This window comes from Bolinopsis microptera, chromosome 11, assembly GCF_026151205.1.
Source record: "Bolinopsis microptera isolate Bmic1 chromosome 11, MBARI_Bmic_1.0, whole genome shotgun sequence".
NCBI lineage: Eukaryota > Metazoa > Ctenophora > Tentaculata > Lobata > Bolinopsidae > Bolinopsis > Bolinopsis microptera.
The window spans coordinates 11,844,645-11,988,823 of NC_087082.1; the positions used below are offsets into that span (position 1 = coordinate 11,844,645).

A 144,179-nucleotide genomic window follows, 5' to 3' on the forward strand; every position below is an offset into this window, starting at 1 on the left:
GCGCCTGCACGCTGCAGTGGCGCGAAAGCACATGGTTAGGTTAAAGCGCGTGTACTGTTGCTGCACAGGCTATAATATATGTTAATTGACGATGTCAATTCATCGCAGCTCGGCGAAGCACAGTAGCGCATTTCACCGATTTAGCGTTGCAAGAAGCATAATCAATAATTGAATGCGCGGCGCGGCACAGTAACGCATCGTGCTACAAGCTATAATATTTATAAACATACTCATTGGAGAATGTTACCTGGGGACCCCAGGCTATTATGTTCATAAACATAATAAAGATTCGGCGGAATAACAGGCTGAGCGCCGCCCAGTAATGGAGAATGGAGCTATGGAGGAATGAAGCTGCCTGCTGCGCGTGCGGTAGAATGACAGGCTGAGCGCCGCCAAGTATTGCATATTGAAGCGGTACGCCGACGCATGACAGGCGAGCTCCTGTGTCCTGGGATCGTGCGCGAAGATCGAAATGCAATTCGTGTATCAAGCCAACTGCCAAGTGCCAACAATGTGTTTATTGTTATAAATGATAATGGACTAACCAGTTTCGGGATACTTCGTAGCATGCAACTAGCAACCTTGCCGCGCATCGATCCAATAATGCTTCTCGTCGTAAGGCCACCTTAGCTTGTTTGTCGTTAGATATAAGCAAAATGCACCCGGCACCCCTGCGGACCTCGCGCGCTGAGCTGCTATGCAAAGCGAAAAAGCAAAAACTCAATGGATGGTTAGTGGTTACCCGTACCGTAATGGGTGCCACATGCCTAGCATGAAATATTTACTTACTTACTTGCACTTAATTTGTGTATTATATGTTCATAATCATATAAATTCGGCGGAATGACAGGCTTGAGGCTGAGCGCGGCCCAGTAAACTTCGCATCGAAAAATTTAAACGAGTAACATCCGTCAACTAATAGTTATATGTAATAATTAAAAACAAACTTTGCTTGTTTACCTGAAATTAGAATTTTATACAATTAATGTAAGATTGAAGTCGCGTTTTTACCAATTTCCCTGCACCATCCGGTAAATTTATTACCCTCAGCCCTTCGTTGTGGGCTGCGCGGTCGTATCGTGGCTTTCGCCACGGTATAGCTAGCGGGGGCGAAATAAAATACAAATGAGGATCGCGACGCGTGACTTGTAGGTTTATAACCTACCAAGACGCGCGCCGAGTTGGACTCGTCGACGGTCCTGATTAATATTTGAAGCAAATATTTTACGACTACAAGTATCACCTGTTAAAGAAAGGATTGGAAATTGAACTCGCCGGTACGTCGACGGATGATGCTTGTCTAAATTTGTTCGAAGTAACACGCGCAACTTTCTTTTCGAAGCGAAATGTCTGTGTTACTGGGCGGCGCTCAGCCTGTGCCTTTTCAATGTCATTCCGCAACCGTTTATCATTTACGAACGAATAAAAACAACGTCAATATTTTACATGTCACAGTTAGCTGGCAGTACGGCCCAGTTAATAAATTGTGCATCGCGCCGATCTAGCAAAAAACATTATTTGATGCGCTGATCAGTCTCTAAGACTAATAATATAAAACATCGTTCCTTTTGTCCGTAATTGCCTGTACTGCGTGAGAATTACAAAATAATTACAGCACATTTACAAAATAAGAATAATGAAAAAGTAAACGTGTTTTCTCGGTTATAATTCATAATTATTTTTAGAATAACGCTTTATTGTTAATGCAATCATAGTGGTCAGCTTGTGACATGGCTATGACGCCTTTTTCTTACATGGTTATGACATGGTTATGACATGGTTATGACATGGTTATGACATGGTTATGACATGGTTATGACATGGTTATGACATGGTTATGACATGGTTATGACATGGTTATGACATGGTTATGACATGGTTATGACATGGTTCTGACATGGTTATGACATGGTTATGACATGGTTATGACATGGTTACAACCAAAACTCCTTCAGACCAATTTTGAACCATTATGAGCACTTTCAGGATACAATTCATTTCCGTTCATTTCCGTTCATTCTATGAACCTGGGTCATTTTGTGCGACCTTCGATGACCTCTTATCTAGGCCTAGCTTATGACACTATCTATCATAGAAAACCGAATTGGGGGTTCCCAGCCCTTACGTAATAAGTCTCAAATTGAAATGACACACATGCGCCACCTATTGATTTACATGATAAACCTGCTAGCGCATGTGTGTCAAAAAAAATAATGATACACATGCGCTTCCTAGGTAGCGCATGTGTGTCAAAAAAAATAATGATACACATGCGCTAGCAGGTTTATCATGTAAATCAATAGGTGGCGCATGTGTGTCATTTCAATTTGAGACTTATTACGTAAGGGCTGAGAACCCCCAATTCGGTTTTCAATGATAGATAGTGTCATAAGCTAGGCCTAAAGACCATCGAAAGTCGCACAAAATGACCCAGGTTCATAGAATGAACGGAAATGAACGGAAATGAATTGTATCCTGAAAGTGCTCATAATGGTTCAAAATTGGTCTGAAGGAGTTTTGGTTGGTCCTACGACCACTCCAGCAAATTTTGGGGACGAAGGGATCCATGGGGCTATAATAATAGCCTCATTATACATTATATATGGCCATGGGGACCCGGGACATCGAAGTATAAGCTGTATTTGAGCGCTGGGAAGAAAACCGAATTAATGCTTCCCAGCACTCAAATACAGTGAATACTACGATGTCCTCATGTCTTCGAAATGGTACCAAAAATCTAAATAGTAATTCCCAAAATTTGCTAGGGTGGTCCTAGGGCCAACCAAACTCTTCAGACCAATTTTGAACCATTATGAGCAATTTTGGGATACAATTCATTTCCATTCATTTCCGTTCATTTCCGTTCATTCTATGAACCTGGGTCATTTTGTGCGACCTTCGATGACCTCTTATCTAGGCCTAGCTTATGACACTATCTATCATAGAAAACCGAATTGGGGGTTCCCAGCCCTTACGTAATAAGTCTCAAATTGAAATGACACACATGCGCCACCTATTGATTTACATGATAAACCTGCTAGCGCATGTGTATCATTATTTTTTTTGACACACATGCGCTACCTAGGAAGCGCATGTGTATCATTATTTTTTTTGACACACATGCGCTAGCAGGTTTATCATGTAAATCAATAGGTGGCGCATGTGTGTCATTTCAATTTGAGACTTATTACGTAAGGGCTGGGAACCCCCAATTCGGTTTTCTATGATAGATAGTGTCATAAGCTAGGCCTAGATAAGAGGTCATCGAAGGTCGCACAAAATGACCCAGGTTCATAGAATGAACGGAAATGAACGGAAATGAATTGTATCCTGAAAGTGCTCATAATGGTTCAAAATTGGTCTGAAGGAGTTTTGGTTGTAACCATGTCATAACCATGTCATAACCATGTCATAACCATGTCAGAACCATGTCATAACCATGTCATAACCATGTCATAACCATGTCATAACCATGTCATAACCATGTCATAACCATGTCATAACCATGTCATAACCATGTCATAACCATGTCATAACCATGTCATAACCATGTCATAACCATGTCATAACCATGTAAGAAAAAGGCGTCATAGCCATGTCACAAGCTGACCACTATGATTGCATTAACAATAAAGCGTTATTCTAAAAATAATTATGAATTATAACCGAGAAAACACGTTTACTTTTTCATTATTCTTATTTTGTAAATGTGCTGTAATTATTTTGTAATTCTCACGCAGTACAGGCAATTACGGACAAAAGAAACGATGTTTTATATTATTAGTCTTAGAAGACTGATCAGCGCATCAAATAATGTTTTTTTGCTAGATCGGCGCGATGCACAATTTATCAACTGGGCCGTACTGCCAGCTAACTGTGACATGTAAAATATTGACGTTGTTTTTATTCGTTCGTAAATGATAAACGGTTGCGGAATGACATTGAAAAGGCACAGGCTGAGCGCCGCCCAGTAACACAGACATTTCGCTTCGAAAAGAAAGTTGCGCGTGTTACTTCGAACAAATTTAGACAAGCATCATCCGTCGACGCACCGGCGAGTTTAATTTCCAATCCTTTCTTTAACAGGTGATACTTGTAGTCGTAAAATATTTGCTTCAAATATTAATCAGGACCGTCGACGAGTCCAACTCGGCGTGCGTCCTGGTAGGTTTTACTGGGCCGCGCTCAGCCTGTCATTCCGCCAAATCTTTATTCGGTGTTATTTATGTTAATGAACATAATAGCCTGGGGTCCTCAGGTAAGGTAGGTTATAAACCTACAAGTCACGCGTCGCGATCCTCATTTGTATTTCATTTCGCCCCCGCTATACCGTGGCGAAAGCCACGATACGACCGCGCAGCCCACAACGAAGGGCTGAGGGTAATAAATTTACCGGATGGTGCAGGGAAATTGGTTAAAAAACGACTTCAATCTTACATTAATTGTATAAAATTCTAATTTCAGGTAAACAAGCAAAGTTTGTTTTTAATTATTACATATAACTATTAGTTGACGGATGTTACTCGTTTAAATTTTTCGATGCGAAGTTTACTGGGCCGCGCTCAGCCTCAAGCCTGTCATTCCGCCGAATTTATATGATTATGAACATATAATACACAAATTAAGTGCAAGTAAGTAAGTAAATATTTCATGCTAGGCATGTGCCACCCATTACGGTACGGGTAACCACTAACCATCCATTGAGTTTTTGCTTTTTCGCTTTGCATAGCAGCTCAGCGAGGTCCGCAGGGGTGCCGGGTGCATTTTGACTATATCTAACGACAAACACTTACGTCGTAAGGTGGCCTTACGACGAGAAGCATTATTGGATCGATGCGCGGCAAGCTTGCTAGTTGCTACGAAGTATCCCGAAACTGGTTAGTCCATTATCATTTATAACGATAAACAAATTGTTGGCACTTGGCAGTTGGCTTGATACACGAATTGCATTTCGATCTTCGCGCACGATCCCAGGACACAGGAGCTCGCCTGTCATGCGTCGGCGTACACGCTTCAATATGCAATACTTGGCAGCGCTCAGCCTGTCATTTTGTAGCGCAATGCGTTACTGTGCCGCGCCGCTAGATCGGCGAGATGCGCTACTGTGCCGCGCCGAGCTGCCATGAATTGACATCGTCAATTAACCTGTCATTCTACAGCACGCGCAGCAGGCAGGCAGCTTCATTCCTCCTTGTCATACGTTGTATGACCCGCCGCGCACGAAGTGCGCGGCTCCCCCTGTATCGTCAGGACGACCGTGGGTGTCACAACGTGATACAAATTCCTCCATAGCTCCATTCTCCAATGAGTATGTTTATAAATATTATAGCTTGTAGCACGATGCGTTACTGTGCCGCGCATTCAATTATTGATTATGCTTCTTGCAACGCTAAATCGGTGAAATGCGCTACTGTGCCTCGCCGAGCTGCGATGAATTGACATCGTCAATTAACATATATTATAGCCTGTGCAGCAACAGTACACGCGCTTTAACCTAACCATGTGCTTTCGCGCCACTGCAGCGTGCAGGCGCGCTCGTTTCACACGGGAGGCGAGCGGAGAGGAGTTTAAAGATAAAATAGAGATAAGGATAAAATACATATATAAATAGATAAAGATAGCGATTAGAATATTAAATAGAGATTTTACAGCAATTTTACAAAAATGACACACATGGGCCACCTAATGATATACATGATAAACCTGCTAGCGCATGTGTATCAAAAAATTTTTTGACACACATACGCTACCTAGGAAGCGCATGTGTATCATTATTTTTTTTGACACACATGCGCTTCCATAATGCGCGGCGCGGGCTGTCCAAAGTTTATTTCTTTGTGATAAGCTTAAGCTTACAATATATTTTTGCTCCGTCTACCTGGCCATTGGCCTTAATTGACGATGTCAATTCTTCGCAGATTGACGAGGCTTAGAAGTGAATTTTGCCGCGATCTAAAGAAAGGGATTGCGAAAAGCATTATTAGATGCGCGGCGCGGCCAAGTAACGCATCGCGCTACAACGTTTGCTGCACGCAGTACGCCGATTAGATTACTTTTTAAGTCTGAAAAGTTTAAACATATAGTATAAGTTGTTAAACGATTTTGCAATCTTGTTGACCTATAATTTTTGTTGTTACTATTATAATTGAGGGATGATACTCATTAAATTTTTTTTGAATAGCGCGCTCATTTCTTCTCGAAATATGAAACATCATATGCTACAAAGTAACGTGATGATTCAGTTCATTGACAATCAATTACAAAAGCAATTTTTTTCTTTATTTTACACTTCTGACATATTATATCTTCAATTTTTTAAATCTGTATTAATGATGAGCACAAAAGCTTGAAGTCCCATATCGATCATGCATTGTAATTGTATATTTTCACAAAGTGTAGTCTTTATATTTTTGTGGTGGTGGCATGTTTTGTACCACTGTCATTATGATGTTACCCATGTAGCTAGCTGAGACACCTCACAGCAAGTTGACCAAAGTCGCTTATGAGGGTGCATAAACTACCCACCCAAGCGAGCGACGTGTTGGGTGTTCCCCCTGTACTGGGAACATTTCGTTCGTAAAATTTTCATCCGAGGCATGAGCTTTAAGGATATGTTATTCAATCCAAGATGATAGGCTAATTGTCTTCCTCTGATTCCCCTCAGTGCAATTAGTGTGAAGAAAATCAAACCTTAATCGTGTTCTGATGTGATTTTGACTGCCAGGTGAGCTATCATCTCAGAGATACGGTCTACGAACATAATACAGTGCTGAGCGTTCCCATACCTCTAGATGTTATAAAGACTAGTGTGACAAAGGACCCTTTCTCTGACTGAAGTACTCTCTCCTCGTAGAGATCTTTCTTTTCTCTCTCATGCTCAATGCAGATCTTATCTAGTGGCTTAAACGTATTCGAGTCACAATTAGGATGTTTAAACCTGATGTCAAAGAATGTTCTTTTGAAGGTTGTATACAGTCCAACAGCTGCTACATCTTAACTTTACATTTTGCTTCTTGAAGGAAGAAAGATGCTCTCTTATGGCATTTTGGCGCATGGAAAAGTATACACCTAATTTACAATCAAGGGCGTGCTTTCAATTCCGCTGTCTGCTTCAACAACTTATTTGTTGTGTCAGCATACTGGCACACAGTATTTATTGCATGGAGATTAATAAACAGGACTGTTTTCTGGTTTTGGAGTCCAAAGTACTCTAGGTTAGGAAGAAGGGGTTCTCTCTTAAACTAAATCATCTAGGTGACAATGATATCTGATCACTCCCACTAAATCGCTTGCCCAAATAAAAATAAAACATCTTGTGAAAAGGCCCTGAATTTAATATTAATTAATTAATAAGGCTACGAAAGAGGTTTTTTTTATAGGACTGGTTCACAGTGTGAACAGATTCCAGATTTATATATTTTTTAAGTGATATTTAATAAATGATTAAAAGAACCAATTTTAAAGTTGCTATAGTAAAGCCTTTAGGTCCAAAAATATACCCATTATGCTCACGTAAAAACAACTCTAAATCAGTAGGCTGTCACTCTATTAATGCACCACACCGCTTCCTCCACTGCACTAAAAGTTATACAATAAATTCTTCAATCCTAATTTTGTATCGTGATGGAGACCGGTGTCCATACAAAAATTTTACTAGGTTGCCGTTTGGTGTGAGCAATAGCGAACAGCACGAACACTCCTTTGCCCCGTCAACCTATATCTAATCTATTTAAGGAGTGACAACCATACTACACATTGAATTAGGATTCCTTTAAATATCAAATTGATTTATTGTAAACTTGTTTAGGGGATGGCGGCTTCTCTAGGATCTAACACGTCCTGAAGCAGACCAACACTATGTCCCAACGCACTGGTGTTGGGATGTCTGCCCCCGGTGCCTGTCCGGGTCAATAAAGCAGTCAAGCATCATGTATGTTATGTTGAGCATTCTCAACCAACAAATGTGGGAACTCCCACAAAACACCAAAACAGATCTAAAGAGACACTTAACAACATTGGAAAAATAGACTACAATTTGTTTATATAATTTATAAAGCGTATATTATTGCCCACGTTAAGGGGCCTGTTAATAATTTAATAAAATTATTAGCTATTTTAGATTTAATAATAATAATGTAAACTTGTTTACTCTGAGTGGAGTTGGGTTAAAAACATATAAGAGATACGATGATTTAACTTGTAGAAGCTTTCAATAAACATGTGTTAATCGTCATCAGCTGAATGTGATGTGGTGGACAATGCTTATATGTGATTGAGTGGTGTCAGGGATGGAGGGTGGGGGAGGTGTGGGTGGGAAAGTGAAAATTACAGTACAATGTCAATAAAAATTTAGTCTTCTGTTGAGGTTGAGAAGGAAATGCCAGATGGTCTGGACTTTAAGGATTTGGCAATTTTAGGAAGAATGGGGTCCCAGAGGGAACTACATTTGGGTGCGCGGTCTGTTCTGTTCATAGCTGGTTGTCGTATTTGTATAGCTGCGTGTTCTGTGAGGTCAAGTTGGGAGCGTGAGGTGAGGGATTTGAGGACTTCGATGTTGTTCCAGGAGATGGTGTGGCCGGTGGTCAGGGCATGATGTGCAGGGGCTGATTTGATTCTGTCTGTGGATTCGTCGATGGCGTTGTTGAGTCTGTAACATCGTTCGTGTTCTTTCATGCGGTGGACCAAGGGTCTGTAGGTCTGTCCGGCGTATTTGGAGGGGCACTGTGAGCAGGAAATTTCGTAGATGGTGTTGGGAGTGAGGTGAGTAGGGGGTGTGGTCTTCGTTTTGGTGAGGAGGTTGCGGAGGGAGGTAGCAGAGGAGTGGGTGACTTTGATGTCGTGTTGTCCGAGTATCTTGGAGATGGGTTTGGATAGGGAGGGATGGAAAGGAAGAGAAACACTAAGGGCATGTTCACGGGTCTGTCGGTTGAATGAGGCTAGGGATTGGTGGCGAGAGGGGTTGGTGAATTTCCGTTGTACTTCGTCCATGATGGTGGTGATGCGGTGAGGAGGGAAGCCGTTCTGGAGGCAAACGTGTCGTACTGTCTGGAGTTCGTCGTCAAGGTGTTGGGGTGAGCAGATGTTGTGGGCTCTTCTGGTCAGTGATCGGATGACTGCGTTCTTAGATGAGTTGGTGATGCAGGAGGAGTACTTGGTGTAGAGGTTGGTGTGGGTGGGTTTTCTGTAGACTGATGTGGATTTGTCAGGGTGGATGAGAACGTCAAGGAAGGGTATAGTTCCGTCTGTAGAGGGATGTTCTTGGGTAAAGTTGAGGTCTTCAGTAAGGGAGTTAAGGAATGTAAGGAAGGATTCTGCGTGGTTTCTGTCTCTGAAAGATCCAAGGCCGTCGTCAACGAAATGGGAGTAAGTGTTCGGAGGGTCAGGACATGAGGATAAAGCTAAGGTCTCGATTTCAGCAAGACGGATTTCAGCTAGTTCAACAATGAGGGGGGATCCCATTGTACCACCTTCGTCTTGGGAGTAGAAGGAGCCGTTGAATTCAAGGTATGAGTTGTCAAGGCAAAAGTTGATAAGGGAGCCTATGGTGGTGGTGGTGACATTGGAGGGAAGACGAGAGGGGTTCTGTTCAAAGGAGGAGATGACAGTTTTGAGGGCTAGGCGCATGTCACAGGAGGTGTACAAGGATTGGACGTCTAAGGAGGCGTGGTAGTGGAAGGAGGGATTGAGAGAGGAGTCGAAGCGATGTTTGAAGTCGGAAGAGTCTTTGAGGCGTAAGGGGTTCTGGGCTAGGGGTTTGAGGAAAGATGCGAGGACTTTGTGGAGGGCTTGGAGGGGGGTGTTGTAGAAGCTGACTACGGGACGGATAGGTGCGCCGGGTTTGTGTATCTTAGGTTGTCCGTAAAGTTGAGGCCATCTAGGATGTAGGTTGCGCATCTTGTGGTATAGGTCGGTCGTGATCTTCTTGTCGGTGTGTAGTTTCTTGAGGACTTTCTGTAGTTTAGTGGTAACGGATTGAGTGGGGTCTTTCGTTAAGAGGGTGTAACTACCTGAGGATAAGTGGTCGGTAACTTTGGTTATGTATTGATCGTGAGTCAGTACAACAGTGGCGTTGCCCTTATCAGCAGGAAGAAATTTCAATTCAGATTTCTTAGATTTTAAAGATTTAAGAGCGGTACGTTGTTGTGGAGTCAAATTGTCGGTGGTCATGTCACGTTTATTGTCAAATTTAGATAATACAGAGGTGACCTGATATGTGGCTGAGGCTTCCATGCCTTCTCCTAGTTGTTTAGTGATATTCTGTATGAGGGAAGCCAGGTCGGGGGTAGGATCTGAGGTGGGTGTGGGTTTACTCTGTAATAAATGGCATAAAATTGAATTTTTGTTTAACTGAATTTTTGTTTAACTGAAAGTATTCTTAATCGGTGTATTTTTGGTCGCTGATTCCTATCACCCTCTATGGAGTAGGGTAAAAATTCTTCCCTGGAGAGTTATAGGCACAAAACTGTTTTGGTCACATGACAGGCTATTTAACAGTATTTAGCCAAGTGTGTCTTGAAAAAGTCCACGACCACCTGTCCAGTTCCACTTTGAAATTGTTGTTGATAATAGTAAATATCTGCGAGTGCGTGTATGTGGTACGGCCAATAGTAATGGATCTGAGAATATTCCCGTAGAAACATCTTCTGCCCGGAATTTGAGACCTGGACCAACTCAAGGGATCCCTTAGAAACAAGGTAGACTTTCTGAATATGGGGCAGTTTTGAGCAATTGACCACTCCCTTTTCATGAACACTAAACCCACATATCTCCACTTCTGATTGGAGAAAGGAGAACAACTTTGGTATGAAAATAAGGAGAATCATCACATTAAAGGAGAATCATCACATTTAGGGGGGTAGAACATGGTTTCAAAGTCCTCACATTTAAGGTTGATGAGTTATATGACCACACCCTTTTGCGGTCTCGCGAGTAACAATTATCACACTTATTTCAGGATTTCTCAGCTTCTGATTGGAGTTAAGCGCTCATCTTGGGCAGAAAGATGGTCAGAAGCATCGCATTGACTGGGGTAGAGTATAGTTTTAAAGTCTACAGATTTCAGATTGTTGAGATCTTAGGTCAAAACGTAATTTTACGCAATCACGCTCTCACGAGTCGCAATTAATGTACTTATCACAAGATATATCAGCTTCTGATGGGAGCTAAGCGCTCATCTTAGGCATAAACATAGTAAAGCATAGTTTTAAAGTCTACAGACTTCAGATTGTTGAGTTATTAGGTCAAAACGTAATTTTACGCTCTCGCGAGTTCCAATTAATGTACTTATCACATTTCACACGATATCTCAGTTTCTGATGGGAGTTAAGCGCTCATGTTAGCCATGAAAATGGCCAGAAACATCACATTGAGTGGGGTAGAGCAAGGTTTCAAAGTTTATAGACTTCAGGTTGTTGAGTTATTGCGTCAAAACCTAATTTTACACTCTCGCGAGTCGCAATTAATGTACTTATCACAAGATATCTCAGCTTCTGATGGGAGCTAAGCGCTCATCTTGGGCATAAAAATGGTCAAAATCATCACATTTAGTGGGGTAGAGGATGGTTTTAAAGTCTACAGAGTACAGACTTCCAGGTTGTTAAGTTATTAGGTCAGACCCCATTTTTTACGCTCTCGCGAGTAGCGCCTGATGCACTAAGTACAACCATCTGATGGAGCTAAGCGCTCATTTTAGGCATAAAAATGTCTTCGAAAACTGGAAGAAGGTGCGGCGACTGTAAACGAGACATTTTCATGAAAGGCTTTACTAGTGGGGCAAAGAGAACCCAAATAAACGGGCTCTCTAAGCCCACAAATTTGGACTAGCATAATGTAACAAGAAACATTTGATGTGTGACGTGTACAGGAATTGGGCCAATAAACGAATCGTATTTGTATGCCTACTATGATATCTTAGCAGCATGTTTATTTTAATCGCATTGTTATCCAACTATGAGTTCTACATTGATTATGGTATATTATATATTATTACAACATAACATTAACATTCCTTTATCACGACTTAACTTACGTACATTAAGTACTATTACTGTTTACAATATATACATTAGTACTACTCTTATTTTACTCAATACTTTCATTTCGTGTTCTACTTTTTTTCATGTTATATTTCCTTGACCTCTGTGCTCTAAGGTGGAAAGAGAGAGAAAGGCAACGATCCAGTGTATCTATAATTGAATCAGTTACACTATTACACCATTTTGTTACCATTACTCAAAAAATTCGAATGTTGGCTGGATTGGATGATCAAATTAGAATAATGACTGGGCTCCCTGAACCGGCCCTGACTGGAATCTAATTAGGGCAAATTCCAAGCAATTTTAGGAGAAATCCCATCCTGTAACTGATGCCTCACGTAATTGTAATAAAATTAATTCGCTGCACTCCTACTAACCATGGAGGATCTTAATTAATGGGAAAATGGTTCCGTTACAGATTGTATTACAACAAGAATTTCGCCGCGGTTAAACCACGCACGATCAATTTTCCCTACGATGTACTTGTATTATGTACCATTAACTCTTTCGAGTGAAAAGTGTGACTGGAAAAAAGTGCAACATATTTATGTATTATGTTTTTAATAAATGAGTGGGATTCGCGCATGGTAAAAATTGACGATTTATTTGACCAATGAAGCGCCGCGCGCATCAACAATAAATGAATCCAGAAAATTGCGGAAAATAACTTTGCGAAGGAGGAACGTCACTGTAATTAATTGACACATGGCTAGCGTCGCGCGCAGCATAACAGACGCTTCCAATACACATAATTATAGGGGAGTGGTCTATATTGCGAAGGAGCAGACTTTTGTCATCATCGTAGGACCGTCGGGCCACCTCATATATCCAAACCCGATTACTTATTCCCTACGATCTTTTTGCCTTCGGCAAGAGTAGGGAAAAAAATTACATGATCATGCATCGGCCAAGAAGCGAATATCAGCGATATAAATTTTGGAACCAAGAACCGTTTAAAAGTTGTAGGACAAATTCAAGACACACTAGGCTACTCTATACTATGGTTAGTCCATATACTGTTAAACACGAATTCGATTGTTTAGGGCTTGGGTTAGGGTTAGGGTTGAATTGTGGTTAGGGTTATGGATAGATTCGGGGTTATGGTTAGGGTTGGGATTAGAGTTTATGTAAAACCGTTTTGTTCGGCTGCAAAACCATAAAAACCAAAGTCATGTGATAATTTTTGGGTGAGAATTAGTAAGAGCCCAATCTGATAGACAATTTAAGTGGACCAGACTACATCCTGAGTAAAAATTTTGTAAAGGTTTTGAAATCTGCTAAAGTTTTCTTGTAGTATAATATATTGATTACTTTTAGGATCCATCTAAAAATCTAAGTGGTTAACCATCAAACAATTGATTGAAAAATCAAATTAGCAGTGATTTGTTTTCAACAAGTGTCGACACTGGCTGCAAAAAATTTAAATCGAATTACATAGCATATTATATGCTTACAATGATAATATTAATAAAGTTTTAACTTTTAGAAAGTTAATACTGTTTATAAAGGCTATTACAGCCAAAGTTAAAACTAATTTACAGATACTTTAAATGTGCACACTTAGATTATACTATCTATGATCGCTGATCAGCACATCAACTAGACTCCTTCACCTCTTTACATGTTTCCATTGCCATTGCTCTGAAAGCTACATTTTGAATTGTCATTGGGTTCACAGCATTAGCTCTTCTTATCGATTGCAGTCTTGTGCTGTTCATTTGCTGCACTTGTGACACTATGGAGTTCATTTGTGCTGGCTGTTCCAGTCCTAGCAAAGAGTAAACAAGACCGGTTATGAATTTTTTGAACCGTGCATTGGTAACAGTATAGATTATGGGATTGCATGCAATATTCAGATAGTATGATTCTGTTTGCATGATGTAGAACCATGTTGGCATTTTAACCTGCAAAACTTGAAGCATTGCTCTCAGACATAGAGGTGTGACAGAAATTACAAATACCCATGAAACTGCAGACACAGTTATAATTGCATTCTTGCTAATTGCTCCCCTTTTACCTGCTTTTCGTACGTACTTTGATGCAATGTAGAGAATAACAACGTTACTGACAACAATGAGCAAAACTGGGAGACCTCCAAAAAGTGTCACACAGGTAATGGTATAAGCTAGCTGTCCTGGTTCTGCTGACAAACCTGAGGTGTTACATCCCAATATATAGGGATCGAAAAATGTATATTGTCCCATGATGAAGACTGCATTCACTACAAAGATAATGGAGAATCCCCAGATGATTCCCATGATTATCTTTCCATGTTTCTTTCCCAAGTTTTGAGCTTCAAATGGTTTGAGCAGCACAAAAACCCTGTATCCAGAGATGGTGACCAATGTTAATAGCTCACAGAATGTCGGAATGTAACCGATAATTCCCTGAATAAAGCACATCGCCTCCCCAAGGACCCACTTCTTGGTTATAGTTGTTATCAATATGGTCGTGCCAGACAAGAAGGCTATGAAGAAGTCTACAAATGCCAGATGTTCCAGAAAGATGAGTGACACCTTATCCATGCTTATTGCGTTAAACTTCAATGTCCCATAGAGTACAATGATGTTTCCTCCCATCGCGCAGATCAGCATCGGAACGTGGTAGATTATTATCAGTATGTAGGCCCAGTCTGGAAACTGGAGGTAGTCGTTGATGTCATCTATCCTGGTGATGTTTGCTGTGTCCACAAAGTTGAGTTTGACCATGCTTACTTCTAGAAATGAGGGTGAAGGTTTAGTTAGAATGATAATATTCTCAATAATTGTGCTCATAATCTTCTCAGCTACTAACAATTTCTGATTCTGATGTGAAATTTTAAAAACCGAATTTTATGATAAAAGCTATATTGTATTAAGCTTGATTTTTACACCCAATCTTAAATAAGTAATAACAATAACCCTAAAACTGTTATAGGAGATGGCCAATATAGCACAACTGGGGGCAACTGCTATGCTGGGCATTTCCGCTTATATGTTCCCCAGCCAGATAGTGAGGCTTCGCTCTCTCATTATGTTTGTTGTGGGCCACATTCTATATCACTTTGTTAAGGTTTGTCAATATAATTCTTGATTTGCTTTTCCTGATACTTATAATAGTCATGAAATTATAATATCCTAGACTTTCATTCATCGTATGTTTCTATTTGTTTTACTCAAAGAACAGTAAAATAAGTGAGTAATAATAAAACAACATAATGCTCTAACCGCCCTAATTCCTATTTCAGTCCTCCAAAAACCCTGAACTGTTAGGACAAGGTAAACTGAAGCAGATACTAGAAGAGTGTAGCACGGTGCTGACTGACACCTACTATCCTACACCGTGGTGTTTAGGTCCACATCTTCACACTGTATTCAGGGTTCTCTTTCAACACGTACCCAAACTGAGACTCGAAAGGTAAGAAAGTGAGACAAACAGGGTTTTAATAACAACGTTTTTAAAAGTTTTTAAAAAACCAGCAAAATGGCAGCAATAAAATGGTGACTTATTGTATCTCACATTTTTAATTAGGTCGACAAAGGTAATTGCAGCTGCGGTACCAACTTTCCTTTCTTTTCAATTAGACGATCAATTACCTTGTTAAATTTTCCTAAACTATCTACAGTTGAAACGAATGTCGAAAACAATGAAATATATTTATGAAATTATTTCCAATCACACACTGCTGCTTTAATACGATACGTCATAGCAGTTGTGAGGGAAGGGGGTGTGGGAGCCGGGGGTGTGGGAGCTGGGGGTGTGGGAGCCGGGGGTGTGGGAGCTGGGGGTGTGGGGGCTGGGGGTGTGGGAGCTGGGGGTGTGGGGGGGGTGTGGGAGCTGGGGGTGTGGGGGGTGTGGTAGCTGGGGGTGTGGGAGCTGGGGGTGTGGGAGGAGTTGGGGGAAGGGGCCGTTGTGGAGGGAGTAGAACAGTTCCCATGTCTCCTCCACAAGCCCACAATCCGCATAATTACAATTATATTAAGGGGGGGTTCACCCTGATTTTTTTGTAAAACTTTGTTTCGAGATAGCAGTTGACCAACAAACTAGGACCAGTGACCAACCTTTTGAGGGGGTCCCGGACCCCAACCGCCAAACGGTGCCCGCGGGGCAGCCACGCCCATATTTGGTCCATATCAGGCCCAATTTAGCCAAATACCCTGAACATGCCCAAAACCCAGATTTTAGGTGCTTTACTTGTAGCTAGTGGTCCCCTGGACTCGTATATGAAGTTTCATCAAGATTGGTCAAAAAATGACTGAGTTATGAGCTAAAAACTATATGCCCATATTTGGGCATACGCACTAAATTTGATCGATTTTGGCCCATGAATTGGTAAATTATCAATATTTGTGAATGAAACTAACTTTATATGAAAGGTAAGCCTAAACTACACATTCTCTATGATTATCAGCTCAATATCTACCTAACTGTGGCTTCTGTGTTCAAATAATCGCAAAAAATGAACAAAATCGCCCATATCTCAGTTCGCGATATTTGCAAAACTGACTTCGCTCAAAACAATAGAACTCAATAGGGTTTCAATATTTTTTCATGAAATTTTCAGAATCAACGTAGAATTGTCTCATGACCTTAAAGCCTTAAGTTTTGGTACAGAATTTTGAGTTAGGCCTTTAAAAAAATTTGGCGGCCAAATTCTGAAAAACGCCCGGCAAATTTTAGAATTTGGCCGCCAAATTTTTTTAAAGGCCTAACTCAAAATTCTGTACCAAAACTTAAGGTCATGAGACAATTCTACGTTGATTCTGAAAATTTCATGAAAAAATATTGAAACCCTATTGAGTTCTATTGTTTTGTGCGAAGTCAGTTTTGCAAATATCGCGAACTGAGATATGGGCGATTTTGTTCATTTTTTGCGATTATTTGAACACAGAAGCCACAGTTAGGTAGATATTGAGCTGATAATCATAGAAAATGTGTAGTTTAGGCTTACCTTTCATATAAAGTTAGTTTCATTCACAAATATTGATATTTGACCAATTCATGGGCCAAAATCGATCAAATTTAGTGCGTATGCCCAAATATGGGCATATAGTTTTTAGCTCATAACTCAGTCATTTTTTGACCAATCTTGATGAAACTTCATATACGAGTCCAGGGGACCACTAGCTACAAGTAAAGCACCTAAAATCTGGGTTTTGGGCATGTTCAGGGTATTTGGCTAAATTGGGCCTGATATGGACCAAATATGGGCGTGGCTGCCCCGCGGGCACCGTTTGGCGGTTGGGGTCCGGGACCCCCTCAAAAGTTTGGTCACTGGTCCTAGTTTGTTGGTCAACTGCTATCTCGAAACCAAGTTTTACAAAAAAATCAGGGTGAACCCCCCCTTAATCACGCTGGGTTAATTCACCACTTAGCCTGCATAAATCCACAATAGGGAACATTTAAAGAGAGATATTTCATTCCTGTGAACTAAATAACCTAATTAAGAAAGAATTTCCAATCTTGTGTAAAATAAATATACCCGAAAATATCCCAAGAAATCTTGAATATTCTGATTTGGGAATAGGGGAAAATGTGGTGAGCTACCTAAGTTTCGCAATGATGTAAACAATAAATGGTTATAAATTGTAAAACGGTAAAGCTAACTGACATGACACTAATAACAATGTCACCAGCATGTTCTGTGTGGGAAGCTGTAATTGAAAGGTGTTTCAGTTTTAGAGTATGTTTGAATTGTGTATTATTACACAATACACATTACATTACACATTATATGTGTAATGTGTAGGAGCATGTTTCTAGTGCACTGTGCAGTGTGCAGTGTGCAGTGTTCATCCACTTGAGGTGATGTTTAGTTATGCTCGTGCAACTAGCACTGTAGAGTGCGGTGTGCCCAGTTTTTAAAATAAATACCGATCTCCGGACAATGTAATAAATCCCGGACATTATTAAAACCGGACCGTCGGAAATTTTCACCTGACCGTTTCATTCACGGGAATATTTTCATTTGTTGAACAACTGTGTCGCTCGAGTTTCACTGAAAACACGTCATAGTTGTCAGAAAAAGTGTAAAGTTTGCATTCGAATTCACTCGAACATCTGAACTGCTGGACTGATTTCGGATGCATGCATTGCATAAGTTTATAAAATATCCGATACATTTATTATTGACGTAGTAAGGTCAGATTGACGTCCTCGTATGTGACCACCTAATATTATGCAGAGTTGTTGAAACTTACGAAGATCATTCTCTCTAAAGTCTAGACGTAGGAGAGAGACAGTGTGTGTGTTTGTGGGGAGGCAATCTACTAATAAACATTGTGTACAGTCAAATTTACTAAACACACTCAGTTGCAGCTGGAGTAGTTTGGGCGGGATTTAAGTGCAAATACATCGGAGATGTGTAGAAGTTATGACACGGAACTCCTGGGTGTTTTGGAATATTGACAAGCATTTAGCTGGGTTCCAGTAACTTTTACAAAACTATTTTTTAAACAAATTGTTCTCACTCTTTCAGTTTTGGAGGAACCTAATACTATTATGTCATTTCCAAATACAGTGACTAGTAACCGCTGGCAATGTACCGCATTCGTTCCAGCCACGTGTTTACATTCAGTTAAATATTCTCTGCCAAATGTATTTCAACACCAGTCACAACTCCCCTCCAATCATATTCTCGTATTTTCAGCACTGTCAAATACCAGTCATGTACACCAGTAAAATACACCAGTAAAATACACCAGTAAGGCAGCTCTCTCTCTCTCTCTCCCTCCAGGTATGACACACACTCTCGCCGTGTGGTAAACACATTAAAGCAGTACACCAGTAGTAATTACTTCCGGTACAACTCAAACATTCAAACTCAGGAGACCGAGCCAAGGATAGTTCAGGAGACCCAATTAGTTTGAGAGAGGGTGAGTCCAGGAGAGCGAATTAAATTGTGAGAGAGAGAGTCAGTAAACCTAGGGAGAGAGAGAGAGAGAGTCAGTAAACGACCGGGATCAAGATTTGGCCGGCGCGGGGGCCGGTATTGAAATCATGATCCCGGTTGGTTCCTGGAGAGAGAGAGAGAGAGAGAGAAAGTTCAGTTCAGTTTATCGGGTGATTAGATGCGTCAAACGCAATCTCATTACTGTTAGATTTACAGTAAATACAGTCATTTTATTAAAAGTATACTGTACAGTTTAAGATATTTTGTGCAATAATCTTCTTTCTCAAAGCTTGGAAAATTAGGTGGGTATTAGGTAAAATAACGACCACAAAAATAGCTTAATAAAATGTAACAAACATCGAAATGTAAGAAGTCTAGTCAGACTATCAAAAGAGAGCTTTGAAAGTTTTAAATTGAATGGTTGTAATTGACCTCGCTAAAAGGTACCCTATATTTAAACTTCAATTGATTAAAGTTACAAAAATATTAACTGTGGACTGTTGGTCACAAAATAGTAAGAACGAACAAATAAAAACATTAAATTCAATTGACAAGGATATGGTTAGAGGACTGTTTTATCTAGAGAGCTAGAGGGCTGTGAGAACAGTTTGCCCTCACAGAGAAAAGTGTTGTTCGTTAAATTAATTAGAGTCTTTACCAACAAATTACCGGTCATAAGTCTTATCACAGGAGTTTAGAAAACTAAGGGACAAATGTTGAGAAGTGTGGTTTTGTCTAGAGTTGGGCTAGGAATAGACAGGTTCAGGAACTGGACCTTTTCTATTTTAACTCTAATAAGCAGGTGCTGAGGTGCTGAGGTGCTGAGGTGCTGGTTACTTGATACATATAATTTTTGATTTGTGACGATTCATTTAAAAGAAAGCTTTGTTAAACCGGCATAGTCTGCAGATAATAATATTCTGTAATTAGACTTTCCAGGCTTTTCAGTACATCTGTACAATAAACACCTGTGGTTGGAATAGTTATTGTTTCTGAATAGTTAATGAACAGCTGATAGATAATATCTTATTAAGATAACCTCCAACAATGACAGAAACTTATGAAAGAAGTTACAAATGCCTGACCCTAAAGATGTTTCTGTTAGTCACCAAACATGAGGTCCTAATTAAGAGGCCTGTCTCCAAGTAGACCCTACCTACCTGTGGTGGAAGCTAATGATAAGAAAATTAAATCTGTCGACCAACCTTTCTATTGACGTATTGACAAAGGTCTATAATTATATTACTAATTATTATATTATTAACAACGACACTTCATCCGATATATCCATACACTACACATAGCTCTCATAAAATGTTTCTTAGTAAAAGTCTGAGCAACCTCTGAGGATCCAATCATTTCACCATGTTAGAAAGTATTCTAATATTAGTCAGTGGTCACAGCAATCATACCTTATTTTCCACAATCAGACAAATAACACAGTTTAATCAACAGATTCTTAGAGCTTTTGTAAACAGATGTGAACTGTGAAATAATACCAATAATTTCATCCAATATCACCACCTCTAACACTAAAGATAAGGAACATGGTTATGGAGCTATTTCATTGTTGTAAAAAGTTGAAAGTTTTGACAATTTCATTAATGTGTAAATGTGAGTTCAACTCGTGAATATCTCATTAGCCTTTATCATTGCATTCACAAGCTACCAGAACCATGATTCTGAGGAATATGATCCACTATTGAATGATAATAAAATCTACTAAAATACGATTATGATCTTGAAAAGATGATGTAATAGTTTCTTAACGTGTATCTACCAAACACAAAAAGCCTGGCTCATCATTATCTGGCTTCATGGTTTGGTCAAATTGTATGTAACAGTGTCACAATGATAATACTCAATATAACATTTTTATTCGCGCTGCATCCGCCACATTATTACATGAGAAATAGAGATAATAGTCATTTCCAGAGCCAGGCTGCTTGTTGGATCATTGATCCGACAGATTATCCGGGTCAATGATAACAATAGTCTAAATTTAGGAGAGAGAGAACAAAGATCTGCTATTATGAGCCGGAGGTCCTGGCTGGTGTTATGACTGTGTTGTCTAAGCCCCCTCATGCAAGTAGTCCGTCACAACACTAAACTACAGGCTAGTCCCACTAAACTGGTGGTTATTATCATTAAAAAGGGGCCTGTCGTGAATTATAGTAGACTTGGTAACTCTGTCACGTGATGACGTCACGTGATGACGTAACTTACTGACTGGGTGGTTAGATAAGGTGTGGAGTTTGCCGCATGAGGAATGTGATTAAAACCGGTGTTACAGCTTTGATGTACGCAAACGGTTCAAATAGCGGTTTCCGAAAATCCAATTTCCTGCTGAAAATATTTAAGATCTGCGACAACAAGTTCAGTCATTATAAACTCTCCAAAATAATGTAGTTATTGCACATTGTCAGTTATCTGTCAGGTGACTATAAACTTATAAATAATATCTGTCTTTGGACGGATTTGATCATTAAATCAGAACCATTACTCAAGATTGACAAGATTCTGAACTTTTTATGTCACCCATGAAAGGTGTGCCAATAAATACTCTCATAACTCATAAGACGGTATAAATTCTGCTCGTATTTAATTTATAATCAGTAATTAAATGAAATAGGATTTTTAAACATCTTTCAATTCAATAAAATAACGTCAATGTGTGTATATATAAACATGACATTTAAACTTTATATTTTAGTTAATTAGTTAATTGCACAGGCGAGGGCAATTGCTTGGTAATAACTTGGTAATAACTTGGTAATAACTTGGTAATAACTTGGTAATAACTTGGTAATAACTTGGTAATAACTTGGTATAATAACTTGGTAATAACTTGGTAATAACTTGGTAATAACTTGGTAATAACTTGGTAATAACTTGGTAATAACTTGGTAATAACTTGGTAATAACTTGGTAATAACTTGGTAATAACTTGGTATAATGACTTGGTAATAACTTGGTAATATCTTGGTAATAACTTGATAATAACTTGGTAATAACTTGGAAGTTACTAGTGCGTACTAACGGCCCTTACTGTACATGATTATATATTCCAAGCCAGACATAATTAGGAATTAAGGATCATCATTATTTAATAATATGGTGCTTTCTGTGTAACTTGAGCTTTAATCTGAACTGGCTACTAATACTACTTTTAGCTGATGTGTGTGGGTGGGTGGTTGTTCCTTAATCACTTAATCACTTAATCACTTCCTCATTTATTAGGGGCCTCTCTCTATAAATAGAACCTTATGCTATAAATAGAACACTATGCTAGCGGCATGGCTCAAAAAATGTCGCTCTAAAATAGATTCCATTGCTAAACAAATGTCTCTTGTACTGATGATCATGTTAGCATTATCAGGTGTCACGTTATAACTGGGCCGGCCTGCTCAACACCAAATCTACATAATAATAATAATCCATAATGATATGATTATGATAATTACATTGTGACCCAGCTTGTTTACAGGCCAGCAAATTGTATTGAGCGGTTGTTTTAGCTGAATTACCAAATTACCGTTATCTTATCGCACGCCCAACATACTTTGAAAAAAGAGGAACCAATTAAAGACCAATTAATTAAAGTCATGTTAAAAGCTCACAAACCCGAATTGTGGAAAATTGGGGGGGGGGGGGGGGGGGTGGGGGCCGGGGGTAATTGGTTAAACGTCCCACACGTTTATTTGTCTACTATTGAACTAACAGCAAACACACCATAATCTGTTGCTGCTCAATAACACGTACAAACGGGACATAAATAAAATACTAAAGTAAGCAACTTACTAAGTTTATTATCAATTATATAACCCTCCTCTTTCTAGATTTTTGGATCGATTAAGCGAGTGATCGAAAACGAAGAGGAGTTGATTTACCCGGGGGTTCAAATATAATACTTTTTAAATTAGAGCACAGGTAACCCTGATGCCCTGAAGCGATACTGAATGATAAGAGGTCTAGCAGTTAGCACCATATATTTATATAATCCGACGTGAGCACCAGATATCCAAGCAGATACAAAGGAAACGACCAAATCTCCTTCTTGACAAAAGCCTGCTAACAATGACATGGATTTGGGCCGCTAAAGATCATGACAGCTTGACTGGTGTCTATTTTTAGACTAAAGGTTACTCGTCCCACCCGATAATCTGATATAATTGCACCATTACTAGAAATAGGGCGGTTTTACCAGCTACTAATGACTTCTCGGATGTGACCTTGCCTGGTATCCTCACAGAGGTTTAGATTGTGGCTTATTATTCATCCCAGTGCAGTCTAATGATATGTTAGAGGGTATAATACTCCCTACTACTTAGGGTTCGGCACAACCGACTGGTGGTCAGGGAGTCAGGGGATTCTCTTTGTGGAGCTCGAGATACTGAATTTGACCCGCCACTAATTGTAGAATATAAGATATTTACTCGCCACTTGTCGCCATTTTAAGGATGGATCAAATATTAGATCTCTCTATCACAATATGCTCTCTTTATGTGAATAATAAGGAAGATCTCAAGCTTCATTTGTTTGGCCTCAAAGAAGAAGGTATCGAACGAGGTGAAATTCCTCAATCTAAAGTGAGGCATTCTGAGTACATATTATGATGAGACATTTGGTAAAGAAGAAAAGTAAAGTTCGATGCAATGTTGTGTACAAATAAAAGAAGCCTTAAATATAAAGTGTCATACTCTCAGTTATTCTGATATCGCTTTATTCCCGCAGCAATTATTGTTAAAACTTTAAAATGTGTTGCCAGCTCCACTTTCAAACAGAACCAACAATAAACAATTTCCACATTCTATCAATATGTTGCAGTGCCAGGAATGTACACATGTTTGTTACATTCCGATAATTGTTAACGGCAGCATCAAGATCCGTCACCACATTCCACTCCATTCCACTATTTAATTGTTCCAATCTCTCAAGACTCAAGTGTGAAGTGACATCACAATATTGGGACTCGGTAATAGGAAACAATACTGGTTGATGTCCCTTTCCTCCCCACTCTCAATGAATGAGTTAATGAATAAACACGAGCATACCGACAAACGGAGGACTGTAAGAACTTAAGAACTCTCCAATTGGATAAAATAGCAACTCTACTATAATACTGGTTCCTGTCCTCTGACGCGACCTTGGTCGATGTTAGTGGCATTATCATTTAGAGCTGTTATCATTGTTCTCCAAAGTTTAATCAATAGAGCATGACATTCTCTAAAAAGTCCTAGGGCTGTAAATCACTTAATTGGGACTCGAGTTATAACAGTTAGTATCGAGGAGCTAAAATAACATGAGATACAGAGAGACTACCTGATTAACTACCTTATTAGAACTATTAACTACCTTAGTAAGAACTATATTTAATGGAAGACGCCTATCTAGCAGAAAACAAGAAATCATTCTGTGTTTTGATTGGATAATGGAAGTTGGTTTAATAACCACGTGAAGATATAGTTCACCCCCACCATTATTCAGATCTAAACTTATAATACAAGTTATTTCATGAGATAGATTTGTAAGTAAGCATGTAATAACCTAGAGAGAGAGAGAGAGAGAGAGAGAGAGAGAGTAATAACCTAGTCACCTCCTGGTACTATGGGTTTTAAACGCTTAATAAATGTTTTAACAATTTCAATGAAATTGAGGAAGCAATGAGACGAAAAAATGATACATTGTTATTTACAATTTTAATGAGCCACTTAATTATAAGAGGGCAAATTAGATTATAAAGTATCTATGCAGTAGCCATTTAAAGGATACAATAACGGTAAGATAATAAACATACATTTGGTCCATCAGATTATGTTATTATGATTATTATATTACCATAGTATATTATATTACCATTATTATATTATCACGTATTAACATAAAACATAGCGACAAAGCCAGGGCCCTAGCCGTCAAAGTAAGAATATAAATATTGAATCTGTTATGTGGTTTATATTATATATTATTTCATTAAATCTAAATCTGGTCTTCATAAAGCACTCCGTTACAGTACTTCATTTAACCATTTAACCAGTCGCAGAGCAAGGATATCTGCCTGGTTAATCTAGTTAGGCACATAATCAACACTACATTGCAGACTGCAGAGGTTGTAATTACGGTTGACAATTAGGGAAGGAATATCCTTGTGTTTGAAGTCCCACACACATGACAGTCAAACCTTTATGTACCGGGTACCTCGATATACCAAGTACTTTTCATTTCCTCAAGAGATATTAGGACTACATAACGTCACTTTTCAGGGAGTACATAACAACTCCTGATGGAGGACAGTTTGCCCTAGACTGGCTCATCAACAAAGGACCGGACGACCTGGACAAACCTATTGTCTTGGTAGTTCCCGGCATTACTGGTAAGTTTACATTAAAGTTCTAGTTTTTATTTTTTATTATATCTTATGGAGTATGGACGTACAGTCGGGAATACTGGGATTTGTGTAATGTGTATATATAGTGTTTACTATAATATATAGTAAACACACCCTTCACCAGCTTTACTTCTTTACAATTTACCCCTCTTGTGCAGCAGTCCCACAAGTCGTCTGTTAACGTCCTCACAAGCGATCTTATCTCGCCCGGTATGATTCTGGTATGAGCCTATCTCGCCTGGTATAATCCAGTAACGAGTTCAGTCAGGGTCTTCATCAATACCCTGTAGTACATAATATACAGTTCCTCCTGAACAGAATATAGTACATGCTTTACTCCAATAGTGTGTTTTTCATGTATGACAAGTACGTGACTGATGAGTTGCACTTAATATGTAGATTAGATGGTGCTTGCTTGGTAGTCTAAATACATGAAGAAGAAGAAGAAGGAATAATGTGGAGAAGGAGCTGTGTGTAGAGGTGCTGTACACGTTGTAACTGTACAAACTACAGTTGGAGGTTTTAGTCTCGTGAATAATAGGCTCCCCCACTCGGCCACTGTGGACGAAGGATATTATACCATTAATACCAGATTAATATGATAATTTTAAATATGAGAGACTCTCAAATAATGACTAACATGTACTAAATGATGACCTAAATGATGTATTAAATGATTTATGACGTATAATCAATACTATAATTCAAAGAATTATTTCTGTATGTAGAATGTCTTTATTAGGTAAAAAGCAAAAGGTTGCATAGTTACCATGGTAACGAGGATTGTTACAGTTACACGCACATGCACGCACAAAGATTTTCGAGCGCCATTTTGATCGGTTTTGGTAATTACGTTTGTGTTTGAACGTGTTTAACATTCGATTCGAATGTTCAGAGGTACATGGATTCCGGACCGAGACTGGTATTCATCAAAAAAAGTAGGGTATGAGCTAAAGCTCTAAAGGTAGGACAGAACAGATTACCGGGAAATAGAGCTATAGATTGATATAATATATAATAGAATCAAGTAGTAATCAAGCACACGAATGACCTAGAGCTTCATTGAATTTGCAATGAAAAATACCATTGAGAAAAGACCAATTTTGAGAAAAGACAGAAAGTTTGTTTACATTCCTCGAGATGATGGTTTAGAGCTCCGCCGGACCAATTAACAGTCTGATATTTTAGGTCCGTCATTGACACTCCCAGTTTAGTGATAGACAATAGACATTGACACAAAATAGCATTCCGTAAATTCCAACTTCAGCTGTTGATGATTGGTTTAGAGCTGCGCCAGATGTCTTTAGAGCTTTAGTGCGAGCAAAATTTTAATCGGGCCTGTGTCTTCGTTGTGACGGATATTTAGATGCGATAAAAACTTACTACGAAAGAATACTATTACCTTCCTCCCTGTGACCACGGGATTTCTAGTAATGTATATAATAATAGTTCCTCTACACGCCCAACAGATTACTTCTGTCATCAGATAACTGCACTCTGTGATATAAATATGTAATGTGTGTGCGAAGCAAAAAACAATCAGATCTCATCAAGGTGCCCCATAATAGTAGCACTGTTATAGGCCTGTAGCAGTACTGGATCTCACTCTATTAACTGATTCACTACAATATGTTAGAAGGTATTAACATCTGACAGGTATTAACATGCTGGGCATGTACATATTGTTATGAAATATATTGCAGGGTCTCTCATTCAGTCCCCTGGTATTTTATATCAGCTCATTAATCAGCTCTGATCAAATAACCATTCTAACGAGGAATTTAAGTAAGATTTAAGCTGATAGAGCGCGCGTTGTGACTTACTGCATCCCCGGCTGTGATATGTTTAACAGAGTATTACTTGTAACTTAGTAAGGGATTGTTCGCGTACTAAGGATAAAGCTATATTTTGTCCAATTAAAACCTTCCCTCAGTAAACCACTTCACACGTAGCTAATTCGTACTAATCACACCAACATGAGCGTATCCAAACCCCGTCCCCTACGTAAATGTGAACAGTCTCTAACGAAGATTGTTCGAAGTATTTGGAACGAAAATGTTCGAGTATTTTTAATATAAAACCGTTTCAGGCGGTTCCCATAACAACTACGTGAGACACCTCATGCTCAATGGACATTCTAACAAGTGCAGGTATACAATTTGTTATTTTAGTTTAAATAGAAATCTAAACAAACTTGTTTTATAAACATCAAATGGTTGGTTGTACATTAATTTCCATACACGATAGTTCTTAATATCTCAGTAGAAATTTCAGCTAAATGTTTTTTATCGACAACGTTTCTGGATCAGTCATCAGACCAGTCGATATATTTATTATTTCAACCTAACAAAAACAGGGGAAGTCGTAACTAAATTATGTTTCGGTATTGACAATAAAGCAGCTGTCGAAAATGGCGACATTTAATTTTGGAAGTAGTGATGATGGTGTAATTAAACAATGTCACCTTAATGAAAATTTGATAAAAAAAACACCTGGGTGAATTTTTTCATTCTTCGGTGGTTTCAGTGATTTTTTTAAATTCAGGGTTGCTAAAATGTGACTTTAGATTCCGAAAAGAACGTTGAGATAGTTTTTAGTTCGTCCAAACCCGCTCGTTATCCTGGATAATTTCATGAAAAATTTTAGTTCAATACTTTACTGAATTGTTAAGAAGAGAATAAAAGAGCTAGGGGTTTTTTGTTTATAGAAAATTTTAGTAGTTTTTTTTTTTAAAAAATTTTAAATTTTCACAGTAGTGTCATGTTGTTTTTCAGAGCTGTTCCCCAAAATAGTTGTTAAAATAGTTGTTACAGATTTTTTGGTTTAAAAATTTTTAAAGTATTTTTAAAAAGGGTAAAAGTTGTTTTGAGTTTAGTTTTTTAAAGGAAAGGTTTAAGGTGGTTAAAAAAGGCATTTTTGTTACAGCAAGTTGTTAAAATTTTTAAGTTTGTTAAGCATTGTTAAAAAGGCATTTTTGTTTTTACATAGTTTTTACAATTTTGTTTTAAAATTTTTTTAAATGGGCTGTTACAGGTTTTTAAATTTAAAGGGAAATGACATGACCGGGTTTTAAAAAAATCAGTACTGTGAGAATGTTCCAGGCCCCAAATATTAGGGGTTTTTGTCGTTCCTCCCCTCAGCCAGTGGAAATTTGGTTTTCTGCGTTTTAGTAGGCTGCGATGAAATGAGAGGGACATGTGATGGAATTCTTCACTTTGATAAGGGGGGGCGTCGTTAGGAGTCGTCCCTTTCGGAAGTATCTTCACCAAAATTTCCCTCAAAACCGAGCACTTCCAGACTCGACACTCGAACTCTTCGTCTGTCACTGTTTTGAAAAAATGTTCAATTGAAAGTTCCCCTCCGAATGAGTATAATCGCTTCTAAAGTAGTGGCACTCTGACTTTGCCCTATCACAATGGAACCTCCCATACCCAGCTTTCTATCCCGTCCTGGTAGCAGCAGAATTATTGATTCCTTTAATAGAACCTTATACCCCCATACACGGAAAAATTTCCCAATGTAATACCACGGGTCACGTGATGCTGAAAAACCCAAGTGAAGGTTTTGCCCCTATACCAGAAACGCTAAGGGGTTTTAAAAAAATCTCACGTATTTTTAACCTGACCGTCACCCCAATTCTTTTGTTCACCCCCAACAAATTTTCTCTTCTTTCTGAAGGTCCCCTGTCGGTTTTTTCATGATTAGTTTTCAGCCCGTCAAAAATTTTAGCCCGATAAAGGGATTTGAGCAAGTAAGATTAGTGGTATTGGTAGTAAGGTAGGAAAATATCAGATGACGAGATTTTTTCCCTTTAAAAGTGTGGAAATAAAAACACAAAAACAGACGTGGAACCCTTCTGGGTGATACCCTTTTTTAAGACTCACTTTGTCCTTTTTTGGGGTTGGGGTTTTCTTTTACTATCTAGGATTAATTTAATGTCAGCGGGAAGTTTCTTTTAAAGAAATTTTGCTACCAACAAAATTCTCCGTATCATATTTTCCCTTATTTTTTAAATTTTAAAACACATTTTGATAACAGTTAAACGTTCTCGGTACTTGTACTGCTGACTTCACCCTGACTTCAGATATATCAAATTATCAAAAGACATCGTGCCACCATAATAATAAAATCACCAAAGATTATTTTATTTCGGTACCGAAATATGTTTTCGCTCCAACTCCTCAAGACACGAAGCATTTAAAAAATATTTCCAACTAACTGAGAATTTCTCTTTCAGAACTTTGGTGTTCAACAACAGGGGCTGTGCTTCCTCCACCCTCCTCGTCAGTCGTAATTATCACTTAATTAATTATCTTAATTATCAATTATTAACCAATCATCTCCTACTAAACAATTTTATATTGTATGTAGGTAGTTTTAGACGAAGATCAACGCGAATATCAATCAAATGCTTTACTTTATATCATAATTACATGGCTCCTAGCTCCTAATGAATTAGCTGACCAGTGACCACGCTGGTTGTCTCTTCATCCCCAAACTTCAGTTAAATATTTCAACTGATAACAGCTATTCTTGTTTTCACTTCAGTTAGTTATATTTCAACTGATAACAGCTATTATTTTTTTTTCAGACTCCACGAATGTACTCGGGCAGCAACACCGAGGACTTGAGTCTAGCAGTGCGTACTCTGACTGAGAGATACGCTAACGCGCCTATCATTATTGTAGCTGTATCTTTAGGCGGGTTAGTACATTATAGTTTAATAACTTAATAACTTAATATTTTGGTACTTAAATTGCTCTTTATTCTATAAATAAGGTCAGTAAGTAGTTCTGTTCATTGTTTTGACTTCAAGTGTTTGGTACGCTCAAAGTCGGAATTTGGGGGTATTTTACAACAACCAAATATAATAATGTTAACCATAAACTTGTAATATCTTGCAGAGTTGAATATGTAAAAGGAACATTAGTAAATTTCCGTTTAGAATATAGTTGAATAAGTAATGAAAATGTGTAATGTATGTTAGGCATGTGTTTAGTATAGTATAGTCATGGTTGTAAATCTTTAACCCACAGATTAGGAAGGCGGATGAGCTAAGAAAATGTAACTTTATTTTCCCCCTATATATATTGGAGTATTGTGTTGTCCACTGTAGAAAGATAAAGACTGCATTGTTTTCTCTGCTTAGATTTTGACCGTAAGGAGAATAATGTGGTTTGAAAGAAATGAAAATGTTTTGAAAGAAATGAAAGAAATATTTAATTGTTAGGGACGAAGTGAGAGTCTCCACTCAGTGACTTCGTCCCCAACAATCAAAATATATATGAACGACACACTCACAAGAAAAAGGATACCTAAAATGAAAGAAATGGAAGAAATTAATGAATTGTTGCTGGGCCACCATTACTATTAGAGAAAATTGGATCGTGTCGTTCATGTTCCGAGCGTTATATTATATATAGCGTTATATTATTATATATAGCGTTATATTATTATATATAGCGTTATATTATTATATATATATATAAACAAAAGCTCTAAGAAACAGATAGTAAACAAAGTAAACATTTCTGTCCCCTAATCTTTCTCAAACAAAAGTCATGCAATTTGCATACTTCTCATTAAACTCTATTCTGAGCAATTAACGTTAAATAGTTCAAATCACATAAATTATTTAACGATAATTTTCGGACACTAAGGTCGTGTAGAATCAGTGAGAAAAGGTTTGACTGCGGTCTTCCACGCCGCCCTTGAAGCTGTAAGGTGTTGACAGCAAAAACAAGCGACGAATAGGCAGGGCCATCTGTAGGCCCACGCAGTACATGTCCGAGCATCCTCCACCCGACTACGAGGCCACTTTAGCTGACAATGGTTCGCTATTGCAGCGTTTATACAAGTTCTTGTTGGAGATGATGTGAGGGTATTTGTAATTCAAAATTGATCGCAGATGACGCGACGTCTGTGAGCAATATCTAGTTTTTCCATACTGATTTAGGGCAGCCCAGCAAGATGAATTGTACATTAAAACGGATACTACCAGAGCCTCATACAACAGAAGCCTCTTGCTCAGAGGGATCTTATGGTTCCAAGCTTTCTTGTATTTGTTAAACGCGGCATATCCAGACATATCCTTCTAGAGATGTCCTCTCACTACAAAAGCATGGAGCCAAGCGTGATACTCTTTCTCCAGAGCTCGTTCCCTGCAATTGGCTTACCCTGATCGTCTTTAGCTCCCTTTTCAGCTAAGTACACATGAGTGAAATCAGTTTTGTCTTCGTTAACGAAGAGATTCCAATCTTTAAGACTTCTGTTGCAATAGGCAACAGCTCCCTCAGATTGTCTTCATCTTCATCATTGAAGTCGATATCATCAGCATACTCACTGTCAAGTGGAAGACCAATATCGGTGATAGGTGGGTTAGGCCTATTCGTTGCAGTTTCAAGCCTGTTACGGAGGTCACGCAAGGCACCCGCTAAGACAAGTGTGAACAAGCATCCAGACAGGACAGTCACCTTGGAATGCACCGAGAAAACTCTGGAATTCAGCAGACAGTGTACCGTTGATGTTGACTTTGAGCTTGGTGTTGGAAAGCAAAAGTCTTACCAAACGGACTTCATCATCATCACAGCCACACTCAACAAGAAGATCGAGGATGGTAGATCGTCGTATAGTGTCAAAGGCACTAGACATGTCGATCCCCATGCGATGGTATTCCCACCTCTTCCTCTGGACAACTGATAACATCACACGCTGGCACCATACAATGTCAGCACATGATCTACCCTGCTTGTAAGCACATTGCCATGGACCAGTGAAGGCATTGACTTTATTCTCAATTCTCTTCAAGGTTGGCCACTGAAAGAATCTTTCTAACAGCATTTGAGAGAGTGAGGGGGTCGTAGATTCTTCACTGGACCAATGGGCTTATTTGGCTTCTGTAAGGGGGTAATGTTTTGCCTGTCCAATGGGGTCAAGGTAGGAATTGGTCTCGAAGCTTCTATTGATAATGTTCTGCAAAACGTCTGTGTACTGATCCAGTAGAATACTTGAGAAGCTCATTAGGAATCCCATCTGGGCCATTAGCTCGACCATTTTTGAGACTTCTAGCAGCTGATCCGATTTCTTCACTAGTGAATGGCTTAACTAGTGGGCGAGGAGGTCCTACAAAAGGTTTCTAAAGGTGCTTCATCACGAGTAAGTTGTTGCTCAAGGTACTTAGCAACTACGGCAGCTTTACCAGTGTCTGTTGCAATATTGCACCCTTGCTCATCATGAACACCAATACTAGAAGGGGCTTTACTTTTAGGTAAGTTCAGGGTTCGAACAGCTTCAAACATTTTCTTACTATCTGTTGTTGAACTGATGGTATTACAGGTAGCATCAGCAGCAGCTGATCGTATGTTAGAAAGTCTCTGCTTGATCTGATTGGTGAGGCAGTTAATAGATGATCTAAGTGAGGTTCTGTCTAAAGACTGTTATCATTAAGCTGCTGTCTCAACAAGTAACGCTGGCTAGATAAGTTTTTCACCTCATCATCGTCGCTGCGATTACGTTTCCTGTGTCTGATGACACCAATTGGACGATTTTGCAGCATCCTTTATGGACTCAAGTAAGCCATTCAAGTCTGAATTTGGATCCAGAGCAGAACAGTGTTACTTAAGTTATCATCTAAGGATTGACGATATTTCACCTGAATGGCGGGGGTTCGAGTGAGTTCAGAGGGTGTTGAACTTTAAGGATGACTTGGAGTGGCGTTTATAGCAAAGAACAGATGTCCTTAAAATCTACTCTAGTGACAACAAATCTGTGATCAGAGTATGTCAAGGTGCCTGCATAAGATCTAGAATCTTGTAGCATGGCTTCGACCTACTTTCGACACAGGATGAAATCGATCTGAGAATAGACCAGGATCGTTCTTTTTACTATTTCGCCCGGCACTCCAGTCCCTTCCTCCAGCCAGTGTAGGTGGTCGTATGTCGGGCAGGATGATAAAAACCAGTGTTGGAGGCAAAGAGGTCAAATTCTGATAACAAGTCTAACAAGTTTTTCTCCCATATTGTTGCGCAAACCCATACCATGTTTTACCCATGAAACGACCAAAACCAAAGTCCTTATCTGAAGCAGTCATTTTTCCCAACTTTGAATTAAAATCTCCCAAAACAAATATCTCAAACATTAGCAGGGACGTTTAGAGCGTCCCTAACTTGGCCATAAAAATTAATCAACAGTTGTTGATCATTTTCTGCAAGTTTCTTGTGTGGCCCATATACATTGACCACCCTTACATTTGATAAATTTTCCAGATTTTGTAGGGAGTTCTAGGTCCAAAAAAGCTTACTCGATCACTGATACTGTTCCAGCATACACATAGTCAATAAATCGGGGACTCATAACAAAACCGAGTCCATAGTGCCGGCCATTTTTCTGCTCAAACAATAATAGTTTGTATCCGTTGCTAAGACTGCAAGAATCCGGTTTTACAACCTTAGTCTCCTGAATAGCGCAGATATCTATGCCGTACCGTAGACAATCGGTACCCAGTTGCTCCCGTTTGCTGTGGATGTCGTCTGGATCATCACAAGAACCGAGGCCACGTATGTTAAAGGTGGCGAAGCTGATGAGGAGTGTAGCAAACAGGGATCGTCCTGTAGCTGAGGTAAACATTACGGAGGGCGATGTTGTCGTCTCTCCGCCGCTGGCGTTACCCATACGGTCCATCTGAAAAGCGTTATATTATATATAGCGTTATATTATATATAGCGTTATATTATATATATAGCGTTATATTATATATTACGAATGACAGTCTTTCTTCCTTGTAACAAACTGTCTTTTGTGATTAATCTTACAAACCTAAATACGATCATCATAATAGTACTCACTAGAATACTCACTAGAATACGGATATACTTGACATCTAAATCGAAAAATGAGTTAAATAAATGAATGCTTATTGTATTAAAGTTATTGTATCAAAGTTATTAAGAGTACGGTTTGTTCAACAATTAAATAATTAAATGACGTCATTACTTTCAGAATGATCACCACCCACTACGTCACATCGAGTGAGGCATCCAAATCAAATGTTAAAGCAGCCTGTATCGTGTCATCACCCTGGAACTCATTCGGAACCTACGAGAGCATAAACAAGGTTCGTTTTCGTGATTACAATCGCATTCAATGGCACGCAATTATAATCTTGAAAAGCTGATGAAATTGTGTCTATACGGGTCATCATAATGATGGGTGGCTACTGTCTAGGATCCTCGACATATAGGATACTCATCATTATTGGGGGCCGGCGGGGGGGGGGCATATAGGGGCCGGCGGGGGGGGGGGGGGGGGGCATATAGGGCCGGTGGGGGGGGCATATAGGGCCCGGCGGGGGGAGGGGCATATAGGGCCGGCGGGGGGGGGGGGCATGTAGGGCCGGCGGGGGGCATATAGGGCCGGCAGGGGGGGGGGGCATATAGGGCCGGCGGGGGGGGCTGGGGCAAATAGGGCCGGAGGGGGGGGGCATATAGGGCTGGGGGCAGTATTGTCTACTGTCTAGACAGTAGACTCCATGACCTGGTTGTTAAATCAGTCTAAATGTTTACTGTACTTGTTAAATTTTGACTAAACCTGTATCCTATTTCAGCCGGTCAACCATATTTTATACCAACGCTATTTACTGGCAAAGCTAAAAACCATCGTCTCAAATCACAAACATTTGTACCAAAACAAACGGCTTCCGTTCAACTACCGTCACATTATGAAGGTTTGATCAATAGAAAAGGCAGAATTCATTAACGTTATTTTATCATTGTGTAGGGTTCACGTATTATTTTAATTTGTTTTTAATGATCCAATTTATCCAGTAATTTTTAAGACACGGTAAAAAAAACAATGCAGCCAATTTAAAGTGATTTGCCATGACTTATAATGTATTATGTACCTATAATTATTCAAGTAAATTTGTGGGATGTTTGGATTAAACACTGCTTAGTATAAGTTTTATCTTAAGTAAATAAACTTCAATTTATTATTATCATTATGTATAATATATAATACTAATCAGGCTGAGACGCTGTGGGAATGGGATGACAGGTTCACCTCCAAAATGTTTGGGTTCAAGGACTGGAAGGAATATTATTCTGACGGGCATTCCTTTAAAAAGTTGCCATATGTTGAGATTCCCATGCTAATTATAAACGCTGAAGATGACCCGCTCTCTCCTTTGGATTGTAAGTGAAATGTTTAAAATTATCTATCAAATTAAGTTTACTTCATAGGCAGTGTTATAAATAATATGTGTAATAAGGTATCAGAGATGTGTGATACAAATCTGCAGCGGGGAATTTGTACCAATGTAGTGTAATTACATCTGAAGCTATCTCTATGCAGCAGTGATCGACAGTGCAGTGTTATTATTACCTGGTCGATGGGATTGAAGTAGTATTGTTGCGATGTAGATTATTATAATTATATATGATATAATATAATAATAATGTTATCCAATAACCTTTTTAGAGTGGTTCAGTGCATGTGTTTTGGGAAAAAAGATTAAGTAGGTTTAAACGAATAAGTTTGAATAAGGTAGAACATACTGGTAAAAGCTCATAATGGCAATTAGGTAAAAACGATCCTGTGAAAGCGAAATGTGGGAAACGCATGGGGAAAAGGGTACCAAAAAAAACGAAAATCTGTCCCAAAAATTGTAAAGTTTTCCCAAAGAGCATGATCTTTAACTGAAATTGCTAAATTGTATACCAACATTCCCAATTGAAGTTGGTAATTTTTCTACCCCGTTTTTTTTTTTTTTGATGTCGATAAATTTGGGAAAAAAGTTCTGTTATTTAAAAAGTTAAAATTAAATTTAAAATAATAATATACAATCAAATTAAGATAGTCAAATTTTTTTTTGAAGTTTTTTTCGTCTTTAAACGGATCCAAAATTTGGGTGCAAAGTGGCTCAGGTGTTTCCCGGCCCTCTCTTTTGGTTTTTCACGCCTTAAGGGGTTTTTTCCTGTTTTTTTGGCAATCAAGGAATTAAATTGTGGGCTTCGAGAGGACAAAGCATTAATGGTCCTGATGAATTTGGATGTTGGTGGGGCGGGAAATTATTGTGATTGTCGGTATCTCCAAAAGCCTTTCTAAGTTGTTTCCCCGGTACATTTTTCTCAACCCTTTTGGAAACCAACATTTCCCCCGTAGGAGGGGCGTCTCTTCCTTTTTCAAAAACTTTTTTTTTTAAACTTAGGAAGGGTTTTGGTTGTTTTGCGAAGGGGAAAACTTTAAAATTGGTTTGCCATTGGTTGCTAAAAGGGATTTCCTACTGCGTCTATATTAAAGGAGCAACTATTTTGGGGGTTTATTTCCTTAGTGTAGGTGGTGAAGGGTGAAAAAGTGGCTGTAGAGCGGTGTCAAACCCAAAAGGCTCTAAGCGCCGCTTATAGATTCAAACATGAATTTTTACGGGGTTTGTTAGTGTTTTAATTTTAAAATTTTCAACCCAAATAAGTTTCATTTATAGGGGGGTAAGTTAAGTCCTTTTGTATGGGATCTAAAAAGGGGGCGTTTTCCCATTTTCAGGCCTCATTTTCCCCCCCAGCACCCCTCTAAAACCTTATTTTAGGATGGCCCCTAAAATTCATTTTGAGATTTTGGGCGGGGTCTAATCCCCCCCCTGGCAAAGCAGTTAAGTCCCCTTCGACCTTCCCCAAACAGTCCTCGTCAAAAAGTCACTGCTATTACCCTGTTGTACTAAGCTTCTTGAATCGATAAAATTAATAAAGCTGTCAGTAAAGGCAAATTTTGAGTTGACTTGCTGTGCGAAGCTTATTTACCTTGCTATTTATTGCATTAATGTTCCATTGTTTCCAGCTAACTCTCAATAAGAATTTAAACTTAGCAGCTCCACTATTCTTAATTGTTTCAGTCGTATATATATTTCCAGTTGCAGCATATACTATAATAATTGTTGGCTTGTAATTTATTGTCTTCTTGATGATGATGATGATGATGATGATAATGATAATGAAAAATTATGTTTTGTGTCTGATCTGATTTTCGAAATGCTGAAGATTGGTCAGCAACACCAAACAATGCTCTTAAGCATTGATTTATACCCTAAACTTTGAAACTTATTTTATGATAATTGATAATTAACAATGCACTATTTTGTTACGATCGGATGTTTGTTAGTTGTATATTATGTTTTACAATGTACATTATTGTACATGATGTCATTAGACTGTATTATGTTCATTTTTGATAGAATATATTTGATATTAAAAGATGCTTTTATTTGACCTATTTCTAAGGGAAAATTCTAAAATAAGATCAGAAATTTTACCATTTTATTTTTCAGACCCTCTTTTATTTCCCGCACCGAGGATGACGAGCGTGCTAAATCACTCTACAGTCGATCTTCGAGATTGTTATAAAAGGGCCCCCTGACAGTTGAAATCAATTTCAATCGATGTATATTTTCGGACGCTGATTCCTAATTTAATCACCCCACCCCCATAAATGACTAAAGCAAAGGTTAAAATGCTCCCCTTACGAGACATTAGCGAAAAACTGTCTCGATCACGTGATACGACCGGCCGTATAAGGAAGTTAGTCTAATTTCTCGTTAGCGTTAGGGTTTCAGCATATGCGTTTGTTAATCTGTTAAGGATTGTGTTAGGGTTGGGATCAGATTAGAAGCTCAGTGTAGCGGGTTAGGGTTAACAGGGGCAGCTGAAACCAGGTTTTCGACCAAACGCTGCCATGTGTAGTCAAACGTCGCCAAAAGTTGCTCTCGTCCAATGAAATCGCTGCATTTTGCAAGGCAAGCTAGCTCCGCATATGAATATATGTAATTCAATTATGCATACTGACTTGCAAAATGCAGCGATTTCATTGGACGAGAGCAACTGTCGGCGACGTTTGACTACAAATGGCAGTATTTGATCGAAATCCTGGTTTCAGCCCCCCCCCCCCCCCTCTGTGGGTTTAGTCGTTGGAGGATTTCGACGAGCCGCGCAAACTAGCATTCTTGCTTCGGCGCTTTACATCGTCGATCGTTGCTTTGCTTCGACATCGTCAATCAAGTTTAGTCATTGCTTAACTGCTGAAGCTGCTGTCGAGCGCGCGCCATTTGCAGCAGTTGCGCGCTGCATGCCGCATGCGCTGCGCACAGGGGTGCCATAGTTGATAGGGCAAAGAAATTCTGCTACTAACTGCCGCTATCTAACTGATACTAACTGCTAATGTGTACTTTATACTGCTACTAACTGCTGCAAACGGCGCGCGCGCAATGCGTGGGCGCAATTGCAGCAGTTAATAGCAGTTAATAGCAGTTAATAGCAGTTAGTAGCAGTTAGTATAAGCTTAACGGGTGATACTCGTAAAATATTTTTTAAAAATATTACAGGATTGTCGACGAGTCCAACTTGGCGCACGTTTAGCATGGTACGTTATAAACCTACAAATAAAAGTTTAATAGCGCCTGTAAATTATGAAAAACCTCAAATAAAGCCATTTTTGGTCCAAAAAACAATTTTTCCAAATTAGACCAGGTAACCTCCATTTTAAACACTTCTAACCACTATTAATCGATTCTACAGTCAAAAATAAGTCTTTGGACGTGTGGTCAGACCCACTCTAACAGCGTGTATTATTAGTAAATACAATTGATTGTGTATTGAATTGGTGATAAATAATAAAATTGTCTTTTCTCACATATTTCGAATACATAGGGGATGAGATCATTCCAAATTTTCGATGAGGTGTATAGAAAGTTATGTTGGGAGATATCTAACCTTGTGAAATCCTCAGAACAACAGTGATTTCTCTCCGTGGAGACAGAGGTGCGAGAAAACATTGTTGATATAAACAGTCTGATCTCTAACGTGGAGCCACAAGGCAAGGGTAAAATTTTTATGATTGTTAAGGGATTTTTTGATTCGTCAAGGGTTGATTTTTATAGGGTCATTGCCTATATTATGTGTATATATTTTATAATCACATTGAGAAGCAGGACACGATATTTAACCTCAGTAATGGGACGATTAGACGAAGTAATTTTAGGGCATACGAATTAATTTCTACCAGTATTTTATCGAGCTGAACATCTTGCACTCTTTGAATTTCAGCTGTCGACTATAAATATCCGTAGGGAACTCCGCGCAGAACATATGGGTTTGATGAACAGGGTAGATTGTTCAAAACGCTAAGTTTACTACTAAATACGCTAATTTGCACGTGGGCGGTCGTACATACATACAGACAGGCAGACAAAAATAATCTTTCGAATTATATTAGAGACTAATAGTAACCGACTAATAATTAACATTAATAATTGGCTAATTTATGAAAGGCAATAATTCGCAATATGGTAATCTAGCGAGGCACACTTTGGGGCCACACTTGGGGCACACTTGGGCACAAATTGTATTCCTGGGGCAACATGGGGCCCACTTAGGGCACACTTGGGAGCCAAAAAGTTACTTGGGGCCACATGGGGCAGGACACAGTTGGGCACAGCTGGGGCACACTTGGGGCACAGTTTAGGCATTTTACAAATGCCTGAAGCACAGTTTTAGTAACTTAACACACTTGGGCACACTTGGGGCGCAAAGTTTACTTGGGGCACCACTCTTGGGGCAGATACAGTTGGGGACCAATCGGGGGCACACGTGGGGCAACCCATAACTAAGGTGAACAATCTTCTGGTGTAATAATAAGTAACAACGTATAAGTAATTTTTAACTTAATTAAAAACATTCTACTATTCAGGATAATACTCTTCTCATAAGCTTGGATTTCGCTATTAAGGCTATTATCACGATGAGTCCGATTCAGGTGAGGTGTTATGACGCTTTCGCCCACATGAACTCACGAGGGCTATCTCTAGGGCTTCAGAGTCTGCACGTGTCCTTCCATATCTATTATTACACCAGAAGATTGTTTACCTTAGTCATTTGTGCCCCAAGTGTGCCCCGATTGGTCCCCAACTGTATTGCCCCAAGTGTGCCCCAAGTTTCCTTTGTGCCCCAAGTGTGCGCAAGTGTGTTTGTTTACTAAAACTGTGTTCAGGTCATTTTTTGCTCAACTGTGCCCCAAGTGTGTCCCAAGTGTGCTCAGCTGAAAGTGCCAACCTGCATCTGCCCAAGTGTGCCCATGTGTGCCCCAAGTGTGCCCCAAGTGTGCCCCAGTGTGCCCCAAGTGCCAGCCCCAAGTGTGACCCAAGTGTGCCCCAAGTGTGCCCCAAATGTGCCCAAAGTGTGCCTCAACTGTGCCCCAGGGAATACAATTTTGTGCCCCAACTGTGCCCCAAGTGTGCCTAGCTAGATTACCAAATTGCCCAATATTTAATTCGGGGTACGAAATTTTGGATTTTTATTTTACAAACTTCTTAGCAGGGAGACGTGACAAAACTTAAATACCTACTACCAAATCCTTTCTCAGGAAATCAAGACAAGGATTTAATTCTAGGATCAAATGTTTTGTGAGCAGCCTTTTTCTCCATCACAATTCATTATGTCCCAAAACTCCAGAATTTCCAGCTCAGGCAACGCAAGCTCTGACTGGCTGTCTCCAAAGTAAATCTTTTTTCCTATTCAATTGTTAAACATGGTTAATGCTCCTATCTGCATAGGAAAGTATAAGGAACTGAAATTAGTTTTACAAACTTTTGGCAGTGAATTCATAAGAATATTTATCACATCCTTACTCATGGTATCTGGACAAGGATCAAAACAAGTATCATTTGTTTTTTTCATTTATGGCACATCTCCCCTCATAACACTTTCCATCACCTCTATTAACATTCTGATTCTCTCGGTATCCTCCCAAAGGACTAGACACACCCCCAAAAAATGCGTCCAAAATCATTAGCCCGGTGCGCATGGTGCATCAATACGTTGCTATGCAACCTTTGATTATATCTCCTGTTAACTTCCTATTTCTCATATAATTTGCACGTGGGCGGTCGTACATACATACATACAAAGAGGATCTTTCCTTTTATAAGTTAGACTAGAAAGCCGAGTGGAGTAGCTATTCTCCATACATAACAATGTATAGAATAATCTGAAGGAAACTTGATATTAACCTGGTAAGCAAAGGGATCTACTCAACAAATACATTTGAAGAAGAACAGCTATTGCTCATGCTGTGAGAACTTCCTTTTGCTGAATCATCAACAGTATAATATTGTATCGACCTACTATACTTATGATGTGTACTGAAGCTTGAGAAATATTGCTTCCCAGCTTTCAATGTTACTTTTAACACTCTTCTTTTTTGTTAAATTGATCCTAGTAGTGGAGCTTATAGTGGACAGCACAAGTAAGTAACTGACTTTTATATTGTAGTTTAATTTCCCGGATTTAACCATAGTACAATGACGTAGGTCCAATGATAGTATAGTACAATGACGTAGGTCCAATGATAGCACAGTACAATGATATAGGTCCAATGAAAGTATAGTACAATGATGTAGGTCCAATGATAGTATAATACAATGATGTAAGTCCAATGATAGTATAGTACAATGATATAGATCCAATGATAGTATAGTACAATGATGTAGGTCCAATGATAGTATAATACAATGACGTAGGTCCAATGATAGTATAGTACAATAATGAAGGTCCAATGATAGTATAGTACAATGATAAAGGTCCAATGATAGTATAGTACAATGATGTAGGTCCAATGATTGTATAATACAATGATGTAAGTCCAATGATAGCATAGTACAATGATGTAGGTCCAATGATTGCATATAGTACAATGATGTAGGTCCAATGATAGCATAGTACAATGATGAACGGATCCCTATGATAGGCATATAGTACAATGATATAGGTCCAATGATAGTATAGTACAATGATATAGGTCCAATGATAGCATAGTACAATGATGTAGGTCCAATGATAGCATAGTACAATGATGTAGGTCCAACGATAGTATACTACAATGATATAGGTCCAATGATAGCATATAGTACAATGATATAGGTCCAATGATAGTATACTACAATGATATAGGTCCAATGATAGAATAGTACAATGATAGCTTATTATAACCATTGACATAAGGCCATGATCTTTCGACAGCTATTCAATACGTAGTATCCACTATAAAGTTGCATTTTATATCCTTGAATTATACAATATGAATTTAAGAAAATTATAGTGTAGACTTTTTGTCACAACAAGACTGCAATTCATAGCAACAACTATAAACCGAACCCCTAATGTCTGCTACAATATTTTTTTCTGGTCCTAATACGAGCCTTGTTTCTAAAAACTCATCTGAACTAACGTTTCGGGGTGTGCAAAAGCTTTCAGGCACGCACATTCCTTGCCCCGTACTTATCCTGTCCTTTTCAAAATCAAACTGCAGTCAAGGACAGAAAGTCATTACACCAAATGTCATATATACTTAAGAAGTGTTTACATCTTTTTATTCTGTAAAATGTGCTAAAATTAAATTTATTATTTCATTGAAAATTTCTTTTTTTCATTGATATAGGTCCAATGATAGCGTAGTACAATGATGTAGGTCAATGATATTACAAACGTATCAGATAGTTCTTATAAAATATCGTATGGGTGTTGTGCATCTCACAACATGTGGTAGGTTATACCAAATGATCAGCTAAAGAGCCTAAATAGAATTTAGTAACTGCAACTTTGTAAATCAAATTTAGAGAAAGAAATATTTAAGTTTAAACAATAAATAACATAATATAATATGTCAGATGAGACTCTTAAAAAGGAACCGTATATCACATATCATTAAAAAGCTGATACCTAAATTATCAACTTACACAAAAGATTCGAGTGAATAACATCCGTGGTATAACAAATTAAAATTTCAGAATTTGAACTGATAGATGAGAACAGTAATACTGTGGGAGCCGGAGTTTTAGGGTTACTTCTATACAATAACGGAACAGTGTGCGACGATGGATTCAGTGATAACTCTGCTAATGCTATTTGTCGTGCAATGGGATACAGTGGTCAAATTAGCTGGGCTAATGGTAGACCTGAGTTGGAGTGGATCAGCACCAAAAAGGAGTACGAAATTAAACTGGATGATGTTATATGTTCCCAGAGTGGTGAATGAGTTCATGTTCCTACAGTGAAATCGACAATTGCAGTCATTATGAAGATGTGTTCCTTCAGTGTAGTGAAGTTGGTGAGTAAAAGTTGAATCATTATTAAATTTATTTGTCACACCCTCCCAGTGTAACATCCATATAATAATCTTATAATCTCGTATCTTACACTTCTACAGCTAAACATGCTTCTTCAATATCTTCATGAAATACACAGAAAGAAATTTTACAGTTGAGCTCTCGCCTTTTTCATCAAAGGATTGTTCACCAATTATGTAAGCCAGCATTCAAAAGTTTGGTCCGGGGCCATAAATTTCTATCTAGAAATCAATTTTCAAAATAAAATCAGGCTGTACCCCCTCCTCCCGCCCCTAAGTCCTTCTGTCGAAATAAGATACCTGGAAAATTGTTGTAAAAAATCAGAATTTTAACTAAAAGGTGGGTTTAAAGTTAACAGGCCTAGGTACTATACAAAAATCAAATCACTTTAAAATAATTGTAAATGCTCTTCCAAATACATAATAAGATAATAATGATAAGCATTTATATTATATACTATAACCCGCAGTATTATATTAACTTTAAAATAATTGTAAATGCTCTTCCAAATACATAATAAGATAATAATGATAAGCATTATTATATACTATAACACACACAGATCGTTTTCTCGCTGTCACTTTTCACTATAAAATAAGCTATTTATCTTTTGGAAATAATTCAGCCGTTTAGGGGAAATCTAAAAACTATTCAGTTGATGGTGGTTGGACTTCGTATTCTGCTTGGACAACTTGTACGAAAAGTTGTGGAGAAGGAACACAAACAAGATCCAGAACCTGCACCAATCCATCTCCATCTAACGGAGGAGCATATTGTTCAGGATCGCCATCACAGAGCCAGACCTGCATCACCCAATATTGTCCAGGTATACAGAAATACAGTAAAATAAGTTCTACAAATAAAACATGCCACCTAAACTTGATCCAAATAACAAACATCCCAACTATATACAATTTGTATAATACAAAGCGATTCAATACACTAGATATTTAAAGGGTCTAAACAGTAATTATTTTGAAAGGGTAGAATTCATAAAAACCCTCCCTTAAATTTGTAAATAATGATGTTACAGTACAGTTTGGGTGTGGAAATAATTCGATTAGGACAGTTTTACAGAGAGAAAAATCTGAAAAACTTGTTCAGTTAATGGTTGGTATGGCTTATATTCTACTTGGACAACCTTGTCGAATCCCTTCGTGAAAAAGGAAACGAAGAAGATCCAGAACCTGCACAAATCCCATTCCAGGCTTACGGAGGAGCATCTTGTTCAGGATTGCCATCACAGAGCCAGTACTGCAACACTCACAACTGTCCAGGTATGTAGTTAAACATAAGTTATACATTGAAAACATGCCACCTAAACTTGATCAAAATAACAAACATCCCAACTATATACAAAGTGATTCAATACATTAGATATTTAAAGGGTCTAAACAGTAATTATTTTGAAAATCAGGGTAGAATTCATTAAAAAAACCTTAAATTTGTAAATAATGATGTTACAGCACAGTTTAAATACACGCTGCAAAAAGAGGTTCGGGCCCTTACGTTACAAACACTCCCTGCGCAATATTCATGACTAATTTGTGTAATTCTTGAATTAATTGTGCCCATTTACAGACACACAACAGTATGCATGAACCGTGCATAAACATAACTTTGTCTTGCTATCGCTTCAATCCATAAAGTCTCAGAGCATTTATTTGGGAAATAATTCGATTTGACAGTTGAAGTGAAAATCTGAAAACTGTTCAGTTAATGGTGGTTGGACTTCATATTCTACTTGGACAACTTGTACTAAACCTTGTGGAAATGGAAGACAAACAAGATCGAGAACCTGCACCAATCCATCTCCAGCTTATGGAGGAGGCATCCTGCTCAGGATCGCCTTCTGAAAGCCAGCCCTGCAACACTCACAACTGTCCAGGTATGCAGTTAAGCTATTAGCTCGACGTTCAGGCAGGTTATCTAAACCTTGAAATTCAATTATATCAATGACAGCTGGCCATTCTCCTGAAGAAGTTTGTCGGCCATATAACAAAGATATGTTATCAACAGACCGTTCACACCTATATTTGTCTACTCTTTTTTTAACCATATCATTAAGTGTTTTCCATGTGGTTTCTGTAGTCGCACACATACGTAGTACAGCTGTATTTAACTGTGTAAGAACATTTTCCCGCTGCAGCTTGTCTAATTCTTTATCTAGGTAAGTGCCTATCAAATCAACATCTTTGTTCTCAAAAACATGTATGTTGATTTTCGGTCCACGAATGTAATGACCTGGTGTTTGTTTAACGATGGTCTCATTTGAATAGCGTGATCCTTTCCTTTGTGTCATTATTTCTTCTATTTGGTCCCTTATCACTGATAAACTATTCGATCACAGTGCTGGCAAGCACGACCGTTGCATTTATTGTGGGTATACTATGTACCCCATTTACTATTATACCCCCTTTACTATTATACCCCCTTTGCTATTATATCCTCTTTGGTACACGTTACAAGCCTCTTTCGTGCACGCGAAGCGTGCACTCCGGCCGGAGGCGGCAGGTGTTTTTCAGACATTAAGACTCATCGGAAGTCGTTCAGCAGATTTATTTTAGTTCAAAACATTCTAATTTGATGCCAAAGATGACAGGAATAAAAAATAGTTATGTTGAGATTTTAAGAAATTTGCATAAAATACTCGCCAGCACTGTTATACGAAATTCGGTAAAAACCCAAAATCGCCATATTCAGGTGCTTTAAAAACCATGTTAAAATTGAGTTGGAGATCTGAAATTTTTCAGGGCGTCTAGACGTTGACCAAATCGACTGCAAAAAAAGTTTCAGGTTTCAGGACCATCGGGAAGTGGGTTTTCTAGAACCCCTGTTTTACGACAGATTGTCGTGATACATACATACATACATATACATATACATATATTCAGGGATAGACGCTTTGCCAGTCAATTGTAGCCTGTATTTAATTGTCCATAGATTCAAAAGTATAAAAGATACAGCCATTTCCGACCACAGGTCTTGAAAATAATTGTTTACACTTTAGTTTACATTGTATAAACAAATTATTTGACGTCATGAACACCCTTTGATGACGTCATCAAGTTAACCGTTTTTAAAACTTGATTTTTGACAAAGTAATAACTTTTAAAAATGATTTTACACCATTAAAAAGTAATTGTATTCAAAATCTGAGGAAATTTTTACCTTAGATAATTGTTTAAGCATTCTGAAAATCTACCGGAAAGTTTTTCTAGCTTGCTCCTTCATAAAGATATTCGTCATTGAAGTTTGTGCTTTTTTGAAGAATTTTTTTATAAAAACGTCAATTTTGCGATTTAGTATTCTCTGGTGTTGGGCCATGCCTTGAGTTGTGGAGCTCAGTTCTGCTTCCTATAGGTATAAATTGTGCATTAGGCTAGTTTTAAAGTTAAAAATCGAAAAGTTGCACACGTGGGGACACGCCCAAATTGATAGAAAATCGCTAAAATCACTGAAAATTGCTGTTTTCGTCATTTTCTGTCAACTTTAGAGTGCCGTTGTGATTACAATTCTTCTTGAAATACTTTGAAACTTTGCATGCTTATCAAACTATATATAAAACAATTACATGCAAAAATTTACGGCGATTCAATATTGGATGCGCACGCAACGTCCGCTCAAAGTTTGCACGCGCGAAAGGTGAGAATTTTGCTCATTCGTGATTTCCAACAAATTCTGCTTTGCCACGACAGTTTAATGTCATTATATATGAATTTAATGCCAACTTGAATGAGTATGAAGTGGCATATTCAGTCAGTGATCGACCGATATGCTTACCTAAACACAAGGAAATGTTTTTAAAGGAAAAATTTCGAAATCGTTGAAACTTCCTCCTTATTAATGAAGATATCAGTTTATATTTCGACTTTATAAAGTACCCTGACATTATAATCAAAAAGAGATGATATTTTACCAAAACCCATAATCATGGGTAGAGTGGACCGCTGCCAGTGTCTCTCTTTCCCAAACAAAAGGAAATGATATTAATTTGATTGACCGTTCTCAAATGCAAAATGATACCGAGAATGAAATCGGTCGCTCGCTTTTCCCATTCATTTACAATTGTAATAGACTAAGAAAAACTACCCAAAAGCAGCTGTACTCGGCAATAAAGATTCAATAAACTTCAGTAGTAGTAACTACCACCCTTACCCCGAAATACTAGGTATCGACCCGAACGCAACCCAAAGAGATTTTTACAGCATCTGATTGATGTAATCAATCGAAACTTATTACAATTCGAAAGCCGTGAATGAATGGGAAAAGCGAGCGACCGATTTCATTCTCGGTATCATTTTGCATTTGAGAACGGTCAATCAAATTAATATCATTTCCTTTTGTTTGGGAAAGAGAGACACTGGCAGCGGTCCACTCTACCCATGATTATGGGTTTTGGTCAAATCACAGTGCTGGCAAGCACGACCGTTGCATTTATTGTGGGTATACTATGTTCCCCATTTACTATTATACCCCCTTTACTATTATACCCCGTTTGGTACACGTTACAAGCCTCTTTTGTGCACGCGAAGCGTGCACTGATCCGGCCGGAGGCGGCGGCCGAAGGCCGCCGCCGCCTCCGGCAGGAGTTTTCCAGGCATTAAGACTCATCGGAAGTCGTTCAACAGATTTATTTTTAGTTCAAAACATTCTAATTTGATGTCAAAGATGACAGGAATAAAAAATAGTTATGTTGAGATTTTTAAGAAATTTGCAAAAAATACTCGCCAGCACTGTTATACGAAATTCGGTAAAAAACCCAAAATCGCCATATTCAGGTGCCTTAAAAACCATGTTAAAATTGAGTTAGAGATCTGAAATTTTTCAGGGCGTCTAGACGTTGACCAAATCGACTGCAAAAAAAGTTTCAGGTTTCAGGAGCATCGGGAAGTGGGTTTTCTAGAACCCCTGTTTTACGATAGATTGTCGTGATACATATTATATACATATATACATATATATATTCAGGGATAGACGCTTTGCCAGTCAATAGTAGCCTGTATTTAATTGTCCATAGATTCAAAAGTATAAAAGATACAGCCATTTCCGACCACAGGTCTTGCAAATAATTGTTTATACTTTAGTTTACATTGTATAAAAAAATTATATGACGTCATAAACACCCCTTGATGACGTCATCAAGTTAACCATTTTTAAAACTTGATTTTTGACAAAGTAATAACTTTTAAAATTAATTTTAAACCATTAAGGAGTAATTTTATTCAAAATCTGAGGAAATTTTCACCTTAGATAATTGTTCAAGCATTCTGAAAATCTACCGGAAAGTTTTTCTAGCTTGCTCCTTCATAAAGATATTCGTCATTGAAGTTTGTGCTTTTTTGAAGAATTATTTTATAAAAACGTCAATTTTGCGATTTAGTATTCTCTGGTGTTGGGCCATGCCTTGGGTTGTAGAGCTCAGTTCTGCTTCCTATAGGTATAAATTGTGTCATAGGCTAGTTTTAAAGTTGAAAATCGAAAAGTTGCACACGTTGGGACACGCCCAAATTGATAGAAAATCGCTAAAATCACTGAAAATTGCTGTTTTCGTCATTTTCTGTCAACTTTAGAGTGCCGTTGTGATTACAGTTCTTCTTAAAATACTTTGAAACTTTGCATGCTTATCAAGCTATATATAAAACAATTACATGCAAAAATTTACGGCGATTCAATACTGGATGCGCACGCAACGTCTGCTCAAAGTTTGCACGTGCGAAAGGTGAGAATTTTGCTCATTCGTGATTTCCAACAAATTCTGCTTTGCCACGACAGTTTAATGTCATTATATATGAATTTAATGCCAACTTGAATGAGTATTAAGTGGCATATTCAGTCAGTGATCGACCGATATGCTTCCCTAAACACAAGGAAATGTTTTTAAAGGAAAAATTTCGAAATCGTTGAAACTTCCTCCTTATTAATGAAGATATCAGTTTATATTTCGACTTTATAAAGTACCCTGACATTATAATCAAAAAGAGATGATATTTTACCAAAACCCATAATCATGGGTAGAGTGGACCGCTGCCAGTGTCTCTCTTTCCCAAACAAAAGGAAATGATATTAATTTGATTGACCGTTCTCAAATGCAAAATGATACCGAGAATGAAATCGGTCGCTCGCTTTTCCCATTCATTTACAATTGTAATAGATTAAGAAGAACTACCCAAAGGCAGCTGTACTCGGCAATGAAGATTCAATAAACTTCAGCTTGTTCAATAAGTAATAACTACCACCCTTGTCCCTTACCCCGAAATACTAGGTATCGACCCGAACGCAACCCAAAGAGATTTTTACAGCATCTGATTGATGTAATCAATCGAACTTATTTATACAATTTGTAAGCCGTGAATGAATGGGAAAAGCGAGCGACCGATTTCATTCTCGGTATCATTTTGCATTTGAGAACGGTCAATCAAATTAATATCATTTCCTTTTGTTTGGGAAAGAGAGACACTGGCAGCGGTCCACTCTACCCATGATTATGGGTTTTGGTAAAATATCATCTATTTTTGATTATAATGCCAGGGTACTTTATAAAGTCGAAATATAAACTGATATCTTCATTAATAAGGAGGAAGTTTCAACGATTTCGAAATTTTTCTTTTAAAAACATTTCCTTGTGTTTAGGTAAGCATATCGGTCGATCACTGACTGAATATGCCACTTCATACTCATTCAAGTTGGCATTAAATTCATATATAATGACATTAAACTGTCGTGGCAAAGCAGAATTTGTTGGAAATCACGAATGAGCAAAATTCTCACCTTTCGCGCGTGCAAACTTTGAGCGGACGTTGCGTGCGCATCCAATATTGAATCGCCGTAAATTTTTGCATGTAATTGTGTGTTTCTCAAATTCTTTGATAGAGTAATAGTATGAAAGGGGGAATTTGATAGTCGTATAGATGAAGGCTGTCTTGTACACATATTACCCTGTGCTTTGTCATGAGCTATCCAGATATAACCATTGCTCTGATTAACCTCCAGCAAAGAACCTAACATTGTCATAATGTTATTTGTTCCCTCAATTTCCTCATAATAACGTGGAATCGATTGCATATCGTCTATAAACACATCACAATCAAGATGTGAAGTTAGTATTTCTGAAAACCGTTGGTTGATTTCGGAACTCGACAAGACCTGAAACTCGCCACCGTACCACTTATATTGTGGACAATGAACTATGATAACTTGATTATCAGCTAATTTGAAGGATATTATATCAATTGTCTGCAACGTGGTCATCTCCCAAGTTTCACCCCAGGATAGTGTGCAGTGGCGTACATTCGCTTTTGCAAAAGCAATTTTAGCCCCTTCCTCAGCTGTGTACTCAGCAACGAAAAATAAGATTTTTCTGTTCGCATCAGACTTAGCACGCTGTATTGCTTTAGCTATCATTATGACACTTTTACCCGTTCCTGCGGGGCCATTAATAAGAACTGAGCGTTCCTCTAAATTGTACGCTTCAAACTGCTTCTTAGTGAGGTTGTTCACTCCTACGTACTCCCTAATGACATCTGGAGCTGGATTTACATTTGGATTGTTTTCTCTGAACGTAAAACTTCCACTGCGCAGTTTATCATCAATATCCTGTATACACCATCCTAAACTGCACTTAGATTTATGACAGTCGCCCTTATTATCCGTGCACCAAATTGCAAGCAGCATGTTCCTGACTTTATCATGTTTAGCTTGAAAGTCAGAGCTCAAAGATTCTTCGATGTGAAAATCTGTAACGTTGCTTTTCCACCATGACTCAAAATCCTCTATGTCTTCTTTGAATATAACCGATGATAGCTGATCAGACTCCAAGGTAAATTCTGCACTGGATCCCTTCGCGAAGTTAGGATAAGCAGTAAAATGAGAGATATTTGTGCTCTTCTCAATGCCTCTGATCAATTCCACCATTCTTTTCCTCTGCACGTCTGATTTCTTGTAGGAACCCTGCAATCCTAACTTATGCTGTTGTTCATCTAATTTAGGATTCTGCTGTTTTGCTTCACTAAAACTTGTCATATTCTTCACTTCAATTATCACAACATGTTTCTTTCCTATGATCAAAAAATCGCACTCCCCCTCACGATTGTTAGGTGTTTTTCGGCAAGCCATACACCCTTTCATAACATGACTTTTATCGCACAAACGATATTGACGGTGTGTATATTCGAAACTGTGTAGAACGTTTATATCTTCATCTAGCCCCTCCAGTGCTCTATAAACTACAACTTCGGTCTCATAGTCTAACTGATGTTTTTTATCATCTCTAAAACTGGGACCAGGCTCATCTTCATCTGGGTATACGTCAATATACGTGTGTTGTGGAGCTTTAGGTAGCATGATCGGGCGTGTTTCTGTTGACGTACAATACGTATCGTAGATATCTTTCCCGTTCTTGAGATATTCCTCCATTTTGAGGTCTCTGAAATAATTCTGTACCTTTATTCCTTTATTCAAGTTTAGGAACTTCGACAATGTTAAATTTATGTTATGATAATATATGAAAATTCCTGACACAAGGTTGAAAAGTTGAAACGAAATACGTGCGGTCGTTAGTTGAGGTACGAAAATAGCTAAAATGATAAATGATTCAACTGTCAAATTTCCACATCTCAAGTCTAAAAGTCTACACAACAAAGTCAAATCACACAACATACCGAGTGTAGATCGCTATGTCCACAGTATAATATAGATTATGTTTCATGAGGTTATAATATTATGATATATTATAATCTAATTATGTTATGCTTCCTAGATGTTAGGATAAATTTATTACACTACTAGCTTACTAAGTCCTTAAGTTACTAGTGTAACCCGGCCTTCAGCCGGCATTAAACTATCACAGTTAAAACGATGTAAGAGTATTTAAGAGCGGCTTTATAAAGCCGCTCATTCGAAAACCCGTATCAGATATGTTTGTAAAATTTCAAGTGACAGAAGAACGAACGTACCTAAAGCAAAAATTTGAAACAGTATTGAAGAGTACCCACTCAAACTTAATTAATGTTTCGAGACGGAATACTGTGCTTTTAACTTCCTATAAAACACAGTTCATGATCTCAACTCTCAAGTCTAAACAAGTTACTAAACAAAGTCAAATCACACAAAGCACAGAGCGTAGATCGTAAATGAAGGAAGACAGAGAAGTTCATACAACAAAAAAGAAAATGCTACTTCCACAGCATATACCGCGTGATAAGGTGACTACAACTGCAACTGGTGATAATAAAACGACGGATCAGGTTTCAATATTCAATATTTGATCAGGAGGTTGAGTTTAGTTATCTTTTGTAAATTTGAAAGGAAATACGTATGAATGGAGGTTACTAGTTAGGAATGGAAACAGCTGGATATAATGAAATGCGTCATCACGTGATACTGATACAAGGCTATGATTTATGCTTTCTAGTCATACATAATTGTAACATTTGCGTAATATGATCTAAAGTAGCCGAAAGTACTATTGTGCAATTTTAGATTTAGTTTATTTTATCATTGGTACAGTTTTGATTGTCATTAATTTTATTTTAAACTTTGATTCTTTTATTGTATCCTTTTATACTCTACTACATGAATGTTAGTTGGAAACGTTGGTAAGATAGCAGTAGGGAATTTGATTTACTGTCGGTGGGTGGCCTGTACATCAAGTGAAAAAATTATGAAATGAAAACTCAAATTTTGATTTATCCAATATCTATTTGAGGCTAGAATAATTCGTAAGGATCAATTTTTACTACATAGAATAATCTCTACTATAATTCAAAGAATTCCCTTTGTACACTGTACATGCACTGTACGTACGACCGCCCACGTGCAAATTAGATGAAAAATAGGAATTTAGGTAACAACCAAAAGGTTCCATAGCAACGGTGTTTTAATGCACACATGCACGTGCAAAGATTGTTTTAACGTCATTTTGATCGGTTTTGTGGTAATTACGTTGTGTTTAAAATGTTCTAAATTTAAATCGGCTGTATCTTCGGTTGAGATGGATATTTTTTGATGCGATTTAAACTTTCTTTCAAAGAATACTACTAGCTTCGTCCCTGTTACCACGGGCTTTCTAGTAATCTTATAAAACAAAGATTACAATCAAAATTATGACATGATTAAATTAAACTAAAAATGGAGTTGACCGCACTCCAGGACCATCAGCCAGATCAGATCCGCGGCAGTGGGGCCCCTAGTTCTGTTGAACCCAGTCATTCGACAGGATTTAGCAGAGCTATGAGGCTGGCACGAAGAGCAGGTAGTTTTCCACCTTGCTCCCCCCACTGTGGCACAAGTCTGCCTGGAGAGCAACATCCTGTTTGCCTGGAGAGCAACATCCTGTTTCCTATTTCCAAAACGGTATCCGTCTGTACTACTTGCTGTGATGTTATGTGTGCTATTCTTTGGGTGAAAACTGTCTTTAGTTTCCGATTGATAAGCATTTCGAATTCTTTGAACGTTCGTTTCTTTTACGTTGTCAAACTCTCGGATTTCGTTGATCGTTAGATGAAGCCTGTTGCAAGCTAGACGGCTGTCCGCTCTCATGGCCTTCACTATAATATATGAACAGGCCCAGAAGAGCACTTCCTAGCATCAGTATGAAGATCGCGATGATCAGAGGAGTCGAGTCTTCAATTTCTTTCTGGATAAAATGATCGAGCAGATTATAACGTAACGTAAAAGGAACAAGCGAATCTGTGCAGACAATTTGTTGCTAGGGTATTTATAGTAGCCCACGTGCAGTTGGATCTGCACGTGTAGTTTTCGGAGAGCAATCACTCCGGTGAAAGTGTCTTTGTAGAATTGATACAAATGTCAAATTAAATTGCCAATCAGTCGAATCAGTGCAGTGCCATGTGTTTTATTCGTGGTTAAAATCATACTTCGTGTCAGACGCGCGAACCTGGTTGTATGATATCGTGTTATGTTGCACGCGAGTTCGTGTTGTAAGCTAACTGGATATTATAAAATGGCTCAGTTGTATAACAAGATAATATAATCCGGCGATTGTAATAATCTTTTCTTCCCCTGTAAGCTAATGAAATGCTTATTTTACATATCTGTAACACTACTAACGAACCATTCATGACCCTAACGAACCATTCATGACCCTTCGTATTTCCGGACTTTTCAGGGAACCAGCTTAGTTACACGAGATCAGACGATATTGGCCGAAGTCCGAAACCTAATACTCTAATAGAGTAATAGCTTAAGAAGAATGGACGCAAGTAAAGTGTGCGCTGTCTATCTTTCCCAAGTGCCCTCATGTCCTGTTAACGTTTGACTCATCATTATGCTAGCAGAAGTTAAATGGTATGTATGTTATCAAATTAGCGTTATTTGACCCTCATCAATAAGATAATAATATGATGAGCATGGTGTAAAGAAGTCATCAAGTTTTATTTTAAAGGTTTGTCAACAGCTGCTTTGCTTTCGATATGCACGCTGCTTATAATGTACAGGAATGTCTATAGCCTATAGTGTACAGGAATGTTTCTAACTCTATAAGCAAACTTACTTCCCCTCAATACTTCTATCTTGAGGGACCTCACTCCCTTCTCTCTCTCTCTCTCTCTCTCTCTGTATATTGAAACAGTTCTCTCTTCATCTGCAGTGCGTTGTGAGATAGTTGCAGATTAATTGGGTACAATATGTTTGCTTGTTTTGGATATTTATAGTACAATACAGTGTATAAGAAGGTGTGCCGTCCTCTTATAATGAATCAGGTTTGCAATCTTTAACAACGTTCAATGTTCTTTCTTGATGCTGTTTCAAATGATCTTGAAGAATGATAATTGGATATCACGTCTTTTTCTATTTTTGATTTACAAAACAGACTTGAGAACTTGTACAAACTACAATCTATGACCTTCAAAGCGTAAAGCTCAATCCCCTAAAAGAGGGTATTTTTCGGAGCTTGTCAGTGGAGTTGGTCCTACATTATCGTATCTAATAATAGATTCAGAAGGCAGATAACCTGAGTTTACTAACTTACTATTAATTACAAAAAACCCGATCATTGGAATCAAAATTTTTCTGCCGGCCCAAATTCCAATTTTCGTTACTTTTTGGTGATAGCCGCCACTAGCCACCTGCCACAGCCGTCTTATATGTCTTTCTAAGCAGCACTAAAGTTCAACTACTAAAGTTATACCAATAAATAGCCCCTATTTCAGGACCTGTCCAGCGGGGACTGCAGTACGCTAAATTGCCTCCTTGTCTGCTATCGTCGTGCTGCACAGTCCTGGGGAAAGGAGGAGCTCCGTCAACCTTGTCAACCTGACGACCGGTATGGGGTTATTCCTGAGAGTAAACCTGACGAAGTAGAGAATGAGAAGAAGGAAGAGGAGGAAACAGATGACAGCATGTGAGGATTTATTTTGTTTGCTTTCGTGAAATTTTAAACTTGAAAAGAAACTGATCTCCCTGTTGCTCGAATGCTATGATTCGAAACAGCTGTTAAATTTATCAACAGAATTGCTAATTTATCCACCAGTATAATGGGCCTAGGTCAGTATTTTAGTTAAAATTTTAAACCAGCTGAAAATTTTAAAATTTAGCGCTGCCGTGCGCACGTTGCACGTTTATTATACTGAGACTTGAAAAGTCCACTTTCATCTTTTCAAAACACGTTTTTACATTTTCATAATGAATCTCGTGCGCTATATAAATATCTTAAACATTCTAGCCCAGTTTCATGTACCGCGGTTTCACATTATAAATCGTGATGATATCTCGAGATAATTCTCCCCTTCCCCCAATTATGGAGCTCTCATCACCCCCGCAAGATACCCGTCACCTGTCACCTCTTACCCACTGTCCCTCTCTTATCTGGTGCAGGCTGCACGTTCTTTTGTCCGGTCTTGTCTTTCTTTGTTTCGTTGTAGTGCTCAAGTGTGTTCTGCGATGTGAAGTTCTGGTTATGCTTTTTGAATTTCCCTTGAAATATCAGATCACCCGACGCTGAGTGTGATAGAGGTAGAGGTATTCAAAGAATTCAAATGGTTCCGGGTTTTTACATTCCAGCTGTTGTACAGGACTGAGAATTTCTGTAGTTTTATATTATTGTGTTGATGCTTTATACCTCACTCGTAGGGGTAAATTTTACGAAAAGAGTTGAGACTAGGAAACGATTGAAACGGGATTGTTTTTGTCAAAACTGAACAACGATTTAGCAGGCAGTCAGACCCTCACTACTGTGAGAGTTTATCCCCTTACCACTTTAGGTCCGTCAAAATTAGGTCTGATGTTTAGTTGGCCCGGTAAATAAATTCTGAATATTAATGTATGTGCCACGGTTCACGGTACGTTTCACGGACCACGGTACGTTTCACGCGGTACCAACCGCCATTTGACTACCCTACCAAGCTTCACTTAACTAGACTTCCTGCGTTTCTGCTAAACTTGGTTGTAGATTGCGAACTGTAAAGCACAGAGGAACACGCTGTGCTCCTGCGTTTCTGCTAAACTTGGTTGTAGATTGCGGCCTGTAAAGCACAGAGGAACACGCTGTGCTCCTGCGTTTCTGCTGAACTTGGTTGCAGATTGCGAACTGTAAAGCACAGCGGAACACGCTGTGAAATTACCTTCTCTATTTTACACGTGCGCGTTTACTTCGTCCGCGTTTAAATTTAATCTATACACCGTTTTATACGTCATACAGATTACATTTCGTTCGTATACTCTTATTCTTTTCTTCCCTTACGAGATTGTAGTACAATGAAAATCCTTACTCCGTTCTAGTTTACTGCAGGTCGACTGTTTCCAGGATTCTGACGGTCCAGGAATTTAGTTCCACACGTACCATTCCGTGGTACTATAATTACAACTTTCTGGAATAAAGTGGTGGTTTTGTTCGGGGTTATCCTGGCCAGTGTACCAGTACAGTACATGAGTACAGTAGTACAGAGTGCACCATTGCTCCTTCCTGGTTGTGTGTATTGAATGTTTGCTCTCGCCTCTCTGCTCCTCTGACTCTCGTGCAGTTTAATTCCGCTTATAATTCGTACCAGAAACTTTGTACTCGTGACCGGATATTAAACTCTGGTGTATTTATTGATACATTTTTCTGAGGAATTCTTCGGGACCTTAGATTATTTCATGCTTGGCATTGGTTATATTGATCAAGATACAGCGATGATGTCGATACTAATTACTAGATTGAGTGAATGTTTTAATTAATAAGCCATGCTTGATTCTATTAATCACGAACTGTCTAAAGACCCAAAATAGTCAAGTTGTTTGTTTTTAACGTTATCACTAGTACAGCAGTTTAGTTGATCACTAACAGCTAACCGCTTCTTACACAAGATGTCGGGCTAAAAACCAGCCATTTCACGTGTACCTGCATTGTGTTTAAACAGGAGATCAAATAAATTCACAACAAAAGGTGACGAGTGGCTTTATCTTACGAATTTTCCCAATTTAAAATGTTCACCAACAATATTTGCCCACCAGAAACCCCCGTCTAAAAAGCTCGCCATAAATTAGGCTGTCAGTTGTGCTGTGTGACAGCCCGAACGTTAGCTGTTATTTGCGTCAAAATATGAAGTTTTGTTACTGTAATTCCCGTGAAAAGGTGAACTTTGACTGTTGTGACGTTTGTTTAGTAAAGCCCGGAGCGAACACCAATAGTTAACTAATTGTTGGACGACATTCCCTGTTATATCTTGATGGACTGTGTCATATCTCCGTATTATTATCTATCTGGCATTCGTTTCGTTGGTTGTGCGCGCGCCAATCGACACCAAATATTCTACTACTACTAGCGCTATTAGTTAAGATGTTCGTTGCTTTACTTTTACTTTACTTTTATTTTTCTGGTATTTAATTTAATATATACATTACATACATTTACCTATATTCCTATTATCTTATCGTTTACTTAATTTTCTCTTATTAATCTTAATTATCTCTCCCGTGTATTTGAATAGAAATACTTTCATAATTTCTATAAATGAACAATGAACATCTAGCTGCGTTGGAATCCATCTAGTCACCTATAATATTAGCAATATAATCATTATGTAGCTATTAGTATTATAACGTAATAAATAGTAATATCGCATCCATAGACCAGCTGCTCTGGGCAACAATCACATACATAGACCAGCTGCTCGGGGCAACAATCACATACATAGACCAGATGCTCTGGGCTACATTTTGTGATATAGCACAGAATATTATGACGAAGAATTGTTGCTGTTCATTGCAACACACACTTTTAACTTCTTAATACCCACCTTGTGACAAAGCCCCAAAAAGCACCTTCCTCCGGCAATCTGCAGCTTGACATAGCGGTAATGTGTAATACTCATGACATGACATGCGAGGGACCTTCAAATTTCTTAGAGATCATTCTGAACAATCTGTGATATACCTCACAATACTACCAGGCAATCAGCCGTCAAGCCACCCCATTGGTCGAGACAACACCACGTGACTTCACATCTTGTCCCTGATTGGTTGTTTATCATCATTCAGACAAGCTGATGGAGAGCTAGTCAGTGAAAGCAGTATTAATGACATTTTCACTTTTCAGAACTAAGTGCCTAATACAATTAAGATATAACATCTAAACAGTTTTATTCCTGTTCCATATGATCGAGGATAGTCAGGGCTACAAAACCTGACCAAGTTTAGCTCAATCCAGTACTGCGCGTTTGAGATATGAGGTTAAATATACCAAAAATAGGGGTTTTCTGGTGTGACATCATTGTAATTTTTTTGGAGTATAACCTCAATATCTCACAAACTATCCATTTGTGGTCTTTCTGAGTTACACTATCTGTTTCCTCTGGCAATTTCGGTTCAGAGTCAATTAAGTTTGAAACAAAATCTCAGTATATGTGGAAGGACTGAGGATATCAAGTTTGTAAACGCGCGCGCGCGCGCGCGCGCACACACACATATAATGACCTCATATCTTCCACATTTAATGATTTTTTATAGAAATTCTTTCACCATCCTGTAGCACTCATGTGCTGAGTAGGATAGCATTCAAATCATGTCTTTAAAAGCTTTAGATAGATACTGAGGGAGAAAATTCATGTTTGTAAACGCGCGCGCGCGCGCGCGCGCGCATGGCCCACTGCCCAGACTATATCAATGGACGGGAGGATTAAAGTACTTTCATACACACCAGCATGCTCATTGATGGCTTAAAAGGAAGCTAAGACATACTCCTATCAGATCCACCATAAGTTAGATACCATAATAATCATTAAATGTGTCTAAAATGAGGAAGCTTTGACAAGTGCGAGTGGTTTTGGCAAATTTTGGTATGAAATGGGCCCTGAGATTATATTTTTCTCATTAAAATCACATATATCACGAATATTTATGTGTGTTGGGTGTATCCTCATTGGTATCAACCATTTCAATCATCTAGAGCAGCTTTCCTGATTCTTTATCTCATGAAAATGGGCAAAAAAGCTCATAAACAGTCCAAAATCGGTCATTTTCGCCGCTTTAATAACCTCATTCCTGGCACCCAGAACACTTTGGGTACTCAAAACATGATTTTTCGGATACCTCAGACCCCTAACTAGCACATGGAGCCAAAAAGAACAGCATGTAGGGACTTCTAAATTTTCATGGTTGAGAACCCAATGTCACACTATTCGTTCATTAATCCTGCTTTCACTGCTGTGAGACTTTTTACTTGTCGGGCTAATTAATTACATGAACGTAACGGTGCGAGGTTCTCTGGTCTCGTGACCTCCTCTCTGAGAACACGTGACCTCCTATCTAAGAGCACGTAACCTCCTCTCTGAGAACTCGTGACCTCCTCTCTGGGGACACGTGGGAAGGTTTAGCTTGTCACGTGGTTTTCTTCGAACACTGTTGAGAATCGTGGTGGTTACTAACGTTGTTTGACGATCTTGAACACGTGTGTCTCAACGTGATCCTATGCCGAAATATCACTGCTTCTTTCTTTCACCCAGGCAAGTTTATTTGATTGAAATGCATTTGCATATGATCGTAATTTAGATAACAATTTTTAACTGACAATTTAATTAATTCTCGTTTATCGCCTTGAAGCTGCGTACACATAATGCATCGAACATATTTGCACGTATTTTTTCTGATTCATGCGATTTAGACGTCTGACATGATCGAACTACCGGCTATACCTTCAGTCAAGCTATTATATATGGGAGGGGGACTCAATGATATTAAAACGATCTGTCTCTCTATCTCTCAGATCTCAAGCTACCACACTTCTACTTACTGTTCGTTGATTTCTTGTCTTGAATTAATTAATAAGTTACAGTATATCAGTTGTGATAACACAAATGTGTCTTAATGTGCACATCGGTTCAAACCAGTTTTGTTCTAGAAAAAGAATCGCAACTAGTATTGTTAACGTACCTTACTAGTAGTAAGGTACGTTAACAATCCCCTCAAATCACGATGTGTCTGATTTAAACTCTTGTATAAAATATGTAAGTTGTTTAATTCGTTTTTTTGAAGCAGAACCAGATAAAATGTTTGACCTTTTGACCGTGTATTTCGTGAAGAAATTGTGCTGTTTCCATGTTTTAATCACTCAAAACGTCAGTAAAGAAATTCTTCAGAATTATCAGCTAAAGATACGTATTTAGTATGTAATATGTAATATGTATACGTACCTTTTATGAAAACGCTAGATTTCTAACAGCATTTTCTGCTCCCAAAGCTAGATCCATTGCAAAATGTTAAATACTACTTAAAGTTAACGCACATATTATATATATATTCGCCACCCGACTGTATTTCCAGCACACTGTCAAAGTTCTGGCAACGCCCGTTTTATTATTAGCGTCAGTTGACAAGGTTGCTGGCTGCAGGCCCACTACTGCACCACTACCCTTAACATCGCCAATTATTGAAGTTGTGTGCCCACCAGGAATCCTACCAAGTTACATTTAGATTTACTTTTAATTTAGTGCACTTTATATATGTACGAAAACGATTAGTGTACCAGAGTCCAGAGTTTATATAGAATATATGAAATATATACAGGGAATATATAGACAGAAATATATAGGCAGAAATATATACGCAGAAATATATATGCAGAAACATATAGGCAGAAACATATTATAGGCAGAAATATATAGGCAGAAATATATAGGCAGATACATATATTCTAATAGGCAAAAATATATAGGCAGATATAATTATATATAATAGGCAGAAATATTTCCCGCCCGAGACTATTTGTCTAGAATCCCTGAATTCACTTGACTGTCAAGTGTCCGTTACATCACAGTTGAATAACTCACTTCAGTCTAAGTACTTGAGTACGCGTTTTAAACTATCAGTATCATTTCCAACAGTGCAGCACTACTTCACACTGCAATGCACGGCGCAGACTATCACAGCCTGAAAGTTCACCACCCGTATCAATGAACCTTTGACCACTAGCTCTGAAAAACATGTTATTCGTTACAATATGTAACTTATTGTAACGAAATTGCCGCGACATTATAAACATAGTGTTCGGACACGGGGTTTAAAAGGAGGAATGAATGGTCAATGCAACATGCAGTGTGGACTGTGTGGTCTGGTGGAAAGAGGGCTAATTGTTAAATAATTGAGATTTTGTCAGGTTCCAAGGACATGGCTGTTGTAGTTCCGACCTTCTTCAGCCTCATCACACTTCGTTCAACTAGACTGAGTACAGCTAGCTTAAATTTAGTCTGATAACTATTTGGCTTCGAGTCTTTGTTTAGATTTTATATATATGCCCCTTTATAGCAGCTCATATTTGATCCTTGTAGTGTTTCTCAATTGCTAAGTATTGAGCATTAAGTCAGGAATAAAGTCATGCTATAAGGATATAGTGCGTGCGGCCAGTCTGTCAGCTTTTGGCGCATATTTTATGCCAAAAATATTTCTTCCGTTGTTTAACACGTATATTAAACGGTAGGGCACCATTTTTGGGGGCCATCCAGGACACAAATCAAGAAAGGAGCAAAACTGGCACTGATAAAATAGTAACAGATATGTCTGTTAAAGTTGGTGATAAATGAATGGTTGATATAATGGGGATACACTTTCTAGGGATAAATCTCCTGACTCAGTATGACACTAGAAAAGCGTATATATATCATGCCACTAATTCAACTGTCGTTCTTAACGTGTTGAAAACCTCTCCGTCACGTGAACCACCCATCTCGCGCCCTCATTGGCTCCCTGCCAACAACGTGACCGAATCCTCGGTTCTGATAGGTGGTGACGTCACAAACAGTAGCACGTGTGTTTTAAATAATTGCTGTGTGATGGAACGCTAGCGCTTACGAGACCGTACTGTTTCCCGATGTGTACACCCAGTTGAGTAGTCTTTTAGCTGTAGTCACACGTTCTCTTGTAGTCAGTAGTCACCCTTACACAAACTCGCTGTAGTCACATTGTCATCGCCCGGTCATCATGAGACGGTCCTCTGTATTCGTTAACAAGTGCGCCGTTGATCCGGACCGCAACTCCGTTGACTCCCTCAACATCCCGGAGCGGGATCGGAAATCTCAATCGCTCGATCGGAAATCTTCAGGCTCCGGACTGGACTTCAAACGGACATTTTCCCTAACCCTGAAGAAGCCTAACCGGGATCACGACCACACCAAGAGACCGTTACCTCCACTACCACCCAGTTTAAGTGGAGCGTCCCCCTCTGGATCGGTGTGCAGTTTGAACGTTGGTTCGACCCCTAGTCACCAGTGTTGTTCTAATAACGGAACCTTGGGGTCTGGGGTCCAACATCGCAGAACTAAATCTGACAGGTTTGTACTGACATTTGTGAATTGACATGTTTATTGATAATCTTTTATCTTGCATGTTCCTTTCAGATTATCGTCCAGTTTGTTGGTTTGTTATTGTATGGTCTCTAATTACAGCCCTCTAAGACTGGCAGCGTCTTGTAAAAAGTAGAGTCTTTTTTGGTTGGTCGGGGTGAATAAATATAAAGTCTCGATTTTTGCTGCCGGTTATAATGATACATGGAATTGCATAATTTTTGATTGAATATAGGTCGTTTTAGCTATATACGGCAGGTCAAAAGCTACCGTTCTATCCCACCGTGTTAGCTCTACTTCCATTAGTACAAAATATGTAGACATAGTTTCAGCAATATACCCATTTATACCCATTACTATATAGCAGGCACTATAAAAAGCCGAACAGCTTTCACGACTCTTTGAGTTTTTGTAACACGCTCCCCCACGATCTATATCAACCAGTCTATTGCAGTTATTTGTGGTTCTATCGTGCGTCATTACTCCTAGAGGGAGAGAGGGAGTATTACTTCTAGTAAATATGTGTCTTGACTCTTGCTGTTTTGTACTTTCTCGTAATGTCGCCCGATATTCTAAACCGATCATTTTTTGATAGTGCATTTATGTTCGGTATATAATATGTTGGCGACACGAGTGAATTGCTGTATAACTTAAACGTCTAAAAACGAAATAGTGGTGTTAAATAAAACCACTTTTAAGATGAAACTTATAATCAGCAGTGTTTGATCTAGTCATCCCAGAAATTTACTCGAATAATTTATAAGGACTGGTAACATGTGCTTGAAATTAAATCGTTAACCATACAAATGCCAGGAAAAGATACTTATGATTAAAGATCTAACACCAACTATAACCAAAATAGATGATCGATAAACTTTTTAAAGGACATTTTAAATAGAAAAGCTTTTAGAAGAGCTTGAATACTATATTATATATAGCTATAATAGCTTATTTCTCATCCATAAAAGTCTCTTGATCGGTTGATGTACTGCAGAGGTCGGCACTCGGTTTGAACCGTGAAATTACTGGCAGCAGTATTTTTAGTCTGTCTCTATGCAAATTGAACTGACGTCACACGTGCAACATATCTTTTGTGAAATGATAGAGTTGTCTATTATTTGAGTAGTATAGAGGAGAGAGGAGTGGTCGTGTGTGCATGTGTACTTTGCTAAAGTGCTATTGCTAAGTGACTTCATTGACTGACAGCCAATGTTTACAATTTTATTTGCTTATAGCAAATCAGCCATCGTGATTTCCTTCTTATTTTTCATCTTATGTTTGGACTATATTTTTTCTACACTAATTTTTTGCTCTGCTTGCACAACCAATTTGTCTCAGTCAATCATCGTTGTTCAAGTTTGTTTAGATCGTTTTGTTGTGTCTGTTGTAGAAAATAAAAAGAGTCTTCAAATTAGTGCTCTACTTGAAATTATCTTAGACCAGCTGTTTTCCGCGCGGCTTGTTTCTATGACAATGTTGGAGGAGTACATTCGCGCCCAGTTTGTGTACTTAGTATGTCATGGTATAACATATACAATATACATACTTGGTAATTATAATGGCATGAAATGTACATGCTTGGTTAAAAATGTACAGACTAGGTTTAAAAGACGTACTTGGTATAAAGACAAGTCCATATACGTACTCTCTCGTACAATGTGTCAGCTGAGCGGATCTGCTTGGCAGTAATGCAGCCAATGACCGTTCTAGCTAATTACATACACTCTCTTCTCTAATTATTAGCCTCTACATATCCAGCAAACTTAATCACCATCCCTTATTTCCTTTAGTCGTCATCTCTTCTCTCCTTTAGTCGTCATCTCTTCTCTCCTTTAATCGTCATCTCTTCTCTCCTTTAGTCGTCATCTCTTCTCTCCTTTGGTCGTCATCTCTTCTCTCCTTTGGTCGTCATCTCTTCTCTCCTTTAATCGTCATCTCTTCTCTCCTTTAATCGTCATCTCTTCTCTCCTTTAGTCGTCATCTCTTCTCTCCTTTAGTCGTCATCTCTTCTCTCCTTTAGTCGTCATCTCTTCTCTCCTTTAATTATCATGATATCTTCTTCTCGTCATCTCTTCTTCTCGTCATCTCTTCTTCTCGTCATCTCTTTTGCGTTTTATCTTCTTCTTTGTATATCTTGCTGGTTTCTGGTTCAGTTTAAAAAAAGAGAAGTTTTTCTTAAAATTGTATCGTGTATTTGAGCCTAGGTTAGCGCTACTGTATATTAACTGAACCAGGGCATTTTTTTCTGCACCCATAATTTAAGGGCTATTTTGATTTTACTGCTATTTTGGATTAAATATAAGTATGTGTTATTTTCTGTGTGGAACGTCACTGGAATGCCAGTGTCACCGGAATGTCAATGTTACCTATCGAGTATGTAACTGTGTCCAATCTCGTCAATAGTTGACGTGGTCGTCACGTGCCCAATTACTTATCCTCCGATTATTTGTGCCGTCACAATTTTGACCCCTATTTCCGTTATAATTACCATCGCGTAATCAACAGCGCGCTTTGCCAACTCTAACAATTTCCGTGACTCTCTGTTAATTTAGGTTTGATTGCTCCTCCCCCAAGTTACATTTGGGTTGATTGCTCTGACTCATTGTTTGAACGGCCTGCTGGGTGGCGTTCTTCAGCTAGCCATCCCAGTCATTACTATTTCGATCCTGACAATTGGTATTAGCGGATCAAACACGTGTCATCTGCTTTTCTTTGTATCTGTTGCGCCGATCATGCTGTTTTGGTTGAAAATGTGGCCGATCATTGCAATGTTCAATATCTGAAAATAAATGCGTTTTTATACTTCTCACAAAGGAATTATTACATGTTTCTGAGTAATACACTGTCAAGAAGGATCAGTTGTTGGTTTGATGTGTGCAGAGTAATTTCTTTTTGTTCCGTTTGTTAATTGTTTGATGTATTACTTGTATCTAAACATAACTGGTGTAATTTAAATATTAAACCCACGAAAATTGACTATTTAGTTAGGAAAGGGCCCAGTAATTCAGATCACTACTTCCGTCTAAACGGGCCCTCTAAGTGACCCTAACCCCGGTTAACGACCCAGCCATTACATTCCAGACTACAAGCTTGTTCACGTGACTCTGCAGTACCCAATGTTACACGGGCTGCTTTGTCTCGTGCTTGTCCCCCTTCCCAAACTGCATGCTCAGTTATATTGCCCTCCGCTAATTACTGCTCTTATATTAGTCCTCGCTCCATTCAAGCTGGGCACGTGCCAGAATACCTGGCTATCACGTGACTATTTTCTCAACATGTGATTGGAGCGGAGCTGGATAATCTCCCAGGATTGGCCCCCCGCGTACGTGCACAGCATTACGCATTATATGACGTCGTTACCATGGCAACACTAAGCACACTCAGAATACATCCGGGCCTGGGTCCAATTAGACTTCCTCGAGCCGGCCCATTAACCGGTCCTAAACTCCCTGAGTACAACCACTGCGAGTCACGTGACCTCAATACTCGCCCCCCATTGACTGCTCTGCAGAATGGGGTGCAGGGACTGGTGGAACCAAGTACCCAGAACTCTAAGCTGCCCCTCATTGTTTAGCTGGCAGGACAACTCCGTTCTCAACATTAACTCTTCTTCTCGCTTGTACCCCAGTATATTGCCTCTATAATAAACACCGCGAGTACACGACTACGCTGCACATTGTACATTTAACATTAGCATAATTAATCAACATTGGTAAACTGCCTGTTTTGCGTTTTGTTAGATTCCGTACCTACACGTTGTTTGGAATTACGCGCAATTTGTTGCACAGTGTGAGCCGGTGTTGAAGTTCTCAGCGACACTATGTATCCTATGTATACTGCTAATGTTATACGGAGAACAGACCAGGCTCCCCTTAAAGCAACTTTTGGGCACGGCAAGACGGCAAGAAAAGTACCAAGGTTTGTGAGAACGTCGAGTGTTAATTTAAAACTTCTGTCTACCCTTCTTTGGTTTCTTGGAATTGAGTAACACGATTTCTTCCATCTGATGACCGGTCTACACAGATATTACTACATTCATTGTTAGATTATTCTTTGACACCGCGAACATGGCTTCCAGGGACTTCCTTTAAGTTTATCTTTCCCTTCAAAATTTGTTTGCTTTCTTGGGTTTAAAATGTTGACTATTCTCTGCTTAGTGAGTTAGCGTTCCTAATACTCTTTCTTTCCTTTCACCCGAAATAAACCATCTCCACTGCTAATTATAGGTCTGCACTGTTCTCAACATTATAAATATATCAAATCTAGTTTTCTAGTCAGGCTGCAAGGTTTTTGAATCTGATATTATTTTACTGTATTAAAGCATTAAGATAGGTAAGGTGAAGTACTTAATCAACATATTTCAAGTTCTCTCGGTAAACCTTGCCCGATTAGTCTCCCTCTGAACGAATGATCCTGTCTAATTCCCTACAGTTGATCTTCTATTCTTTCTATATATATATTAAGTGGTTCAATATCTTAAGAGTAATAAGTCAAGAGTTAGGAATGTATTGGAGAAAACAAGTAAGGACATTGAGAGATAAGCATTGCGGAAATCATATGTCGCGATGAGCAGGATGAATGCCAGAACTATTAGATCGAGTTTACATTCTTTGTATTTGTAGGAGTCACCAAGCACGGTTGTGTAAGGTGTCCCCAGCAGTGAGAGCATGATGATGAGTCTCTGCCAGCTTGCACAGTCGTATCTCTCTCCATCATGGTTTATCCCATACAGAGGTCGAGTGGTTCAAGGACCTAAATCACAAACAACAGTTATCATACTACATCTCTGATTCGCAAGCTGCACAAGCTTACAATATAATAACCCTGCTTTGAGGCAAAGTGTGTCTGTCCTGGATATACAATATATAAGGTATGGGTTTCCAATTGTTCACAGCGTGGTAGTATTGATCCAGCTTGGAACTGTTTGACGTCAAAGTCACGTGATAGCCATTAATCTTAAGTGTACCATCTGGGGAATATTGTTCCTTTTCTTGTGGTCTTTAATACGTTAATAGCACCTACCTGTTTTCACCCTCTTCTGAAGTTCTATTTTTAGAAATTTTATGTTTGTGAGGTTTCAGGGAACCCATGCTCGGGGAAATCTCCTTATTCCCGATACTATGCAGTCTAATATAGTAATGATACCGTCATTCTCAGTCTATTTCACTCATAAAATCGGTCCTTTCATACTTTAACCGTCTCGTCACGCCCTATTATTCAACCATATGTACCTCGTTATAGTGTGCCGCACTGCCAATCCAATAAAGCTCTTCCAATTTCCTAGATACTCTTCCTACCTGTGACCTGCTATTGGTCGGAGTTCGTCACGTGCACAAATACGGCCCTGTGATTGGCTACTACACTCTGCACGTGCAAGTTTGCAGTGCTCCACGGGCTATCGTTGTGCCGGGTAGTTTCTTTGTTCTGATGGGAGGCGTCGCCTGTCGTGGGCATGTTGGTTACAAAGAATGTTGTGTGTCACATGTCCTTTACCCAGTACTCTCTCCTCACCACTCGGCTACTTAATTATATCGGACCACCAAACTTGGCGGTTTTAGGACAATTCCATCTTTAACTACCTCCAGTGTGCAGCAGATCTCTTCAGTGATCTTTTGTTTTGGCTTTGACCCACTGACTGACTGACTGCTGATCAATAGCAAGCTTCTGTAGAGATAGTTAAAGAAGCTGTGGCCTGCACAACTTACATTATAGCACTTACACTTATGAAGATCAGTGATTGCGGTGAAAAAAATTGTTCAGTTTTCACTTTGGCAGACCAATGAAACAAAGATATTGTGTCACGTGCCAAGAATGGTTTCTTCCCGCACTGCACTGTACCATGTGAAACATCACGAACCTGCACACTGTACCACGCGAAACATCACGAACCTGCATGTCCTCATCATTTCATCTGTCCCTGCAGATCTTTAAAACTTATTTAGATCTCAATTTTTCAAAACTAAGTTTTTTTGAACATCTAATATCACTCCATACTTTCCGATTAAAAACAGCGAATGTGTTATCATTACTATCTCTGCGTTAACTCTGCTTAAAATGTTCACTTCTTCTTCCACCCTCAACATCTCAGCTCACGCGACTATAGTTATTAAATTGCCCGTTCACGCCTGATTGAGTTTCAGATATGTTATTATTATATAGATATTTATCAGCAGTTTCTGATATGCAGTAATCATGCAGATCGTCTAGATTATATCTTTCTTTTTTTGTTAAATGATAATGAAGCTGCCACCCATTACGTCTAACAGGTAAAACGTTGTTTTAATGTTTGTGGTCTAGCCGAACCTCAGGATCAAGAACATCTGGTTTTTAAATTGATCTTACTCATGTTTTCTGGTTATTATTAAGGTTTTACTCCGTTTATTCTATAGTCGGAAGAATAGAAAAATTATAAAATTATAAATATGAACAAGACAGTTCGCGTGTGGTGATATAGAAAATGTCATGTAAGAGTTGGACGAAACCGTAAAAAAGGTACTCTGGACTGTGGTGTTGACATACGTTTGTGTAAATGGAGATTGGAAATAGTGATAATTGGGTTTCAAGTCTGACTTATACCTTATACCCCTGTTAAGCTGTAAATGTGAATATACGAGCGCTCTTAATAGTACAGATCTACCAGCCTGTCATATTACCCTACTTATCTGATAATATATAATTAGCTGAAAGCCATAATGACGTTAATTTCACTGAATCAGACCATCCACTGCACGATAGATATTTCCAACATGATACTACTGACGAATCTCAGCTCCTTCTCTGAGCCGAACTAAGTCCCTTGTTCTCTGATCTTCAGTCCCTCGTTCCTTGAGATTTATACAGTCTTGACATCATATCGAGTCATTCACATTTTTCTTTGCGCTATTTAATCCCTTTGAACAATTCTTATTTTAAGTGACTCCACCGATTATCCACACAAAGGGATAACATGCAGTACCTGCAGTACCCATAGCAGCAACAACCATTGCATTACCCAATATATTACCTGCAGTACCCATCGCAGCAACAACCATTACCCATTATATTACCTGCAATCCCTTACAAAATTAACCCCCGTCTCCCTCCATAATACTGTAATATTATATCAAATCTACTACACGGGCTGGCCAATACAATCCCAAATAATGACACAATAAAGCCGGTCACGTGCCCCGGTTGTGTACCGTTTTTGGTCACGTGATCAGTGGACTAGGATTAGCTTATAAGGCTAAATGAGCCGCCAATATATCAATCTGGTAGATCCACCACCCTCCCAGCAGGATCTCCCTAGCTTGCTCACTCAGGGAGGGTACTTAAACACCACCCTCCCAGCAGGATCTCCCTAGCTTGCTCACTCAGGGAGGGTACTTAAACACCACCCTCCCAGCAGGATATCCCTAGCTTGCTCACTCAGGGAGGGTACTTAAACACCACCCTCCCAGCAGGATCTCCCTAGCTTGCTCACTCAGGGAGGGTACTTAAACACCACCCTCCCAGCAGGATCTCCTAGCTTGCTCACTCAGGGAGGGTACTTAAACACCACCCTCCCAGCAGGATCTCCCTAGCTTGCTCACTCAGGGAGGGTACTTAAACACCACCCTCCCAGCAGGATCTCCCTAGCTTGCTCACTCAGGGAGGGTACTTAAACACCACCCTCCCAGCAGGATCTCCCTAGCTTGCTCACTCAGGGAGGGTACTTAAACACCACCCTCCCAGCAGGATCTCCCTAGCTTGCTCACTCAGGGAGGGTACTTAAACACCACCCTCCCAGCAGGATCTCCCTAACTTGCTCGCTCAGGGAGGGTACTTAAACACCACCCTCCCAGCAGGATCTCCCTAGCTTGCTCACTCAGGGAGGGTACTTAAACACCACCCTCCCAGCAGGATCTCCCTAGCTTGCTCACTCAGGGAGGTTACTTAAACACCACCCTCCCAGCAGGATCTCCCTAGCTTGCTCACTCAGGGAGGGTACTTAAACACCACCCTCCCAGCAGGATCTCCTAGCTTGCTCACTCAGGGAGGGTACTTAAACACCACCATCCCAGCAGGATCTCCCTAGCTTGCTCACTCAGGGAGGGTACTTAAACACCACCCTCCCAGCAGGATCTCCCTAGCTTGCTCACTCAGGGAGGGTACTTAAACACCACCCTCCCAGCAGGATCTCCCTAGCTTGCTCACTCAGGGAGGGTACTTAAACACCACCCTCCCAGCAGGATCTCCCTAGCTTGCTCACTCAGGGAGGGTACTTAAACACCACCCTCCCAGCAGGATCTCCCTAGCTTGCTCACTCAGGGAGGGTACTTAAACACCACCCTCCCAGCAGGATCTCCTAGCTTGCTCACTCAGGGAGGGTACTTAAACACCACCCTCCCAGCAGGATCTCCCTAGCTTGCTCACTCAGGGAGGGTACTTAAACACCACCCTCCCAGCAGGATCTCCCTAGCTTGCTCACTCAGGGAGGGTACTTAAACACCACCCTCCCAGCAGGATCTCCCTAGCTTGCTCACTCAGGGAGGTTACTTACTTGTATTTGTGTGTTAACACAGGGGCTGTACACTAGCTGTTACACTGGTCCTGACATGGGCACCAAACTTTGCACTGTAGTGTTTCAGTGTACAGAATTATACACCGGTTACAGAGTGTATTGTACAGGGTACACAGAGGGGGAGAGAAGGTACATCAAGTACTGGCGCGATAAAGCCAGGGAGAGAGAGAGAGACAGAGAGAGAGAGAGAGAGAGAGTGAGAGAGAGAGAGAGAGAGAGAGAGAGTGAGAGAGAGAGAGCTCTCTGAATTAGTCGACTGATTACAATTTGACTTGTCAATGTTATTATACCTCCATGCACAGTGTACTCGTGCTTTGTAAGAACCACACTTACTCTCTCCGACCCCTGCCTTGTTTAATATTGCTTTTCACTGCTTCTCTGGCAGCTAACTTCTTAGACTGATCGAGAGATTTGCTCTTCACGTTTCTGGATTGACTGGTTGCTCGATTTCTTCCACTAAATGTTTTTGTGTCTGTCATCTGTGAACCACTTCCCTCCATATTTTTTGGTTACAACTGCTTAATACTGGATAAGCGCCCAATGTCAAATGTATGTATCTAAGACAGCTTGCCAATAATATGAGAATATTCATGTTGAGGACACTCTTGTTATCTATATCCATACGTCAGAGAGAGACCTGACCATGGGGGATCGTTAGCTGAAAAACACAGATACACTGTCCGCTAGATTGTTAATATGGTTTATGTGTGTAGCCGGGGTTACAATTAATAAGGCATGTAATGAGTTTCGTGTTGTAACATTTTCATGTTTGTCAGCTTGAAACTCGGATAAACTTGCAACTCTGATACTTGCAACACTGTTAGTAACACTGTTAGTAACACTGTTAGTAACACTGTTAGTAACACTGTTAGTAACACTGTTAGTAACACTGTTAGTAACACTGTTAGTAACACTGTTAGTAACACTGTTAGTAACACTGTTAGTAACACTGTTAGCAACACTGTTAGTAACACTGTTAGCAACATTGTTAGTAACACTGTTAGTAACACTGTTATCAAAACTGTTAGTAACACTGTTAGTAACACTGTTAGCAACACTGTTAGTAACACTGTTAGCAACACTGTTAGTAACACTGTTAGCAACACTGTTAGTAACACTGTTAGCAACACTGTTAGTAACACTGTAAGCAACACTGTTAGTAACACTGTTAGCAACACTGTTAATAACACTGTTAGTAACACTGTTAGTAACACTGTTACTTAACAAATATTGGAGAAGTGACCTGTACTTATTCTCAGAGTCAGAAACTGATCGAGAACTCAAGAACTGCCTTCTCAAAGATCTTATATTAACTTCTTATATATTATTATATGTATATTTGCTGATTACGTTCACTAACGTATAAGATACAATTTGTTAATGAGATTTATAATGGACATTGGGCGGGAATTGATTGTGAGCATAATGGAGATATCCCTGCGCAGTTAGATGAAATACGATCCTGATACGCTTGTATTCTTTGTCTTGAATAGTTATGTTGAGTACTTTACGGGCCAGCCTCTAGCATGTTCCCATGTACTACAGACCCATAACGTTCATTATTCAGTATTCAATAGATCAAACGTCTTTTTGAAGCCTTTGTTTTTAATATGTGTGTTGAGTACTCGAGTAAGCTACACCTAATATCTTAATATGTAACACTCCTTAAGGATCCTATAGCTATTGGCACATTTACATTCCATTTACATGTTGAAAATTCGGTTTTCTAATATCCTAGCTTCCTTTGAGAGTTGAAACAGAATCTTAACTCCTTTTTTATCGATGGTACTTGTTTCTCATCATAACTCTCTGCGTGACCTAGCTGTATTCCGTTCGATATCCGAGCTTCTTAAAAAAGCATTTTATCTTAACTTTATCTCCTTTGCGTGACTTCTTAAGCTATTTGTCGCGTGATCTTAGGTATTTTCTCTGTTCTAACGTGTATAACCTGCACTGCCAATCGGCATTAAGTTATAAACTTGATTGCGAGAAGCAATAGTTTAATGAACCTAGAGCTATGGTGGTCAAGATGATAAATAGCAATACCGCAAATTGATACCGCAAAAGTACCGCATTCAGTGCTGAGGCATGTGTTGTGATAACAGTTTTTTTATTTTGAAAAGAGTTGGCAACACAATGTTAAAAAGCTTATTAAAATACGATGGCTCTTCCAGATTGAGTTTTTTAAGTTCTCCTCTTCTAGATTTTAGATAAGAGACAGGATGAGAAAACACTATTTATATCAGTGGACACTGTCCACAGTAACTTAGAACAATTCTTTATGTTCTTGATCACCTCTCAATCAAAACTCATCGTTATAATATATTGATACGCATTCTTTATTGCACTTAGCTCCAAACGTTATGGTCAAACATATCCCACATGACGATAAATAAATATGGAAAATACATAAATTCCTGTTCGACCTTTCTACTGCAGGAAACGCAATTGATAATTAATAAATAAATAATTTAATAAATAATTTAATAAATTATTTAATAAATTATTTAATAACTTTTTAAATAAATAATTTAATAACTTATTTAATAACTTTTTAAATTACTAACTACTGTGTATTGCAGGATATGCATGGCCACGGTAGCAACAGCCAACGACCGGTCCACCACTCTGCCAACCACCAAGATGGAACCTACAGACAAGAAGATAATATCTTCCAACTCAGTCGACAGGTAAGATAATATCTTCCAACTCAGTCGACAGGTAAGATAATATCTTCCAACACAGTCGACAGGTAAGATAATATCTTCCAACACAGTCACGCTATACTCGACTTTTGGAGTTAAAGGAGGCATAGAAATGTTATCACATCGATTATCGCATATCAATAATTAGGGAGTAACCATGATCCTACATTAAGGTAGTCTGCAATCTGCATAAATTATACAGTTATACAGCGTATTGTTGGAGCTCCAAAAGAACCGATAGCGTGTCTAAAACCTAGTCACGTGATTGAAATGCAAGCCTGTGGTTGGTTCATTTTGAAGGCCTCAATATGCTGGAAATGTATACACACTGATTACCTTTGTGAACATACAGTAGTTTATCAGCATATGATCAGTAAACGACCAGTTTTTCATGACACAACTACTAAAAGTACAACTCGAGAGAACTGAGAACAGCCGAATTTTTAATTTTGCTCATCCTAAGTACTCACACACACTACACAGGTCTCATTTATCACGTTGCTATTTAGTCAACTGTGTGATCAGCTTAACTGCAATACGCATCATCGAGATTAGAATCTGCACTTAATCAATTAATTGAGTAGAATCTAATTGAATAGCGAAGCTGATTGGATAATTTTTATTTGATAACACTACGTACCTCTATTATTATATAGTCTATACCACAATATACACTAATATAAATAATAAAGTATTGTACTTATAGCGGTTCTACTTAAACAGGGCTCCCCGTTAAACACGTTCATTGGAATTCGTTCTGAAGCCATGAAAGCTTTTCATCACTTTTAGAGTTTAGTACTTTCCAGTGTAGCCTCTCGGAGCCTTGTTATCTGTATTTGTACAACATCCCGGCATATTAGTGGTTCTCTCGATGAGGAATAGTGTGTTTGTCTGTTTAAAAGCCTGTTGTGAGCTGGTAGATTTGGTGTCCAAGTTTTTGCTGCACTCCTTGGTGTTCATTATCAGGTTAGTGTATTCATTTGCAGTTAGTCTGCATCTTTTCGAGAATTTAGCTAAAAGTTTGATGTGTGTCCTGTACAAGTATCTGCGAAAGTTCGAGACTTGTACCACCTAAACTAGACTCATAAGTAAAGTCCGAAATAACGGCGCACTTGTGCCGCGCGGTCCTTGATATAGTTTATTATTTCCGACATATTATTCTAGAGGCTGTTATTCAGAGGCTCTATTTTAGGTGCTTTATAGTAAAGCGCCTGAAATCTTTAAGCATAAATTATCACTTATTCACCTGATACAAATTATACCAACTTCACTTCACGATAATAAGTCTTCAGCTTCAATCCAGATCTTTTTGTAACATACCGACTTCATCACATTATATTCAACATCTAGTTAAATTGTATCAGTACGTGTCTTTCACAAAAATTTTACAGAAATGCGACGTTGTATGACCAAATAACATGCAATGTAAACAGAGGTAAAACTACAAACAGAAAGAACCACAGACTTACAAACGAACCAGCGACAGACTCAACAGTACCGACTACTGAAGATCAGTGCGTGATAATGTCGCCTTTGAGCGCTGAGTTAAGATATTATGATGTTACATTTAGTTTGTAACACTGAACTAGAATAAGCACCACATCATCCTTGCTTTACATTTACTTATGCAGCTAATGGTCGTGCGATACAGAGAACGACAGAAATCATGCAGCGATCATCTGTTTTTGCTTTGATCGTGCAATAATTTTTCTAAATGAACAACAAATTACAACCTTGTTATTGTTACAGGTCAGCTAGATCCGGTTCCATAAACAACAAAGAGAACAAAGTAAAGTACAATGTGGACGGCTACCTGCTCCCAATGTCCCCTAAAGGTTTCACTTTCACTTTGGCATCTTTCTCAATTTCACTTTCAATATTAAATTATTTTCTTCTACCTCTCAGTCAATATCTTTAAAATGGAAATTGTGAGGTTTCTGACGTTTGCTGTGTCCCTGACCCGGTTACACACTATTACTGCCGTAACGTCAGCAGTTTTCACGTCTCCTGGACAAAATCAAGTCAAACCGTTTGGCAAGTTTCCAACTCAACCCTGACGCACGTAATAATTCCCAACGCCCTATTTCAGTTGCCATCAAGGCATACGGTCACGTGTTAACGGACTTTGAGGAGAGTGAAATTGTCAGCTATCCCCAGGTCTGGTACGTCGGTCAGACCGCCAAGAAGGTCATCGGAAAACCAGGAGCACCCAACAACAACGGTAATTTCACTTTCTCTTTAGTTTTAAGATACAAAACTCCGTTCCAGTTGAGCTTTATCTCTCTATATTTTGAATGTTTCACGTATCCACGTAAACAAGCCAACACGACTACGTCACACACATACGAAAGAGGGTATCCTTGCGTTTCTTGACGTTGCATATTTTCAAATATTTACCGAAGCCGTACGCATCCGTCAAGTGTCTCTACATTCTAATTTTGACGCGGAATCTGGAGGACAGATACAGATTTAGTATATATACTAATATATAATATATATTATATTATATATAATAGTGAGACCCAACTTAGCAACTTAGCAACATCATAATATCAAGAGTTCGGTTAAACATTATAGACAAACTGCTACAATTAGTAAGGCAATTTATTATCCATACTTAGCACAGTACATGACAATTTATGTCACAGTAAAGCCAGTTAAAGCTGCCCTTCTGACTCACTACTGACGCTCAATCCGCTGGTTTTACTATGATTGACAGCGTTGTTTCCCGTCTGGTACTATTTATAGCAGGTCCTGGTGAAAGATCCGTCTTAGAACTATCAACGTTTTATTTGTGAATCCTAACTAATGAAGGAATGATATCAAGTAGAATAGTGCCTTATATTTATATAATTAGTGTTCTGAACTGTCTCGGATATTGGTCACGTGATCTCCCATCAATATTGTCTTTTAACCCAGACAGTTATAAATAGCTCGGAGTTAAGACAAATGGGGAAGGTTTATAGAAATTATAATGATTCTCTGTTCGTCTCTGAATGTTGGGAATCCTTTTTATGAAGAGATCGCTTATCCTCTCAGGGCAGCCACCCACCAGATATAGTACATTTAAAAATACACACTGAAATCTTTACACTGCCTATACGGGTATACCACACACTGCTTGATGTGTCGAAGTTCGACAAATGCCTTAAATATACTCAAATGATGTGCTGACAAAAGTGTTATAGTGACACCACCAAGACACCTAGTAACACCTAGTGACGCCATACTACCGACACTATTGCCGGCGTCAACGCCACCGCTGTGTTGTATAACACCTTTCTGAGCCGTGAAAATCGTTACGTCTACTGCTTGCGTGTACATTTATATGACTACTGTTGTCACGACTACAGCTAACAGCTGGTGTCATGATGGAAATTGGTACTGTTCTAAAACTTTACTTAACAAAAGTATTTTTTAAATTAAGTTGTGTCTAGACCTTTTGAAATTAAGTTGTGTCTAGACGTTATCTGTCAATATAAGCTGTGACAGCGCGTGTGACGAAAAGATATAATCGGACCATTTTGTTATCATCTAATAGCTGCTGTAATCAGCTTCTAATGCTGCTATTAAATGTGGGGTCTTAACATCTTCTGCGGGTCTGTTAACTGTAACATCCTCTGTGAGTCTGTGGGTCTGTTAACTGTAACATCTTCTGCGGGTCTGTTAACTGTAACATCTTCTGCGGGTCTGTTAACTGTAACATCCTCTGCGGGTCTGTTAACTGTAACATCTTCTGCGGGTCTGTTAACTGTAACATTCTCTGCGGGTCTGTTAACTGTAACATCCTCTGCGGGTCTGTTAACTGTAACATCCTCTGCGGGTCTGTTAACTGTAACATCTTCCGCGGGTCTGTAAGTCTGTTGGAGCTTTCCACTAAGAATTAAAACAAGTCCTTCATATTATGGAGCCAGGGTGTGGACTGGCTGCAGTAGTAGAATAAGCTGATGTATGTGTTCTGATATCAAAAATATGAACTATTATTAGCACCTCATTAACATATTTTGGTCGTTACTTTGTAACGAAATAGTTTGCATACTTTGTCTAGATCGGAGAGATAGATGACTTGTCATGACAATTGTTTTGTTCTTCAGGATACGATGAAGATAATGGAAATTATATCAAAACTCTGAACGATCATTTAGTGTACAGATATCAGATTTTAGACGTTATTGGTAAAGGGTCTTTTGGTCAGGTTAGTCTACTTTACAAAATTTTAACGACCATGTAACAGCTGCTCCATCATCTTAGAAGTTCTTCGCAAAGTGAAATTTACCAAAATTTTGTTTTTCATGAACATTTGACATGGATGTTATTTATTACTGATTGATTTCTGTCAGTTGAAAGATGTTAATGTTATATCATTGATCTGACAGCATATTTCCAACATTCACAGGTAGTTAAAGCATACGATCACAAGAATGGTACAATGGTAGCGATAAAGATAATCAGAAACAAGAAGAGGTTTCATCATCAGGCCCTGGTCGAAGTTAAGCTCTTAGACTTACTCAGGCGCAAGGTACATGGTCAAATTTTAGACTTATATAAATAACTTTTTCTTATGAAATTGAATTATTTGAACTTTTCCAACGTTATAGGAATGCGAAAAGAAATCTTTAACGTGATAGTCCCCTAGGATATTGATACAAAAACTCGAAAGAAATGCTATATTTTTAAACGTTTGATGATGATATTGATGATTATTAATAACATGCAGTTGTTCTTAATATTATTCCAATCCTCGTGATTGTTGAATGTTGATCTTATATTAACATTTGACGCCTCTTTTCTGTAGGATAAGGAAAACAAGTACAACCTTGTTCACATGGGGGAATATTTCTACTTTAGAAATCATCTCTGTATTACATTCGAGTTACTCTGGATTAACTTGTACGAGCTTCTTAAAAGGAATAACTTCCAGGTTCGTTAATTAGTTATGTTTTATGTTAATTAATTGTAAGTTGTTAGTCTATCATTAATGTGATAAAATAATTTATTGAATGGTTAAGTGGATGTTCGGAATGATGGGCGGTTTGTATAAATAGAGAGTCTGCATGTTATACATAGTACACGACCTTGCTTATTTGTGCGTGGTGTCGAGTTTGGATTTAAAACTTAAGAAAAGTAATTTAAATTCAAATTCGGCAGGGTTTCAGTAATAATCTGATCAGAAAGTTCGCCTACTCAATGTTACTGTGTCTGCGTATGCTTCACCGGGAGAAAATCATACATTGCGACTTCAAACCGGTTAGTTATTATTTCGTTTGTTGAAATTTAAATTTGATATTTCGTTATTTTCCTTCCTCTTTCTACCTCTAGCTATTTCTTTTTTTTAAAATAAAACAATTATTTTAAAATAACTGTTTAGTTTTTTAACCGTTCTCTTTGACCACCAATGAGAACCGCAATTTTATTTGTAAATTTGCATCAAGCAATTATGTAAGCACGATTTATTATTGTGTAGGTTATTAAAATGATTGTTAACAATAAAATTAAAACTTATTTATGATCATGATTCACACGTACATTTGCAGGAGAACATATTGTTAAGAGAACGGGGAAGGAGTGCAATCAAAGTGGTTGACTTTGGGTCAAGTTGTTACGAACATCAGCGTCTCTACACATATATTCAGAGCAGGTCACTAGATAATAAATTTAGTATATTCTTTATTTTATATATTTTGTCACAATTTATCACATTTTACTATTTTACTTTTTCTGAAGTTTGCTAGTTAGTAAGAACTAGTAAGTAAGAACACTGTAGCTTAGATTTAGTTTAGGTAATTGATTACAGGTAAAATTAACTAATTAATTAATTAATTGATTACAGGTAAAATTAACACGATATTCCCAGGTTCTACCGATCACCAGAAGTGATTCTAGGACTACCCTACACCACAGCAATTGACATGTGGTCCTTCGGGTGCATATTAGCAGAACTTCAGACTGGGTCAGTACTACTACTATCTTTATCCTTAAGATTATTTTAAAATCTACTTTATTCAATGAATCGTTGGTAATACAGAATGTGGCAAAATAAACATTTGTGCTATACAGATCAGGAAGCTTATCCTTCATTAAGTTCAGTAAATAGGAAAAGGTTCCATGAGAAGGAAAGTCTAGGAGTTTTCAGTTACGATGACTTAAGTTTTTTTCCGAATAAGGCATTAGTTGCGGGTAATAACGTCCGTTAACTAACTAACTAACTCTACAGATATCCTCTGTTTCCGGGCGAGAATGAAACAGATCAGCTGAGCTGCATCATGGAGGTTCTGGGCATGCCGCCCAATAATATGATAGACGAGGCTAAACGGAAGCGAATCTTCTTCGGTACGCCATTTTACTCCTTATATCCTTATATGTGTGTGACCCTGTTTATTGAGTCATGCAACTTGTAGGGATAGTAATTCTGTGTTTTTACACGGGTCATGTCAACAACTTAGAGTGGTAACCTTGCCAACAAAACTCATGTTGACGTTTTACAATTAACTTCTAATTTCGGACAGACTTCTACTAGTCTATACTCTATAAGCACTCACTTCTTATCTCGTGTCACAGATAGTAAAGGTAACTACTGCCCAAAGCTGCAAACATCTAAGAGGAAACGGAGGATAGGCAGCAAGGACCTGCATGCCAAACTCCATACGGACGACCCTCAGTTTATAGACTTTTTAAAGAAATGTCTGGAATGGGATCCCGCAGTGAGGTGGACCCCTGATGAGGCTCTCAGACACCCGTGGTTAAAACCTATAGTCCCTCGCACGTTACAGACTATTTCTCCAAACACTTCAGAATCCTTACCCGCTGTCACACCTTCACAGATTGTCAAGAAAAAAGGTAGGTTCATTGTCGCTGTGTTTATATTACTTTTACTCTGTCCTTCTATGGACTGTAACTCTACTATAGACTGTAGTATAGACTCTAACTGTATATGTAAATTTTCGTGCAAGACTAAATACAACGTCCATTTCACTTCACACATCTCACACATCACCTCTCACTCTCCAGTAAATGAAGCCACATACGTGCTAACATCCCTCCTTCTCCACTCACCCATGGTGCTCTTCGAACCTCCTCCACCCTCTCCACCCACCCTCCAACCCACCTACCCTCGCTTCTCCGACCAACCACCACCTCAACCCACTCGCTCACACACCGCGCAACCTTCTGAAGATAACGAACAACGCGGTAATAATGACGTCATCAAGTCTGGGTTGATGACGTCAGCAAATGGTGATGTCATGAGTCCAGGTAGGAGCACTGCACCTCCGGGGAGCAGTAAGGAGTACAGAGAGTTTGTTTCTACCAGGAACTCCGAGATTGAGCGGTGTAATAGTTTGAAGTATAAGATGCAGAAAGAGAGCCAGGAGGTCAAGACTAAGGCTAAGGAGAATTGCGCGGTCATGTAGATTACTTTTTTAAGGTTTTACAAACAATTTTACAAGCTTTATAAATTTACCGGAAATCTTTCGTCGTAGAAAATAGACAATAGATATGTGGTATGTTGGCACATTGCCCATGAAGATTTTCTGACGAACGCAGACCAACTGATGCTCTGTAGTATTACATAGCATATCTCACCTTCTCAACACTAAATGGGTCCACGTTATACAATCAGAGAATCAGGAAGCACAGAAAAGCATTTTGTAAGCATAAGATGGTTTGGTGTATGAAATAAGCACAACTTTCATAATAAACATAATCTTTTCTAAAAATAATAATATTGGACACCTAAATTCGTCTTTTTCTGAGAGTGAGATAATTTAAGTGCTAAATTCCTAAATAAATTGACCAATTATTGATTAATCACATTGTCTGCGTTTAAAGGATTGTCTAATAGACTTCAACCTATGTCTCTTATCAATAGACCTTATAAACTCACTACCAATAGTAATGGCTTGTCTCCTGAACTTTGAGCTCCTCAGAAGGTAAATAAGAGGATTTATGGCGGAGTGAAGCTGCAGGAGAAATATTAAGACCAACATACAGCGTCCCCCCAGATCCACAGGGTCTATAGGAACTGTGAGACAGTAAGGTAGAACACAGCAGTTGAACCCAACCATCATGATAATCACAGTTTCGACACTGCGTTTGACCACGTGACTTTGAGAGCAGAGCTTTCTGTACAGTCCGATTATCAGGACAATGGAGGTGATGAGGACAATGAGAACAGGAACTGCGATCAGAGCTATTGATTCTACTAGGGCTACTATTATCTTACACCCTTTCTGTTTTACCAACGCGGCCAAACTGTTTGGAAGGAAGCGTGTACCGATACAGTAGCTTTCATTTGGAGAGGAAACTAAATCCGGAGAATATGCTAAATTGTTTGTACTGACTGTTACGATATGTTGGGAGGTAAGAGTTTTATCATCAGCTGCAACGCACATCATCCTGTCCTCCAGATACCTGAAGTAATATGACCTACAGAAGATAAGTTTCGGCACTGGATAAACCATGAGCAGGGCGATGCTCCAGATGGTGCAGATAGCAGCTATCATTCTGTTCCGGGTCACAATGAATTTGTAGCGGTGTTTCAGTATAACGACCAGGCATCTGTCCAGTGCTATTCCTGAAACAAAACCTGGGTTAAAAATCAGTAGTTCTCGCAATCAGACTGGTTTCCTTGAACAATTAAAAATTTTCCTCCGTAACTTAGCAAGACATCGAAACAAAAATATCATACTGGCCGGTGATACTAACATAGACCTACTAGATTACGGGAGAATAGACTCTGTCACTAAGTATGTGAATACTCTAGCAGAGCATGGGTTCGCTCCTGTGATATCTAGACCAACTAGAGTCACAGATCACAGTGCGACAATCATTGACCATATTTTCGTCAATAATTGCCACGCTGTTACAAAATCGGGAGTAATTTCTGAGTCAATCTCTGACCACTTGGCAACTTTTGTCACAATCATGGTTGATCAGAATAGGCTCAGTTGTAAACTTCAAGAAGATACAACAGAAATGTCTTCTCGAGTAATAAACGATAACAGTATCCAAAAGTTCGAGAACGACATTTCTGCGGTAGACTGGAACTTGGTTAATAACTATGATTCTGTAGATGAAAAATTTGAGGCTTTCGATAAAAAATATAGTGAACTATACGACCGAAATTTCCCAATTAAGGCAAAAAAGAGTAAACCAGGCCGCCGTAAAAACACAAAGCCGTGAATCCAAGAATGGCTACGGTGCGCATGTGATCGCAAAAATAAATTTTATGAAGATTTTGTCACAAACCCGACCACTGAAAATGATATTAGGTACAAGAAAATGAAGAAATTTGTGAATAAACACGTGGATAAGGCCAAAAACAAATATTACAACGCGTACTTTACAAAATATTCTAGCGACAGCAGAAAACAATGGCAAATGGTTAATAACTTGTTAAACAGAAAGAAAAAAGGCAAAATTAAGATAAACAAAATTAACTATAATGGGAGCGAGATAACAGATTCTCAGCAAATTGCGAATAGCTTCAATGACTATTTCTGCAATATAGCTGAGACTCTTAAGAGAGAAAATGGTCTCGTATGCTCTGAGGGCAGGACTATCGTAACAGAAACTCAAGATAGCAAATGCCAGCGGAGCATGAATCTAGAAGATTCGTCCGCATCAGAAATAATTGAAATAGTGAAGGGTTTGAAGATTAAGTCGACTTCTGATATGAGTATACTTCCCCTGAAAAAAGTGAGCAATATACTTGCACCAGTGCTTAGCTGCCTAGTCTCTGCGTCTCTACATCAGGGGAAGTTTCCGCATAAATTGAAAATCGCGAAAGTAGTTCCACTTCACAAAGGTGGGTCACGTGCTGAAGTTTCAAACTATCGACCTATCTCACTACTCTCATGTTTCTCAAAAATCTTTGAAAAAATTATGCAAGCGCGACTATTAGATCACTTAAAGACAGAGAAAATCCTATTTGACTCTCAATACGGATTTCGGGCTGGGCACAGCTGCGAACATGCTTTACTAGAAGCCCAAAACCATATTCACAGGGCACTAGAAAAAAAGCAGGTCACAGCACTGCTTCTATTGGACTACAGCAAGGCCTTTGACATGGTTGACAGCAGTATTCTTCTGAGAAAACTTGAGCACTATGGAGTTCGGGGGTTGGCTTTATCTTGGTTTCACTCATATCTAACCGATAGAGAGCAATACGTGAGCGTCAACAACTGCAAGTCCTCTCACCTCAAACTTAACTACGGAGTACCACAGGGCTCCATTCTCGGACCAATTCTGTTCATAATCTACATCAACGACCTTCCTCAGATTAGTAATTTAGCTAAACATATTTATTTCGCTGACGACGCAAACCTAATAATAAGTACAGATACATTTGAACAACTTAATGCATTGGTGAATGAGATTCTGACTTTGATAATTGATTGGGCTACTAATAACGGGCTCAAATTAAATGCTAGCAAAACTAAATATATGATCTTTACAAATAGAAAAACTAAGGATATAGAAATCTACATGGGAGGTGAGCGACTAAAGCAAAGTTATCACGAAAAGTTTCTTGGCGTGATCATTGATACTAAGCTAAATTGGGCCCACCACATTAGACATTTAGCCACTAAAGTATCTAGAAATGCGGGTATTCTCTACAAACTCAAAGGCTCAGTACCTAACAAAGCACTCAAGTTGATATACAACAGCTTTGTTCAGTCTCACTTGTACTACTGCTGCACAGTTTGGGGAACAAGATCGCTAAACTCCGTTAAAAGAGTCTTCTCGGCCCAGAAAAAGGGCATTCGCGCTGCAGATAACCAATACCACCGCTATTTTTATGACAAAGATCTGAATAGCACACCTTCACACACAAAGGAAATTTTCAATAAACTAGAAGTATTAGCTTTACCGAACGTGATAGCTAAATGTATATTATGCTTAATGCACAAAGTTTATTCTAACACTGCACCACCAAATATTATAAGAATGTTCACTGTTTCAAACTTAAACGCACCTAGAAGAGAACCTGAGTTCTTTGCAGTACCATTTAACCGTTTATGTAATTCAGACAAGAGCATTTCTTACATTGGGCCTAAGTTATATAACCAAACAGTCAACATTATTAACAAGGACATAAAATATGTCACCACTTGCCTACAAGACAAATTCCTAAATTCATTCAAGTCTACAGTCAACAAGCATGTGCTTACTGCACAAGCACATAAACCGGATGACAAGGACTGGGACAACTCAAATTTCGTACTTTTAGAAATTTAAATAATTTGGTACAACATACGTTGATCATAATAACGAGCAACAAAACTTTAACCTCATAACAAAATATGACTATCTTCGAGCATTTTTTACAATGCTATCGAAACCGCGCAATTTCACTGTCATTTACAACTTTTAAAAGATAAAAATATCACCGCGCATTCTTCAGACCCTGTGTCGCTGTTCTAAATTTATGTCAAGAGATAAGAGTTATTTAAAATTCTTAATAGTACTATTTAAATTTGCTAATAGCATAATCATATTTTATACATTATTAATACTTTATACATTGTGTGCATATATTTATATTTGATTGTAATTAAAGATTTTAAGGCGTTAGTGCCGAGTAATGCCTTCGGGTAGTGCTCCTCAATCAATCAGACCTTGGTTAGAAACTGAATTCTACAGTTTTGTCCTGGCGGTGATCTAAAGATAATGTTTCAGCTACATGGCCTATAAATATAGTTTGATAAAAGCTGAACTAACCTGCCACGGTGAAGAAGGAAACGTAAGCAAGAGTAGCGGAGATACAGCCCAGTATGTTACACACCCAGGGGAAGCGGGCGTGGAACTCCTTATCCCAACCTGTTAACTGAAAACGTGTTCAGATTTAACTAAGCTTGTGCAAAAATTCTCAGATTTGGAGTAGTGGTATATATTAGCTGTCACTTATTCATGTTTTTAATTTTCCAATTTTCAGTTTATTTATGTTAAATATGTAGCTTATGAAATTTTTGAATTTCACCCTACTGCAAGCCGTGATCAACTGCATGCGCATAATTAAAAATCGAAACAAACAATTCGTTTCGATATCATGCTATCAAACCAACAAAGTTGTCAAATGTTTAAAATTAATGCTCTTTTACAAAACAAAATTATAATTAAACCAACAACGATTAGATGTTAGGAATTTGAAATGAATGCTATTTTACGAAACAAAATGGTTGCTTAAATGTTTAAAATCGAATAACGGCCCCGTTACTTTAGTGGCCATCTACACGACTGCACAGTAAGTGCGTTGACCATTATACACCATTGGTAATTTTTAGTAACTAATAAAAAATCAAGCAGGTGGCGAGTAATTATTTTACTGGTTAAATAGTAGTAATTGTAAATGACTAATAACAAATCTAATACTCACATTAAGGAGCATGATGGGCTGAGAGAGAAGGCCGGTGAGGAGGTCACAGGCCGCTATGTTCAGCAGAATGTAGTGTGTCGTGACTCTGAGGGCACTACAATGAGAACGTTTAATATCACCAGAAACGTTTGGAGAACGTTTAATATCACGAGAAACGTTTGGAGAACGTTTAATATCACAAGAAATGTTTGGAGATTTTAAAAATTGTAATTGGCACGTATTTAATCTATGAATGACCATCTTTTAGTGAATAACTAAATCTAAAAAGTGAAGCCTACCGTTTGAGTCTGGCAATGACCACTATAACCATCACGTTTCCTATGAGAGTGACCGGAATAGCGATAAGAAGTAGAGACATCACTATCTGCACAACCAACGACCCTTCCATTTCATTCTCAGACTCTGTCATTATCTCCTTTTACAACTTGAAACTGTGAACTTTAAAAGTTGTTCTAAATTTCTTAGTTAAAGAGGCTTGAATTCTGATCAACAAAAACTGTAATGTTCAACAAATTTTAGAAGAAATCTGGCATTCAGTACACGATCAAAACGGGTTGCAACATACAAAACTGATCGGTCAGTTAGTAAGACCTTAACAAAGCGTAAGAAAGATAAACTGCATTTAAAGACGCCCACACCCTCCACTAAACTCAACTACCACACCGTGGAAGGTGTGGTGGAAGGATCTGGAACGTGATGGCAACCACACAATGCTCTGGAGCACACAATGCAGCCGTGCTCCAGAGTTAAGATCCGTGACCATCTCAACGTATTAAACTAGCGGTCCTACCCACAACACCTGGGCATATCTCAAATATAATTCTCTATCTACTGCAGCTTGACTAGGGGGACCATTTTAATATGCGCCTATATGTGCCTTGTAAATTGGGGACTGTAAGGTCTGCAATTGGTGTACTTACGGTGATCTTCAGCAGTGATGGTTGCCCAGGTTCCTAACTTCTCACAACTTCTTTGTAGGTGTGATCGCGCTAAATTTGTTAGTCATTTTCAACAAAAACACAAGTGGGATTTCGCGAGAAATGGTATTTTGATGCCGTGAAATCTCGAGCACCTGTCGTACATGTCACGTGAGTCATCCGAGCCAGACCTGATTGGCTTAATCCTCTCGGATCTGGCTTCTGATTGGCTCCTGCTCAAATACAATTGCTCTTTGGTTGGTCCTCAGAAAGTATCCCAGCTCACTGATTGGCAGAGCTGAGCACGGTACAGAGCTCCAGATGTGGGATGTCTCAAATGACGGTTTCGCAATCGCAGGTCTGTAATTTCCTTCAATAGGCTGAGTACGGAGACTTCATCCTAATCAACCGTGCAGGTATTCCAGTGCCCGAAATCACCCCGCCACCTGTTCATTTGGCCGGTCATCAATATGAAATCATGACGTACTGACTTTAACACCTACAACCTAGTTATCTAATTTTAACATGTCAGCCTGTCCAAGATACGCGTGATGAGATCAAGGAAGGGATTGCTCAAAACTATACTGCAAAGTGGTCGCAGTACATACCACATCCATTAGCCACATTCACACCTTTAACATTGTTTCAACATCTTGAGAACAAAAGTTCGATTTTACAGAATTAAAATGTATTAAAACTTTACATTGTGATTTTTTAAAGATGATGATAGTAAGGCTGCTTTTTAAACAAACAATTGTATTTTTACAATAAGTATAACTCTATGTCCGCGATTAGAGACATTTAGTCTTACCACTGACCAGATATTATACCAAAAATTCTATTAATATCTCAACTAAATAATTTGCTACTTAGATAAAGATGACATAGTATTCAGATTAAAATGCTGAACATTTCATCTTTTAATTCAAAATTCAAAAATTTACACAAGTCCAAAATATTTACAATGAGGCAACAACATAATTCATCTCTAAGATTAAAGATATCTTAATTAAAATGAGGTATTAGAATAAACTTATGATTGTTATCTTCAGAAGACAAGCAGACTGATGACAACAAGAGAACTTCAGAAAGCTTCCTCCCAAAACTCTCGTGATCCCGGATGAAGCTGAACAGCTGCCACCGACTGTAGGCTAATAATATCACGTGACCTGGTATCACTCGCCCACGTGCACTGGTATCACGCGCGCTCACGTGATTTCATCACCCGCTAAGTGCTCACGTGACGTCATCACGAGTTGGTTTCCCTCGCTTACCATGGTTTGTAAAGTCGAGATGGAGACTTGGCAGGGAATTTAAGACTTGAGACACGAGTGAAGTGGTTTTAGCATATTACTATTATGTTTACAGTATTGACTATTGTACAGTAATGTAAACAGTCTTTAATTATATTGTACACTATTTTTGTATAACTTCTGCACTATTACTTAGAAATACTGATGGCGATAGGAAGTCGTTAGGACGGAATATGATCCGGCATTAATAATTGATTAGTAACTAATTAGTAATTACTAGTAATAGTCAATAAGTTAATTAGTAATCCGGAAGATTTTTGGACAGTATCCGGAAGTTTTTACTCTTTTAGCGAGATGAATTTAAATAAGTTGTATCTGTTTATAAGGGGCTTTATCGAATATATATTATTCTGAACCAGAGAAAGATTTATTGTCTTACTTTATATGTGTTTAAAGTGTTATTTGATGAGTTATACTTGTGGCATGTCGAGTGTGTGAGTTGTTTTTATCGGTGATTTAAGTAGTCTCGGGTAATTAATTAATTAATGAACTGATTAGTTAAGTAGTCTCGGGTAGAATTTGATTTTTCTTTATTTGACAGTGTAATCGGATTTTTACTGAACATGCGTGAATACTGAATACAGGCTAGCAAGTTGCAATGCAAGTTATGACCTTTGACACTAGATTAAATTGGGATATTTGATAAAGATATGATTGTATTGATTGATCGGTTCGGGTTTTCATATTGATCAGTTTATATGGTTCAAATGGAGCTCAATTTAAAACAATCATCTGCATCTATTTTATGATAATTTTGCGCATGCAAGTTGTCGAGTCACAAACAATATTTTCAAGGCCCCTACCATATAAATTTTAGATTTAATATTGTAAAATATTGATAACTCTTAATTCGGTAATTTCTATATTTATTATTTGTAAAGGTGCAAGTCCGTTGCCCTACACACATGCACCCTTAACAAATAACATTTGTTATTCTCACGGCGCAAAAAGTGATTTTGCGAGGTTACTCAAGGTTGCTTATAACAATGATTCATGAAATGCGACATGGTAGTTGATATATATTTGGTTGCATTTGAAATAATTAAGTGAAATATGAGGGAACTCGGGGTTTTTCGTCTTTTAAAGTTATAACGATGGTACGTTACGATTTGCAGTTATGTTTTTCGCCATATTTATTTCTAATTTGAATCTATTTAAAACGAATTCACAATCCGTAAATTACGTTATTATCAATTATGCTACAAAAATGTTACTTCTTGTTTTGAAAACTTGTTTAAAAATGCGATCCGTTTCCGAAGACTGGAGACTTCGTGTATAAATTCAATATTTAACATTGTAAGTAGTGTACTATAAAGCAATATTTTATTATTTTGAAATTGTTCTTTTTTACTTGTAATTTTTCACCTTCCTAAATATGTGTTGGCGTAAAGCCTCAACAAAAATCGAAATGCAGAAGAGATCACTGATCACTGTTAATCTGAGAGCTTTTTCATTACCGACTTTAAACTTTGATATGGAATGAGTATGAAAACTTACTGTTAAAAATACTGGGATATCTCAAAGAGGATTAGTCCCTACTGATGGGATGTCAATTATTCTCAATAACTTTAAGTGAGACAATCGCTGTAAATATAACAATCATGGATCATTTTCGCGGTGTTTGTATATGTTAATTTAAAATAAACGTGTTCATAATATTTGACCATTCTTCCGAACCTGGAATGTGAAAAACCAGCTCTGCAGCATGGCTTGCCGTCTTATTTCATTAAATTTTAAACCAGCTACTCCATTAGTTTTCCCTCACTCTACTAGCTATAACAAGCATACTGCTCTAACACAGACTACTTTGAAAAGTACAGAGTTAAAATACTACAAAGAATATTTAGTGCTCGCCATCTTAATTGTTAACTTCAAGTTCAACAGTATATCTATGTCATTTAATACTCGCTCGGCTCTAACTATATCTTTGCTATTGTATGCCGAAGATTTTGAAACTTTGAAACTATACTGTTTTGTTGGGATCGTAGTATTCCTTGTTGTTATTGATGTCGTTAAAATTGTCGACTTAAAGGGTTGATGTACTTGTGAAGATATTGGTTGATTATGAACCGTCAATAAGCACAAGAATTTGATGAGCATAATCCCTCACACATCATATTTGATTGTAATATTATTTCATGGTTCTAACCAGTGCACAGTTTCGTAGCTATTTTATTAACATTTTTTAGTCCAATTACTACAATGGTCTAAACATCTTTGATCGCATGAATGCGATCAATCTCTAAGCTTGCAATCGTTTATTACCAATATTAATAGTTATCGAGTACGTCATGCTGCAATGATCACGATTTGCACATTACAATTATAGACTAATTCTAAAATGATGATGCTTCATTCTTGTGCGTCTTCTTTGTTTTGAAACATAATCCAGGGATTAATTATAACATCCAATTCCAACTAAGATCAAACGGAGAATCGTTCAAAATTTGAGGCATTTTGAAGGCTAAGCTAAGCTAAGATTCAAGAAGTATTGTGTGCACTATTGTTTGAGTCATCTCACAAATTACCGGTCAACATTTTACCGACCAACATTTTTACTAATACCGACCAACATTTTTACTAATACTCTTGCAATGCCATGCTTTGCGTGTGATAAACTATCGCTCAAACGTTAACCATGGCTAACAAAGTACGAACTTAGTTATATTAGTAACGATTCGCGGACACCGCCGGCCGGTATAGTGGTTCTTTATAAGTTTATAACCGGGCCGCCGATATCAAGCACTGCAAGGCGCAAGCATTGGTTGTTGCTTTTAATTTTAGTAGCGACGGTGTTTTTACTTTATAATGCTTAATATTTTTATTCGTCAAAATTTGTAATACACTTACAGCTTAACTGGCTTCAAATGCAACCTCAGCCAACATTAAAATTGCTGTTGGTCGATGTTTCATTTAATTGAGCACCCAAATTTAGATATGAAGACCTGTGATATATCCTGAATATATAGTTTGCTCTTCTGAATTGCCCATTTAGGTTGCTCAAGTAGTTTAATCAATACTGTTCAGTGTTTATCTGTTCTAGTGGTACTGCTAGTACTAACTACTACTAGTACTAACATTATTGATTTAGCCAGCCTTTTCTTTGTATGTAACTGGTAAGCAGACATACAGTTACACTTTACAAAAGCTTTGCCAGTGATACTGAGAGTGACAAAGTAAGAAAGAGCGCAACATAAAGTACCAACAGATAGTTCTCATGTCACAAAACCGCGTGGGGCTAACCTTTGAGGCACTGATTCATGAGAACAAGAAGCGACCAAACAATCGCCTTCAGGTAACGAATAAAGATTGCTAACCGTTACGTAAACCGCCTATAGCTGAGAGGGGGAGGGGTAGAACTAGAGCATACTGTTGCTTGCAGGGGAGGTGGTCTATGCCTTGATCGATTAGGTACGACGTACGTAATGTAAGCAAAAATTAAAAATTTTCACCAACTATTCTATGATTATAGAAATGTTAACTTTCCTTTCAGAACATGTTAAACCAAAAGTTGCAGAACTTGGACTCAATGAAAAATGAAATGGAACGACTGCATCGCAAAGAAAAATCTGTAAGTGAAAGTCCAACTGATCTTAAGTACTTAAAGATTATCAATTTGATAAAGTATTGTACATAGACAACAAAATGAAGCTTATGAACCCTTAGTTTATTAATTCTATACTTGAATATAACCCAGGACCTGCAGTTAAGGCAAAAGATTTATAGCAGGATTCTGGGTTCGCTATCTCGAGATTTGAGCAGCAGAGCAGTGACCAAGCTGAATAGCCGACAAGATCAATATCCGGAGTATAAATACCAACTCTCTGATGAAGTTGTTTTGGTACGTAGGCCTTATTTTTTGTCTACAGTTGGAATCTGGTTGTTGGTTATATACAATACTTTTAATCTCTAACACAGGAGGTGGACTGTACGCTCGGATGTGCCACACTTTAAAATTAAGAGTCCCTTAACTTTAAGTTTGTGTTTAGGCACCCCTAAGTGTTCGTCTGCAGATTCCAACCACGTTACCCAGTCTTTGACCATCAGATGGACGAAGAATGTACATGGCAAGAAGCTGAAAAAGATGAGATCGGTACTGAAACCGAAAAAGGCAGCACTCTAACAGAGCTCACAGTTGCAGTAGAGCTTCAGCCCTCGCAAGCAAAGGTCAAAATGCCGCAAGCTGCAAAGGTTAAATTGCCCAGTATTGATGAATCATGAGCAAGCTGGGTGTTTAAGTTCATCGTATATCGGTACCTCTCACACTATTTGAGTCTCACATCTGATGGTAGGAGCAATGAGTTGCCGAATCATACATCATAACAAGCTGAACAATTTCAGACAACTTTTCTGACAGAAAAAAAGAATTGTATCATAATTGTAGATTGACCTAATCTTCTATATTTCAGACCAAGAATGATAATTGGGCAGCTTGGTAAAGCAATGTCACAAAAATGTGACATTTTTTACATTATTAGTGCCTTAAAAGCAATACATTTTATTTCTGAGCAGTGCTTATGGGAGTATGGGTCACGTGGCTTAATGTTCAGAACTTATGAACACGCTTGATTAATAGATGCTAAAATTTAAGCCACTATCGTTGAGAAAACGCTATTTTAGAAATCTACCAATATCTCAAAATTCATATGAACGTGTCCATATAAGGCTGGATACCAGTAGCAAACGTGGTGCCAGGATAGTGTTCGATCTAAGAAGTATCCTCTTGAAATAAGCGGGATGTATGCTAGGGAGCAAAGATGAGGTTGCGGTGTGGTACTACCATTCCACACGGATACTATTAGGGGAGTCTCCATTACTCTCCCTCAGTCAAGTGTAATGGATCTATGTACTTTTTGCAGCTCTTCCTACACTAAACCTTTCCAACTACCCTCCCTCCGCATGCAGACAAGGTTTTGGAGGATAACCTTACAGAACCTCTGGGATCCAGGACTAGTCATACACTGTAACGATGGAGGAGGTGGCTCAACATCCTCATCTCTGACTCAACATGGTGTAAACAGTGATGGGGTCCAGTATGGGGCAGAAGCGAGGGCGGATAGAGTTTTTCATCTTCTAGACACTGCGTCAGATTTTTTAGAGCTATAAAACCAGGTGACTGATTATTATAAAAACAGTTGTGGATAATACATTTTATTACTGTTTTTTAAATAGTTTCTTTAAAGGATTCTAGAAAGATATGAATTTAAGATAATTTGGCGTTTCTTGCCCTTCCAAGTTGTAGTCATATTTTGTGTAATATATTCGACTAACTAATCTCGATCTTGCATTTATCCTTGATTTTAGAATAAGTTCCAAACAAAATTTTATGAGGTTTGTTATGACTTTTCTCCTAAGAACCCCACCCCACCCCATCTGGTTACCAGTCTAAACACATGTGGAGCCAATGATAACGAACCGAAAACCGTTTCGTTTGTTCAAGAACAGTTTCAGACTTCTGCTGCAAGGGAGGACCAATCAAATGAGTGGAGATAAGGAGGGGACATGCATTGAGGGACGCAGAGTTTAATTATCTGAAACCTAACTCGCCCGAGTGTGGTATGAACTAATCTGGTTTTAAACTTTTGTCTAATGTCAGTATTTTAAATAAATTTACATAGGCATTCTGGCAAAGTGTAGAAATTTAAATCTTTTGAAAATGTGATTGGTCGCTGACTGCATGCAGATTGCTGATTCCTTGGCATGTTTTCATATTGTGTCTATATAATTACTCTGTTTTTAACAGTAATCCAGAGCAATTAAAACTCATATTTCTAAACATGAATCACTTTAATATGATCTAACAATTTCAATAAATTATACATGGTATGTGTCCTGCGGGGCGTATCCGTGATACAACACTCATTACTGCACCATGGCCACCTGCCAGACATGGTTAGCGAAGAAGGTGGGCTTCTTCCTGTACATCTTGTGAAAGTGGTAAGAAGTTTACATGACAAACAATTATGTGGTGGGATTTTACTGTTTGATTTGTACTTGATGATAAAACAAACTGATAAAAAACCATGCTTAACTTAAACAGTGATACCACTTTAGAATTATCGAGCAAATTTTTAGAAAACTGATCATTCAAATGTTGGCTATATTTTTCTTTCTTTTTGTTTCGATTTTGTAATTATCCAAGATTGAAAATAACCTTGTTTGAACCAATTTAATTTTCCCTGTTAAACGATTAAAACATTTATCCAGAGCAATATTGTGAAAGAAATTGAGGTGTGAAGAACGCACAGTTTCACCCCGTGGACCTTCAGAGAGAAGGGACTACAGTTGTCACAGTCACCGTGTTTAAAGCCGAAACAAAACAAATTGATCCTGATGGGAAGGAAGCGAGTCCGTGTCAAGCAAAGTGGGAACTGGTCAGTAAACACCGGTATGCTGAAAATTGCGGTAAATTTTTTAATTAAATTATAATTTACTAAATTATAAATACTATAAAGATGGTGTCAAGTGCTTGTGTCACTTTTATTCCCTATAATCTACATGGGTCCATGCGGTCCCTGTGGGCCTTTGGGAGTATTATGGTTTCAGTGACTGCTTGTAGAGAAAATATGAATGCTCTGCTTTCCAGTAATTTACGAAAGCAGAGCATTGGCTCGACCTCTGATGGCTAGGGTATCCATGAGGGTTCCTGGTTCATAATCCGCTCTATCCTGATGCCTGACAATCTTGGTACAACGTCAGGGTGATTCTGCACGGGTGATTTTGTGATTTAGATAACGTTATTGTAATGTTTCATTACATTTCAATGGATTAAGGTTATTAATTTCAGAATAGGAATGTGCAGATATAATTGCTCTGTGCAGGCAACAAGGTTACCAGGATAAGGTTTTCTCTTGTACAAAATAAGTCAGGCCAGGGTTTACCAGTTATTTTGGGTCCTACTCTACCTCTACCATTAACTCAGATATCACTTATAAACAGACAAATATAAGGTATTCTGCTCAATTCTTTTGTTAAACGTATTTACCCTTATGATTATTCTCCTTGGAAGCTTCTAGGGATATTTTCGGACAATAGCTGTAGTTAAACATTTTTAATTCGACTAGGTACCTATTTAATTAATAACGACGCCAGGGTATTTCTTCACTAGAAAGCACGTGATGAAACGACGAAACCCTCCTCCATAGGCTATATTATATAGTTATTTTATTTTTTCTCAAAATGGAATCTTGTCATGATATTAGCCGATCTTAACTATTTTACATAACATTGTAATTAGAATTTTTCACATAAATCTTATGCTAGTTTAACAACGTTTGTACTGGCTATAATACTGTATTATGGCTTACTGAAGCCTATAACTGGACCAAACTGAATAATCAAGAGCTTCATTAAAAACCTCTTGCTTTCAGCTTCAGAGAAACTCCTTAAACCCTGTGACGTAGTTTAACTAGTGACATTAGATTAGAGTACAGGGTGAGTACTGAATGTTTAATTTGATATTTTACATATTTATGTACTTTCAATGCGTTATTATTTTTAATGAATATCAAATTGCTAATTGACAACTGTCCGAGTTGAAACAATTAAGACGTTAAAATTGCCCAATCCCCAGCAAAAGTTCTGAACAAAGAGTATAGACTTGGAACTTGTTGCAGTACCGGGAAGGAGAGGGAGGGGAAGAAATCTAAAGGCATGGAAGACCTGAATCTGCTTAATACCTAAGTTTTGTTGTGTAATTTGTACCCTTCCAGGCACACACATTTATAGGATCTGGACTCGCATACTGGTCGGTTAATCGGTACTTGTATATCATAACAGTAGTACCACCCACTTAACAATCAAGTGCGTATCTCACAATGCCAATAATATCAGCAAATTTAAACTATACTCGTGTACACGTCAATACACTACGCGTGCCACGTACAAATTGGGCGTATTACCTAATAGTAATATTATACATTACATGCATCATATACATTAAAACACAGTCGCGCCGCGCATTCATAGATCACAGGCTATCTATACATCACATCTCCGCAAGCAATCCTCGCGCGCGCCCAACTTTTTCGTTGCATGGTAACGAACGGAAGGAAGGAAGGAAGGACACACGACATATTTAAACCCACCTATCTCGTTCTCCAAAATCCACGTTTTTCTGCAAAAACCTCCATTCGTAACCTTTCACTATTGCCTTTTTTCAAAAGGGTGAAAAGGAAAAAATAAGCATGATGATATCATAAGATCGTAACATCATGGCAATTACTTCAATAGCACCAAGAAAATGTAAGAGAATGAAATATTTGCTAGCTGGTTAGCTGGTGGGTCGAACTTGTAAGTTTTGAGACTCCCTTTTGAAATCGCTGGGTAATTTGACAGTTTGTCAATGCATGGTATTGGTAGGAACATAGTTTGAACACCGTTGGCGCACAGAGAGGACACAGTCAAGAGAAAAGGCACAGTTGAAGATTGAATAATATCATTCTGTAGCTATAACAGTTGATAGGTACTATGAATAAGGTAATTAGAAAATTCATTTTGGAGATTCAAAATGTCTAATCAACTTCAATTAAGTAAGGTATACCTGTGATCAATAATAGTGTTATCATCTGACGACTCTTTTAAAACTGTGCAAACTGGGACATCATTCAGCCCTTTCATTAATGTGACATATTTCGTTTGTGGTGTATGACGACAAAATGGGTCCCCTCCAATACTTATGTGGTGTGATCTGCAAAGAAAAAGCAATTATTAGAAGCAAAAGCAAGATCATTCTTTCCCTCAAAGTAAGGGTAGATCAGAGTTTTACTGCAACTGTAATAGTCTGTTCAATTTAAAAGCATTGCATATAGCCTATATGAAAACTAATTATTCTAGTGATTATAAGCTAAATCTTGGAGGAAGATAATCGTAGTATTAAAGAAATATTATGGAGGAGTGAACAGGTCAAAAAAAATGTATTATAATTACTTTGGATCATCATCAACTGAACAAAAAGCTTGTGCTTCAGATAGTCCTGGTATATGATGAATGTGGAAAGGTTGAGGTTTATTACGGTTTGTCTCATTGCGGTGAATTGATTTCTTGTCTTGTGAGAACATCAACAATAGAAATATAATGTTAGTTAACCCATAAAGTAATGAAAATTAAAAACACATGGGACTAGTATAGAAAGTCTGTTGAATAAATTACATTCAATTTTAGCAATAGCCAATTGGCTGACTATAAGGTCATGGCCTGAACAAACAATTTTTTTAAATAGTCAAGTGATGCTAAAGCAGAGCACAAATGTGTAATAAGTTAATAGATTAAAAACTGATTCATGTGATGCATTACGCAGAGCACAGATAAAAAAACTGATTCAATGATTAAAATTATAGCTGTGAGTGTCAATAAATTACTGTGTCATAGAAAAAGAACGATGTACACGCGATCTGAGATACCAATATCTCAATATCAAAAGGATAGTGTCTAGAAACATTCATAGTCCATGGTGGCAGGTATCAAGTCTGTTGAATGGTTATTTGAATAACTCATTAAAAATAGTTGTTTATAAACATCTTGTTGCCAATGAAAATTATTTAAAAAGTATTATTTGTAAGATTGCATTGCAAGTAGAGCAATGAAAAAGGCAATCTTTAGAAACAGTGATTTCTCTCCGGGGGGGAGAACAGAGGTGCAAGAAAAAACTTTGTGGATATAGAGAGCTAGAGTCTAGATTTGAACTCGGAGCCACAAGGCCAATGGTTCAGGTGTTTCTGCCAATATTTTAGATGGGGATTATACTGAATTTTTGAAGGTCTGATTTTATATAGGGTTATTGTTAGGTGTGTTTCTAAAAAATTTCTGTTGGAAATTTTAGTTTATGATCTCTACTATTTATTGTTATGAAAATGCTCATTGTAGCCAGTTATTTTTTAAAAGATTTTCATCATACATAATGGGGTCATTGTGATATTAAGTGCATATTGTTTCAATAGTTATCTTTACTAGAAACTGGGTTTATTTTGCAATCTTGCATCAACTTAGAAAAGCCATGATGTTGATACTTTTGACCAAGATGAAAGCATTTAGACCTAAGTCTTGGACCTGTGACCAATTTATGTTCGTATTAGAACATGGCCAACAGTGTTTTAAAATTTGAATGTCGCTACTAGCTGTCCTTCCTTTGTATGACAGAGAGAAGTCAATAGATTGGTATAATTGACTTGGCATAGTATGAATGCAGTGATCTCTTAAAGAAATTTAACGGGTGATACTCGTAAAATATCTGTTCCATATATTGGACCGTCGACGAGTCCAACTCGGCGCGCGTCCTTACTGGGCCGCGCTCAGCCTGTCATTCCGCCAAATCTTTATTAATGTTTATGAACATAATAGCCTGGGGTCCCCAGGTAACGCGCGACCTGGTAGATTCAAGATTGTTAACGGGTGATACTCGTAAAATATTTGTTCCATACCGTCCAACTCGGCGCGCGTCCTGGTAGGTTGTAAACATACAATACAAAACGCGAACGTGCGCAGAGTTCGACTCATTGGCTATCGCGTTAATAGTCATGGCATGGCATGGTCTTGGAACAAATATTTTACAAATATCACCCGTTAAGATATATGATATAAGATATAAGATATATGATAATATTTTGTTTTGATTGACGATGTCAACCCTTCCAGATCGTTGCTGTGCGAAGCAAGAATGCTAGTTTGCGCGGCGCGTCGAAGCGGCAAAGTCTTCCAATATTTTGTTCCCCAGGAAACCTTACCGTTAGGGGCCTAACTTTGGAAGTAAAAGAGATAGAAACGTCTGGTTTTCAACAAAATGTTCGCCTTGTAAAAATAACGTTTCCTCCCCAGGAAAATTCAAAACGCTGTAGATTTTGAATTATTGCGAAAAGTCATATTTTAGGCTTTATAAAACTGCGCAGCTTTAACTTTGCAGATTGTTGTTATCTGATTGACTGAATCGTATCACGTGGTACGCGGTACAATTGCATTCTTGGAATATTTGAAGCGTGCAAATGCAATGAACTAGCGAGCGCGCGCGGAGTTCAACAAGCTGTGAAAAGGCGATCACCATGTAGTAATATCGCTAGCCGGTAAGGTCTGCTGGGCGTGAGATAGCCGAGAAGCTGCAAGGGGGGGGGGGGGGGGGTTTGATGGCGAGTTATTCTTTGTCAAAGTGGATGCTTTTTAAAATGAAACCGAAAGTCTTTAAACTGCGCGTTGTGCTGGTTTTATGTATAAGTATCGATTCGCATGACTTGTGACGAAATACCCAATTAGAGTTAGTACAAGCCAAACACAAGGATATCTCGTGTACAGATCATATGCACCTGTTGCAGCCAGTCGCAGACCATGGTCGCTATAATTGAGCTCTAAGTGACATTAAGTGAGCGTTGAGCCACACTTCTTGACAAATTTTGTTTAGAATAACGACCCAATCATTGATCATAAGGTAAAAAGTGTAAGCTGTATTTTAAGGGCTAATCTCAGTCCATCTAAGTCGTAAGTTTGGAGGAATAATACGGCTAATTTTGCGATTCTTTAAAGTTTTGAATCAAAATACCCTGCTACGCCGTCAACTGGGCCCAGGAAACCTTACCCTTAGGGGCCTAACTTTGGAAGTAAAAGAGATGGTTTTCAACAAAATGTTCGCCTTGTAAAAATAACGTTTCCTCCCCAGGAGGAAAATTCAAAACGCTGTAGATTTTGAATTATTGCGAAAAGTCATACTTTAGGCCTTATAAAACTGCGCAGCTTTAACTTTGCAGATTGTTGTTCTCTGATTGGCTGAATCGTATCACGTGGTACGCGGTACAATTGCATTCTTGGAATATTTGAAGCGTGCAGATGCAATGAACTAGCGAGCGCGCGCGGAGTTCAACAAGCTGTGAAAAGGCGATCACCCTGTAGTAATATCGCTAGCCGGTAAGGTCTGCTGGGTCTATAATCAGAGGATATCGAAAAACAAAAAAGCTAAACACTAAAGCTTTGATCGCGTGCGCACAAAATAGTTATTTGGGGACCCCAGGCATAAACATATAAACATTATATTAGAGTCTAGTCTAAGTGAAACAAATTTAAAATTTTATCCTTTATTTTACAATCATAATATAATAATATTTATAAGCCTCCGTTTTGAAAGTTTTAAATTTTAATACATTCACATTTCTATTTGAAATTCAATTTTATGTACAAGTCAATAACTGGCCGCCAAAGCCGCGCATTCTTGAAAACAGGATTAACTTGATTATAGTTATGCGACTATGTAAATTTAAAACTATCCGTGGTTTTTTCTTTTAAATAAATAAATTATAATTTTACCTAAGTCCAAAGCCAGCTTTGAAAAATTTACTATTAAATCATAATATATCGTCAACTTTAAATATTTACAATGCAACAATTCATTAATCTGTAAACACGCGTACTCCAGCCCCTAAACGCATAAATTGTTATGCGGCGCGGCTCAAGCCGCGCACGCACGTATTATTTTATACTGTTTGCTTTCTAATAAATATCGTGCCAATATGTACGTCTAAATTGTAAACGTTCATGTTTTGTGTAAAGTGAATCCAATTGGGACTAGTGACAAGGATAAGGACCCAAGTGCCTGTACGGCTTTTTCGGACCCCTGTGGACCACTACTCTTGAAATCACTCTACAACATTGAACATTTATATCTACTACGTCATTTGGCAATTATTGTCATTAATCTAACTTTCTAATTAATTGCCGAGGGGGAAGAGTAAACGCTTCACATTAAAATTCAATATACAAAATTCAAAACCATCAATACGGTATTAAATATTATGGACAAGTCTATAGATCTATTTCGTAGTCATATATTCACATGATTTGCTTTATATTATCTTAATACTGTAATGAAGTACAGTAGGATTTGTGTTTCGAGAAAGAAAGGTTGCGGTCAAATTATTAACAAAAGTAAACAAAAGTCCATCAGGGACTCCGTGGAGTCGAAAAAGGTACACGGCTGCTGTCTGGTGCTGCTAGGCATTTATTGATCAAGATGTTTTATTGTATTGATTTATAATGATTCTATTGTTCGTGACTAATCAAGTTCTAAGTGGAGGTATAAAGTGCTTCTCAAGATACTTCGTCATCTCATGTCCAGTATAATGATTAAGATAGTATACAATGCAGTTTTAGTAGTTGACCCATACAGTTAAGTCCGTCATAACTCACAATCGTTAAGTCGTCGGTCAATTGTCAAAGTCGTTGTGTGTTTATTCGTTGAGATAGCAGTAAGCTAAGATGTAAGATAAGATGTTACGCGCGCGCGCGTTTAATCCCGTCGACGTGAGATGTGACAATGAAAACTTCATAGAATTATTATTTTCGCGCGTTACGTAGAGTTTACCAGTGTGTAATACTAGTTAACACTGGGTGTACACTGAGTGTAAGTGTAAGTTTCATATACAAGCCGTTGAATATTTCCAATTTTGAGTGTATCGTGAGCATGTTTTACAGTGCGATTGCTCGGTACTAGTGTGTTTGTGTATATATATATATCATTTGTGGAGTATGGTGTAAGTAATGTTTTTGGTTGGAGTGCAGTGGTTATATGTATGAGAAAAGATATATGGTCATTTTAGTAACTCACATAAATCAGAACTTGAGCTCATTTGTGGCAAAATTAAGCTCACACCAATCAAGTGTATCATGCTTGAATTGCAATTCTCGTAAGGCAATTTTCAATATATTCTTAAACCCGTTTGTCGGAGTATTAAAACTTATCTTACTTGATGTTTGTCGACAGCTGTTCCACATGTAGGATGATTGGTAGATGAATTGTGAGGATGGTTGTGATGTAATGAAATAATCCTCTCGTCGTGGTGACCTGTTAAATGATGAGTACAGTGATAATGGTTCCTCTAACTTATTAATTTTGAATAGTTCTAAGAGACAAGTGTACTTGTACAGATTGTGGACCGTCAACAACCTGTGGGTTTTAAACAAGGGCTTGGAGTGTTCTTTTTGGTAAAAGTCCACCCCCAGTCTTTGCTTATCAACAGGTCGTGTTCGGGCACACGTTTTAAACTTCTCTAGGTAAGCTTCTCTATCCCCAAACAGAATTCTTATACACTTTTTCTGTGTTTTAAAGATAGGTTCAAGTCGGTTATTGCTAATACCACCCCACACAGATATTCCAAATCCTAAATGTGATTCAAATAGAGTATGATATAAATCCTTATAATACTGCTTTGGGACAATGTGTCGTATTCTGCACAGCTTTCCTACTTCGCATTTAAGTTTTGAGTTAAGTGACTGCGTATGTGATTTCCAGTTAAGTTGGTCGTCAATAATAACGCCTAGAAATTTAGCTTCTTGAACTCTTTTAATAACTACATTATTTAAGGTTAGTATGTTCTCGTCATTTTCTACTTCCTCTTTGGCCCGTGAGGGTTTAAAATGAATAAAACAACATTTCTTAATGTTAATATGTAATAAGTTTAGTTTCATATACTTGTACACAAATGATAGAACTTCATTTCCTTTTTCGTATAGTCTTTTGACATATGTGTCTTCTATAAATATGTTAGTGTCGTCGGCAAATAGTATAAACTTTCCTATAATTGATGAGTTACGGATGTCATTAATATAAATAATAAAAAGTAAGGGACCAAGACAGCTCCCCTGCGGCACTCCATAGACTACTGGAAGTTTCTCGGATTCTTCACCTAATACCGAGACATACTGGTATCTGTTCGACAGGTAACTTGCTATAAGGTTATTTGCATTTCCACGGATTCCATAATTTTCTAACTTATGCAGTAACTTTTCATGTGATATTGTATCAAAGGCTTTACTAAGATCAATAAATATTCCAAGAACGTGTTGTTTTTTCTTGAGGCAAGATTCTACGTGGTTCACTGAGTAATTTAGGGCATAACTGGTCGAGTGATTTTTACGGAATCCGTACTGGTTTTCATATAAGGAGTTCTGTGAATGAAAGAAGCTGTATAATCTATTGAATATAATCTTTTCAAATATTTTACCAAACACAGCTAGCGTTGATACAGGTCTATAGTTTTCAAGGAGTTCCTGGTTATCTTTCTTGTAAATGGGACTAATCCTTCCAACTTTAAGGTCATCTGGAAATATGCCATCTTTCATACATTCGTTATACAGTACAGTGAGTAAAGGAGTAACTATTTTAGAGGACTGCTTAATTACATGAATCGGTATGTCACTTGCCTTGCCATTTTTAAGTTCAGATATGATTTTGCTAACCTCGTCTGTTGTGCAGTCATGCATGTAAATGCTGGAAGTGTTTGAAAGCGGTAGATAATCATAGAAACTAGGTATACTGTTTATGTTAATTTGTCCAAGATCATTGTAAGCGGTATTTAGGTCAGAGGCTAATGATACAAAATATTTATTGAATTCGTTTGCTATGATCCTTCTATTTGTTATCTTAACGTTGTCTATGGTGAACAGCGGCTTTATTTCACGCCGCCGTTTACCTCTTATACGATTTATTAGTTCCCAGGTCTTTTTACTATCACCGCTATTTTCAGCAAATTTACCAGAGAAGTATTCTGTTTTCACAGTTTGACGTGTTTTCTTTAGGACTTTTCTGTATTCTTTGTAGATAAGGTAGCGACTACGTTTTAGTGAGCATTCAGGGCACTGGCAAATGCCGCCCTTGTTATCAGTTTCCCCGAGTTTACATTTTCTATTTCTTATCTCGACCCAATTTTCGTACAGTTTATGCTGATTATTAATTGAGCAAATGAGACCGGGAGTTATCCAAGGGTTAACCTGAACAGTTCTCTTAGAGGTTTTCGGGGTCTCTAGTTTAAACGATTTTTCGACGCAGTTTTTGTAAGTGTCATGGAATTCAGTAAAGTTATGGATTGTTTTAGTTTTAAGCTCATCTTCAAGATCCACTAGGAAGCCGTTAACATTTGATTGACAGAAGTCGTAATATTGTTTAAAAGAAGTTTTTTCAGAGTTGACTTCAACATTCCAGTTAAATGTGTTAAAAATAGGTGAGTGATGAGTTATTCGTTCTTTTAGGGTGCCTGAAGTAATCACATTCTCAATATCGTTAGTAATAATGTTATCTATGCAGGATGCTTTACAGCCTGGTTTTTCGTGGGTAACAATAGATATTAACGGACAAAATCCTTTACTGAATAATATTTCTTCATATTTTTGAACATTTTTGTTATCTTTATCATGAAGATCGATATTAAAGTCTCCAGCTAGATAACTAAACTTCGGCATGTGATCAAGAAGGTTAGAAAGTTCAACTAGAGCTTGGGAAATACAGCCACTTGGTGGACGATACAAAACACCTACATTAACAGGTTGATCTTCGTTACTTAATGATAAGACAAGTATTTCTAGATGTTCTGTGACTTGTGATATATTCTCAATTACAGTAGCATTTAATTTATCGTCAACATAAAGGGCTACTCCAGTGCCCTTTTGTTTGTTAGGTGCTGTGTCCTGATAGTAACTATTATAACCGTCGAGCTGAAATAGATTGCTTGATTCTTTTTCAGTGTTGGTTTCAGCTAGGGCTATTACGGAGAATTTTGTTTTGTACCTACAGGTTTCAATGGCAAGGTTGTCAAAATTTGATTTATTTCCATCAATATTTTGAAAGAGAATAGATGATTGTTTCTTTACTTGGTTGCAGAGAATATTTGTAAGGTCAGATGCAGTGTATGAGTTACAATCATTTAAAGTATTTGAGATTTTGGTTGTGTATTCGTCTAGGTTGTTGTCGTCGTCGTCATTGTCAGTGAGTAGTTTAAATGGGTTGTATTTAACCTTGTCTAAATGGATACAACGAGTACAGTAAAACTCATTAGATTGGCTATTTGGATTTGATTTGCGATAGCATTTATGGTGCATTATGCAGTCACAGTGAAAACATTCAACTATTGTTTGGCCGATGACTATGTTCTTAGAACAGACAGGACATACCTCCTTAATGAGGGGAGTCATGGTTGGTAACCATCCACGTGACCCTGACTAGCAGCAGCAGGAACAACAGGACCAGTTTCTCTTCCAGCAGTCGCATCCCTGTATGATCTATCGTCTACCCTTGTGGACCTCCTCTTCCTTTTGTCGATACCACCGTTAATCCTGAGAAGAACAGTGTTACGAATAAATTGACCTAACTTTGCTAGTCCCCTCCAGTTGAGGTGAAGGAAGTCCGGTTTTTGGTATTTGTTGAGGTCGCGAGAGAGAGAGCGGTCAAGGAGACCATCCCTATCACAGAACTCATCAAATCCATCCACATAACTGACACCAAAATTGGACGGGAGCAGCCTACATCGAATCAAACTGTTAAAGTATATAAGCTTTCTATTTAAATCAGCACGTTTAGAAGGAATTGTTGGACAAACATATACATGCACACCCGGATTAATAGATTGAATCTGGGCAATTTTTGAAACTAGATGGTTGTAGATTATATCAATATCGTTTTGGCTTTTTACATCTGTTTGTTTCAGGTCATTAACCCCACACAATATAACACAGTTTCTATAGCCACAGGACACATAAGGATCAATGCTATCGACAGTTGGGGCAAAGAATCGTTTTCCAGGAAGCCATTTGCCGAATGACTTGGCAGGATCAGAACCGAATTTCAGTCCGCCGGTGTTCGAGTCCCCAATGATACATGTAGCGTTTCTATTCAGGGAACTGACTGATCTCAATGTTATGCTGTAGCGCAGCCCAGTTATCTCGCCTGCATCGATACGATGGTGGAACAGTGCTTGGCTACGACGAGTCATTACATATAATGATCCTGGGCCACATAGTTGCTTGTGCTCATCAATACCTGTACTAGCATCAGAGAAAGAAACATGACATGCAGTACCAAGAGAGACTGTAAAGATACTTGATTCCGGGTGGATAGAAGGCTCGTTATCAGAGTGTCTAGGCAAGGTGCTGCTTGTGCCGTCAAACCGATTCACCAAACAGCTGTTAACCTGAGGTTGGTCACCTGAACAAAACTCACTGTTGATTCTGTCGATGAGTTTTCTCAAGGGTGGTGGTATTGCCTTTGGTGTCTTGGACGACTTAGATCCAGGATAATCGTATCGTTCCCCATATGATAGGCAGGAGCGTTCGTTTTCAATTTTGAAGTCTGTGCTGCTCAAATCAAATAGGTCAACTAGTTCTTCCGCAGTCTTCTGATCTATAAAATCGTTTTTGAACAGTTCCACAGGTTTCTGCTCATGATGAGGTGGCTGCAAAAGGACAGGTGGTGCTGGAGGACGAGGATGCTGTGCAGGAGGTAGGTTGGGAGGAATGCAAGGACCAGGGTTATGCAATGGCTGTATAGAACTTATAGACTGTTTTAGTTCAGCAATGCCTGCAGCTACAGTGGGCTCATTTGCAGAAAGTGCGGTGAGTTGTTCTGAGATGCTCTTCAGAAACTGCTCAGATGAGTCTGTAGATGGGGATGATTCAGGGGAAGGTCTAGATGCTAAAAGTTTAAGGTCCCTCTGTAGTTCAGCAATGTTGGTATTTATTGATTCTAATGATTTGTCATGGAGCTTTATTTCATTATTTAGGCCATTAAGGGAGTTCTCTTTAAGAAGCAGGTGTTGAAGGTGAACGTCGAACTGGGAGAGAGTGTCAAGGTTCCTAGAGAACTGTTTGAAGTCAAATTTTTCAAGAGCTGAGCCTGCTGAGCTTGCTGATGCCACAAGTGCACTGACAGTTTCAAGATTCTTAACAGCTGTAGATGCTTCAAAATCTGAGTTGGCCTGTTGCAAAGCCCTTGTGTTCCTGCAGCTGTAACAAAATTCGTCTCTCTGTTTCTTCAGTGTTGATACTGGTGCCACGAAGCAGTATGGGCACAGCCATTCTACCATGGAGTTGATAGCTGACCTCGTTATACCCTTCATAGACAAGCAGTCCACATGCCACTCTTGATGACACTTAGAACAGTCAATGAGGTAAACTTTACCGTTAAAAGAGCGTTGACATGGACATTTCTTCTTGTCCCTATGTTTCCTGTTTACCTGATCTTCATTGTCCACTGTAGATTCGGCTAAAATGTTGCGAGACAAGCTATTAGATGTTTTAGGAGTACCTGAATTCTTCCTAGTATTTGACGCCATTTTCAAATCAAATGTAAGTAATACTGACCAAATAGATCCGACTTGGGGTCGGCTCCCGTTAAGTGTTTTGTTTTGGAGGAGATTAGGACTTCAGAGTTGATGACCCTAGTAAAGTGTAGATGACCCTAATAGAGTGTAGAATGTAGATGACCCTTAGCTTAGTACGCCCCTTCGGGGGAGTTGTAACATACCATTCCTCAAATTATTTGTTATATAGTAGTGTTGAAAGTATTATCTAAAGAATATCAAATATAGATTTAGCGGAATAAGAGGCGCCGGCCCATTGAAATAACAATTGAATTACTCATTTCATCACTGTTTATCCATTATATCACTAATTATATTTATAAGCATTTTTGATTTTATTGTAGGTTTACAACCTACCAGGACGCGCGCCGAGTTGGACTCGTCGACGGTCCTGTATATGCAATATGGAACAGATATTTTACGAGTATCACCCGTTAAGTAAGCCTATACTACACATTATCTATTATTATTAACTGTGGATTCTGTGTGCAAATAATCGCAAAAAATGAACAAAATCGCCCATATCTCAGTTCGCGATATTTGCGAAACTGATTTCGCTCAAAACAATAGAACTCAATAGGGTTTCAATATTTTTACATGAAATTTTCAGAATCAACGTAGAATCGCATTTCGACCTTAAGTTTTGTATTGGAATTAGTTTTAACACATAGTTAATTGTAAACGGTACAAAGCACATGAAGCGCATCCCACTACCTAGCTAATTTATATGATTTGGTCGTCCAGGACACCTTGCAATTTGAACTATTGACTGTTCATGTTATGATACTGCGCGGCTGAGATCGTACATGTGTGGTGTCCTGTTTCACCCATGTTATAAGTTTTTGTTTTTGTTTGCTGTTGCCTGTGACACATTACATACATGAGGCCCTGTGTGAAACTGTAATGTACGTTGGAATAATTTAATTAATTAATTAACTCTCTGCTATGGTAATGGTATTGTATGCAGTCACCGGTAAAATGCAGTCACCCCGTCGATTCACGATAGGACACCCAACTAAACTGCCAGCCAGCTCCCACGAACCGCCTCTAGCTCTGGCATTGCTGAACACTGACGGATAACCAGTGCTGATATTATCTGTGTATATTGTTTTACTACCTTTTTTGTGAAGAAATGTTATGTCTTCTGGATGTTATATTTTGATCAAGTTTTAGGTTGAACTTATTTTACTGCATACCTGTACCTGGACAATATTGGGTGATGCAGGTCTAGCTTTGAGTCTTGAGAAGGCAATCCTGGACTTCCATTGAAGAGATTTGGCTACTCCCTGAACAAGATTGAGTTCCGTGATGCTCTGTACTTGCGTTATGGTTGGGAGATCCCTAACACCCCATTTCACTGTGCTTGTGGAGAGAGAAATAATGTGAATCACACACTGATATGCAAGAAAGGTGGCTATGTTTCTATGAGACACAACAACATCCGCGATCTAAATGCAGAGCTGCAGCGTGAAGGATGCAGAGATGTAGTGACTGAGCCAGCATTGATACCCCTTGATAATGAAGAAATTGTTGGTACCAATGCTGATAGAGCTGCACCTGATGTATCCTCACGAGGTCTCTGGAGCACATTTGAACGAACATTCTTTGATTGTCTGTGTTACCCACCCCAACTCACCCACATATGACAAAAAAGATATGGAACAGATCTATAAAGCTCATGAAATGAGGAAAATGAAAAAGTACAACAACAGAATCATCCAGGTGGAAAAAGGCACCTTTACCCCACTTATATACTCAACAAATGGCGGATGGGGTCCACAAGCCACAAGATACCACAAGAGACTCGCTGAAAAACTATCCCAGAAGAGAGGAGAAGACTATGCGGCTATTATGTGTTACATGCGCACCAGGATTAGATTCTCAATCCTCAGGAGCACCCTGATAGCGGTCAGGGGTGAGAGAGGGAGACGGCAATCGTATACATTGCCAGTCAGTGTAACTTCGTTTAACTTGATACCTGCCACCATGGACTATGAATGTTTCTAGACACTAACCTTTTGATATTGAGATATTGGTATCTCAGATCACGTGTACATCGTTCCTTTTTTATGACACAGTAATTTATTGACACTCACAGCTATAATTTTAATCATTGAATCAGTATTTTTATCTGTGCTCTGCGTAATGCATCACATGAATCAGTTTTTTAATCTATTAACTTATTACACATTTGTGCTCTGCTTTAGCATCACTTGACTATTTAAAAAAATTGTTTGTTCAGGCCATGACCTTATAGTCAGCCAATTGGCCATTGCTATATTATGTGTATATGGTTTGAATATTCTTTCTTCATCCTGGACAAGATACTCATCCATAAGTTGAAAATGGATTGGTGCATGTTCTGGATCTTGTTGGAGACCTTCTCCACAAGTTCTCGAATATGTTCTCCAAGCAGAATAGAAGACGAAGTCTAGCTAGCATTAATTGAGCAGTTTTTAGATTTTCCCTAAACAAATATACATAGCTTATTTTATAGTAAAAAGTGATAGTCCTAACTCCAGACGGAGAAACGAACCTGTTCAAGATACTCGCAGGTGTGTTACAGGGTGATACCTTAGCACCTTACCTCTTTGCAATAGTTATCGACTTGTTACTGTATGAGGCAAGCCATAGGCGATGATGCGGAGCAACTTGGACTCACTCTCGAATTTAGAAAAAGCAGAAGAGTGGGACTTTGCAGATGAAATAGCACTTATATCTGAGGCTAACGAGTTCCTGCTCAGAGTAGAATCGGCTGTTTTCTTGAAAAATTGTTGTTTTCTTGGCGGCAGCAAGCGTGGGGCTACACATAAACGAAGACAAGACCAAGGTCATGACACTGAATATGGAGGATCGATCTAGCGACCTACAAAGTCGATCCGGGGAAGCCATCGATTTTATCTACTTAGGCTCCTGGATTGAGAGCACAGATAGGGAGATAAGGGTTAGAAAGGGAAAAGCGTGGGGTGCCCTACATAGACTGAAGGATATCTGGAAATCCAAACTCACAAAGAGTCTAAAAATTAGATTGTTCATAGCGGCTTGTGAATCAGTACTCAATGAAACTAATAAATCAATGAAACTAATAAATCAATGTTTTAGCTCATTTTACAAAGTCAAATATTTAAAACAATTAAAATTGTATAGTGCTCAATTTGTAAATGACTAGTTGATCTTTGCTATTGGAAGTTTGTCAAGGACTGGCAGCTAGCGGGGGCAAGGAATGCACGGGCTTAGGGGCTTTTGTGCACACCAGAACACTAGCTCGGTAGATTTTTGGAAACTAGAAGGACTGAAAACTAAAATTGTTTTTGATGGAGGCTGAGGCATGTTTTTGAGAGGGACGGTATAATAGCTTGTGGTAACAACTGGCCTTTACTTTAATAGGATGAAGTTTTAGTTTTAGGACAGGAAGAAGGCATTAAGAAGATTTGCTCTTTGTTTACAAGGCAGAATATAAGCAATGTTGGTTATAATATGTATCAATATCTAGATCTTCGTTTATCAATTTTCACTAAATGGGTTTAAAATTTTAATAGGGAGGGAAATTCATCAACTTTATTAAGTACCTATCAAAAATAAATCTTATATCAAGATACATACTCTCAGGTACATCTCACAAGACCACTATGAAAGATTCCACCTTAAGTTTATCAAGTGGTCCTTGTCTGTCCATTCAAAAGCATCAAATATAGGCTGCTGGGGCGAAAGTGGGCGCCACCCCCTCTTCTTTGAAGCCTGCAAACTTGCAATAGATTTCTATAGTCGTCTTGAAAGCACTGAAAATGAACTTCTCTCCGCTGCATTTCACGAGCAGATTATGCTGGGCCTTCCTTGGTACACCAACATCTCTAATCTTCTCACCAAATATAACTTCCCCCACTCATCCTCTTCAAAATCCAAGCTCTCTACCGAAATCAGTCACAACATGAGGGAAGAATTTGTGGATACCTGGAAATCTGCCAAGGCATCCTCACCTAAATTAGAATTCTACAATCAAATTAAACATGATTTTGAACCAGAAACATACTTAGGAGTGGTTAAGATCCCCGATGCTCGGAAAAGCTTAACAAGGTTTCGTATTAGCTGCCACAATCTTTACATTGAGAGGGGCCGTTACGAAACCCCCCTAGTACCAAGAGAACATCGATGGTGCACTTTTTGCTTTCTCAGCAAGGGGCTTAAGCCTATTGGGGGGGGTGACATGTCTCCAATGTCTCCCGCACGTCACCTTATCTTTTCGAAAAAGACAAAGACATTGGAGACATTGGAGACATTGGAGACATTGGAGACACAGCTTTTGGAGACATTGGAGACATTTGGGACATTTGGGACATTTGGGACATTAGAGACACAGCTTTTGGAGACATTGGAGACACAGCTTTTGGAGACATTGGAGACATTTGGGACATTTGGGACATTGGGGACATTAGAGACACAGCTTTTGGAGACATTGGAGACACAGCCTCCTCCTCCTCCTCCTCCTCCTCTTCCTCCTCAGTCCTCCTCAGTCGTTCTCCTCCTCCTCCTGAGTCCTCCTCCTCCTGAGTCCTCCTCCTCCTGAGTCCTCCTACTCCTCTTCATCCTCCTCCTCTTCCTCCTCAATCATCAGTCCTCCTCCTCAGTCCTCCTCCTCATCTTTCTCGTCAGTCTTCCTCCTCCTCCTCAGTCCTCCCCAAGTCCCCCTCCTCCTCAGTCCTCCCCCAGTCCCCCCTCCTATTCAGTCCTCATCCTCCTCCTCAGTTCTTCTCAGTCCTCCTCCTTCTCAGTCCTCCTCCTGAGTCCTCTTCCTGAGTCCTCCTCCTGAGTCCTCTTCCTGAGTCCTCCTCCTGAGTCCTCCTCTTCCTGAGTCCTCCTCCTCCTAGGTCCTCCTCCTTCTCCTCCTCCTTCTCCTCCTCAGTCCTTCTCCTCCTCCTCCTCCCCCTCCCTCTCAGTCATCCTCCTCAGTCATCCTCCTCAGCCATCCTCCTCAGCCGTCCTCCTCAGCCATCCTCATCAGTACTCCTCAGTCCTCCTCCTCAGTCCTCATCCTCCTCCTCAGTCCTCCTCCTCATCCTTCTCCTTAGTCCTCCTCTTCCTCAGTCCTCCCCAGTCCCCCTCCTCCTCCCATTCACTCCTCCTCCTCCTCCTCAGTTTTCCTGAGTCTTCCTCCTGAGTCCTCCTCCTCCTCCTGAGTCCTCCTCCTGAGTCCTCCTCCTGGGTCCTCCTCCTCCTAGGTCCTCCTCCTTCTCCTCCTCAGTCCTTCTCCTCCTCCTCCTCAGTCCTCCTCCTCCCTCTCAGTCATCCTCCTCAGCCATCCTCCTCAGTCCTCCTCAGTCCTTCTCCTCCTCCTCAGTCCTCATCCTCATCCTCCTCTTCAGTCCTTCTCCTCCTGGGTCCTCTTCCTCCTCTTCATCCTCCTCCTCTTCCTCCTCAGTCCTCAGTCCTCCTCCTCATCCTTCTCGTCAGTCCTCCTCCTCCTATTCAGTCCTCCTCCTCCTCAGTTCTCCTCAGTCCTCCTCCTGCTCATTCCTCCTAAGTCCTCCTCCTGAGTCCTCCCCCTCTTCCTCCTGAGTCCTCCTCCTGGTTCATCCTCCTCCTAGTTCCTCCACCTTCTCCTTCTCCTCCTCAGTCATTCTCCTCCTCCTCCTCAGTCATCCTCTTCAGTACTCCTCAGTCCTCCTCCTTCTCAGTTCTCCTCAGTCCTCTTCCGAGTTCTCCTCCTCCTCAGTCCTCCTTCTGGGTCCTTCTCCTGAGTCCTCCTCCTGAGTCCTCCTCCTGGGTCCTCCTCCTCCTAGGTCCTCCTCCTTCTCCTCCTCAGTCCTCCTCCTCCTCAGTCCTCCTCCTCCTCCCTCTCAGTCATCCTCTTCAGCCATCCTCCTCAGTCCTCCTCCTCCTCAGTCCTCATCCTCATCGTCCTCTTCAGTCCTCCTCCTCCTGGGTCCTCTTCCTCCTCTTCATCCTCCTCTTCCTCCTCAGTCCTCAGTCCTCAGTCCTCCTCCTCATCCTTCTCGTCAGTCCTCCTCCTCCTCAGTCCTCCCCAGTCCCCCTCCTCCTCCTATTCAGTCCTCCTCCTCCTCCTCAGTTCTCCTCAGTCCTCCTCCTTCTCATTCCTCCTAAGTCCTCCTCCTGAGTCCTCCCCCTCTTCCTCCTGAGTCCTCCTCCTGGTTCATCCTCCTCCTAGTTCCTCCACCTTCTCCTTCTCCTCCTCAGTCCTTCTTCTCCTCCTCCTCCTCAGTCATCCTCTTCAGTACTCCTCAGTCCTCCTCCTTCTCAGTCCTCCTCCTTCTCAGTCCTCCTCCTTCTCAGTCCTCCTCAGTCCTCTTCCTGAGTTCTCCTCCTCCTCCTCCTTCTCAGTCCTCCTTCTCGGTCCTCCTCCTCCTAGGTCCTCCCCCTCCTCCTCCTATTCACTCCTCAGTTTTCCTGAGTCCTTCTCCTGAGTCCTCCTCCTGAGTCCTCCTCCTGGGTCCTTCTCCTCCTAGGTCCTCCTCCTTCTCCTCCTCAGTCCTTCTCCTCCTCCTCAGTCCTCCTCCTCCTCCCTCTCAGTCATCCTCCTCAGCCATCCTCCTCAGTCCTCCTCCTCCTCCTCAGTCCTCATCCTCATCGTCCTCTTCAGTCCTCCTCTTCCTGGGTCCTCTTCCTCCTCTTCATCCTCCTCCTCTTCCTCCTCAGTCCTCAGTGCTCAGTCCTCCTCCTCATCCTTCTCGTCAGTCCTCCTCCTCCTCCTCAGTCCTCCCCAGTCCCCCTCCTCCTATTCAGTCCTCCTCCTCCTCCTCAGTTCTCCTCAGTCCTCCTCATTCTCATTCCTCCTAAGTCCTCCTCCTGAGTCCTCCTCCTCTTCCTCCTGAGTCCTCCTCCTGGTTCATCCTCCTCCTAGTTCCTCCACCTTCTCCTTCTCCTCCTCAGTCCTTCTCCTCCTCCTCCTCCTCCTCAGTCATCCTCTTCAGTACTCCTGAGTCCTCCTCCTTCTCAGTCCTTTTCCTGAGTTCTCCTCCTCCTCCTGAGTCCTCCTTCTGGGTCCACCTCCTAGGTCCTCCTCCTTCTCCTCCTCAGTCCTACTCCTCCTCCTCAGTCCTTTTCCTCATCCTCCTCCTCCTCCTCCCTCTCAGTCATCCTCCTCAGCCATCCTCCTCAGCCATCCTCCTCAGTACTCCTCAGTCCTCCTCCTTCTCAGTCCTCCTCAGTCCTCTTCCTGAGTCCTCATCCTCCTCCTCCTCCTCCTGAGTCCTCCTCCTGGGTCATCCTCCTCCTAGATCCTCCTCCTTCTCCAATCATACATCTACGTCTCCAATGTCTCCAATGTCTCCAATGTCTCCAAAAGCTTTGTCTCCAATGTCCCCAATGTCTCCAATGTCTCCAATGTCTCCAAAAGCTGTGTCTCCAATGTCTCCAATGTCTCCAGGACATGTCTCTGCACCCTATCTTTTCAAAAAAGACAAAAGACATTGGAGACATTGGAGACATGTCACCCCCCCCCCCCCCCCCCCCTATTGAGGACGAAATTCATGTTCTAACTGACTGTTTACTCTACTCCTCAGTTAGAGAAAAATTTAACTTCCATCCCAAAAATATTACTGACCTAGCCGGTTTGCTATCCGATAAAACACTAGACCCTACAAAATTTACTGCCACAGCAAGAGCAATCCATTCAATTCTCTCTGTGAACGAACATTTTACAGCCTACTATAAGAGCCCAGATTTCCACTCAAATACTGGCCAATGCATAATGCTATAGGACCTCAAAAATAGTATTATAAAACATTTCTATTTTATCCCTACACATTTGTAAATAACTAGAATTGTGTAACCTTAAATTATTTCAGAATTATAACTATTGTGAATTCAATAAAATAATTATCACTTTTGTATCCTTGTATCCCTTGTATCCTTGTATCCTATCAATGTAATATATTAAAAATCATAATCCTAAGTCTAATAATAAATCTGTTAAAAACACTTTCTCACTACACTGCGCTCACACACGTTAGTAAGACAAAGGAAAATGCACACCCAGCTAATTTTCAATTTCAAGATAATCATTTTGGATGTGTGGACCCTAGGGTAGACTTAATGTCAAAATTTAGATTAGAGCATTCGAAATCTTTGTTTGTCCAATCAAGATCAGCATGGTTATGCTGGTTGACGAGCAGTGATTGCTTCATCCTAGACTTCAGGCAGGCCACACTTAGACAGTAGTCACGTATACCAAGCTTAGGCACAATTACGTTCCAAATACGAGTCGTTCTGCTATTGAAGTTGTCAGGGGGGTCTGCTTGGCTTAGTATAAGGGTGGGTTTCCTACTTGAGCAGGTGAAATTTTCATGGAGGGAAATCGGAGCACGGAATTTCATGATTTTATAGAGCTCAAGGAAACAATGGTAAGTGTACAGGTTTTGGACGGCAAGTATTCCGTGTTCCTTGAACAAAGGTTTCGTGTGCTCTTTCAAGAAAAATTTTTTGTTCAGATTTTGGTTGCCAAACGGTCGAGCACGAGCACAGGTCTTAAATTTATCTAGGTATGCCTCCCTGTCGCCAAACAGTACCCTGAGACAATATTTTTGTGCTTTGAATACAGAACTTATACGAGTTTTGGCTGCCCCACCCCAAACCGTGATACAATAGGAGAGGTGTGATTCAAATAGAGTGTAATACAACTGGCGGTGTAAGAAATCTGGGAGGGAGCAGCGTAGGCGGCAGAGAGTTGATGATGCATGGCTGAGAGAACGCCTAAGTGATTTTATATGTTCTTCCCAGGTAAGTAAGTACTGCTCTACGGATCAGAAACCTGGACACTGATAAAGGCTCAAGAGAAAAGTTTGGACGGGACATACACAAAGATGTTGCGTATGGTGCTGGGTATCTCATGGAAGGACAAGGTCAGCAATATAAAAAATTTTCAAAAAAGTTACGAAGCAGGAGATTAAAAATGGCGGGACACTGCATCTGACATCCTGAGCTACTTGCCAGTGATTTAGTCTTATGGGAACCTACGCACGGTAGAGCACAGCAAGGCCAACCAAGACAAAGCTTCTTGTCTATGTTACTGAAGGAAGTTGGGACAAAATCTAAAGAGGAACTGCGAACCCTGATGCGGGACAGGGATATATGGAGGGGGTTATCTGGCGTAGATCAGACTTAGTTCCGACATAGTAGTAGTAGTAGTAGTTTAGAGAAAGATTAGATATTAGCATTGTGTTTCACTTTCTGTTATTTAGAACTTTAGTATATTATATACATACATAAAATTATTGTATTGAATTCTGTACAGTACTGGGACCTGTAAAATTTTAACCCACTTTTTAGTTAAAATTTAGATTTTTGATACAATTTTCCAGATATCTCATTTGGACTTAGGGAAAGATTCAGCCTTTGATTTTATTTTGAAAATTTATTTCTAGATTATAGAAGTTTATGATTCATGGGCAAACTTTGAATATGACTGTGATCAGCAGTTATTACTGCAGCAGGTCATTTTTTGTTAAGATAACTCTAGTGTAAGGTTTTACAAACCCCCTGGCCCTCCCCTCAGCTGAATGCTCTACATGATTACAGGTTTATAAGAGGCCCATCTAATTTTACCAATGTACCCCATTTCACGAAGTCACGACAAGTTAGAAGTACTATTGTTCTCAATTCTCATCTATCAGTTCAAATTCTGAAAGCTATAACAGGGGCAATTCACAAAAAAATTTCTGTGTTAGTTGATATTTTAGGTATCAGCTTTCGCATTAAATGTTTAAACTTATAAATGTTAAAACTTAAACATTTCTTGCTTAGAGTAAATTTGATTTACAAAGTTGCAGTTACTAAATTCTATTTAGGCTGTTTAACTGATCATTTGGTATTACACCACATTTGGTGATATGCACATTGCACAACACCCAGGCCCATACGATCTTCTATAAGAACTAGCAGGAACATACAGTGCAGCAATCTTCCTATTATGTTTAATTTTTATGAAGTTTACACTATTAAAAAGATGAGCTGAGCACTGTCTTCGAACTGAGCAAGTGACAATCATCAATTCACCATATGCATACTTATACTCCATATCATTAAATACGCTATGCATTTCTGTATATGTTCGCCTTTCTCGAGAAACTTCCAGTAAAGAAGTAACGTCAACAAAGTGTAGCCTGCATAGTACAGGAAACTCATATATATAACTATCTTGCTTTAGGACTCAAAAATCGGATTCCCTTCAAATTTGTCCGTGAAGTGATACATTGTGACTCAGAATTCTGCAGCTCAATCAACAGTGGTTATATAATCAGAACATGATCCTAGATAAATGAATTTTCTTAATCAAAAATAATATGTAGGTAGCGTTGTAAGACTTAAATCTCAAACTAACTGAATTTCTAGCGTTGTAATGAAAAGTTAGAACAATGTCTGGTCGCAGTGAAAACGGAGGTGACAATCCTGAGGATCGTCCTCATGAGTTTCTTGTGAGAGATCCCTCGGTAACCGGCAGGTTTGTCTCTATGTTTCTTAAGCTTGTATAATACAATATTGAACAGTATTCACTTACTTTAACCACTTATCTATAAGTATTGTTTTGCCTATCTGGATCTGATGTACTACAATGAATTTTTTTTCGTTTTTTAACACGACTTTTGTTTTCAGGAGTTCATTCCGTAAGAGGGGTGGTATTTTAAACCCAATCGTTAAAATCGGAGAGAACAACCTCGCCGACATAGAGGAACCAGATGTAGCCAGCATTGTGGACAACCTACGACGCCGCTACCTCAACAATGCTTTCTACACCTACATCGGAGATGTCCTGGTCTACATGCCCCCCTTCTCTGGTATTTCCATGTACACCAACGAAGATGTCCAGTATTACTGTGAAAACAACGCTTTTGATCCCGACTTGAAGCCTCATATTTACTCTTTTGCTGATCGGGTGTATTCTAACATGTTGTTTTGGAAGAGGAACCAAGTAGTGATAATGTCTGGATCCAGTGGTAGTGGCAAGACTATCAATACTAAACAGTTCCTAAGGTAGGTAGCTGCTTATGAAGATGTTAATTCAGTTTTAAAATACTTAAATCATAGGAATCATATCTTAATTAAGTACCTATTAATAAACATAGCTTTGAGCACGTCCCTTATATTAATTCATTAAATATTAATTAATTCCACTTCAGTTACATACAATCAGTATCAGGAGGATGGGATCTCTCAGTGACTCTAAAAACAAGACTGGCTCATCTGTTTAACGTCCTCGACTGTACGTTACTCTCAACTTTAAACTTGCTTTAAATAATAATCTCCACAATTCTATAAATATATGACGGAATTTATAGGAAGGCTGTACTAATTATAGTAAAATGTATAAATATTCTAAATCCCCATATCCCAGGTTTCGGATCAGCGCAGACTTCAGATAGTATATACGCTAGTAAATACGTGAGTTATTATTTGTAAATTATATTATCCGGATGTGGTATGTGTAAACTTAATCGTCATAGTTCTAAATAAACGTACAGTGTAAACTTTCTGGTATTATTTTCTCATGGGGAGATAATTATTCAACACTAAAGAACTTTGAAGTGTTACAGTTACACAGACCATTTACTACTCTCATGTTACAGCTCACGCTTTTTAAATATATTATCACAAACATACTGTATACAATAAACGTACGTTTTCAGCTTGAAATTCTTGATACATGTTCTTATCTTCTTATCTTATCACAACACTGTCAAGCAATACAATTATCTAATTGTTGTTAAATTATATTATATCATGAATCCTGGCACATTCTCATTATCATTAGATTTAATATCTACACGTTACGTCAGGAGGAGTGCATACTTGACTTGGAATGTACAATCTAAGGGGGGTGGGACGGGTTGGGGGAAGGGACCGGCGCGGGGGGTTGCACCCCCACGGCCCACTCTAACAAACTCCCGCAGAACCCATTCCCCCATATTATCTTAACTCTGATATATATCATATATATACAAATCTACAAACTCCGAATATGGACTCCACCTAATTTCAACAATTCTGAAAGAGACAAACCATCCAACTATTTCCATATAAACAGTAATTTTAACCACTGCTTCTTTCAGACGAGTCAGCTCCAACTCAAGTTCAACTATTTCCATATTATAAACAGTAATTTTAACCACTGCTTCTTTCAGACGAGTCAGCTCCAACTCAAGTTCAACTATTTCCATATTATAAACAGTAATTTTAACCACTGCTTCTTTCAGACGAGTCAGCTCCAACTCAAGTTCAACTATTTCGGTGATATCGTTTCTTGCCAACTCAAAACTTGTTAGTTCCTATTTCTCATAACATCTTTGATAAATCTTCACGAAAAAAAATAATTGTTCGTGAAGATACTTTTTCAATAATTTCATGAAAGTAACCATTATTTTGACGAGACAGAAGTAAACTAAGAACCCCCCAGGTCTACTAGAAAAGAGTAGAGTGTGCGGGCCTCCCCCAGGAGAAAGCAACTTCCACATATTTCACTTGCTAATGGAACACATTGGGAGTGACGGTGCAGCGTACCCCTACCTCAGCAACACTAATCACACCTTCGCTCTCAAAGTCACTCTACCCTCAATCCAGGTTTAACATCAATCACCAATCAATTAATAATCAATTACCCCAGCTAAACACCTTACCATCTTGTAATTAGTCCACTTAAAACTTGACAGTTAAAACAAGCTCATAATAGGTTTCACGTGTAAGCTAGCCCTAGCGTATAGTAAGCTAGCCCCATAATACTATGTACATATTATCCAGGGTGCATATAATTGTCCTGAAGTCTAGTTGTACAATATACCCCCTGTGGATTGTGGAATGTGTGTGTTGTGGTGTGGAATGTGTTGTGGTGTGGGACGCTACACACACAGAGACAATAGAGCTGTAACTTGGAACTAATCCAACTTGTATATTTGATTAGAGTCGCAGCTGTCGTGTGTTGCTCTACAAATATGGGATATTATAGTAATAATGTGGTGGTCACTGGTCGGTAAATAGTTTGAATGGTTCACCGTTATTCTTTCACTGCAAGGTGTGGTTAAGAAATGCTGCCTTTTTCTAAAAACTGTCAGTGTAACTCACAGTTTTTAATTTGTGAGATGCCCGTGAACAAAACAGGTTCAGTACAAATCATTGTTCTCAAATTACAAACAACATTAATTCTTTCCGTTGTTAAGACTTAATTACGAATTCTATTTTCGTCTATTTAACTGAGGGAAATTCGCTACTCCAGGATTGGAATGTAGCTATTCCAGGAATGGTGAAAGGAAAGAGAGCTATTATATTAGAAGGGCACAATATGTATTTACTCGTTTACTAAGTTCCAAGGGATCGTTTCCATATTGGCTGTGATATAAGAGAGTCTATATTCTACACATTCTAATATTCTACACATTCTACACGTTCTACACAATAGCTAGATGGAAGACTGATTACGGAGTCGAGGGGGAAGTGGGTTTCGGAAATGGTCAAAAACTGGGTTACGTAATTTGTAAAAGATCTTCAGCTATGTCTTCAATACTCCATCAACTTATATAAGACTTGCAATATTAAACACTACAGGACAGTTTAGTAGCTCTAGGAATGCCGGAGGGAGAGAAGGAACACGTGATCAACATTCTGACTGCAATACTGATACTGGGACAGATCCAGTACAAGACGGAGAATGATGGGATTGGGGTCAGGGTTACCAACCCTGGTGTTGTTAAAGTAAGTATAATACAGTTATTGTAGTGAGTACATATTACCTGGAGGGACTGGGATAAGATATGTACATTTTTAATATCTGGACTAGTTGTAACATAATTTTAATGGACTACCTAGTAACCAATCACCACACAATAATTAATCATGTGACCTGACAGGTGATAGCCAAGTTGCTGGGAGTAACCAACTCGTCCATGACGGATATGTTAACCAGCACACCTCATATCAGCGGAAACAGGAGTATCATGATGAACCCCCTATCTTACGACAAGGTCTGGTTTTTTACTTCTAGAACTTTCTAGAACTTTCTTTATTTGACAGAGTATGTCTCTAATGTTCCGCTCTGTTTTAGTGAACATTATATTGTATATAATAATATATAATATTATAAGTTAAGCGTTAGTATTAAGTATAGGTATGAGGCGTGCTTGTTGTTTAATATCATATTATTTAGCTGCTTCCGTTAAAGATAGAAAGTGCTACTTATCACTATCAGTTATCTTCTCTGACAAGGAATCACTTTCATTGTAATATCTCTGTTTTACGTGTACCGTATAATAGGTGTCCTAATATTTCACATCGCGTCGTTGCGACTGAGTCAAGGATTGAGTCAAGTAATAACTTAATAAGTTTAAGTTCACTGCAGTGCAATGTATCGTGTTGATTCAATCATGGATCACGGAAACTTTGGTGTGACTGATCAAATATTCACTATTCATATCTTTTAATAAGAATATCCGACATTTGAGCCACTAGTTACCAGCGGTTGGGACCGTTACAAACGCTTTAAAACTTGAGAACACCTGTTAGCTGTTCCAGTACATTCTACAACACAGCTAGAGAAAAGGGATACCGGATTGTAGCTTTAATTCTTTGATACAGCGCAAATGGCTCATTCGAATCGAAAAAATATCATTATATATGAAAATAATTAAAACTAAAATTCATCAAACAATAGGACATATCCTCACAAACTACTCCTACTGATCAGGCGATCTCAAAACGGAACTCACTGGCCAGTTACCTGTACCTGCGGCTCTTTAACGAGGTATTGATGAGTGCTAACAAGAGTTTGGCAGGGGAGGCTCCCGAGAAGTCTGATGATCTTAATCTTACTCTCGACATTGTGGACGGTTACGGCATCAAGTTAGTTTATATCACCAACAGCTACAGTAACCTCACATCTTTTGATGATTTTTTTCTTCGAAACAACAAAGTTTTCTCCCTTCTCTTATGTACTAAAAAGCCCCTAGACTCTCCGGAATTACCACTCGGTGCACTTATCCATTCAACAAATAACCCAATACCTATTTCCTCTGCAACATTAACCCACCCACCCCCCAGAGGTGGTGATCTGAACAATTTCGCGGTGCTGTGCTGCAACTTCAGCAATGAGAAACTGCACCAGTGCTTTATTGAGAGCGCCCTGACAGCGCCCCAGGAACTGTATTTGCAGGAGGGACTAGACTGGGATCCTATCAGGATACCTGATAACCGGGGAACTATTGGTCTCTTCACTGATGTCCAACCTGCCAGTCTTATGGAGGTAAAGCGGGCTTTTACTTTTAGATTTGTAGTTTTTTTAAATCACATTGACAGTATACCTTACATACTATACATAGTATGTAATTATGGTGATCGTTTTCACTGGTTGCCAACGATGTTGATACAATATAAACAATGTGGCTGACCAAGAAGAACAACCACCGCTCTATTATCACGGTGAAGGTGGGTTATAACTTAGGTAGAGTACCGGTATATTTCCTACACTCCTTTGTTGTCTACTGTAATAGAGACGTTGTGTAAACACACTTCTACTAGTTATATAAACAGTTACTTCACCTAAACTTCACAGTTCACATCACGTGGTAGTCACTACAAACACATCCTCATCTAGAAACTTACACTGAGTTAACAATTAACATATAATTAAGGTCCAATTAACATATAATCAAGATCCAATTAACCCTCAACAATCAACATGACCCCCTAAACCCCTGCAGTGTATTGAGAACGAGTGTAACAAGCCAGGAGACACAACTAACTTCCAGGCGGATGAGGCGTTTGGTGGAATCTCCTCTCCTTACTTCATGTTGTCCCATGAAGTAGAAAATGAGTTTATTGTACGACACTACATAGGCGAGGTGGGTAGATGACATCTTGTTTTACTTCTAGTAATATTGTACATATTATATTGGTGGTATTCTTAAGTTAAATTGTTGGATTAGAAGGAATTTTAGGTAAGAACAAGGCCAGCTTTTTCTCTGCACACACAATACATTATATAGGCCTCCCACACCCCACCCCTCTCTTGCCCCACCCCCTTCTTCCCAACCCCGGCCTCCTCCTCCCCCCCCCCCTCGCCCCTATATACGACCAGATGCAGATGAAATTGATTTAAGTCAGTATCAACGTAATTGACGGCTGACAGTTATTTTATTGGAAGATTTTTGTGTCAATTTATTAGCAGAGAGGTCAGTATTGGCAAGGGAATATAGCGTTGACAGGTAATGATATTTTACTAGGAAATTTACTCTACATGCAGTTGCAGTGTACATATTGTAGGAATTGTATGGGCTGAGAGTAGCTCACAGGTGTAAAATCTTGATTAAGTCCCTTTATAAAATACGTACCAATTAAAACACCCCACTTATCATCTCTTTCTTAATTCAGGTATCATACGATGCGACCAATTTCCACAAGATGGCTAAAACTGGACTACCCAAGGATTGTAAGAGAGTAATGAACAGCAGCAAGTTGGCACTTCTCCAAAGAATGTTCCCTGATGGTGCACAGTCCGAGTGGATGAAGGGTAAGTTGGGCTGTACTGGGGGGGGGGCCGGGGGGGGGAGATGGGGTGGGTGGGGTGAGGGTACTGGGCTTGGTTTGGTGCTAGAAGACTCTGTAAGGTAGATTGGATGAAGGGTATATTTTGATATGCAATTAACTAAATGGATCGGATTGTGGTAAGATGTAAAATATACATACCGGAATGTATTTGATGAGTACATTCCATTATTTGTTATTGTAGGCCCTATTATAACGTCGTTATTCTTGGATCTAGTGTTGGTTTTATCGCCAATTTGACGGCTTGAAACTATGATACAAACTGGATATAAAAATAGATATTTCCGATCAACAGCGCGGTGCCAGATCATCTATTATAAACTAATTACAACTCTACAAATATATTGCATAGATTGGGGACGTTACAGAAGGAATGTTATGATATAGGCTAGTGAGACGTTCTGTAATGTGTAATGTTCTGTAAAGTGTAATATGTTATGTTCTGATTTGCGTGTCACTTAAACCCCCCCCCCCCCCGGCCCCCCAGGTAAAAGTTCCATGTGTGTTTCACAAGTATACGTGGGTGCGATCGACAATCTGCTAAAAGACCTGAAGAATAAGTTCCTGTCCTTTGTGCGCTGTGTTAAACCTAATCTCTCTTCCACTCCTCAACTCTTTGAAGATGACTTTGTTGAAGATCAAGGTAAGTGTAGTGATGTCACCTGCATTATCTAAACATGACCGTATATGGTATATTATTATGTTCGAATATGCTAACCGGTTAGCTGGGATTAGCCCCAAAACGTATGCCGTGTTGCTAATAATGGCTTTCAACTTACGTCCTTAGTCTTAACGACATTTCACACTTATTTGGATGTTAAGATTAAAGTGCAATGTTATATGTGAACACAGTGATCAGTTGGACACCTTATAACGATATTATAACTCAGATTTGTTGTCGGACCATGGTTGTTAATTATAGGATTATCTGGATTACTGGCCCTGGAATTTGTCGTGTTGCTACGTTGTAATACGAACCCGATTTGAACAATTTGATCATTTATCATGGCCCATGTACATTGTTAACAAACAATGTGTACACGCTATCTAGAACCTTGGATCACGTTTCCAGCTAATAACATTCCACATTCCAGTAATAAAATTTGAAGAAATTAGAACAACTTTACGGAACGCGCGGTAATTTTGAATCAATCGTATTAGCGCAAAAATACATCTTAAATCAATTAATATATTGCGCGCTGACCAGTCGGATCGATAGCGCGCAATCGATTCAAATCGAATGATATTAAGATTGATCGACGTCATCGAGGTATTGAACAGTTTAGGCCTGCTCATGCCCCTCCCTAAGGCTTAATAAATCAACCGAAACTCTGATTCAGATTGACGTCATCATTCCCACCAATGAATATTGAATATTTATTATTTGGGCCCATCACAATGTGATAAACAGAAATGTAAGCTTTACAATTTTCAAGTGACGTCATTAGTGAAATGACGCTCCCTCTTCGAAAGGAAGGGCTTTATTTGTGAAATGAAAGTTCTAACAGAACAAACAGGACGGGAAAAATTCCAATACTAGACCACAATTTCAGTTCGGAGCTCATGCCTAGTGGAGACAGCGTTAATCAAGCAGCGAGGATTTGCATTCAGTTCGGATCTGGTCGGGTTTGTTCAGCGTTACAAATGTACACATGAAGAAGACAGGTTCAGAAGATGTGATGGAGATTGGCAAATGGCTGCTGATAGAATATGTGGTAAGTCTTACTGATATTTCGCCAAATTCATCTGCATTTTCCAGACTTTCAATTGAATGGTGCTAACTTTTCTAAATTGTTGGTCGGCTATATCGTCAGTTATATTCCATGTTTAATTGAACTCAACGTAATTATCAATCCCACAGGCAATCTGCAGATCGACATGGATCTGTACTTCGTAGGCTTCACTTGTATCTTCATTAAAGACTCTGCTACAGTCCTCTACCTCGAGAAGAAACGTGACGAGTGTATCGACTTTATAGTTACTAAAATACAGCTGTGTTGGAAGCGCCGGTACATAAACAGAAAGCTAGGACCTCACTTGAGAGCCTTGAGGGAGACACTCGCTCAAGCGGATAAAACTAAGTGAGTAATATTTTGTTAAATAAATACAAACACGTTTATAAACACATAAATACGTTTAGTTTCATAAATACATACACTTTTTTTTTCGTTTATACTTTTAAATAAGTTATATAAGCGAAGTAGCGTTAACATATTACGTAAGCAGCCTAGAGAAGGGTGTTTGGAAATGCTTACCGTTGCAGTAACATCGCCACTAAAAGTGATTACGGATAAGGAGTGTCTAAAACGGCCAAAATGTGGCTTACGGAATAAGTGAACGATCCTGTTAAGCCACTCGAGTAGATTTCCAAAAAAAAGCTGACAAATAATTTAGATAAAAACATCACTGAAATAACAAGATAAGCCCATTACAATCGGCAAATAAAATCCTACAACTCGTTTACAGCACTATAAATTAAAGCACAAATACAGCAAAATCCAATAATGTTATAACATACGTGTAAAGATTGTGCCGAACATATCAGAAGAAATACTGATTACACCCAACAATCGGGATCAAACAATTGGAACTAAAGAAAATCTTATTGTCTTCCGTTTTCTTTAAAGAAGGCTGACAGTTATGTTCCCTCTCCTGAATCAGGCACTTCAACCGGACCCCCTCTCTCTCCACCTCCACACAGAACATATCCCTTCTCCGCTCACACTTCAAACTGCTCCTACAACTAGTCCTACAGTTGGTCCACACTACTCTGTCCTGTCTCATGTTTAGTTCTATCCTACAACTTGACAACCAGGGGGTATTACCCTCGCTTTCTACCCTCCTACATTTATTACCTCCCATCCTACACCGGCTACCCAACACGCTCAGTAGTTGCAAGTAGATTTTCCGAGCATCTGTGGTTGTTGGGATTGTAATGTTGAAGTCTGATTTGCAAAGTGAAGCCCATAATTCGGGTAGATGAGCTAAGTTTCTGAGTTTGGTGCTGGTTTGGGAGAGGTTGAGGAGAGTTGTGGCTGAGCAGTTGTGTAGGATTTGTAGTATTAGTTCGTCTGGTAGCGCCTGTAAACAAGTGGGGTCTCGAGGGTTGTGGTGGTGTCTTGTTGTTTGATTACATGTCTCCCGCTTCCTTATCATTCTGATTCTTAGTGATTTGTTATTACGTTATTAGATTCAGTTAAAGCTCTGACATTGTGACATAAAGTTGAGGATTGAGTGAGTTTAAAATTACAATAAAGTATGTGTATTGTGTATCCTACGGGCTGGTCACACGACGTAATGATCTGTCAAAACTAGACAATGGACATAGGTGACATTATATCTCAATATCTGTTAGTAATATATATAGCCAGTAAACCAGTACAAAACATTTTGAACAATGAACAATTTAAACATTTCGAAAAAAAACAAAGGTTAGCATGGTGAAAAGAGGCGCCCGAAAGAGAAGCTAAAACAATCCAAATAAGCAAATACACGATGAGAGCAATAGGTCCAGGGAGAAGATCACACAATACACGCTAAACAATTGGAGTACAATATTATAACCTGTGATCATCATCTGGACAAAGCTTTACTACATGCAGTTTAATGGTAATGAAGGGAGTGTTACACTCATGTCAGACACCCACCAATCAGGAGTCAGATGTTAAAGTCACGTGACTGAAATAGACCAATTAGAAGCCACGATTTTGGACCTTAAGTTCTTTGCTGTAAATCGAGTAAAGATAAAGTCGTCGCAAGTGCTTGCAGAAAAGTAATCACCATTCAAGCATGCCTCAAAATGTTTAGCTAAAAGCTAATCAGCAACTTTAATGGCGGTTAAGCTTGCTTACCGTGCATCACTGTAACATTGCCATGTAGAATCTACTATACAAATAAAAATATTGTTATTTATAGCTCGTGTATTTATAGTTGTTTAACCTATGAAAGTAAAATGGTAAATTACAAGATTCAAGAGTGATAAGCTTTTAACGACCTGCACTCGGGAAATAACTAACTTAGATAATACTAATTAACTAATTTAGATAGATGAATTGACGAGAAGGTAAATATTAGAGGGAAAGTATGAAATTGGTGAATAGAGTAGGGTAAAACGCGCTCTAGGTAGAGTAAAACACACCAGAAACTACAAAACCCGCACTTAAAACCACACAAAATGTAGAAGTTGAGTAACCCAACCCTAATTACCCTTAAGGGGCCAGCAGGATGCAACCAAGTCAGATATACACGCAAATGTGTATCCGTACACCTTACATTGTGTCTCACTATTGGTATTTAATCGTATTAATTGTGTCGTATCATCCCGCGATTATTAACTTTTAATCATTATGAAACTGAAGCAATTAATATTAACCTTCATACAAGTATTAATCGCTCAACCATTGAATCATCTCGCTATTTAATTAGAAGCATTATTTTCAGTAATCATTCATAATTTGAATACTAATTATTCATAATTATTAATTAGTTTTGGTCTGTGAGATAAGTGTGATAATTGAGAGGTTTAGCTGCATTCCGCCTCACAACACAGTCTGTTTAAGTTGTTAAGGTGTTTTATGGGAACTTCAAGGCTGACTTTAATCGTGTTTTAATTATGGTAATTACTAATTGGTTGTAATTATTCTAATTGGTTGTTCAACTCACGTGTCACCTTCTCCACTTCATGACATTTTTTATTGAACTTATGCATATATACATACTAAGAACATTAAACAGTATTGACAATTACAATAATAAATATTGTTTTAATCCCACAAAAACCATTCTTCATGTAAATGATGACATATTCATGTTTGTTTAGATTATAATAAAGTAAAACCTCTCTATACCATGCCTCTCTATACTATACCGGGTACCTCGATATACCGGGCCCCTTCTTTTCCCCCTAATTTTTGGTCGATTAGCCCGTTTTTTGATGTTTAGCGAAAGGAATGTGATTTTTGGTGCTCATTTGGCGGTAATGTGAGAACATATCGCTGTATAGCTGTATTTCATCGCTATATACGACAAAATACGTGCATACAAGACAGCTAATGAAGTATACGAGACGCTTGACAGGTTATTTGAGAGGTTAGGAATACTAGAAACTGGGATCGGGTATTTTCTATACCGTGCACTTTCCGTTTCCCCTGAGAAGCCCGGTATAGAGAGGTTTGACTGTAATATATAGGGTATATATAACATATCACTTAGCAATATCCTTCTAAAACTACATGTAAAGTATTAGCATCATAAACCACATCAGTTCTTACAGCAGCATCTATATCAGTGTAAAAAGTAATCTGTTTCCCACTTAAACTTCTACCGTACAATCTGTTGACCTTTCCTTTCTCGCAAAATATCCTTCTGTTTAGACTGGCATTAGGGTTGATCTCGACATTGATATCTTCAATCTTGATATCTTCCTTCTCGACATTGATATCTTCATGGTCCGCTGAAATGTTGTTTGGTGGATTCTTATTGAAACTGATGACCCTTCCGGCGACATTGTTGTTGTCTCCGTGGCTGCTGGTATGGAGGATTGTGGTTATTATTGTGGTGTGGTCGAAATTGTTGTTGCAGTTTTCAGCGCAGTTAGAGGAGTTAAATGATACTGAGTATCCCTCAGTTTTCAAAACCTCAATAACATGAACTAGATACTGTCTCTCCACCTGATTTGTCTGTAGTAGACTGCAAACATGGCGAACTGTTTTTAAATCCGGTTTATTCAGCGCAACCCAAGACATCACCACCTCAAAAATGTAAAAACTGGTTTCACAGACTCTGCAGACTTTTAGAATGTCCTCTTTGCTCAGCAACTTCCAACGAGTCAGCAAATTTTGTTCATTAGGGATGAAATTGTGATCAGGTGACTCACGATTATCTAGTTCTCGGGAGATAATTTTTGTCATGTTCTGGAAACTTTTCCACTTTCCGATAAGAAGTCCCCAGACTTCTATCTTCTGGAAGAAATTGATGATGTCCTTTCTTGTGCAGCTTGAAAACGCTTCAACGAACGTGATATGATATTCATATTGTTGAAATGCATCTACAATTTCGCTGATGTTAGATTGGTCTATTAAACTTGTTACTATTTTCAAAAGCTTCTTTGCCAACTGTTTATTTGTCAGCATCCTGAAAACAACCTTAATGCCTAATTTCAAATTGATGTCAGCAACAAGTTTCTCTGCTTCTACAAGATTCAAAACCTCTATGGATCTCTCCAAAGGCCAGTAATAGTCGATGTTGTTATCAAAGTCACATAAACTAGAAAAATCAGCGGCTTTCCAACACACTTTAACCATGTTGATGAGATTGGTTTTAATCACAAACGTCTCCAAGAACACTAACCCTTGTTCTACTAGGTCAGCCACACCAAACTGGATCCCAAACTTAATAATTTCCTCAAAGTTGTCCTCGTTTAATTCTACACTACCACCATGTAAAATAATCAAACACTCCTTAGCAAACTCGTAGTTATTCAGATGGATATCCTCCTCATTAACGACCATGTTCTTCAATACTTCACTGTGTTGGGAGATAACAGAACCGCTAACTTCTAAAGTATCTGTCTTGGTCCATATTTTGACTGTATGTCGAATATTCCCCCGTAGTAGAAATCCCGATAAGTCCTGGTCGAAGTGTTTTATTCTTGCTGTCATTACTTCTCTGCTCCTGACGTGAAAAACATCAGTATTCAGTAAAAGTCAATAAAAGAAAATATTCCAGAAGAATTTTTTCCGGATGATATTGTCATGCCTAATGTCCTAGCGATTGATTATTTCGAACACACAAATCTCTGAGATAACACTGAATTCGTAAAACAAATGAGCAATACAAGAGAACCTGGAATTCAGACCAATGATTGTTTGTCGTTGCTATATGAATATCAAATAACGGGAATTACACAATACAACTAATACAACATGTTTTAGGTCAGGTACCTTCTAATTTAATTGATGTTGCTCTTGATTTCGGTATTTTTTACAATTTAGCTTCCTAAGTATTAAAAATGACATAACGTGTTGAATTTAGTTTTATAATAACTTTGCAGCGGCGCAAATCGGAGTTCTAGAATTACGCGGGAAATTACGCGGGAGTAATTGTAGTTTGGGTCAGTTCGTTTTATGACGTGTCGACTACGTTTACTTAGTATACTTTATCCCTACCGTTTTATTACATTTTTTACTTTATCTACCTATCACTATACAGTATACATATTTAATCTTAAATTATCATTTTAGTGGAACTATGTAAAAGGGGATCGTTGCTAGCGTTAAAACTGTTTTAACCCTGCCATAGTCAGTTGAAAGTCTGATAGCATATGTTCCGTTTGATTTGACCAAACTAATGCCTTTCATTGCTTTATAAATATCAATAATAATACCTCAGGAAGATACTCCTGCCCAAGATGAAAGGGCCGTTTAGTGAGGACATTAACGATTACTTGGACCGTATCTACAGATGCTGGTGGGCGTCATGTTTGGTGAGTTTTTACCTTGCGGGTCTCGTTAGTCGTCAATTACTATTGTCAGACATCAATTATAGACAGTCTTTTTTTATTGAAATCTTTCAATTATTATCATCAGAATTTATTACAATATCAATGTTGTATAGAATTTCTAAAAATGGACTAGAGAAACCAAAAAATGCCTTGACAAGTGTACAGCGATGATAACAATCAGGGGACACCAATACACCCAAATAACTAAACAAAAGGCCTCGAGAGACCTGATGAAAAGTCGAGCAATTACATTGGGCCCCAAGTGCAGAAGGAGAAAAATGGGCAAATAATATGAGCTGTGAACTTAGGAGGCATTTCTAGGTTTTTAAGAATAATTGCCACAAGAAGGCTCACAATTTGAATTCTCGTCTGCCGGGGAAAAAATATTTCGTTTACTAAAAACCGTTTGGTTGAAACTAATAAGTTAATTGGTAGTCAGTAGACCAAGAGACTAATAAGTTAATTGGTAGTCAGTAGACCTAGAGACTAACAGTCTACCTCCCCTGTCCTCAGATAAAGACTCTAAAGAAATCAGACAGGAATATCGTGAGGATAGCGATTATAGCACACTCTGCTTTCGCTGGTGAATTCAGCGTGGAGCCTGATCTAGTTGTGAGTTTGTTTATCTATTTACGGGGAAGGAGTCGAGAGGGCGCTATCTCGTTTTGTGGGGGGGGGGGGGGGGGGCTAGTATTAACATGCTCACACTCTCGGTTTCAAATCAACAAAATCCACTCCCTTTAGTATTCCGGTTATTAAATAAGAATTCCTTGAATTCCTCCATGATGAAATCAAATATTAAATCCCGTTAAATAAAAGATATGACTTCAGAAATCAGGGAAGCCTATGAATATACACTGTCTGAGAATGAGATCAAACTACGTAGCATCAGACCAGTTTGACGCTGCAACTCTCCTCTCCACAACTAACGACAGATCAACCCATGGTAAAAAGATCCTATTCACTGCTCCAATCAACCGACTAAACAGAAAACATGTTGTAGAAAGGTTAGATAATCTGATGAGCTTGTCTTATCTGAAACGTCTCGAATCTCGATTCGAATATTAATAAAAAATTGTGAATTATGTGCTTTTTTATTGTAACAAAAATCACGATACTTTGGAATTACATTACTATTGGAATTTTGAATCATTAATAATTGTTCAATAATTTTCAATCCTCAGAGGATACGTGATCCTTACAGACAAGGCCTTGATATTCCTGACTAATCAAGTTCGATTGTAATCCAAGAAGACTATATTTCCTGAAGAAATGAAAGCCTGATCTCAGTACTCACGTGGACACTATGATAGTTATACAACACCAGCCCGAGGTTAGTCTTTGATCAGTAGGTTAGTAAACTTTATACATCCAACCGAGGTTTGTCTTTATCCTTAGGTTTTAGTAAACATTATACTACCATGCCGAGGGTTTGTCTTATCAGAAATTTTAGTAAACTTTAACACCCGGCCGAGGTTTGTCTTTATCAGTAGGTTTATAAACTAATACACCAGCCGGGTTTTGTCTTTTATCCATAAGTTTAGTAAAACTTTATAACACCAGGCCGAGGTTAGTCTTTATCATCATAGTTTAGTAAACTTATACATCAGGCCGAGTTTGTCTTTATCAGTAGGTTTAGTAACTTATATCAAACAGCCGAGGATTTGTCTTTATCAGTAGGTTTTAGTAAACTTTATACACCAGCCGATATGTCTTTATCAGTATTTATAGAACTAAATAAACACAGGCCGTGTTTGTCTTTATCAGTTGGTTTAGTAAACTTTATAACACCAGGCCGAAGGTTTTGTCTTTTTACAGTAGGTTTAGTAAACATTATACACCAGGCCGAGTTTTGATCTCTTTATCAGTATGTTTAAGCAAACTTAATACACCAGCCGAGGTTTGTCTTTATCATAGGTTAATAAACTTTATACACCAGGCCGAGGTTTGTCTATATCAGTATGTTTAGTAAACTTATACCCCAGGGCCGAGGTTTAGTCTTTATCAGTAGGTTTAAAGTAAACTTTATACATCAGGCCGAGGTTTGTCTTTATCAGAATTTATGTAAACATTATACACCAGGCCGAGGTTTTTGTCTTTATCATTAAGATTTATTAACTTATATCCCACCAGGCCTAGTGATTTTCTTTATATACAGTATTTTTAGTAAACTCCAAACACCAGGCGAGTAGTGCTTTAACATTAGTTTAGTAAACTTTATAACACCAGCCCGAGTTTTGTCTACACATTATCATTAGGTTTTAGTAAAAATTATACACCAGCCGAGGTTGTCTTTATCAGTTTGTTTTTAGTAAACTTTTATACACCCAGGCCGAGGTTTGTCTTTATCATAGGTTTAGTAAACTATATACACCAGGGCCGAAGTTTGTCATTATCAGTAGGTTTAGTAAACTTTATACACAGGCCGAGAGTTTGTCTTTTATCAGTATTATAGTAACCCTTTATACACCAGGCCTAGGTTGTCCTTTATCATTAAGTTTGTAAACTTATAACACCAGCCGAGTTTTGTCCTATATCAGTATGTTTAGTAAACTTTAAACACCAGTCCGATGATTGTCTTTATCATAAGTATATTATACTTTATTGAAATCTTTAATTAATATATACGGTGGGCCAAATCAGTGGCATACGTTTTGCCTTAATAGCTTCTTCACTGATTGCCCACATGGTTCTGAGGAAATTGTCAAATCGAAATATATCGAGATCATTTTTTTCAATGAAAATTTCATTTTGCATTTATTTGATATTTTGGATATCGGATCTAACATAATTTTTCTTGAATTTGTCAGATCATATTCAACATTTAATACTCAACCTTCTCCAGAAAAAATATGACGTTCAGCATGTCAGAGAAAACAGTATAGGTGTTATAATTATGTTTTAAATATTGAATGGCGTGGGTCTAAAATATTCGAATTTTCAAATTATGACGACGGAATCCTCGAACCAGTAAGTACAGAAATGCCCATCTGCAAAGCAACACTCTCAAATAAGAAACATGGTGGAAGCTATTAAAGGCCAACCCGTATGGCCCACTTATACTTTTTGGCCCCCCTGTATTACATGACCAGCTTTGAATACCATTACATCCAGTATAGTATAGCATGATCGACATACTAAAAACACATGCCTCTAATAATAGTAAATCAAAAACTAACGAGAGCTAAACAAACTCCCTCTAAAAAAAAAAAAAAAAAAATAAAAAAAAAAAATTTAACTAATCTATAATAAAACTGTTTTTCCAGGCGGGAAAAGACATGGTGCTAGATTTTGGCGAGGACAGGAAACATCACACCCAAAACCAAGTTGGTCGAAATCTCTACCTCGCCTCTAATAACAGAGTAACAGATAAAGGTGAATGTTTACGCGGACGTAATCAATATAACAAATCAATGAAAACCTGATGTATCCGATGAACTAATTTCAGGAGTGTTTTAAACAGCTTACGTTGTATTGCAGACTCTTGCCCTTCACTTAACAAATACTGAATTTTGCAAAGATGGGATTGAGCCTTTTTTAATAGGATAACAAATTTGGATGCTTGTCATATTTGACTTTAAAGTTAAAGCGTGATATGTGTCATGTAACTAAATACAGCACGAGCAGTGCATGCCATTAATTATGACTAGATAGCGAAAAGACAGCGAATTGAATTTCATTTGACCTCTGCGTATATCGTACCGAATTTTTAAGTCACTTACTTTTATTCACACACAACCAACAACAATTGCTAAGAATGAGAAGAGTACTAAGTTTGAAGCCCATGGTCTCCCTCTTGAACACACAAGAACAAGTTCCGTCAATTTTTCACGGGGGTCGAGACGACCTGCACTAACATTAGCTACAATACCAGTGCCACTAAATTGATGACTAATTGTTCGATAATTTGACTACTTTCTAGATCATTAGAAGTCTTACAGGCGAATTTAGATGTCTCAAAAAAACGGATAGTTCGCTGTTTATTAGTCTCAAGATTGAAATACAGAAATCTTTCTATTAATCCGGTTGGAAGAGACAAGGCCAAGTGAAACAGGAAGTTAGGCGTACAGGTCAAATTTTCGGCGACAAACGCAATCTTCCAGGGCCTCAAATTATTTGTTATATAGTAGTGTTAAAAGAATTTTATGTACTTCAACACTACTATATAACAAATAAATTGAGCCTAAGATGGCGTTGACGCCGCAAAATTTGCCCTTACCCTAACTTCCTTGTTACACTTGTCCTAGTCCTCTTCCAACCGGATAATATCCATATATCAGAATTTTAGATGGTTGCCTGACGATACAATATTATTTTATTATCTTAATATTGTAACCTACATGAAAGCCCAGGTCTTTGCCTTTATCAGAATTTATTTTTTAAAATAATACAGTCCAAACTGTAACAGTGGAATTCAAACAAACTGTTTTAGAATATTGATTTAACATTTGAAGTTTTATAATCAGTAAAAAAGTGAGGTTTGGAATCAAGATCATTTATGATATAGAAACATGTATAATACGCTTCGTTAGCGAGTATCCCATTGTTCTAATCCTATAATTTAAACAAAAAATGGGCAATAAATTACGTCCACCGATTTGGTCGATTTTGAAGCCCTCATCCTCCCCTCGCCCCCTCCCCCTCCCTCGAAATTTAGTGTTTTTGCTGATCAAGAACTGTACTTATATTAAACAATATATATGATTTTATTGATAAAGATATTGAAATTTAAAGAAATTCTAAATAGAGGACGAATATGTTGAAATTAACATACAACTTTATTAAAACCTATTTTTATCTACATTTTTTATTTGAATTACTTTCAACGCCCAAATTTAATTTCACTCTTTAGAAAACGTATTTTTTATCCCAATTCCAAATATTGGATAAGATTCTTGATTGATATTTTTTTTCGTCGCCTTTAATGTGGCCATAAAATCTATTTAGTAAATGAGTTTTTTTAAGAAAAACATTCAGTATATTAGATACAAAGACAATTCATGCATGCTGCTAACATTTACAATTTTATTTTAAGTACCAAGATATCGCCTTTTATTTAATGCTAAATAACTTTCTATGTTTTGTTTACTGGTGGCGCTCAGCCTGTACAATACCGCCATAAACATATGAACCAATTAAGCCTGGAGTCCCAAGTAAAATTTAGATTTAAAAAAATTTAAGAAAATGGTAAATTTTGAACATTGTCGCCCATATTTAATTTAAACCCCTGCATTGGGCAGCACAATGAAGTGAGATATGCCCAATTTAAGGTAAGACAGATCTGAGAACATTTTAGGCCTGACGAAATATTTTCAGTTTCCATCGGTATTTATCGTCGATACTGAACACCTGCACCCTATTAAACAAGGAACATCCAACATCTACGACTTGCGTTAATCTCAAAAATGACGACCTGGGATCGAGACCAGACCACGCAGCTAGTCCCAAATCCGACTTACATAGCTCTTCTATTCAGCTTTAACGGCCGATGTAAATCCATACTCGTCTAAAATTCTTCGCAGTACGCGCGCTGCTATTTTACTTGAAATAATATCCAGCAAAGAGGCAATACCTGCGCCACGTCGGTAAGCATAATACCCTGCAATGCATATCAATGGACAATGAATGGACTAACCCGGACGCGGGCCACTTAAGCTTTGTAAGGCACCTGCTCCTGCCTCAATTACAAGAAGAACTTAGAAAGTTCAAATTATAAACTGCAAGTCATTTCTCATTTAATGCTTGCATCGCTTTGAGAAAAATTGAAGATTAAAGGCCAGGTTGCACAATGCAGCGCCCATGGCTTAGTGGCGATACACGCTAGGCACTGCGCCGTCGCCCGTCAATCAGCCTAATATTTTTACAATTTACATTGCATGTCGCATGATTGCATTTTACAATAAACGATTCTAAATTGTAATACTTATTAAAATTATCAGTGAAATTATGTATAGCTTTTAAATGTCAATGTCCGTATTTTACTGGGCCGCGCTCAAGCCTTCCATTCCGCCAAATCTCTATGAACATAATAGCCTGAGGTCCCAGGTAATGGGCCGTATAAAAAAGCAATTTTTGTTTATATTTGAACTTAAATATAACACAATTTGAAATTGATTGGATATGGAAATAAAATCTTAATTCGAGGTCCATGCCAACAGGCCAGGAAAAAAAAAGCTTAATTAAGATATGCATGTGCATTGTAAAATGTTTAAATCAGTGAAAGTATGTATTAAATTTTATCAACTTCGTTTCATGACCCGCCGCGTCACTGAGTGCGCGGGCCCCTGTATCGATAAAACTTTAAAGTAGTGAAACGACACTGGTGTCCACCGTTCCGTTATACAATTAAATAGACATACGATGCAATGCCCCAAACCCCATTTCGCGCGCGAAGCCGAAGGTGAATATTATTTTTATGATATTGGGATACGAACATTTATCAAAGTTAAATTATGGACGCGTTTATGAGTGACACATTTAAGTCTCCACGGCTACCCCGCTATGCGCGCTGTTTGTGCCCACGCGCGCGAAGCTCACGTCGAGTGGCACGCGAGTAGAGAAAATAGAGCGTCGAGTCAGATATAACGACACTAAATTCTAAATAACTGATGATACTCGTAATTGCCTCTAACAGAGCCCTCTCGCTTGCGTAAAGCGTCGCGCGACCGCGGTACGCAAGTACGCGTACTGCGTTCCCTGAGAAAACGCCTTAAAGTCCATTTTTTTCGAAATTTTGAGATATTGGTACCAAAATTTTCAGGAAAGATTCTCTACAACTTAAGCTATGAATCAATTTATCAAAAATACTGTTTTAAGCTGCCGCGAAAGGCATTAGTCACACAAAACGTGAATAATTAGCTCGTTTTATTCCCAAACCTTCCCAGAGAAAAGGCATTAAGTCCATTTGTAATGCCTCCTTCTCTGAGGGAACTTTTTCTGTTCCTTGAGATTCCCTGAGAAAAGGCATTAATTACCAACTTTTATTTGCAGTTTATATATTTTTGGCCTATAACTTCCACAGTTTTAGTTATATCCGAAACAATTTTATGAGGACGTAATCAGCTCAGCAAGCAAACAATTTTGGTTACTAATATTTCAAAATTTTAAAGAAAAAATATTTTCAAAATTTTTGAACCTGAACACAGTGTCCCCCCTTGTTGTGAATATTGAAACATTTTGAAAAATTTGGTGCTTAAATATTGTATGATTTAAATATTTTTTACCCAAATTAATGGTCGTCAGAACCGAGTCTGAATACGATGCTGTAAAAAATTAAATCCAAAATATTTGAATGTTAAATGAAGATATATGCATTTTGAGGAGCGAACATTATCCATTTATATCTTTTCATCAATAATACATACTTGCAATGCACATGGAGGCCCATCATAATTATATTGCAAAGATAAGATCAAAAATATAGAAATGTGTATTTTCAGTTGACTTATCTTAAAAATGGACTTACTGCTTTCAAGAGAGAAATCGGTTGAATATCGATCCTGATAAAAGCATATAAATCCGCAATTTCCCTCAGAAAAGACAGCAATAAGTATCCATGCGGATAGGGAAAATAGTTCAGTTATTCAGAGAGAAAATGGTTTATGAAGATCAATTTTTGGTGAATATAAGCATTAAGCCGTTTAGGACATATGACAATAATTTATTTACAAAAAAGAAGTCAAAATTAACCCCGATTATGCGAAAAAAATTACTTAAAATAACGACGAACACGTTTGTCCCCATTTTCTCAAAATGACAACGATGTACTTCATGCGTTTACTCATGGAACGTCAGCGTAGGCACATGGCTATGTGAAATACTCGTAAAATATGTGTATCGACGCCGCGCAACGAGTCCACCTCGTCGCGCTTCCTGGTAGTTATAAAACCTACAATATTTTGTATTTGAATTCACCCAAAACACTGAAGTCAATCCATCGCACTCGGTGAGGCCCAATGGAGCATTTCGCCGATCTGTAGTTGCGAGAATAATTTATTTGATGCGGTGTCAAGGCCACTTCCAAGGAGTGTACTGCATTGTAAAGGCAAAGCGAACGACCATCGATGAAAGCAAAACAAATACAATCAAATCAAAATATAATGACACAACATCATCACACAACCTCAAAAATAAATCAACTAAAGTTTAAAGCAATTATCTTAAATCAATAGGCCTAGACAACCAAGTTAAAATGACTCTAATTTACATACTTTCACTACTATAAAGTTGATAACGCGTTTTTTAGCAACATGAGGATTACACACAAGATATTCATGTGGCTTCTTTTTCCCCTTTTTTATTATAGTATAATATAATCCCACAATCTTTCCTAATACATCACCGAAACAATACCAAAAATGACTATCAATTACAGATCCTATTAAAATAGTCACTTTTTTTGAAAGCCTCTAATCTTAAATTAAAACTTAACACAGTCCCACAAATTCCTTGACATCCGAGGGGGAGTGATCAATATGGTGTCTCCCCCACTCCTGAAGAAAAGAACGTGACTTTCTATTTTACTGCATACTTACTGCAATCTACCTGTTTGATACCACATTAATAACCAGATCAGCTCATACTGGAACAAACCAGCTCCGTACTTGCCAAACCACTTAACATTTAAAATATCAATGAGGTCTCACGTATATCGCCGCTCTGCCACGTTGTTAAATTGAGGAATTTCCAGTCGACGACTGTATGGAAAAGTACCACACTGCTTCTCAATCAGACGGAAACCCGCCATTGGATTGGACGCTCTCCAGCTCAAGATGATCCCCCACCTTCCATGAGCCGCAAATGATCCACAAAATTGAACACAATACTCTAAAAGGGGTCTAATCAAAGCTTTGTAAATGTATATCATCACAGATTTTTCCCTTAAACAGATTTCTAACAATCCAACATAACATTCTGTGGCTTAATATTGAAGCCTTAATCTGTTCATTCCAAAGCCGAGAGTTATGGGTTATACTCCCAAGTCTTTTTCCTTACAGATTCTGCCAATAGTATCTCCAATTAAGAATAATTAACATGATCATGGGTTATCGTTAACAAATTTCAAAATGCAATACTGAACACATAGTAGCTTAAACTTTAAAAGCCATTTACTCTCCCAATCTCTAGTTCGTTCAGATCAATAACTAGTTTCATGCTCGGAGGCATTAGCTATAACATTAAGATCAAAGCAAAAATAATAATGCCGGCTTGTCGTGAAAGTGCGAAGTCTGCCAAAAGTATTATATGACTTTTTGAAACTTCATGTTTTCACAGCTTAACCACATGAGCTTTTCAAACTAGGGCCGCAGAGGCGTAACTTTAGGGCCCCTCAGACCCCGCTGTGCGGTGGGGGGGGGGGGGGGGGGGGGGGGGGGGGGGGGGGGTGGGGGGGGGGGGGGGGGGGGGGGGGGGGGGGGGGGGGGGGGGGGGGGGTGGGGCGCCGTATAAGGGGGGCGCAATTTCCCCTGAAATTTTAGGCCCTTTCACTGAAAAAACGCCTTGTTTGTGTATTTCCCAGTCCAATTTAGCGTTCGGCCGACGCGAAAAAAAATATTTGGTGTACCCAATTTTGCATCAGGTGGCGCAAAAAACTGAAGGGGGGGTGTCGAGAAAAAAAAGTACCCCGACCTTTTATTTTTTTTTTATAAATTTTTTGTTTAAGGACAAAAAATTTTATAGGGGGGTGCGCTTTTCGTCACTGATCGTGTGGGCCCAACACGCCAAAGTTTCGCCACTGACGGCCAGTGCGCTTGGTTTTTCAAAAATAACCTTTTACAGCCTGGCGGCAGCCGGCGATCTTGCGCCACCTCAACACGGAAGTGCAAGTGCTCTGGATAGAAAACATCATTATACAAAATTTGAAAAAAAATATTTTGCAATGTTATTAAAATCAATATCTGCATTGTCATAAATCACTGTAATACATTTGAAAGAGAATGACAACTGACAAGCATAAATCCAACGTTACAAACCATTAGACTGCCATCAAATAGCAACTTTCGAATTTCTCAAGAGATTCACTGCATTCATACTATGCAAGTCCAATTATACATCTATTGACTTCACTCTGACCTGCAAAGGAAGACAGCAAGAAGCGACAAGACCACATTTTAAAACACAGTTGGCCATGTTCATAATACGAACATAACTTGGTCACAGATCCAATGGACTAGGTCTAAATGCCTTTCATCTTGTCAAAAGTATCAACATCAAGGCTTTTCTAATTGATTGCAAGATTGAAACAATAAGCACTTTCATATCACAATGAACCCCAATATATAAGATGAAAATATTTTAAAAAATAACTGGCAACAATGAGCATTTTCATACAAATAAAATAGAAAGAGACGAAAACTTAAATATCCAACAGAAAATAAATATAAACACACCTAACAATAACCCTAAATAAAATCAACTTTAAAAATTCAGTATAATCCCCCTCTAAAATATTGGGCAGAAACACCATAACCATTGGCCTTGTTGCCCGATTCAAAATCTAGACACAAGCTCTCTATAGACCACAAATTATTTTTCTCGCAATTCGTTCTCCCCCCTCTTTCTCCCCCCCCCCCCCCCGTAGAGAAATCACTGTTTCTAAAGATTGCCTTTTTCCATTGCTAGTTACTTGCAATGCAATCTTACAAATAATACTTTAAAATAAATATTTTCATTGGCAACAATATGTTTAATAAACCACAATTTTTAATGAGTAATACAAATAACCATTCAACAGGACTTGCAATACAATCCCATGTGTTTTTAATTTCGTTACTTTATGGGTTAACTAACATTAAATATCTATTGTTGATGTCTCACAAGACAAGAAATCAATTCCACCGCAATGAACAAAACCTTAATAACCCTGCAACCTTTCCACATTCAACATATACCAGTACTATCTGAAGCCACAAGCTTTTGTCATTGATGATGATCCAAAGTAATTAAAAAAACATTTTTTTTGAACTGTCCACGCCTCCATAATATTTCTTTCATACTATGATTAACATCCTCCAAGATTTAGCTATAATAACTATAAAATTATTTTCATATAGGCTATAAAATGCAATGCTTTTAAAATTGACAGACTATTAACAGTTGTAGTAAAACTCAGATCTACCCTTACTTTTGAGAAAGATAAAACTTGCTTTTGCATCTAATAATTGCTTATTCTTATGCAGATCACACCCAATTAAGTATGGAGGGGACCATTTTTGCCGTCATACACCACAAACGAAATATGTCACATTAAAGAAAGGGCTGAATGAAGTCCCAGATTGCACATTTTTAAAAGAGTCGGCATATGATAACACTATTATTGGATCCACAGAATACCTTACTTAATTTAAGTAGATATACCCCATTAGATCTCCAAAATGAAATTATCTAATTACCTTATTCAAAGTACCTATCCAACTGTTTATATCTACCGAATGATATTATGCAAACACTAACAGTGTCCTTTTCTTCCCTTGATCTGTGTCCCACTCTTGCCCAACGGTGTCCAACCAAGTTCCTACCAATACCGATCATTGACAAACTGTCAAATACCCAGCGATATCAAAAGGAGTCTCAAAACATTACAAGTACGACCCACCAGCTAACCAGCTATCGCGAAATATTTCAATCTCTTACATTTTCTTGGTGCTATTGAAGTAATTGCCATGATGTTACTATCTTATGAATATCATCAGCTTATTTTAAACGGTGTAGTGAGTGAAGATTGAATTGCCTCCAAATACGATCCAAGCCAAAGAAAATTAATTGTTCGAGCTGTTTTAAGCATCAATTTCCATCTATCCCAGAATTACATGAAAGCTTGTAAGTGCATTTATAGAACCAACCAATTGACAGGACTTGAAAAAAGGATTCATAAAGATTAATAAAATGATATGATAGTATAACTAATTTGTTCTTCCTCAGCTCATAGTCCATTGACTATTACTATATACACTATTAATACAGTT

At 38.6% G+C, this 144,179-nt stretch overlaps 5 protein-coding genes and 1 pseudogene across 11 annotated transcripts; 4 read left to right on the plus strand and 2 right to left on the minus strand.

Annotated features, from left to right (window-relative positions):
- Positions 1-14,954: 14,954 nt before the first annotated feature.
- Positions 14,955-43,363, plus strand: LOC134823637 (protein ABHD1-like). Its single transcript, XM_063835172.1, has 11 exons — positions 14,955-15,086; positions 15,262-15,431; positions 25,170-25,279; positions 27,384-27,444; positions 29,532-29,577; positions 29,886-29,998; positions 34,292-34,406; positions 34,896-35,015; positions 35,316-35,481; positions 40,322-40,507; positions 43,116-43,363. The coding sequence occupies exons 1-11, from the start codon at positions 14,955-14,957 to the stop codon at positions 43,361-43,363; spliced, it is 1,467 nt and encodes a 488-aa protein (XP_063691242.1).
- Positions 43,364-54,580: 11,217 nt separating this feature from the next.
- On the plus strand, positions 54,581-90,416 carry LOC134822657 (dual specificity tyrosine-phosphorylation-regulated kinase 4-like). 6 transcript variants are annotated; one of them, XM_063833842.1, is made up of 14 exons: positions 54,581-54,761; positions 55,625-55,815; positions 74,351-74,458; positions 76,223-76,308; positions 76,563-76,694; positions 78,568-78,668; positions 78,870-78,992; positions 79,269-79,394; positions 79,622-79,720; positions 80,008-80,111; positions 80,328-80,423; positions 80,688-80,803; positions 81,032-81,310; positions 88,819-90,416. In XM_063833842.1, exons 1-14 carry the CDS (start codon positions 54,759-54,761, stop codon positions 88,878-88,880), a joined length of 1,626 nt encoding a protein of 541 aa, XP_063689912.1. In that variant the 5' UTR covers positions 54,581-54,758; the 3' UTR covers positions 88,881-90,416. The 6 variants fall into 6 exon arrangements, with proteins under 6 accessions (XP_063689912.1, XP_063689911.1, XP_063689909.1 ...); XM_063833841.1 differs by lacking the exon at positions 54,581-54,761 and adding an exon at positions 55,031-55,174; XM_063833839.1 differs by lacking the exons at positions 54,581-54,761; positions 55,625-55,815 and adding an exon at positions 62,744-63,214.
- LOC134823080 (uncharacterized) lies at positions 70,794-73,735 on the minus strand (annotated as a pseudogene).
- Positions 82,276-87,868, minus strand: LOC134823081 (uncharacterized). Its single transcript, XM_063834430.1, has 5 exons — positions 87,770-87,868; positions 87,128-87,287; positions 86,850-86,934; positions 86,195-86,300; positions 82,276-83,045 (listed from the first exon to the last, which is right to left on the minus strand). The coding sequence occupies exons 2-5, from the start codon at positions 87,256-87,258 to the stop codon at positions 82,276-82,278; spliced, it is 1,092 nt and encodes a 363-aa protein (XP_063690500.1). The 5' UTR covers positions 87,259-87,287; positions 87,770-87,868.
- An 86-nt stretch (positions 90,417-90,502) lies between the features above and the next one.
- Positions 90,503-93,440, plus strand: LOC134822659 (uncharacterized). 2 transcript variants are annotated; one of them, XR_010161213.1, is made up of 4 exons: positions 90,503-92,374; positions 92,573-92,650; positions 92,777-92,920; positions 93,069-93,440. XR_010161213.1 is itself a non-coding variant. In XM_063833845.1 (4 exons), the coding sequence occupies exons 1-4, from the start codon at positions 92,297-92,299 to the stop codon at positions 93,298-93,300; spliced, it is 474 nt and encodes a 157-aa protein (XP_063689915.1). In that variant the 5' UTR covers positions 90,503-92,296; the 3' UTR covers positions 93,301-93,440. The 2 variants fall into 2 exon arrangements, 1 of the variants encoding a protein (XP_063689915.1); XM_063833845.1 differs by having other exon boundaries at positions 93,127-93,440.
- Positions 93,441-118,521: 25,081 nt separating this feature from the next.
- On the plus strand, positions 118,522-133,461 carry LOC134823638 (unconventional myosin-VIIa-like). Its single transcript, XM_063835173.1, has 19 exons — positions 118,522-118,632; positions 118,785-119,162; positions 119,309-119,391; positions 119,524-119,570; positions 120,383-120,446; positions 120,583-120,746; positions 121,725-121,871; positions 122,027-122,140; positions 122,860-123,014; positions 123,213-123,414; positions 123,872-124,012; positions 124,542-124,680; positions 125,203-125,358; positions 126,269-126,430; positions 126,577-126,796; positions 132,105-132,198; positions 132,730-132,828; positions 133,048-133,223; positions 133,401-133,461. The coding sequence occupies exons 1-19, from the start codon at positions 118,547-118,549 to the stop codon at positions 133,459-133,461; spliced, it is 2,688 nt and encodes an 895-aa protein (XP_063691243.1). The 5' UTR covers positions 118,522-118,546.
- Positions 133,462-144,179: the final 10,718 nt, after the last annotated feature.

Coding starts and splice junctions, on each gene's coding strand:
- LOC134823637 (XM_063835172.1), top strand. CDS start 14,955: ATGGCCAATATAGCACAACTGGGGGCAACTGCTATGCTGGGCATTTCC. Junction 25,280..27,383: donor GGTAGTTCCCGGCATTACTG/GTAAGTTTACAT, acceptor AAACCGTTTCAG/GCGGTTCCCATAACAACTAC. Junction 29,999..34,291: donor GTAGCTGTATCTTTAGGCGG/GTTAGTACATTA, acceptor CATTACTTTCAG/AATGATCACCACCCACTACG.
- LOC134823081 (XM_063834430.1), bottom strand. CDS start 87,258: ATGACAGAGTCTGAGAATGAAATGGAAGGGTCGTTGGTTGTGCAGATA. Junction 86,935..87,127: donor GTCATTGCCAGACTCAAACG/GTAGGCTTCACT, acceptor TAGTGCCCTCAG/AGTCACGACACACTACATTC. Junction 86,301..86,849: donor AGCCCATCATGCTCCTTAAT/GTGAGTATTAGA, acceptor ACACGTTTTCAG/TTAACAGGTTGGGATAAGGA.
- LOC134823638 (XM_063835173.1), top strand. CDS start 118,547: ATGTCTGGTCGCAGTGAAAACGGAGGTGACAATCCTGAGGATCGTCCT. Junction 120,747..121,724: donor TCACTCTACCCTCAATCCAG/GTTTAACATCAA, acceptor TAAACACTACAG/GACAGTTTAGTAGCTCTAGG. Junction 132,829..133,047: donor GCGTGGAGCCTGATCTAGTT/GTGAGTTTGTTT, acceptor ATATGACTTCAG/AAATCAGGGAAGCCTATGAA.
- LOC134822659 (XM_063833845.1), top strand. CDS start 92,297: ATGTCACAAAACCGCGTGGGGCTAACCTTTGAGGCACTGATTCATGAG. Junction 92,375..92,572: donor GACCAAACAATCGCCTTCAG/GTAACGAATAAA, acceptor CTTTCCTTTCAG/AACATGTTAAACCAAAAGTT. Junction 92,921..93,126: donor TCTCTGATGAAGTTGTTTTG/GTACGTAGGCCT, acceptor TTTGACCATCAG/ATGGACGAAGAATGTACATG.
- LOC134822657 (XM_063833839.1), top strand. CDS start 62,865: ATGAGACGGTCCTCTGTATTCGTTAACAAGTGCGCCGTTGATCCGGAC. Junction 80,424..80,687: donor TTAGCAGAACTTCAGACTGG/GTCAGTACTACT, acceptor CTAACTCTACAG/ATATCCTCTGTTTCCGGGCG. Junction 80,804..81,031: donor ACGGAAGCGAATCTTCTTCG/GTACGCCATTTT, acceptor CTCGTGTCACAG/ATAGTAAAGGTAACTACTGC.